The sequence below is a fragment of the Eulemur rufifrons genome, chromosome 19 (genome assembly GCF_041146395.1).
Source record: "Eulemur rufifrons isolate Redbay chromosome 19, OSU_ERuf_1, whole genome shotgun sequence".
NCBI lineage: Eukaryota > Metazoa > Chordata > Mammalia > Primates > Lemuridae > Eulemur > Eulemur rufifrons.
Genome location: NC_091001.1, coordinates 108,892,443 through 109,014,338, shown reverse-complemented (window position 1 = coordinate 109,014,338; position 121,896 = coordinate 108,892,443). Strand labels below are relative to the sequence as shown.

The window sequence follows — 121,896 nt, the reverse complement described above, 5'->3', positions numbered from 1 at the left end:
CTGGTGGCTTCGGAGGGCTCAGCCCCCTTGGGGCCTGCGTGGCTGGGAGGGGGGCGCTTGAGGAGAAGGCGGCTCCGCGAGGCGGTGCGACCACCGCACAGTGCGGCGGGGTTGGGAGGCTGCGGCAGATGTCCAGTGCCTGTCACAGAGTGGACAGCGCGAGGGATGAGCAGGAAATTCTAACCAGACACTGAGGGGCGCAAGGAGAAAGGGAAATTTGGAGACATTTCTCGGGAGAAAGCCGCGGGACTCGGGGCGTGACCGGCGGCGCGAACCCGGGGGCGAGAAGAGCGCGCGTCACGGGCCCCCGCCCGGCAGAAGCGCACCTGCGGCAGGCAGGGCCCGGGCAGGGCGCGGGGCTCTATACCCGCAGCCGCCGAGGGCCGGGGGCCCGCGAGGCAAAGGAGGCTCCAAGGCTCGGAGGGCCGGAGGGCGACAGGTGCGCGCCGCAGCGCGGGGCCTCTGCCCCAGGCCGGCGCCTAAGGTTGCGAGCCGGGCTCGCGCTCCGCACAGCCACGCTAGTCCCCCGCCCGCGCGGCTCGGCCCCATCAGCCCTGCCCCGGCGCCCCGCTCGTCGGCCAATCAGGCGGCGCGGCCGGCCTCTCTGCTCCGAGGCCCCGCCCCGGGCCCGAGCACCGCCAGCCAATGGGCAGCCGAGCCCGGCTCCCAGTGCGCGCAGCCCGCGCGGAGCCGGCTCAGAGCGAGAAAAGCGAACCTAACCCGTCGGGGCCGCCGCTCCGGACCCGCCGCCCGCCGCCTCCCCCCGGATCGGGTGTACTGTCCCAACCCGAAAGTCCAGTTCTGCGGCCCGGCAGCGGCGAGAGCGCGATGACACAGGAGTACGACAAGTGAGTGAGCGCGGGCGCGGAGTCCGGCGCCGCGGGCCCGGCCGAGGGGCCGCCGCTGCCCGCCGGGCCGGCCGCACCTGCGGCGAGCGAGCGCGGCGCCGGCTCGGGGCCCGGCGGGGCGGGCGGGCGCCGGGCGGGCGGGGGCGGCCGGCGTCACCCCTGCGCCGCTGTGGCCTCTGCCCCGCAGCGCTCCCGCCTCTTTGTTCGGTCGGAGCCTCCGGGGAGACCCTTGGCTCGGGAAACTCGACACCGGACAGCCCACCTCCCTCCTCTTCCTCCTCCTACGGTCGGGCGCGCCCCTCAGGGTGCGGGCGAGATTTGCACGGCGGACCCCGCACGGGACCTCTCCGCCTCCCCGGGTCGCTGGGCCCACTTGGTCTAATGGATCTCTTTGACGCGCACTCCTTGGCGGGACAGGTAGACTTCAGGTAATCTGTTGTCGCGCAACCTCGTCACCCGGAGACCTGCCAGAACTTCCAGAACAGAGAGATTTAGGGAGGGAAAGGTTGAAGTGCCCCGGTGTCCTGGCATTTTCTTTTCCCTGGCTGGCTGTGTGAGTGGGAAACTGCCGTAGGAGTTATTCTGCCACCTGCATCGTTGATGGTAGTTACAGATTACTGTGTTTTTAATGCTTAGAAATATAAAGAGGATAAACTTTGAAATCAGGGCGATAAACTAGACAGTACTGTACAAAGTAACATGCCTGTCGGAGTTTGTGATTTTTAAAAGTATGTTTACAAATGTAAGATGGTAGTGTAAGATGTGGTGATGTAAGACATTAGGGGAACTTAGGTGAGGGATATTTCTGTATTTTGTTTGCAGTTTTTCTAAATATAAAATTGTTCCAAAAAAAAAAAAACCTTACTAAAAAAAAAAAAAGAAAGAAAGAAAAATCACACCAGGCCAATCAGTGTATTTCAGGTCAGTAAATCCAGGGCAGATAAGTACCCCTCCCAGTTTCATAATTATTTGTTAAGGATCGTCTTAAGTGTGCTCTTTCTCTGGATAAGAAGATTAGGTATTAGGTATAGAGTGTCTTAAATACCCTTGGTTGTAGAATATGCAGTTAAATTATTGCATGAACTGTATTTCAGAAGTCTGAGAGGTCATTGATGAAAGGTTTAAGGCTCACCTGAAAGTAACAAGCAGCCTTTAGGGACTACAGCCTACTTCCTGACTGTCATGAGGAAGTAGACGAAGAAGGGCAGCTGGTTTTGTGTTTATTTCTTGGCCTATAGTTTAGATAAGGGAAAATTTCCAAAGCTAACACTTTGGCCTAAGGCACACTTTGGAAATATGGAACACCTTCGAGGTGATCCCAGACATAAAGCCATTTGAAAAATATTTATTTTCTGTTGCTTGTACAAATTTGGGTTGGGGTGAGAGAAGAAGGGAAGCTGAAAAACTAGCATTACGGGAATTGAATGAGCCAAGTGCTGTCATAGTCTTCTGGAAGTAGCTATTACATATTAATAATAGCTTAGCAGTACGCCAGTGAGTCACCCCAAGGTACCACTGGTTCAGTAGCTGTTATACTCTGGTCCTGGTGGCTCAGGGAATGCCACTTTGTACATTTATTTTCTTAAAATTTGAGATTTGTATAAACAATCTCCATTTTTAAACTATCTGCTTTGAACAACATTTTGTGTTTGTTTTGTGTTAAGATAGTATACCACCTCAAGACTTCTTTTCTTACCAGTTGTAAGCTAGGCTTTTACACCTAGGTGTGAGTAAAAACTTTGGCTTTGAAATAATTTTGACTGAGGATAAATTAAATTGTTGGATTTTCCCCCCCGTTTTTTGAAGATGTTCTCCTTTTTCTAAATCTGTATCTGTTTTTAAAGGGCCTGGGTGATGGCCAAACCCTAACCTTTGTTGATTACTTAAAAAGATAATCAGTCTTTCTATGTTCACTTTTAAAATAGGTAGGTCACCTTTAGGCCATTTACATATTTCATTAGTGTGTTGCAATGAGAACCGATCCTTACATTTGCTTGTTATTAATTCAAAGTAGTTCCAACCATTTAAAATTTATTTTTTCTTCTTTTAAAGAAACTTCTTTGGTTTGCTAGAGTCAGTGTTCCACTTTTTCACTTCATTGACTTATTAAATAGTACCAACTGAACAGTTACTGAAACTATTTACATTTCAGGTTTTTGGAATCAGTAATGTTTGCTTTAATTTTTTAAATTAAATCTTCTATAAGGCTTCACTAAGATTGCTGTAGATTTTTCTGTATTTTTCCCACCAAACTACAGTGTTAAAATGAAACAGTTCTTGCCCAATGTAAAAAGCTAGAAAAGATTTTTAAAAACAGGATTTCCCACCTAGTTTTTTAAAAAATCTTTTTGCTCAATGGCTTCATTTATTGTTGTAGATTCTTAAGTGTTTATCTCTGAGATAAACAGTTAACTCCCATGCCAGAAAATTATGCTTCTTTATTGATTTACAGTCCCCTTTGGCCACATTCCATGCTCAATCTCCTGGTAATCAGTAGAATATTCTATCTTTCTCATATACCCCCAAGGATTGAACGAAATATCCCATTCTCTTTCTGCACCTCCTCCCTCCTCGCTGTTTTTAGGTAGGAAATTTTTTAAGGTATGGCAGCCACAGGAGAAAGAGGGAAATAACATGTAGCAGCATGATGAATCTTACTATATACTCTCCTGAAGAGGGTACAGTCCTCATCGTGTGTTTGAAGAGAATAACTGTTCTGTTTTGCCTTACTGTGTTGTTGTGTTGGTTTATGTAAAGAGTTGAATAGCCTGGCATTTTCTTGGGGGTGGTTTTGTTTTGTTTTGCTTTTGCCAAATACTATATCCTGGGTTCCATGTATAAGTTAACTGTAGGTTCCCTGGCTGCCTAAATACCTTTTATCTTACTGGGGGACCCATTGGTCTGCATTTAAGTGGTTTGTCTTCTGGTTTTGTCTTAATCTAACTTCCTAGGGTCATTGATGAAACAATAGTCTATTTTATAGGAATGTCAAGAAATTGGTTGTTAGGTTCTTTAAAAATTGGCTATGATGTATGCCTTGCAGTAGAAAAGTATGATTTTTTTTTTTTTTTAAATTTCTCGGAAGCAAACGGCCAGTGTTGGTTCTTCAGAACGAAGCACTTTATCCACAGCGGCGCTCCTATACTAGCGAGGATGAGGCCTGGAAATCTTTCCTGGAAAACCCTCTCACTGCAGCGACCAAAGCGATGATGAGCATCAATGGAGATGAAGACAGTGCGGCTGCGCTGGGCCTGCTCTACGACTACTACAAGGTCGGTTTGCCTGCTCTGTGACACCCTTACCCGTCTCAGAGGCACCTGATTCAGCAGCATATAAAACAGTCATTTGCTGGTAGAATGTAATACAAGTTGCTTCTGTAGTGGCTATAAATAGTTTAATGAATACTTTGACTTACAGTGGTTCAAAGCTGAAAATCCAGGATCATAAAATCAAAGGGCTGTTTTTGAAACGTGTGAAGCAGCCAGTTGCTCTGGCTCTATCTGAAAGGTGAAGCTGCCATAAATGAAGAGGGTAGATGTGCCTTACTGGGTTTGAACATTTTACTGAAGGTGGTGCTCAGTGCCGTGAACAGTGGATGGGGCTGAGTTTCCTGTGCTCTAACCGTTGTTCCTATGTTGTCAGGTTGATTTCCGGTCCCTTAAATGATATTACAGAGCCTGTGATTTGATTGTAGGATTCATTAAAAGAAAAAAACATATTCTCTAGTCTGGGACTTTCTAGTTCTCAAATCAGGATATATTCTGTTGCCTGTTTCTAGAGGTTTGGATTCGTCTTAGTGAAATATAATCTATGATCTGTGTGCATCTCTGCATGGTTTTCATTATCTGGAGATGGCACCACTGATCTGTCTCAACATTGTCATTGTTGCCCTAATAATACGAGCTGCCACTCACTGGTGGCCTGGATTATGCTCGGCACGTTACCAGCGCGCGTGTGACTTCTCATTCTCAGGTCGTGCAGCTAGGATGTGTGTAGCTGGGCTTCCAGCACAGCAGGCGGTCTGCTTTGCCTCCGGATTCACATTGGCATCCTTCCTGCTGCCACTAGCAGATATTTGGGGATGGCCATTAAGACTGTGGGGATACTGTTTAAAACAGACTGAGCCGAAACACAGCTTTCCCAGGTGGCCTTTGTCACACTGCTGTTTGTAACTATTCTACATAACCATTTGTTGTCATCACTACCTTCATAAAGACAGGAACTTTTCAAGATTCTCAGAAGCGCCTTAATGACAGTGTCTACTTATGGATATAATATATATTTTTTACAGCTTATTTTTGCTGTATTTTTGTTTTGAAAACTTTCAAACCCACAGAAAATTTAAAATAACAAAACACTCAACTCCTGAATACCTTTACCTGATTCACCAATTGCTTGTGTTTCATTACATTTTGGCACTGTGTTTTTTCCCTGAATGTAAGAAATACAGAGAAAAAAAAATCAAAGAGGAATTTGATTATCAAAATTGGGGTGGTAACTAAGCAAAATATTTAATTATTTCCTGGTATGATGCCATATGTCCAACTCGTGTTTGAGGGATTCAAAGGTTTTTTTTCCTTTGAATATGAATAGAAACTTGTGTAATACCTAATGATTCTAGAAGAAACCCTTGCCTGGGCAGCACAGCCATGAAGAGTTCCTTTGAAGTAGAATTTATTGTATATTTGTTCTTATGGCTTGTTTTATTGACTTAATCAGTGTAAAAACTACAAGTTCCTAAGATGTTAATTATGAAGTTACTTTTTTTTTTTTTTTTTGAGACAGAGTCTCACTTTGTTGACCCAGGTATAGTGCAGTGGCATCATTGTAGCTCACAGCCACCTCAAACTCCTGGGCTCAAGTGATCCTCCTGCCTCAGCCTCCCTGCAAGCACATGCCATCACACTGGCTCATTTTCCTATTTTTTCTGGAGACAGGATCTTGATTTTGCTCAGGCTGGTCTCCAACTCCTGAGCTCAAGTGATCCTCTTGCTTCTGCCTCCCAGAGTGCTGGGATTACAGATGTGAGCCACCTCACCCGGACGAAGTTACATAGTTTTAACTGAAACTTTTGAGAATGGGAGAAAACTGGCAAGTTTAGTGCCAGAAAGACCAATGTAATAAAACTAGTTACAGTGGTTTTGTGTGTGTGTGTGTGTGTGTGTGTGTTTTAAATAAAGTGCCCTAAAAGTGTTTTACAATGCAAGAGGAGATAAATCCTCATGTCTGTCCATGAAGGGTGACAATTTTAGTAGTACTTATTTGTCAGGCTTCTTGTGATAAATGTAAATATATTTTCTTTTTTAAATGAACTGAATTATTTGTTTCAGTTCTTTGGTTGTAAGCATTAGTCATTATTACATAATAACTTTGGTAAAGCTTTAAAAGTACATTGCTAATACATGAAACAATTTATTTTGTCTTTAGTGGTGGAACAGGAGTGTAGGAATAGAAGTCTCACATTGAAAACCATTTTTAAGTATCTTAGCCATTTTGGAGTGCATGTGGGGGTTAAGTCTCAGTTTGGCTGATGTCTACAGGACATTTGCTAATGTTCGTCTACTTTTCACTTCCCTTGCAAAGAAAAGAAGAATCAAAAAAGAAATAGAACAAACTTAGTTAGATTTGACCTTTGGATAATGGACGTATGAATCCCAAAGGATCTGAAGACATTTATCACATGAAGCCAGCATTTGGATCTTGGAAGAAATAAACTGTTAACATGGCTGTTGCTTTTGTTTTTGCATCTGATCTGAAAGGAGAGTAGTAGGAAAGAGAAGCGAGCAAGTTGGAAGAGCTCAGTTGTGTTTTCAGCGGCTCCTTCTCTGTTATACTTTGTAGGTAAATGGGTAAAACCAGGGCAGAGGTATTTCTTTTAAGAGATGAAACCCAGACTCCAATGACAAAGTTAATTTGTGATGCTCTGAGTTTATTTGACAACTCAGTCGCTTTTTACATATCAACCAGATTGCTGAGCAGATTGTAAGCTCCTTGAGGGCAGACATTGTCTTATTCTTTGTGTGTCCCTGGAGCCCAGTGTTTGGTAGGAAACCAGTAGATAAATGAATGATCAAGTTTACTGAAAAATAAAAGGCTATATCTTTGGGTGAAGTATACTTCGTTAGATAAGAACTAAATTCTTTTCATGTGTGTTAATACGTAAGGTTCCCAGAGAGAGAAGGTCTTCAACAGCAAAGCCAGATGTTGAGCACCCAGAGCCAGATCACAGCAAAAGGTAATGTTTAATTTATAACGACATAAACTAGTACACTTGAAAAATGACATATTTCTGTAAAAATAAAATGGGAGTTTCTTTAAATGAACAAACACTAGAGGAAGAGATAGGAAAGTTGGACTCTTAATATCTAAATTCACATTTTATCAGTGATTTCCCTGTGTTACTCTGATTTGATTCTGTCACTCTGAGACATTACCTGTTTCTTTGGGCATAGTATTAATAGTTGCCTTTTCTAAAAAGACTGAAAGCACTAACTTCCTCCTCCTCCAAAGGGATGTTTTTAGTAATAACTTAAATGTTGCTCATTTTTCCTCGAGGTCCTCTTAAGGAAGTTGTGGCAGTGTTGGGGGGTCCATTAAAAATATTAAATACCAATGACTCTTGAATAACTGCCTGAGTAGAACTTAATGAAATAAGTTACATTGTATTCAAACTCCTGTTGAAATTATTTTTGAAATATTTTGGGGTAAAATTTTTGGAAAATTTAATTAAGGCTTGACTTTATAGCCATGAAAAAGTTTTTTTTTAAAAGATAACCTGCTTAAATAGCCCAGAATATTTATTAAACCAAAATTAATTTTATGCAGATATATCTACTGTACAATGTAATAATAGGTTTTCTTTTGGTGAAAGAGAAAGCCAAGTAGCATAGGTATTAGGAAAAGTGGTGGCCACGTAATAACATTTCATAGTTCTTGAACACTGTGTCAGGCATTATTATACACAGTTTAGCGTATCATCTCATTTCAACCTTGTAAGGACAGACACTGCTGTTATCCCCATATTACAGATGAGGATTTGGTTGCTAAGAGATGAAGTGACTTTGCTCAGGGTGACAGAATTTGAGCCACGGCAGTCTGACTCTGCACTTTAACCCGAACTGATCAGATCATGTTTGTAGCTTCAGGCTTCTAGTTAAAATATGGTAATTTTTAAAAAGATTATTGAAAATCAAGCTTATTAGAGGAGAGCTCTGAGTCCTCAGTATTTCCAATGAAATTTTCCTTATTACTTTTGGATTTTACTTGATCTGTAGCTGTAAAGTCTTTTTTTCTTTCTCTAGTCATGGGAGGTTGTACTGTTTTCTGTTTAGTTGGCCTTCTACCAAGTGTAATATTGCATAGGACCCAACCGCCCAATGCCAAAATAAAAATTAATAAAAGAAATAAAAATTGTCAAAGAACTCTGTCAGCATCAAGTTTGAAAATACAGGTTTTCTTTTTTTCTTTAAGAAATAGCATACCAATAGTGACGGAGCAGCCCCTCATTTCTGCTGGAGAAAACAGAGTACAAGTACTGAAGAATGTGCCATTTAACATTGTCCTGCCCCACGGCAACCAGCTGGGCATTGATAAGCGAGGCCACCTCACAGCTCCTGATACCACAGTCACGGTCTCCATAGCAACGATGCCTACCCACTCCATCAAGACCGAAAGCCAGCCACATGGCTTTGCTGTGGGCATCCCTCCAGCAGTCTACCACCCCGAGCCCACCGAGCGTGTGGTAGTTTTCGACCGGAACCTTAGTACTGACCAGTTCAGCTCTGGTGCTCAACCCCCAAATGCCCAACGGCGGACTCCAGACTCGACTTTCTCAGAGACCTTCAAGGAAGGCGTTCAGGAGGTACAGGAAACAAAAACATCTTCCCCAGACGGCTGTGTGTTTGTATAAGTATTGGGTTTCACCTTTTCCTTGTTATGTAAGCTTGAAACTCAGCCTCAAGTGAATGGATTAGGAATAAAAGATTTTTTTTTTTTAAGAGAAAAGGCCCATGGGTATAATTTGTAAACTAAATCTATAAAACCAGAAATTATTATGAAGGGCACATGGCTAATCTTACCAGCAGCTGAGTTAACAACTATGATTTCAGCTAAGTGATTTGCAGGATAAAGAGAAAGAGAACCCTGCACATAATCTTCCATTGACAACAGATGGAGTCACATTTTCAGCATTTGTCCTAGACCAAAGCAAGCTCCCCTGCAACTGGTCTTAATATAAAACGATTTATTGTGTCTTTGGTGCTTCTTGGTTGACAGTATAGTCAGGGAGATGGGTAGACCACAAAAAGTATATGAAATTTACAAATTAATTCCAAATAGTTCTGAAGGTTTTATGATGAGGAGTACCTCACTCAGATAAAAGTTAGGGGCTGAAGGTCTTTGAACCGGGTTTAATGTCTCAGTGGGGGAGAAGAGCATTTATCTCTGCTTAGAAGTAGAATAGTAGCCTTTCCTGAGAAAATGCACCCAATCCATCCAGCCATGGTGTGAACTTGATACTGTATCTTAACTTGGTACAATGATAGGGTGACTCCAAAAAGTCATGAAATTTTGGTTGTAGATTGTGGAGTTTGAACAGAATTGGGATACGTGAGAAAGATGGAAAAGGGGGGTAGTGAGTCCCAAGCACTTGGTGGGTGCACCTACATAGGTTGTCCTGATTTACTTGAGTGGTATATATAAGTGGATAGTTCCTTTTTTTAGTTTTCTTTTTGTTAATTTTAGAAAATTTTTGTAGATTGAAACTTTTTATTTGAAAATGAATATTGAATGGGTAGTGGGTTGCTGTATGCCACATCTATTCGTGCTGTACCAGACCTTGGTCTGTAGTAACGATGGTAACCAGTTACATAGTTGTGGCTCACTACGTTGATATTTCAGGTTTTCTTCCCCTCGGATCTCAGTCTGCGGATGCCTGGCATGAATTCAGAGGACTATGTTTTTGACAGTGTTTCTGGGTAATAGTTGCCTTTTAATTCGCAGCTTTTATGACTTACTCCTCTTTTGTTAATTTGATATTGATAAATCAGAGGTGGCTTTAGCGGGCTTTCACTTTTATCTTGCTATGTTTACTGTGGTAATATCTTGGGTAGAGGACATCTGCTTCAGGGCATTCAATTTTGAACTTTGTTTCAAGTCTCCTTAATTCTTGGTGTTGGTGCTTTTGCTTTCCTTTGGTTTCTTTCTGCGATGGTAGTGGAGTGGAGTTTAACAGGGGTATAGGGGATTAAGTTAGGTCTCTGAGGTCCTTTCTGTTTCCAAAACTGTATAATTAGGTGAGAATTTAGGAGTAAGGTCAAATGAATAAAGGCTTTTATATTTTTATTAGCCTCACTAATGATAAAATAAAGTCGTGTTTTTTCTGACTTGACAACTACTTTTTAGCCTCACAAAATTGTATCTCTGGGAATATTAGTATTTTTCCAATTTAATTGGAACTCCTTCAGATTTTTAAAAAGTCTAGGGTTTCATTTTATAATTTTTGCCTTGTGTGGTTTTTTACGTGTTCTATTTTGCTGTAGAAATTTTATTTTTAAATTCTAGGATTTTATGGGAATTATAGACCTGCCTCAAGGTCCATGAGTCACAAACTGAAATGCCTTTAGGGTTTAGGATAGGGGTCAGCACACAGTTTTCTGCAAAGGGTCAGATGGTAACTCCTTTAGGCTTGGTGGGCCATACAGCCTCTGTATGTTTTTGCAACTACCCAGCTTTGCTTTTGTAGTGCAAAAGCAGCCATAAATAATACATAAAGAAATGGTGTGGCTGTATGCTAATAAAAGATCTATTTACAAAAAATAGATGTAATTTGCTGACCCCTGGCCTAGGAAGGTTATTAAATAACTTTAGTGGCACATATGGGTGGTAGCATTAGATAATGGGTAATAGAATTGTGGAGTGCCCATCTAAAGACATTTAAGTTACAAATAAAAACAACAAAAAAATGTTGTGCAGGCCAAATTGAATTTAATTAGAGGACTGCCAACCACCTGTTTGCAAGCTCTGCTAGATAAATAACAGATTGGCAGCTTGTGAAGGTTTCCTTCCAAAGTCCTTTTCATTTATTGGTATCTTTAATATCCTTAGCCCCAAAACATCTAATTGTTAGTATCCATCACATTGTAGAAATTCTAGTTGGCAATTTGTAGTCACACATGAGAGATTTCAGGATTTATAGTTGGTAAGACTTTTGTTTCAGATTTCATTTATCATGAAAAAGTAGCAAATGCTAGTTATAATATGGTGTGGTCAGTTGGATGTTTCCTGGCAGTCTGCTATCTCAGTACATCCACACTGAAGCATTTCCAGATTGTGTTAAAGTATGTAGATAGGAACCTTCCAATAAAGTGGATCAGAGATGTATGACTTTTTTTGTCCTTTAGGAACAACTTTGAATATACCCTAGAAGCTTCAAAATCACTTCGACAGAAGCCTGGAGATAGCACTATGACATACCTGAACAAAGGCCAGTTCTATCCTGTCACCTTGAAGGAGGTGAGCAGCAATGAAGGAATCCATCACCCCATCAGCAAAGTCCGAGTAAGTTGTGCTCTGAATTCTGTTCTCTAGGAAGGCTAGTTCGAGCCTAATATTTCCAGGCCTGAAGTAGATCTGAATGAAGGCCTGAAATTACAGTTTTAAGCCTTATTTGTGAACGATAATACTAAATAAATTTTCCAAAAGATACTCACCCTGTAATATCTTTACATTGCAATACATTCTCTCTCACAGAGTGTGATCATGGTGGTTTTTGCTGAAGACAAAAGCAGAGAAGATCAGTTAAGGCATTGGAAGTACTGGCACTCCCGCCAGCACACGGCCAAACAAAGGTGCATTGACATCGGTAAGCCGCCAGGAGCCTGCTTCTGTTCCCAGAGGTGCAAGCATCCAGTTTTCTAAATCCAGTTATTTTTGGCAGTGATCAACTTCCTGCCAAAAGCATTTGAATTTTTATGCCAGCCACTAATCTGTTCCAAACACTGTCCTTGGCCTCCTGGAACCAGTGCTCTCACCCCGACTTCCTTCACAGGACATGTGCCCAGGCAGTGGCTTCTCATAGGAGGCTGGGGCAAGAAGCCGTATGGCCAGCTAACGTGACAGTGTCCCCACTTTTCAATGGGCCATTTTTTTGGAGGGTAATGTCTTGTGTAAGAGATTCTGATTATTATTTGGTGATGATGATACGATGGAGACAAAAACAAATAAGTAAAAGAAAATGCTGCTGATGTGCAGTTGCCTAACAGTCTTCCCTAGTCATCTGCTGAACGGTATTTCTAGTTTCTTACATCTGCGAATAAACCCAGGGATGCACCACTTGGGGTATAACAGCAAACCCAAGCAAATCTGTAGTCACTGAAGTAGCTTTATGTCTATTCTTGTTGTTTATATGGTTTTCATATAAAACCATTGTCTGTATCACAGATGGCTGTTAATGTCAATGTTACTTTTTTTCTTTACCTTTTGTAATGCTCATGTTCTCTTTTCAGAAGAATTAAAACTGAGTTCTAATCTTGGTTCTGCAGGCTACTTTTGTGACCTTGGGACCATTATTTAAACTTTTTAGACCTAAATTTCTTAATTTTGATATAATGGAATTGAATTAAATATATCTAAGCTTGCCTTTATTACAAAAATTCTGTGATTCTTTTACTTTTTGAACTTCTTTTAATGCAACAAAATATCAATTTAAATTGTCCAGAGGTGGTGAAAACAAAACTGGAATCTTACTTTGAGCTGCTGTAATCTCATGTTGAAACTAAAAATCCTGAATTTCTTTTTCTTTTTCATCACTTCCTATAGCTGACTATAAAGAAAGCTTCAACACCATCAGCAACATTGAGGAGATCGCTTATAACGCCATTTCCTTCACCTGGGACATTAACGATGAAGCAAAGGTAGGTGATGGAGCCGGTTCTGTGTCTCCAGCTGTTGGAGACGTGGGAGGAGCCTAATTATTGGACAGCTGATTTCTTAATGATGGTTTAATGTGTTTTCATTCTTGGATGTTATGAAACTACCCTTTCCCCCTTCGTAGCCTCCTCCAGAACAGATCATTTTTGTTGGTGTACTTCAACACGTGGAATCCACCTGCACACTTCAGGATGGAGCTGGGCTGTGCGGCTCCTCAGTGCTTAACCTTGAGTCTCACTCCTCATTCGCTTCATTTCCTCGTTTGCAAAGTGGAGTTAATACCTGCCTCCTCCCTCAGTTCTAGGATGATGCAAGGATGAGTGAAAACGTTCCTATCAAACTGTTGGAGCTTCTTCGAAAAAGGCTCTCAAATACAAGTTACCATTAGCAATACTCTCTTTCTTATGGTTACCTTGTGACTGCAACTCAGTGCCAAATTCTCCTATCTTGGGCTTTTACAATTGAGGAATTGCCTCCAATTCAGATGGTCATTTGGGTAATTCTAATTGGAGATTTTAGTGCCCTCTAAGTCCTTTCTGCCTCCCACAGCATACTTCCCTTTTAGTATAATTGCTCTGTTCACCAAATTATTAAAATTCTGCTATTTATTCCTTTCTTTGGATGGCTTTAAAAATTGGGAGCTCAAGGAACACAATAGAAACAAGTTATTTTTTGGACAGTTGTTAAAATAAGGTTGATCTTTAGTTTTTGTCACAATATTAGGGGTACTGTTCTCTCAAGGACCCGATACACAGTGATGTTCCACATTCTATCCTTTTTCAGACTCTACTTTTTATTTTTTCTTTTATGTATTCAACAAGAATTTTAGTAACTTACGGAATAAGACACCGTATTAGGTAGGTGCTGAGCGTTAGAGTTTCATCTTAGACTGCCCGAGATTGCTTTTAAAAATCATATGACTGAGTTCTTGAGAGTCATGTTAAGCTTGTATTGTATTTGTTTTGTTTTCTTGTTGTGGTCATCGTGTCCAAGGCAAAAGTGTGTCTTTAAGACTGCAGGATGTAGTCGGTTGGGCCCACCGGCCTGTGAGGAGTCTTGAGTGATTGTAACTGCAGGCGGGTTTTCCTGCTGGTCACCGCGGCACACGGCATCAGCAGGCTGCTTTGTCCCGAGTTTGGTTAAGCAGTGAATTCACTGCTGGGGAGCTACCTGTGGAATGATAAACTTTCCATCTTATATAATTACTATGACAGTTATTTTAAAATTAAATATCCCAGTAGGACTCGGTGCACTGGTACTAAGAACAGCCTATAGGAAGAGTTGGTCCTGTGCTCCTCAGATGCTTCTGTTCTTAAAGCAAATGGGAGCAAGACTTCCTGGCTGCCCCCGGGGACTAGCTGAGAAATGAGGCGGTGGCGATGAAGGGCGCACAGGCCTGATTTCGCGTTTTTGACTTGTTTGTGACCTTGATCAGCCCCTCAGTTCACTGGCTCAGCTTTTCCCCCTCGCTCCCCCTAGAAAATGTAAAAAGCTCTAGTGGCCAACTGGTTCCTTTGTTGGGGTGTTGTCAGCATTAATAGGCACTTGTCAGAGGCTCGGAGATGTTGGCTGAAAGGCCCTGCGTGTGGGCAGGGTGCGTGGTGTGTGTGATGTGTCACGGCAGGGCGGCAGTGGGAAAGCCCGGATGACGGCAGGGATAATGGCAGGCTTCATTCCGGAGGCCTGCAGCATGCTTGTCGTGGAGAGAAATGTTGTTGGAGGAGCGTCTTAAGTAGGCTTAATAGCGTCGCTAATTGATGTAGGTAAATTCAGTTTCATTTCCTCTTCCAGACCCCCAGCACTGATGTGATTCTGAGCCTTCGCCTGCTCCCAGAAGGGTGCTGGGCCCTTTCTTAATGAGGCTGCCGCCTTTTGAAGCTGATATCAGGCATCAGCTTCAAGTGTGTGTTGCAATTAAGTATCTAGATTTTTTGCTTTCCCTGGCCAAGTTGATGTTTTCTGTTTTTGTACTTAGAGTAATTAATGCCTCAGGGCAGCTAGAGTGAACAAGTGTACATGCAGAATCCTGTATAATTGGTTTCTTTTTAAAATACTTTTTTCTGAAAATATCTACTGTCCTTGCCCACTTTTCTGTTCTCATTTAGGATACATTTGTTGATTTTTTTTAATTTTTAAATTTATAATTGGCACATGATGTTAGAAATATTTATGGGACATTTGTTGATTCTTAATCCCAGTTCCTTTTCCTCCATAGTCATAGGGGTCTACTGGAGCCATGTGGCATTTCTCCCTGCTCCCCTTTTTAATGTTTACCCTTTTGGCCAGGCCAGGATGAGTGAAGCCAGAACTCTGGCCCGGTGTCAACATCTGACTTTTACCAGTAGCTTCTGCTTTTCTCTTTGGAGGTGACACTATATTGAGGACATATTAGGTTGAACCCTAAAGGTCTTGGATTGTATTCCACTCTGGGAAAAACACTTCCCAGGCTAGGACTCATCTCATACGCCCCCGTGCACACCCTGGTCATCAGCATAAACATATGCCTGCCATCGCCACGGGAACTTTAAGAAGTTGTAGAACCTGGCCGGTCGCGGTGGCTCACACCTGTAATCCCAGCACTTTGGAAGTCCAAGGTGGGAGGATCGCTTGAGGTCAGGAATTTGAGACCAGCCTGGACAACATAGCAAGACCTTGTCTCTACAAAAAATAAAAAAATTAGCCAGGTGTGGTGGTGTGTCCCTATGGTCCCAGCTAGTCAGGAGGCTGAGATGGGAGGATCACTTGAGCACAGGAGTTTGGGGTTGTAATGAGCGATGATTGTGCCATGGCACTCTAGCCTGGGACCCAGAGCAAGACCCTATCTCAAAAAAAAAAAAGTTATGGAACTTGTGAAAAATCATTTGTTTCCAAAGCGATGAAGGAGAAGGAATTTGCTATGAAAAGCAGAAATATCTTAGAAACTGTCCCCCAGGGGGCACCGATCTATCTACTACGTAGACCTATTTTGTTCCTTTTATTTTCCTCTCATAAAATTGGAGAGGTTGGGTAGTTAGGTGTCTTTTAAAGAGTCAGAAGCATCTGGACAGGTTAAAGTTCATCAGCCATTCATGTTTCATTGTGAAATAACTGAATCAGATTTCCTCCCTCCTGATGCACAGCTGAGGTCAGCTGCTTGAGGTAATTTTGGCAGGGAGAAGAGCAATTGCCTTTGAAGCAGTGAAAGATGGAGCTCTGCTAAGGTGCAGAAGTTTAGAATTTGTAGGGCAGGACATGAGGGCACTGGTCACCTGGAGAAGAGAGGACCAGGAGACAGGGGCCGGGGTGCACACAGCAGGGTGGCAGCAAGGTAGACGCACACTCAGCCCTGTCAGCGTTTTCTCTAGGGCCAGCTGTGCATTTCTGCAGAAATTCAGACCTTTATCCAACCAACACCTGAGTGCCAGTGTGTTCAAGGCACTGTGCTGGATCCAGGCTACTAACACTAGTACTGGAGTTCAGGTAGATTGTGAGTTACATGGGCTTTTGTGGGCCTGAGATCCTAAATATGACATCATGATTTCCACGGAAAAATGTGTTTATACCACTTTGCAAATGAACTTTGGGGACACAAACAATTTATAAAGTGGGGCTCTCTGTTCTGCAAGTTTCAGTATTTTCTAAACCAAGTGAGTCATCCTGAATAGGCTGCACCTCTTGGCCCAGAGTTTAATTTCTTGCTTGGGTTGTAAACCTTAAGAGTTTACGACAACACTGAGATTCAGTTAGTGATATGAAGTAAGGACCTCTCAAAGCCTGAAGATCTAAAATAAATAGAAGAAAAAGAAGTTAGAGAGAGAGAGAGAGAGAATTAACTGCTCTGAGTGCCTGCTACGTAGTAGGCACTGTGCTCAGGGGCCTCACCTGTGCTCACTCAGTGAGGCCCCGCCGCTGCTCAGTGTCCGGAGAGCAGCGCTGCGTCCTCCAGATGGTTTTGTGTTTGCTGCTCGTCGTCAGAACGAGGCCTTTTCTGAAGAGGCCAGAGTCTAGACCGCGAAGTGGGTAGGAAGTGGTCTTGACAGGGGAGATTATTTAAAAGCATAAGAATTCTTATTCACAGAGCAACGTTATGGACTCACTAATACAGATTCTTCCAGTAGAAGAGCCCTTTTTCTAGTAAGAAATAATTTACTTTGCCTGTTGGATGAGTAATGTCGAAATACAGAGGAGTGGGAATAATAAACCGAAAAAGCAGCCGTGTTGGAGTCCAGTGAGAATCAGGCAGTCGACTCGGAGGGAGCAGGTAATCTGGGACACGAGAGGAAGGAACGTCTGTTGGTGGGATGGGAACATCTTTGGTAGAGCTAATTGGACCGTATATACTACAGCTAGCATGGCAAGTAGGAAAACTGCTGTGGTCGAAGCAAAGCTCACGAGTTCTTTGGCTATCTCTGTGTAGGTGTGACCGTCGTGAATAGGAAGCAGACTTCTAAAGGATGCCGTGAATCCCAGGAGACAAAATACCTAGCTGATGGGTTTTTTCTAGTGGTAACATCTAAATCCTTGTATCTAAGGTAGCTTTTGTTGCAGCTGCCATTCACACATTTCATTTTCAAAATATTAATGGCAAAGAGCTTCCTGTCAAACGAGTGCCAGCACCCTCTGGAGGAGTAGCGGCAGAGAGGTCCTTAGACATGGGTCTGATTTTGTTTTACTGTACTGTGTGTTCCGTGGCTTAAAACGCCCTGGAGATGTGGGCATTTCTCCTGCAGTGCCGCTGTGGGAGCTGGTGGCTTTTTGTAAGTCTTTATCGCACCTTCAGAGGGAAGCTCTTCGGCCCAGTTTGTGATGGTGTCGCTTACGGGCAGATGGAACTGCATCCCTTTCTTGGTGGCGTGAGCTTATCTCTGGCCGTGACAGAGCCAGTTTCCGCACACTTGTCTCTTCCCGGTTCCGTGGTGGCAGGGGTGGTCAGAGAGAGCACAGAATCAGACCCTCCTGCTCCCTGGGAAACCCTGTCAAATAAGACAACTGTGCATTGACTTTTTATTATCATCTGTCAGCTATACGAAGGCATTCCAAGGCACTCGCAAGGGTTGTCCCTAAGAGCCAAATGGTTCATGTCATGGAAGGCTCGTATTACGAAGGAAAGAGGATTAAAATGGAATTTGGAGCCCAGATGGAGTAACTAGGAGCTTTACCGTGAGGGAGCCGAGTGGATGGAGCTTTGGTATCTGTCCCCTTTGTCTCCTTGTCTCAGCAAAAGCCCGTGGAGTTCCTGGCGAGGATTATCAAGGCTCGCAGAGTTCACTCTGTAAAAGAGGGGTGGAACCTTTCTGGCAACTTGAACTTAAGACTTTTTGTGTGTGCTTGTGGGATGCAGGTTTATGGGTTTAATAACAGTTTGTTGTTTTGTCTAAGCATAATATTTGGAATTCGTTGTGAGAGTAATTTTTAATTTGTTTGGACTGAACATATTGCTTGCATTTATAGGGATTCCATTCTGGTGAAGCATCAGTCAAGTGTGCCATTAAAATAAGGTGTTGCCGTGTTTGGTTCCATTAAGCAGGGACAGGTTTGGTTTGTTTCACAACTTTAAATTTCCAGTGTGAATAGGAGGGAGGAGAGAAGTGAGTCAAGTATCTTACTTGCAATCGCAATTAAATGAAGGCAGGAGATTTAAAACTATAAGTGTGTACTCCCTGGCCTCAATAGAGAAAGACATCAGGAAGCACTGTTACTTTTAAAACAAAGGATGAGAGACTCTTCGAGTCTAGGCGGTTCCCAACACTGGCTCGGGTGAACCAGATTATCTGTGTGCTTCTGTCCTTAGACCCCAGAGAAAACTCAAGGTGGTTGTGGAGGCTTCCAAATGGAGAGTCATTCGACTCCAGGGGTTTTCTTTTATGAGGTTTGAAAATACGTATTTATTAAAATAAATAAAATTTTTTTTGTACCATAGAGATAGTCATATTCCTTTATAAGGAATGAATAGTCTTTAAGTTGTAATTCAATCAGTGTTGGAAATAACAAGAAAATTTTCTCGATTGGAAATTTGTGGAGAATGCCTTTCATTAGGTGATATGGAACAAGTTCTTGCTTTGAAGAAGCTGTTCTGGGTATGATCGTGAGGAAGATTTCTCCCTGAAACGTCCTCTTTTTTTTTTTTTTTTTAAGCTAAGTCTGTTGGACTTTTGCTCAAAAGCATTTCAAGGAGTATACTCTGAAGCGTCTGTGCGGATGTAAAATAAAATACATTGAGTCATGGTGGAACTTTAGAACACACAGGTAACAATAGCGCGCATTTATCACGGCACATGCCCGAGGGTAAGGGCCAGGCGTGAGCTGTCTCTGATTGGACAGGGACGCGCTTGGCAGCTGAAGAAAGCTTTAGTTTGGTAGTGAAACTCGCGTCTTGTGAAACGGGTTTCAAGCACCCATGACTACGTAGACTCTGTCTGTGCCGTCATTTGAATTCGTTTTTCTTTTCTTTTCTTTTCTTTTTCTTTCTTTTTTTTTTTTTTTTGGTCAAATTTTCCCCCTTCCTCCACTTTGCCACTGTCAAGAAACATTGAGCTCCTCTAGAGAACTTTCTTCTTTGACAGCTTGTCACCCTAATCCTCCCTCTCCTCGGTCCTTCCTGGAAATTCCATCTACGGTGGCTTTCTAAGTGTGTCATTTCTACCAGTTTTGCTGCCTAGAAACAAGCGGAGAGCTTTGACTCTGGCCTGACGGCGGTAGGGCTGTTGGGTAAATCGGCATAGCGATTTCAAGGCAGCCCGGGGCCTTGGGGTTCAGGTCTCTCCCAGGCGGCTCTTCCGCCTGCAGGGCTCCCAGGCCTTGAGTAAACACAGTGAACGCTCTGCATTAATTTAGGGACTTTTTCTTTAGCTTTTCCTTTTAAGGGGAAAATACCTTGTAATTAGAACTTTTGGTTGGAAGTCAGCTGCCTGCCAGGTCTCCCATTTCTGACCCACAGGCCTACTTGTCCTGTTCTGGACCTAGTGATGGTGGAATGTGGTCCGTGTTTGCCTTGTGTCGCACCTGCACCCAGTTCTGCATATTTCAGAGTAAACATTCTACTTATTTGGGACAACAGGTGCCAAATCACTTCATCTGCCAAGTGTCCTTGGGTTCAGCAGGTCCTGCTTACAGGATCTGACGGAGGGAAGAGAGCATGCAGGTACTTCCAGATCATTCTTTTCTCTGCCTCGCTTTTATCTCCATGACTTTTCCCCTGGCTCCCTGCGCTCGGCAGAAACCAAGACCACGTGTGGGCGGTGTGGGAAGGCGGCGGTGTGGCAACAGCCAGGCTGCTGACTCGTCCTTGTTGTTCTTCAGGGAAACGCCCCACGTCAATGTGGGAAGATTTCAAGTTAGCGCTTCTCTCTTCCCACATCCCTGTTCTCCCCACCCCCTCCTCCCAGGTCTGTTGCCTTGGTGGGCACTTGGTAGTCTGAGAAATAGCACCAGTGCTGGTTGTCACTTGAAGTCTTCCTGTTTGTGGCTAGCCTCCTGCAGTGGGATATTTCTGTCACCTCCCATCATTAGAGTGGCAAGGAAGTGGGACGTCCAGGATTCTCTGACGAGTCGGTAGTGGAGCTGGGCTCTGCTTCTGAGTTTATGACTCAGTCTCTGATACCTTCTTGGGCTTCATGGATCGACGAAACCCACACACATGGAGTCAGAAGCGGGAACCGGGGGCTCAGACAGAGCTAAGCTAACAGTGTTGGTGTGTGTGTTTGTTTTGGTTTGGGGGAAGGAATGCTGATCATGATTAAGTGTCTGCTGTATAATGTTCAATAAAGATTTCTGGCTAATTAGGCTTTAGCCAAGAGTTGGATCTTGAGTTCTCAGTTTAAACTGTTTCCCACACCACTGGCTTCAGATAGAATGTATAACTTCATATACATGTATTAGAAAAATGGTGATTTTGTTCGCTTTTATTAGTGCTGTTGGACTTGGGGTCAGAATAACTACATTTTGAACCTCACATTTTAGTGTTGGTTGTCAGGAGGTTTCTACAAAACTTTCTTAGAGCAATCTTTTTGACTGATTTGGAGGAGAATTAAGTTGAAAATTTTTTCTAGTTTACATTCAATTTAGTAGATCAGTTACATTCTAGGAACATTATAGATATTAATCTGTATTTGGCTACGCTGAATTTAAATACTAGAAAGAGTTAAAGTGACAAAGGTTCCGAGAGGCAGCTGGGACCATGTCCAAGATGGCTGCAGCTGTCTCTGACGGAGCCACGCCGGCAGCTAAGTCTCGTGACTTATGTGAAGTCAACTAGGAAGTTTGGCACAGACTGGCTATTTGGTTTGAAATGTAGGGACCTTTAATTTCATGCCTCATGCTCCCAAAACAACCTGCTCAGAACCATGTGTAGGGTCACCTTTTCCCTAAGTGTTTGTACTTCACCAAACAGTGTTTCCATTAGGTGCTTCTCCTGCTTCACTTCGTGTCTGTCATTGTAGCGGTGTGGCCTCCAGAAAAGGGCTTTGAGGTTGGGGTCAGGAGATGTGGGTCCTGGCTTTGGCTTTGTCACCTCTGTTACTGTGAGTCTTTTACTGACTGTGTCTTTAGAGTAGAGCCTCAACCACAGCTTGGCAGTGTCTCTCTTGAGTTAAACGCTTTGATAGCCAGAGACTATGCACTGTATGATACTCCTGGGAAAGGTGAATGTTTCTAGGCTAAACAATAAGGATACATGCATTTTTGGAACTTAAAACTTTTTCAGTTACCAGCTTTCTGAAGCATCTTCCATAGTTAAATCACTTTTCTTTTTTCTTTTCTTCCTTCTAACAGTTCTTTTCTTGTAATATTTACCAGCAGTTAGAATGCATTTGATTGCTTGAGCCCAGGAGTTTGAGGTTACTTTGAACTATCATGACGCCACTGCAGTCTAGCCTGGGCGACGGAGGAAGACTCTGTCTCAAGAAAAAAAAAAGAACTCATTTGAAACTTTTAATTGGGCGTTATAACACAAATGGGAATATATAATATTGACGCAGAGCACACTCCCAGCTCTCTAGGCTGATACTTTCGCAAAAGCCTGCTGTGTATACTCTGATTTGCAAAAGCAAAACACCATTCTGCTTTGAAGTTTTTTTCTTCCTCTCATTGTAGGCCTAGTTTATTTCACTCATTTCTAACATCCTTCCAGGAAATTCTACACAAGATAATTTATCTACTGCTACTATGTAGAAGAACTGGCTTACAGAGTCATGTTGCAGAGTTATCTTCCCTAACTGCATATTCATTCATTCAGCCAGTTTTTCATTGCACTGCTCCGTATAAGCACTGGGAGGAATAAAAAAGTGATTAAAGCATCAAGCCTGTCCCCAGAGGAGATCACACTCTGTACACTGATACATGTCATAAGTGCGGTTAAAAACATGCTCTGGTGATTTCCAAGGAAAAAGTACTTTCAGCTAAGGGAATCACAGAAGACTTTGACTGTGGAATATTTTTGTCAAGGATGATTGATTGGACCTCTTTTCTTTATCCTGACATTTCCCCCCACAGCATAGCTATTGTAAATTTAAGTGCAAAAGAGACAATTGAAACAGCATAGTCCGAAGAGGTGCTTTGACGCACCAAGGCCTTGACGTTGGGTAGTGCGGGAAGAAACATTCGCAGGCCTGTCTCTTGTGCAGCACTAAGGCACACAGGGTCTGAGAGGGTCATGGATGTTACCACATCTGTAAATGCAGCAGAAAGCTGTAAATGAAGGGATAACCTATATTTAATTATTGAATAAGAAGTTTAGGTACCTGCAGTTTTTGTAAAGAAAGATGGTCACTGTAGACAGCATTTGAAAGTGTAAAAGTGGACACGTGCAACAGGAAACTGTCATGGCCTGTGACGAGGATTTCCCAGAACCTTCCCTTACATATCTCAGGGAGCCTCTAATACCATAATCTTTTCAAAAGTAATTCAGGGGATACAAATAGTTTTTTTATTCTGCAAATATTTATTTAATGTTCAGTATGTGTGAAAAACTGCTTGGCATTTTAGATTCTACCCAGATGACCTAGAAGTTCAGGTCAGCCTAGAGGAAAGATGTGAGCACAAATAACTTGTGAACTTGGGCAGTGAGTTACCTAACAACCTCCAAGCCTTGATATCCTTGTCTATAAAATCGGGCCAGAATAGTACCCATTTCATGGGTTATTTTGGGGGTCAAAGAGCACATTGTAGAATGGACTACATGTAGCTCAAAGATCCTAGCAGCATGCAGTTTTATTTGGCTGGAGTTTAAGGATTTGGGGGTCATTCATTCAGGAATTGTGTATGTCTTATTGGCCAAGCACTGCCAAGATGCCCTGGGAACGCACAGATGAGTAGTACCCAACCCAGTTCTCACAGAACTCAGAATTTAGTGGGAGGATTGCCACTCAGTAAACACAAAGGAATGGAACCTCACTTGGCAGAGGACGATCAGTGAAGGTTCCTTGGGTGGCACCTCAATGGAGTACTAAGGGATAGCAAGAACCAGCCCAGCATTCAGGGCCCAGGATGAGCCTGCCAACTTGACGATGTACGAATGCAGAACTGAAAGCCTGAGGCAGGCAGCGGTGCCGGGGTGCGGGAGGCAGGTCTGGTAGGGACCCCATCATGAAGGCCCTTGTGGGCCCTAGTAAGGAGCTTAGACTTCACCCTCTTAATGAGCTTGTCTGATACAGAGTACCTAAATCAATCAATTTCATCACTTAGCTTCTGACTCAACTACTTATACTTTTTATAACTTTTGACTGATAAATTCCAAGTGCTTTGTTAATGCTTTCTTTTCTGTGAATTAGGAGGATGAAAAATATTTCTGTGATTTCCCTCCACAAATTAAGTCCACTTGCTGAAGTTCACGTATCTAACTACTCTCCTTAGACGAGGCAGTCAGCAAGTTTTATCAGAATTGTGCCTTGGTTTGTGGTGTTAATGATAAAGCCCAAAAGAGCAGGTGATTTGGAGGTTTATAAAATCCGATCTTAGTTGTTTTCACTGCACCTGCGGGAAGGAACCTCTGACCGTGATCTCTGTTGTGAGCATCTGTTTCCTTTTGTCTTTCTTCTTTTTTTCCTCGAGGACTAACAGAGAAGTGGCAACTGTGGACAGGGTTGCTTCCTGGGAGAATCATTATAAATTAGTTCAAGATCTGAGTTCTTGTTGTTTGTAAGCATTTAGAATAAAAATCCATACAGGTTAATCCTTTGATAATGGAAATTAGTTTATTTTGTCATTTTCCTCTCATTTTCAAACTGAGGTTTGAAAACCAAAAAACAAAAAAAAAAGCTAAATCTTTTGAAGCATTCTAAGTACGTGAATTCTCAGCCAAGAATGAGGAACTGTCCTTAGAAAAATGGGCTGGACTTTAAAAAGGAATCTTGCAGAGCATCTTCGGCCTGTTCAGCAGTTTGTTTTTGTGGTTAGTTTTTTTCTCTTCTAATAATTTGGGTGGGAACGTTGGTTGCTCATCTTTTGAGACTACTGTTCCACTTAGTTGAATACAATCAAACTTGTTCTCAAAATATGTGGCAAGGCAGTGTGAAAACAGAAACACCATCTTCTGAGTTCTTACAGTTCCGTTTCAGAGAGCTCACGTCATTCTGGAGAAGGAAGGTTGTACGTCGTTCCGCCTACTCTCAGACTTCTGAAACAGGGCTTTGTAAGAGTGTGCATGTGTGCATGTGCGTGTGTGTCTGTGTGTGTGTGTGTGTGGGAGAGAGAGAGAGAGAGAGAGAGAGAGGAGGAGTTGCATGGGTGAGCATCCATCTTTTTAATTCTTTCCTCTCTAGGAGATGTTGGAGCTTTTTCTGCAATTACGTCAATGGAGAGTATTTGTCTGCATGGTGAAAATGGTCTGAACGCTGTTTTATCCAAATTTGGGCGACTTGGCCTGTTGTCTTGCTCATTCAGGATTGCCCATTAGGTAGAAACAATCTTAAGTGTTAAAACTGTGAGGGACAAAATATGCCCGCCTTGCTGCTTCCACAGGCCCCCGAGGAGAGCTCTGGCTTGTGTTTCTGCACCTGCCGTCTGGCCTGTTTGTGCCCTGCTGGCTAAAGAGGCCGCCCTCCTCGGGTAAGGATTCCCAGAAGCCGGGCTCCTCCTTCAGAGCTCGCCCCGGTCCCTGAGATGAGTGTAGTTTGTCTGGTGGGGACATGTGGCTCCATGGTGAGTGATGCATTCATGAGAAGTACGCACTGGAGAGCTTGCCAGGAAGTCGCTTACATGGAAAGTGGAAATATTAAATTATAAACAGGAGCTCTACCTCCTCCCTTTTTACCACATTGTGATGATGTAAGGGTAAATGGCGTCCAAGCAACTGAGAGAATGGTTTAGATCAGTGGTCACAAACTACAGCTCTCAGGCCGGGCCAGCTAGCTGCCTGTTTCTGTAAATAAAGTTCTATTGAGACACCAGTATACCCATTTGTTCACTCATTGTCTGTGGCGTCTTTTACACTATTCCTGCCTGCACAGTTAAGTGGTTGTATCTGGCCTACACATGCTCAAATATTTACTCTTGCGTGTTTTACAGAGAAATAGTCAACTCCTGGTTTAGATAAGTATATGAAAGGGTATTTTATGTATCTACATTGTACTTCTTAGCCATATTTATTCACTTCTCCTTATGCGTTGTCCTTTTTTTATTAGAAATGTGTGTTAAGCATGTGCTCTGTATCAAGCACCAGAGACAAAGAGATGATTAAGATATTGTCTCCTCAGGGAAGTTATAGTTTAGTGAGGAAGACATCACAAATCATGCCTTGTACTGTAGTCAGGGTTACAACTTTAACCCTGAGCTGAACACATGAGTTGATCCATAAATGTAAACTCCATGAAAATCAAACATGAGTAATAAAAGTAAGAAGTAGAATTTAATAGGTTTGTAATAGGCTTTTTTTCTGGTTAACATCTTATGAACTTAGAGTACTTGAAGATTTGCATGACCTTGTTGAATAGTAAGGTTGAACAAAATGCTTTAATCTATATCTGTTCATTAAATGAATATTCTTATTTGATAGGGCTGTGCCTCTGTAAAAAATTTTTTTAATTTAAAAAATCCTGATTGTATATAAATACAGGTTGAATATCTGAACTCTTTAGAGAAAGGAAACGATGTATTGGGACTTGTTTTAATAATCTCAGAGTTTTGGATCCAAAGGAGACCTTTTATGGATCAAAGTGTGTAAGTATATAGAAGGTTAATCACTTCACAGCAGTGGTTTGATCTTGGCTGATCACTTGAATCACCCGGAAAACAGTCGTGATGTCTAGAACCCACCTAGGCCAGTGAAACCGGAATCTCGAGAGGTGTGGCCAAGGCCTTGGTACGGTGCTCAGTTCTCCCAGGTGACTCTAATTCATCCAGGCTGTGAAGCACAGTTTACAGACGCGTGTCTCACATTCACGTAGAACCACCTGGAGAGCTCGCTGCCCCACAGCCTGCCTGAATGTGCTGATTCAGTGAGTTGGGGGTAGGCACGGGATCTTTGAAAGCCAGTGCTGTGTGAGAATCATAATTTTACGTAAGTAGTTGCTATGGCTACTGTAAATGGCAACCTAACATGGCACTTTTAAAATAATATGATTTATAAAACGTTGATTGGTAAATGTATTGCACACAACTATCACCAGTAAAAAACAGAGTAAGAATATAGGCTTCATCCTCTTTCAATATAAATATATAATCATAGGCATCTGGAGGTCAAAGTGATCTAAAGATCATCTAACTCACCCACCCTTGGACAGGTAAGGACTGTCGCCCAGGGTTGAGGTGCTAGTTAGGACAGAGCTGGGACCAAACTCAGATGCTTTGATTTGCAGACCTGAGCTGCTTCTAGTGACACATGACCTCGTGCTAGAACAGAACACAGGGGCACGTTGCTCCCCTTGCAGCCTCTGGTTGAGGCAAACGTGGCGCCTCTGTCCCGTCAGCACCAGCTCGTCCCCTGGGTTGTCCCGCGTGTTCTGGCCTTGGGTCCTGCCGTAAGAGGCCTTGTGAGCGCTGTCCCTGTTTTCCTTTCTTGGGATCTTCAACCCACTGTCCTTGTTCCTCATGTCCCTGGCCTTCCGTGCTCATATTCCACATCTTTGTCACTATTTACTAGTATATTTGTGTATTTATCTAGGCAAGTGGTGTTTTTAAATGCTGAGTTAGGACTGCTAATTTAGTAAATTTATAACTAATAACTAAATTTATAACTAATAAATAACTAATTCAACAAACTTAAAAAACTGCCAAGTTTGGAAAGAATTGATTTTTAAATAACAGCAAAATGCATAAAAGGAAGAGATGGCACGTAATCATGAACACTAGTGAGAGTAGAGCCTTTCTGAAGGCTCCGTATTTATGCTGATCCTGGCATTTGGCTCCTGCTTATTTTTGCTTTGAATAGAAACTTGATACTGGGACAGAAGGGGAGGGTTAGCTTTTGGGTTGGATTACCATGAAATCCTCTTGTTAAGGGAATATCACTTCGGGTCGGGCTTCCTGGAATTGTTGAAGGTAAAGTCTAACTTTCCCAGGTAGCTGTTTTTGAGTTAGGAATTGAGGCACGTGGCTCAGAATGACAGAAAAGTTTAGATTTTTGCTATTTGGTTGTAAAATGAAAAATATGGTGGTTTGGTTACTTTGTGTGCTCAGTTGTTTGCATGGACAACTTTCTTCTTTTCTTTTCAAACCTAAGTGTGTTCCATAGACTGTCTCCTTACCTCTGATTTGTGTATTTATGGATTATATATGAAGTATGTTCTTAAAGTAGGTAAGAAAAAATACAAAGTCACAGTACAAATTTTCTGTAATGCTATTGAAATTCACGTGTCACGTTTTGCGTATATATCTGGATCTACATCTATTAATAGTTTTTTGTTTGTTTTGAGGAATGTGAGCCAAAGTTTTATTTGTTCACTTCTTGCATTTGAAGTACTCTTCACTGACATCCTTGGCTTGAAATTCTTTGCTGTACTGCTTTAAAAAAATTACGTACAATTTCTTAACATTTAGCAAGTCACTAAGTTCTTAGCACTAGTCATAGTGAAACTTTAATAATTAGCTATGTCTTAAGAAAATGATTCCCATAATTAAAATTTGTTAGAGCCATTTTCAGGGATCTTAACAACTTTAATGTCCTTAAGGCTCGTAACATGGCTTTACTATTGCCAGCTTTTTTTTTTTTTTTTTTTTTTTTTTTTTGAGACAGAGTCTCACTCTCTTGCCCGGGCTAGAGTGAGTGCCGTGGCGTCAGCCTAGCTCACAGCAACCTCAAACTCCTGAGCTCAAGCGATCCTCCTGTCTCAGCCTCCCGAGTAGCTGGGACTACAGGCATGCGCCACCATGCCCGGCTAATTTTTTGTATATATATATTTTAGTTGTCCATATAATTTCTTTCTATTTTTAGTAGAGACGGGGTCTCACTCTTGCTCAGGCTGGTCTCGAACTCCTGACCTCGAGCGATCCACCCGCCTCGGCCTCCCAGAGTGCTAGGATTACAGGCGTGAGCCACCGCGCCCGGCCTACTATTGCCAGCTTTTTAAAACTTTCTGCAGAAGCACATTCAGGTAATCACATTCATTGGCTGGCTTTAGGTCTGGGCATTTTAAAAATTACAGCAATTCGCTTATTTACTGGAAATAAGTTAAATGGAAAGAAGAATCATGGCAGGCAGGATCAGGCGCCGTACTGAGTGTTGAAAGGGACAAAGCACAGGTACAGACCCAGCCTACTAACTCTTAGTACCTACAGTCTCGCCAGGGAAGGAAGCCCACGCATATCCAGGTAGTAAGTGAGACCCAGGATTATCCAGGGAATCGAGCAGGTGGCAAAGAGGCAGCAGTGTGGAAAACGGGGAGAGTCCTCCGAGTTCACTTGCTTTCAGCCTTGGGACAAATGTAAACATCTTTCTGGGCTTCGTCTGTAAAAGGAAGATACCAGGGTGGTGGTGCTGATGCACTGAGGTCCCGGCCAGCGGTCTGTGTGCTACGTGAAGGGAACCACGTGTCGGGTGGGCCCTGAGCCGGGCCTTTGCGCATGGAGGTAGCCAGAGTGGTGGGGGCCGGGGGGCCTGACTGGACATGAAGGGAAGCCAGGAGCAGGAAGCATGCAAGGTCGGAGAGGCAGGAATGAGTGTGCAAAGTGCATCCCAGAGACAATGAGGAGACTGTCTGAGATGACTTTTTTTTTTTTTTTTTTTTTTTTTTTTTTTTTTGAGACAGAGTCTCACTCTGTTGCCCAGGCTAGAGTGAGTGCCGTGGCGTTAGCCTAGCTCACAGCAACCTCAAACTCCTGAGCTCAAGCGATCCTCCTGTCTCAGCCTCCCGAGTAGCTGGGACTGCAGGCATGTGCCACCATGCCCGGCTAATTTTTTCTATATATATTTTTAGCTGTCCATATAATTTCTTTCTATTTTTAGTAGAGATGGGGTCTCGCTCTTGCTCAGGCTGGTCTCGAACTCCTGAGCTCAAACGATCCGCCCACCTCGGCCTCCCAGAGTGCTAGGATTACAGGCGTGAGCCACCGCGCCCGGCCTGAGATGACTTTTAAATCTGTTAACTTGGGCAAAGCCTCAGTCTTTTAAGGATGTTTTGGTCTTTCCTGCTTAGGAACAGTATCTAGATTAGAGAAAGGCTGGGAACCCTACTTCAGCGTTTTGCATACCTTCCCGAGAGCGTTCCGTGTCCCTGGGATTCTGATTTCTCCTTCTCTTCCCGCTCCCTTCCTTCTTGTTCATCTTAATGTTCTTATCACCCTCCCGCAATAACTTAAACTTATCCCCATCTGCATCTTAGTTGGGCCGGTGACACCCAGGGCTACTTGTGGTAGACCTGTTCTTGGGTGTTGGGCCCCAGCAAGTTGTGGACCCACGGTCTAGAAGGAATCTGTCTCACTTAACGGTCTTGGAGATGTGCCAGCATTAGTTTTAACAACCGTAATTCCAGTCATGTCCACTCTGTGGTGCTCTTGCACCAGAAGTAAATTCTAAAACTAGCAGAAAGGGAGCTCAAAAACATTAAAAAATCCAGAACGACAAAAATAATTCATTTTAACTTTTGAGAAAATTTACTGGAAGATAAGCATAATGGATTTGGAACCCAGGACAGGGAGAGGAGAAGAGAGTACGGCATCTCCTGATTTCCTCTCTGAAAGAGGAGACTCCTGCCCGGAGAGATTCCCACCTGCTCACTGTGTCGCTGATTCGCAGTGGGCAAACCTGCTGCCCTAGCAACAGTCTGTGAGAATTCTCGCGGGCGACTGGTGGCTTGAGCACCGACACAGAGAAGAGACTTTTGAAACCCCGGCTTGACAGCCCGAAAGCCTGGTTTGGACAGTTTTCTCCAGCATCGTTTTGTGATTGGCTAGTGGAACCCGTCTCTGTTGCTTAAAGAATTGGGTTTCTCTTTCATGGAAATAGACTCGCCAGCACAACACCTTCCTGGGTTAGTCTCCTAGGAAGTTTTGACCACATCTATGCAGAACTTCCTCCAATGAGGAGTGTGTTTGTTAGTATTCTATGATCATTAAATTCTCAGCCTGTCAGCAAACCTTACCACTTTCATCTTAGTTTTAACCTGTGCATGTAAAGATAAGAATCCAATTGTATTTAAATAATGAAAAGACCTTTGAGCTGATGGTGACCACTCAGAATGGAGATATGGAAATTATTGTAAATTATAAATTATTTCCTAAGGACTGGGACCAGTATGATTCTATAACCAAAAGGACAAACTGCAAAAAAATTAAGACTTTTTAGCCTGGTTGGACAGGGATTGAGAGAAAGCTTCATTGGAATCATATAATCATAAAAAGTGTGGATCAGAGGAACACTGATTTCATAAGTTCTAAAATATTAGGATATAGGGTACTATAGGTTATCCTAAGAGGTGGTATCAACATAAACATAGGTGAATTCCCAGAGTGTTTGTACTAAGTTGTGAGTAAAGCTGCAGCTGCAGAGAAAGCTATGCTGCTGGTAACTTGGAAAATGACATCAGGGAAGATGGCCACCACCTCGTAAACTTGTCTCACCTGTTGTTAAGTAGAGATTCTGGAAGGGAAAGTGAATAGAGGTTCAGAGTTGCTGTCTGTTCTTCTGCTTCAAAGAGTGCTATTCCTGTAACCTAAAGTAGTTTCAAAGTAAACTCTTTATTTCCTCTTTTTAAAAGTTTCTCGTGTAAAAGATGTTTGGGTAATTTAGCAATGTTAGTACCTTCACAAGCTGTGCTAGGGTGACTTTTGGTGCCTGTTGCTTATGGAGCCTTCTGTTCCCTTTGCAGGTTTTCATCTCTGTGAACTGCTTGAGCACAGATTTCTCTTCTCAGAAGGGTGTGAAGGGGTTGCCTCTTAATATTCAAATTGACACCTACAGTTACAACAACCGCAGCAACAAGCCAGTGCACAGGGCCTACTGCCAGATAAAGGTCTTCTGTGACAAGGTAAGGTCGGGCAGGGATGCTTGGAATGAAGTGTTTGAGACTCTCTCACAGAAGACGACCAGGGTCTTTTTGCTATTTAAGTAACATCAATATGAAAGTACTGCTGCTAATATAAAATAGCTTATTTTAAATGAGCAACTATTGTTTTAGCCTTGCAAAGACACATTAAATAGGCATGAAAAAAATCACATTTTAACTAAAAGATTAAAAGCGTTGGTAAATATGTTTTGCTGGGCATGTCTCATGCAGTAAGGGAGGTGCACACAGGTTGCAGGATCAGTAACCCGCTCAGCTGGGCTAAATGCAGGAGTCTAGACAGGCCGTTGTATCTCGAGAGCAGTAGCTAGAGGCGTCTCTGAGAACAGGGAAGCAGTTGTGGATGAATGAATGGTCCATTGAACTAAGACTGAACATGATTTTGACTTTTCCTACTCAAAAATATTGGACTTTTTTTTTTTTTTTTTTTAGCCAGTTCTTCTCTTTTCATCCTGTTAAAAAAAAAACAATAACCCCCCCCCCTCCCTTTTATTAAGATTTTTAGAGGGTACTAGATCATTGGAAAGGTATTCGCTGTCAGGGGCCCAGGCTGTCATCCTGACTTTTGTGCTGGGTACACAGAGTGCAGCATCTGAGCACAGCACGTGAGCCTCAGGCCTCCCCAGGTCAAAGAGCTCTCTCAAGCACGCAACTCGGTGGATTTAGTGAGCACCTGCCCCGTGCCTGATGACGTGGCCAGGTGTACTCCTTTCCTGTTGTTAACAAATGAGCCCAGACTTAGTGGCTTAAAGCAACACAAATTTGTCATCTTACAATCTATGGGTCAGAAGTGTGACATGGGTCTCGCTGGGCTAAAATCAGGGTGTGGGCTGGGTCTCATTCCTTCCGGAGGCTCTCGTGGGACATCGCTTCATTGCCTTCTCCACCTTCCAGGGGCCACCACAGTGCTTAGCGTGTGTCTTCTTCCATCTTCAGAGCCACGATGGCTGGTCGAGGCTCATGTCGCATCACCCGGTGCTCCTTGTCTGTCATCTCTGACTCTCCTGCCTCCTCTGCGTTTAAGGAGCCCTGTGATTGCCTTGGGCTTGTGTGGATGATCTGGGACGGTCTCCCTGTCTCCGAGCCAGCTGTGCGGCAGCCTTACTTCCTGCTGCCTTGGAATGACCTGTCTCCAGGCTCCCGTAAGGAGTTGGGCGTCGCTGGAGCCTCGGTGGTGACGAGCCACGGCTGGCAGGGCAGGGGTTGCCGGCCCTGAGTCAGAGCTTCATGCTACGTTCCTCTTTCCAGGCAAAAGAAAACCTGAAGAGAAACTATTGAATGTCTATGTTCTTTTTCTAAAAATCTAGAGAGAAATTAAGGTTTTATTAGTTCAATTAAAAATATTTTTTCACATCTACTGTTTCTAAAAAATTGCCATGTCTTGTAATAATTTTCCTTGACATTCTTTAGAATTCGTAAGTTCACTTCTTGAATGCAGGGAAGTGTCTGTGTTTCATCAGACCGCTGCTGACATCAGGCGGCCGGCGCCGGCCATCCTTGCCTCCTTGCCGCAGGCGTGCCAGGGCCGCCCGCAGGGCCCGGCTCTGGGACCCGGCTTCTGAGATGGCGCTGTCAGAAGACTCTTTCCAGAGGGCAGGTCCTGCATCAAGGACTTTCTTCCACGTTCAGTTCCATGATCTCTTAGGGACCTCTCCCGTTATCAGTGGTGAAAGACCATATTTTTTATTTCTAATCTGTCATGAACTTCTGTAAAATACAATGAAAATTCAAATGAATTGCTAGAAATGCAAAGTGGCACCTAAAGTCATATAGACTACAAACCCCAATTATTTATTTTTAAATATTTATTTATTTATTTATTTTTGCAACAGGGTCTCTCTCTGTTGTCCGGGGTAGAGTGCAATGGTGTGATCATAGCTCACTGCAACTTCACACCCCTGGGCCCAAACGATCCTCCTTGCCTCAGCCTCCTGAGTAGCTGGGACTACAGGCATATGCCACCACGCCTGGCTAATTTTTCTATTTTTAGTAGAGACCAGGTCTCCTTCTTGCTCAGGCTGGTCTCGAACTCCTGACCTCAAGCAGTCCTCCAGCCTTGGCCTCCCAGAGTCCTAGGATAACAGGGGTGAGCCACCACACCTGGCCTGTTTTTTTTTTTTTGTTTTGTTTTTTTTGATCCAGTAGATACAAAATTATTCTATCTAATCGCTTTCCAGATGCTTACTTACTTTTAGATGGATCCTTCCCCAGACCTTAACAGTTGGGGGCCGACACTGGCCGACAGATCACACTTTGAATGTTGCTGTATCAGAGGATGTCAGCATGACTTAGCGTGAACTGGAGTTTTCCATATCAGATGTTAAAAATTGTATAACCAGTTTTGAAGGGAAGGAATAGTATTGATTCATGCTCTTAAACAAATTTGGTTTTAGTATTAAGACTTTTCAAGGGAGCCTCCAAAATTGGTAGCTCGTTGAGAAAATAAAACATAGGAAGGGTTTCATGAATTGTCCAAAGTTACTCAAGCAATCAGTGGTTGTACAAAATTTAGATACCACTTCTTTTTGCTATGTGAGTACTTTAAAACCACATACTAGTGTATGCTGTGAAGCAGAATGCCTTCTTCCAAGTTGCAAACTGGAATGTGGGACATCACGCGATTTCATATCCTGGTGTCACCGCTTGCCTGCCCATCTGTTCATTTAGATCATACACAATAGGAACATAGTATCTGAGGTTTTGGATAGCCTGTCAAATGTGCGGGCCAGCGTCAGTCATCGTTTTCTCATTACTTGTGTATAAGCACTACAAAGTTGGTAAAAGAACATCACACAAAGCCGTGGTTAGAAAAAGAGGCGTCTGCCTCTAGTGGTGCTTTGTGTGGCCCGAGTCAGTAGATACTCAATAGCCTCAGCCTTCATGGGTTGTGGCTTTCTTCATGAGACCGTTAAAATATTTATTATTTTTTCCCTACCTCCCTTGGTATGTAATTCTAGAGATCTACATGGAGATGAAAGTTGTTGGTCTGATCTCTCATGTTCTGCCCTTATGGTATATAGAAGTGGTAATAAGTGTGTAATAGCAGGGCACGTAAGGTGAAATTATACACCAGGTTTTCATCCCTGGTTTTTGATCTCAGTTATTATGGGTAGATATAAAATCCTACATGAGAAGAAATTATCATATACCTGCTGTGTGTAACTAATTTTCAAAGTCCTTGAACCTCTGAACCACATGAAACCCCACATGACCTGACACCCACTCCTGATTCTTGTACATTTGGTTATGACTTTTCTGTCATCGCTTTCTGATTGTCATTGCTGTGTCTGTCCTAGGTTTGTCCCCTGCTGCCTCGTCTCTGGAATATCCCACCTGCTTCCTTGATTCTGTACTTTCTGAGATTTGACTCACCTGTTGTTTGGTGCCTATCAATTCACTACCCTCTGCTGGCTCTTAAAACTCTCACATTCTATTTTATTTTATCTGGTCTATGTTTGCAGTAAGAAACCAAAAGTAAAACATCTTTTGGTATCTTTCAGAGGTATTCACGTGATTTTTCTCTCCTGAAAAGAAAGTTGTATCAGCACTTTATTATGAGTTGCTTAATTAGTTTGATAAATGGAATTTTCTTTTATTGTAGAAACAGCAGCAATTTAGTACTTTTTCAGAGAAAACAGGAGCAGAAATTGGGTCTCTAACCAATGGAAATTTGGCAGCTCCTCTTTCTGTGAGCTTGTGTGTATATCCCTAGTCCATCCTAATAGAGAAGAATTTCATTGACACTTATTTCCCACAGGAGATTTTTTTTCTTCATCAGAGTAATGTTTATCATAGCTGTAACTGGAAACAGATGTTATGCATTAACGTTTTGGGATGACACCTGATGTAATTGCCCAAGATCAGTCTCCAGTTGGTGACTGAGTCAGAACAGCTTGCATTTAAATGGTTCTCCATAATGTCATGGACTTCCCTTAATATTTTTTTGCAGTGTGTGCTACTGGTGATGAATTCTTACAGCTTTTATATGTCTGAAAATTCTTTATGTCACCATCTATTTTGAAAGATCTTTCTGCTGGGTATAAAATTCTAGGTTGACTTTTTTTCCTTTAGCACCAGGAAGGTGCCATTCCACTGTCTTCCAGCTGACAGTTTCTCTAAGAAGTCTGCTGTCATCCTTTCTTTGTTCTTCTGCATATCATGTGTCCTTTTTTATGATTGCTTTAAAGATTTTCTCTTTTTCACTGGTTTTGAGCACTTTGATTATCATGTCTCTTCATGTTTCCTATGTTTGGAGTTTGGTGAGCTTCTTGAATTTGTTGAGAATCTGTGGGTTTATAGTTTTCATCAAATTTGGAAAATTTTCAGCCATTATTTCTTATATGTTTTTTTCTTCCCCCTTCTTTGGGGACCCCAGTTACACATATGTAAGGTGTTTGAAGTAGTTCCGGAGCTCACTGATGCTGTTCTTATTTTTTTGAATTGCTTTTACTCTCTGCTTCATTTTGGATAGTTCCATTGTTAAGTCCTAAAGTTCACCAGTCTTTCCCTTTGCCAAGTCTAACCTGCTGTTAACTTCATCCAGTATCTTGTTCATCTCAGATATTGTAGTTTTCATCTCTGAAGTTCAAGTTGGATGCTTTATATCTTTCATATCTCTACTTAGCATGTTTAGTTTTTTTCACTAGCTTTTCAAACATATGGAATGTAGTTATAATAATCATTTTAATGACCTTGTCTAACATCTGTGTCAGTTTTGGGTCATTTTCAGTGGTTTGTCTTCCTTGTTACAGACAGCTGTATTTTCCTGCTTCTCTGCTTGCTGGATACTGGACATTTTTATATTCCTGTGAATCTTCTTGAACTTTGTTCTGAGATCTAGTTAAGTTACTTAGAAACTGTTTTTTTTTTTTTCCTGGGTTTTTTTTTTTTTTTTCTGTTTTTTTTTCTCTCTCTCTCTCTTTTTTTTTTTATGAAGGGGGGAGTGAAGAGGGGGACTTAGTTTCCTTTTTTTTTTTTTTTTTTGAGACAGAGTCCACTCTTTCACCCCAGGTAGAGGGTAGTGGCATCATGATAGTTCACTGCAACCTTCAACTCCTGGGCTCAAGCAATCCTCCTGCCTCAGCCTCCTGAGTAGCTGGGACTACAGATACATACCACCATATCCAGCTAATTTTTCTATTTTTAGTGGAGATGAAGTCTCACTCTTGCTCAGGCTGATCTCAAACTTATGAGCTCAAGCGATCCTCCTGCCTTGGCCTCCCAGAGTGCTAGGACAACTTAGAAACTGTTTGTTTAATCCTTTCAGATCTTATTTCTATGATTTGATAGCTGGGTCTGGAGCTATGCTCAATGTAAGGCTAATTATTCTGCACTCCTGAGCAAGATTTTCTTGAGTGTTCTACCCAATAGCCTGTGAATTATAAGCTTTTCCAGTCTGGGAACAGGTACTGCTTTTGGCGCCATGTGAGTTTCAGGCACTATTTCTCTAATCTTTTCATATATTCATCCCCCCCATCCCAACCCCCTACTCCCATCCCATCCCCTGCACCCCCCTCCCCCAGTATGAGGTAATTTCCTCCCACCCGCACACCTATCAGTACTCTGCAGAATACTCGGGCAGTGGGGGGGAACCCTCTGAAGATCTTGGAGCCCTTTCCTCTTTGGTACTTTGTCCTGCTGCCTTGATCACTCTGGACTTTCAGCTCTGTCTCCTCCACCCAGGGGATCTGGACTGAGAGACCACCCAGACTCCCCCTCCAGTGTCCTAGCCTGGGAACTCTGGAGGCTGTAAGGTGGCATAGCTGATGGGCTCACCTCATTTGCTCCTGTCGCAGGGGTCGCTGTTCTTTGTTGCGTGCCGGCCAGGGCCTTCAAAGTTCTTGTTTCATGCATTTTGTCTGGTTTTTGTTGTTGTTTCAGAGTGGAAGATAAATCTATGCTACTCTATGTCAGGTTGAAGCAAGAGAGTTTCTTATTCTTTATAGATGCAACAAATAAATAAGAAGGGAATGTCCTGTTTTGGAAAACAACCTTAGTTTCTCATCAAAATGAAGTTATTGTCAGACTGTTAGAAGGGACTGGGAGAGATACAGACCAACTCCATATAATAATGGCTAGGAGATTGTGGATATTTACCTGTTTTTCTATCTCAGGAAGGTAATGTTTGTGTCAATATTACTTAGCAATTTTTATAAGTAGATTGTATGTTTACCGATGCTATATTAGTATGTCAGCCTTCTAGAAAAGGCAGAAGGTGGTTTTGTATTCTGTTTTTTCAAGTGTGTCCTTAGTATATAATAATGCCAAGATCAGTGGCTGATTGTTACCGCCTCTCTTTGCTGTCAGTGAATTTTATTTAACAGAAAAATAAGTGCTCAGTTCATGCTTAACTGGATAACTTTGTAAAGAAATCTGTGCCATCCAGAAATTAATGCCAATAAGTCAAGCAAAATGATTAAATGTTATGTTTTTTAGTTTACTTCATTTGCTTGATTTTTAGGTCATGTTTATTATTAATATGGTTCTTTCTTAAATTGTGGGTTCAGTTGAACGACACTGTCATTCTTTGCACGTTTGGTTTACATAGTACAGAGGTGTCCTGTGTATAGGACTCCAAGTACACTTTTTCTCTTTTAAGTGATTATGCAGATTTCTAGTGACACCTTCCCTGATGTGAATTCTAGTTGGTCGTATCTGTCACTTGGTGCAGAACCATGGCCTGCAGTAGCGTTGCCCGTAGAGGAGAGTCCACGCAGAAGCCGGGTCGCCTTGTGTTTTGTCTTTCATTTTCTTTTCCTACTAGACAAAGGGAAAGGCCCTCGGGTCTGCAGGCAGTGTGGTAACATTAGCAGGTTTTCTCAGCTTTTTAGTTAACCTGGCCATCTCCATTAATGAAAGGAATTTTGCTCTATTTTGTTTTCAAATAAATGTTTTTCCCTCTGATTTCATATAGTTAATTTTTAAGAATAGGCTTTTTAGAGGAAACTGCTATGATAAGCCCCATAAATATATTAATAGTAAGTGATGGAGTTACATTTGCAGAGAAGAGAGATTTTCTTGCGTTGGTCAGGGTAAGAGTTAAGTATTTTAAAGAGGATCAGATAAACAGAAGCATATCTTGCCTTCTCTTGACCTACAGGGAGCTGAGCGGAAAATCAGGGATGAAGAACGAAAGCAGAGCAAGAGAAAAGGCAAGTGCACTGACCCCAGCTCCCAGGGGGACGCCTGTAAGTAGAACAGTTCCCGCCAAGCCTCAGACCTTGCTGTTCGCACAGGGCTGCAGTGTGCAGGCAGGAGATACGGCCGTGGGGCGTGGTGGCATTTGCCTCCTTCCTCAGACATGGCAGATGAATGGCTGAACCGGGTGGCTTTCCTGGGGAGCTACTGGAAGGGTCCTTGAGGTTTCCAGAGCTCAGCTTTTTTGGCTGTGGGTTCTAGTTCAGGCTGCTGGTTCCAGTCCTGAAAAATAGTACATGTTCCAGGTGAAACGTTAAAACCTGTTAAAATTGAGACTTGTCTAGACTTTTAAAAATGATAATGGCCTTTAGAATCCAGGCTATCTCGATTCCAAAATAAGGGTCGTTTTCTTACATACAGTGCAATGTCTTAACATTTGCAGACTCTATAGGGCTTCTGTTTGGATGTTTTACCAGGAAAACTTTTTTCTTTAATGTGACCATTATTCATATTCACAAAATCCTGTATCTAGAAGAAACAAAGTCCTGCTCTGTGCCTGTAGGGTTTCACCTGGGGCACGTGGGCTTCTGGCGTGTTCTTTGTGCAGTCTGCCTGGCTCAGCAGACGTCTGCCCGCAGCACCCGGTCAGGGTTCTCCTTGCACTGGAGTGCCAACTCCCGGTGTTGCTTCAGAGGGCAGCTAAGGAGGAAACCTCGTTACCAAGTACTTCAGGGCCACACTGCGGGGGAAGATGGAGTCTGTAATTCAATAAATTAAAAATTAGACAGGCCTGCATATGCTTAACCTCAGTGTCGAGTTTTTGATACGTTCTGAAGTCACAAGGTACATTACTGTTAAAATGTAAATTATTTAATGAGGACAGCTGAGGTGAAATTACTTCACAGTTTTATTTATACAATTATAAATTTTAGCCTTTCCAATGAAAACTAAATATGGTTTGTCTCTGTCACAAATCTTCTGTGTGTCTGTGTTTAAAGATACCTTTTCTTTTTTGATTTTTGAAACAACCTTCAGTTGATTTTAGCGGAAATACACACAACAAACTCCCTCACATACACTGTGATTTTTAATCCAGGCGTGGTGGCTCGAGTCTGTGATCTCAGCCACTTGGGAGGCTCAGGTGAGAAGATCACTTGAGGCAGGAGTTGAAGACCAGCCCGGGCAACACAGGCACTGTCTCCGGAAAAAAATTAAACTGTGATTTTTCTCCTAGTCCAGACAACACGACCTGTGTCTTGCAAAGTGCTGCAGTTTAAATTTCTTACATGTCAAGGCACGTGCTCTGTGGCTGCACCCAGTGCTGTGGACAATCTGCTGACCTTGGCGCGCTCTCTCCTTCCAGTTTCGGATGTTAAGGTGCCGCTGCTTCCCTCTCACAAGCGCATGGACATCACGGTGTTCAAGCCCTTCATCGACCTCGACACTCAGCCTGTCCTCTTCATTCCTGACGTGCACTTTGCCGGCCTGCAGCGGGGCACTCATGTGGGTAACCAGCGTCCTGGCGGAGGGTGCAGGGAAGCAAGGCACAGCATGGTAACGAAGCCAGCGTAGTGAGGTTTGAGCAGTTAGTCGGCTCTTTGGAATATTCAGCTGGGGTAACATGATGCCCGTGCAGTAAAGTACATTAAGTCAGCATCGTCCATTTGCAGATGCAGTGCCAGACCCGTCAGCATAGTTCTGCTTGTATTCATTCATTTTTATCCTAGCTCATTTAAAAGATTCTAGAATAGGAACATAATTTGGAGTTTGCATCTACACTCTTGTGAGTTTAGGTAGGGGAATGCCCGGGTTAGGGAGCCTTGATGTGGCACAGAACATGGGAGGCTCTTCCCCTGGCTCCACTCAGTGGTCACTGGTGTGTGTATATAGCCGTGTGCATACAGCCGTGGGTATACAGCCGTGCGTATACAGCCATGTGCATACGGCCGTGGGTATACAGCCATGTCTTGGCAACTAAAGCTAAATTTTAAAAATAGTCACAGCTCATTTGCGGCAAAAGCTTACCAGAGATAGGAACTCGGTAGAGTGGAGCATGCTTTTTATGCTGAGTTCAAATAAACATGAAAAAGACAGTCTTCCGTGCACTTTGCAGACAGGTTTGTAAGGACTAATGATTGTTCAGAGTTCCTGGAGAGCCACTGCCAGTATGTTAGTTTCTAACGGGAAGCCCCGGGGCGAGCAGGGCTGGCACAGGGGTTCTGTAAAGGGCCAGGCCGTGAGTATTTCAGGCTTTGTAGACTGCGCAGTCTCTGTGGTGCTGCTCAGCTCTGCTGTTCTGGTGCCAGAGCAGCTACAAACAGTATGCGCGTGAGTGAGCCTGGCTTCCTTTCAGTGAAGACTGTTTATGCAAACAGGCTTTGGGCCCCATTTGGCCCAGCCCCAGCGTTGGAGGAGTTCAGAAGATCTGTAAGAATCTGGTCATTGAAAAAATAAGGCTAAAGGATTTTGTATCAGATTGGTCAAATTCAAAATTATTTTTATTTTAGGAATAAGTCACTTATGGTCAAACATTTTGAGCATACATTTGAAAAGCATCTATTTCTTTGGTCTTAGGTCCTTCCCATTGCCTCAGAGGAATTGGAGGGTGAAGGGTAAGATTTATGTTTTGTTTTGTTTTAGTAAATTTGATTTTGAAACAATCTCAAACTTGTAGAAAACCCGCAGGTACAAAACAAAGAACTTGTCCCCCACCCCGAGCCATTGAGTTGCAGGCCGGGTGAGCCACCACTCCTGCCTACTGGGTGTTTCCTGCAGACAGGGACGTCCCTCTGCGTCACAGTCCAGTCAGGGTATTGGCATCGATGCAGTAGTGCCGTGTGGGCCTCGGACCTCTTTCAAGTTCAGCCAGTTGCTCCAATAATGTCCTTTGTAGCAAAAAAGGATCCAGCTCAGAATCCCATGTTGTGGTTGGCTGTCACGTCTCTTTCATCGTCTGCAATCTCAGCCTCTCCTTGACTTTTCCGACCGTTACTTCTGAAGATTACAGACCAGGTGTTGTGTAGACTGCCCCTCAGTTTGGGTCTGTCATTTGCTCGTGATTAGATTGAGGTGCTGCATCTGGTGGGTGTCATAACAGCAATGCTGTGTTCTCAGTGCAGCCTGTCAGACGGGGCCCGGTTTCCGTCTGTCCCCTTACGAATGGTGTTCACTTTGGTCCCTTGATTGAGATGGTGTCTGCCAGCTTCTCCCCTAGGAAGTTGCTCTTCCTCCTTGTACAATAAATGTTGTCAGGGGAGGGGGCATCGTAGCTTTGTAAATATCTCATTCCCCTTCAGGCTTTCAGTGGATTCATTAATTTATTCATATCAGTATGCACTCATAGTTTCGTGTTTTATTCAGCAAGTTCTAATCCATCGCTGTCATGTACTTTGACACTCTGATGGTCCCAGAATGGGTCAGTGGAGCCCTTCAGCCTGGCTCCTGGCCCCCTCTGACTCGCTCCTCACGCTTGGGGCACTTCCTTATGCTCCGCACTTGCATTTTCCCTTTTCCAGCCCTGGGATCGGCCCCTTCCCCAGGGAACGCTGCTCGCTGTGGTGGAGAATGGCATTTAGATCCGGGAGCGTGGGCAGCCTGCTCGCCCTGTGGGCTCTGCCTTCGCTGCGGGGTGGCACCCACTGACACGCTCTGCCAGGCTCCCCATGCCAGCTTGCTCAGACCCCACCTTGCGTGTCCTTCCTGGTGGCACCAGGACTGAGTTTTTCAAGAAGGGAAGATTTCCTTTGGTTTTTAAATGTCCCTTTTCTCTGGACACCAATCTATCTTCAGGAAAACGCACCGTGACAGAAAGAGCCGAAGTTTGGGGAGTGTTCGTCCCTCATTCCCCTCTTCCTCATCTTGATCCATTCCCAAGACTTGAACTGTCATTTCGGGGACACTCACCCCACGCCTGTTTCCGACTGTGCCTTCTCTCTGAAGGCCGGGCCCTGCCGCCTTGTTAGTTCTTAGTGTTTCAGACGTGAGTCCTACAGGCACTTCCGCCGGCGCCTGTCACGTACCAGGAACTGGGGTGGACAGAGCACCGTGAGCCCCCGTCCCTGACGGGATCGTTCTGCTCAGAACCCAGTGCGCCCTCCTTCGCCTTCAGTGACTGACTCTCCTGTCGCTCCCCCGACCCGCCCCAGCGGACCCTCCACGGCAGGTGCCGCGACCGCCAGTGCTCAGAGCCGAGCTCTGCCCGGGTGCTCCTCTGCCCGTGCTCTTTTGTTTCCACCGACGCTTCTGTATTTTGAACCTTTAGAATCTTATGCTCTGCTTGTCACCAGAGTCCCCCAACTGGTTATTCTGCTCATAGGTCCTAGAGTCCCTCCAGTCTTGGCCACATGCTCTGGGCACAGCATTCTGTCTCACCAAACCGTCACAGAGTCCCTCTTAGCTGCAACATACAATCTGTTCTTCCTGAGAGCTGAACCTTCGAGATATCAGCAGTATAGCCAACCTCCCTTTCCAGATCTGTCTTCCTGTGGGACATTCTGTCTCAGCCAGCCTGCCCTTGCGTTTCCTGCTCACGCCTCTCACTGTTTGAAATGTCCTCTCCTTTAGTACCACGCATACGAGGTTTTTTTTCCCTGAAAAGAGGCACTCTGTCCTTAAGCAGGCAGCGTCCTAGTGTGGGAGTGTGGCAGACGTCAGGTGGGAGGTAACCTGCGTGTGGCCCCAGCTCTGCCTTTAAGTGTCCAGGAGCCCTGGTCCGGTCAGTGTCTTTCTTCGGGCCTCAGAGTTTTCGTCCACAAATCCGGAAGCTGGACCACATAAAGAATGAAAGTCATTTCAAACCTAAAATCCAGTGACATGCCCTAAAACGTCCCCCTCGGTGTGTTTTGGACTGCCCGCAGCTCCGCCTTGAAAAGGGGACCATATGGCACGGAAGATGACTTTGCTGTCCCACCTCCTGCTAAGCTGACCCGGATAGAAGAACCAAAGAGAGGTGTGTTGGTTTCCATTTGGCAGTGGGTTCTGAGTCTGTCAAAAGTGTAAACTGTTCAAACGCATCTTGTCCAGTTTCACTTTTTTGAGATTTCTTCCATCGAACCAACATCTAGCTTGAACTGGGAAGCTGAAACATGTATTCCTTAGGACAAATTTTATATTGGTTTACGCTTGTCATCCTTGATGTGAATGTTTTTTATTTTAACCAGTACCCAAGATCTATTTTCCTATTTTGCTCGTGTGAATTAACTACATCCTATTGTTCTTTTTTCGCTTCCTCCTTCCTGGCTGGGGATTGATTAGTGCTGCTCTATGTTCGAAAGGAGTCAGAAGAAGTCTTTGATGCTCTCATGCTCAAGACCCCGTCTTTGAAGGGCTTGATGGAAGCTGTAAGTAGAATCCACTCTGTAATCCCCTTTTAAAAATGAAAGCAAACTTACACCGGAGTCCATTGAACCAAATTTTAGCAGCTCCAGACTCCTTCGGGTCTTTGCTGGAATCGTTGACATTCACTCGGGGGTCTTACCCCGCTGCAGTCTCCCAGTCGTGTCTGTTCCACTGAATTGAATGGATTTGTGGTGGCCTCTGAAATAGTTTAATTTTATATACTCTATTAAAGGGAAAGTGCCATTTAGCAAACCATTTAGAACTTAAGAAAAGTTATATTTTATCAAATGAAATCTTGAAAACTTTATACATAAAAACAGTGGCTTCTCAGTCTGCCTTTGAAACTCCTGACTGTAGGGAATTACCAAACTTGTGTCAAACCTTACCCAAAACATCTTTGAGAAAATTTAGGGCTGTAACCAGTGATGGCCATAAATCCTTCCTACAGGGTGTCAGCACCGGGCTGGAGTGACTTATCCCATATTCCCTTTTAGGATGTCAGTGAGAGAGGAGACACGGAAGGACGCTGTGTGGCTCCCCATCGTGGCTTTGCCCTAGGGTAGAATTCAAGTAATCGGCACCATAGCCTGATGTTTACCAACCTCAGTCCCCTGGAGACCATAGAGATCTTTGAGCCACCAGGCAGATGCAGTGACTCACACCTGTAATCCTAGGAGGCTAAGGTGGGAGGATCGCTTGAGCTCAGGAGTTCTAGACCAACCTGAGCAAGATCCCATCTCTACTAAAAATAGAAAAATTAGCCGGGCATGGTGGGCGTGCCTCTAGTCCCAGCTACTTGGGAGGCTGAAGCAGGAGGATGGCTTGAGCCCAGGAGTTAGAGGTTTCTGTGAGCTACGATGATGCCTCTGCATCCTAGCCCAGGCAATAGAGCAAGACTGTCTCGGAAAAAAAAAAAAAAAAAAATCTTTGAGCTCGAAGTGTGTGCATAACTGGGCTGGAAATATATCTCCCTGGCCCCTGACAACCATGGTGCATTGGATCCATTTCACAAAACTTGATTCCAGGCTTGCTGTGTGCCGGGCACTTTTGTGGGCTCTGGACTCACAAGAGTAAGGGACACGGTGCCAGGTGGAGTCCACCTCCTAGTTGGGAAGACAGAGACAATAAAGTAAGCACGAAAGTTAAGATGTCATTTTGCAAGTAGAACAAGTGCAATGAAGAACGAAGCGGGATGAGGGATGTGGGTTTGGGAGCTGCTGTGTGTCTCTCGGGGGCACCTGGAGCCCACAGACGTCACTCAGCATGTCCCTGCTCACACCACAGACACCGCCACCCCCCACCCTCACTTCTCCAGCTTCTCTTTATCTTATCTCTTGGCGACCCTTTATCATTTCTCACAAGTTATGAAACTCTTGATTATGGGGAGAGAGGAGAGTGGAAAAGATGGAGAATCACTGGATTATATGCAAAGTTATCATCCAGTGATACCGAAAAGGAAAAGCGCTTGCTTGGTTAGAGCACAGAGCTGCGAGTTGGTCTGAAATGCACATTTTTAAAAGATCAGCAGGGATCTGAGGGTTAGTCTGCCGAGGCCCAGTTCTCAGCGCTGCCTTGAACTTCGCTCCACAGATTGAGGTGAGGCAGTGACCCTAATTCGAGAGTGGTCTAGACAACAATTCCAAATAAAGTATTTGATCTAGACTGTTTGTCCTTGAAGTCATGCGCCCATTCTCTTTAAAAATAGCCTCTGTGCCCTGAAAGGAAGACACCCAGAGTTTGCACAGGGGTGATGTCACTGCATCGGGGTCCACTCACAGCCCCTTACCCGGAGGGGCGGCCAGGACTGAGGAGAGGCCGAGGGCCCTCGAGGGACACGTGTGGGTCTTTCCTGTGTCTTTGTGTGTGTGTTTTTGAAAAACAAAGTGACACACTCTGTATATAATTATTTATGTATATAAATAATAATTCTACATGTATTAAATATATGTAAAATGATTGTTTTTGTTTGCTTTTTAAAGCCATGAAAACAGCATTATAATTATTTTTCTTTGCTCTTTCAGATCTCAGACAAATATGATGTTCCCCATGACAAGATTGGGAAAATATTCAAGAAGTGTAAAAAGGGGTGAGCAGAGACTGTTTCCCGCGTGACTTTGAAACACTGACACCCCCAGTGCCAGTGTGGCCCCCCCAACGCCAGCCACACACATACGTGGTGCCCAGTCCAGAAGCAGCCATAGAAATGGGAATGCTAGAATATGGTTATTCTTACTAAATTATTTAGATAAAATTGATCTGCTTTCAGATCTTTTGGATTATTGTCCCAAGTAAAGTTTTTATTTGCTGTCCCGTGCCTGGCAGCAGCGAGGCTCCATCCTCGGGGATGAAGCGCACGGGGGACAACGGTAATCGCTCCCCCGGCACAGTGAGCCCCGGCGCGAGCCAGGCCCTGGCCCAGGCACATCCCGAGCTGCTTCCCTGAGTTTTCACCTCGTCTGTCCGGGAGGGGCGCACTGTCTGGGAGGGGCGCACTGTGCGGGAGGGGCGCACTGGGCGTCGTTTGCAGACAGCCGCTGAGGCTCAGAGCTGGAGAGGCTGGTCCGAGGCCGTGTAGCTTCTTACGGTGGAGCCAGGATTCAGGCTCAGCTTTGACTGCCCCTAAAGCCTTTGTGCTTTCTGCCCTGCCATCCTGCCCTGGGGCATAGTTTCAAGTTACATAATGTTGCTGCTGTGTCCAAAAATTGTGCTTGTCTATGCTGTTTGGCACGAATAAGCAGGGGATAGCATAAAAAAAATTTGGCTTAATTCTGAAACAAATTCTACTTGGAATTTTCTAGATAGGTCTAGTGGAAAGAGTTGAACTTTCCATGATCGTAGATCATTTAAACTTTGGGGAATACTTACCAGACAAGATAATTTGTCAGGGAAATGTGGCTTCAGATCATGCAATTAATTTTATTCAGTTGCTTTCCAAAGCTGGACCAATGAAACGTTCCTTGTGTAGATTTATTTTGTTATGTTATAATAAGTACCATTTATAAGGGACCACCACATGCCAGATGCAATAACACATAGCTAGTATTTTTTGTTTACCACGTGCTGTGATGTAAGTGCTTAACTCAGTTCTCTCTTTATTTAATTTTCTCAACAATCTTACAAGGTAGGCACTATTATTGTCCCCATTTTATAGATGAGGAAATAGAGGCTCAGGGAGGTTTAAATAATTCGCCTCATATGTCCCAGCCGGTAAGTGGCAGAGCTAACGTTGGGTCTAGGTCTGACTCCAGAGGGGCAGGAACGAAGTTGTTTGTCTTGCCTGTCTGTCTTCCAGGATCCTGGTGAACATGGATGACAACATCGTGAAGCATTACTCCAATGAAGACACCTTCCAGCTGCAGATCGAAGAAGTGGGGGGGTCGTACAAGCTCACCCTGACTGAGATCTAGAGCCGGAGGGCCCGCAGCCCCCCACGCGTTCAATGAAGGTGTGGCGAGATCTTACAGCCCGGCGAGCCCCGGGCTCCCCAGTCAGCAACCTCGCGAACACAGGCGAGTGTCAAGGGAAGGGATTCCTTTCGAGTTGGTGCTGGAGCTGCATTTGGCTTAGAGCATTTAATTTATTGCATTGGCATTTTTCAGATGACAGAGAAATCCACATACCACTATGTTTGAATTTTCTGATATATTTAGGATTAAAAGTGAAAAATTTGTTCCAGGATTTAACAGAGCCTCTGGGAACCTTTAGGATATCTGCTACATTATTTATCAAAATATTGGGCTATCTACCTTGTCCCTGCGATACTGGTGAGCCCGCTCGCTAGGGGAAGTCAGGAGAGCAGCAGGCTTGGCTCTACGGACGGGCGCCCTTGCCTGGACTCCGTGAGGCTCTGCTGCCTCACGTTCATGGGCACCTGAGGTGCAAAGGGGTGAGTCCTTTCTCCCTCAGCCTCTCACCTCCAATAAATGTTTACTAAAATAGGGCATGTTACCAAAATCTTCCTTTGCAACTTTCTTGGACATATCAACTGCCTTTCTTATGAAGAATTTAAATGGGTTACATATGAAATCAGTTAAGATAAAGCTGCATTGTATATAAGTGCAATATATTTTTGAAGGTCTATGTCTGTAAATGTGTACATACATGTCTTATATAAATATATAATATATAAATATGGTGTCTGTGTACATACAGTGAAGATATGCAGTAAGATCTGCCTTAAAGACTTTCTCTAGACAAATGGTTAAGTTATTTTTGGTAATGTATACCAACCACATAGAATTCCTTGCTTAGTGGAAACCCTCTAAAAACCTGTTTTCTCTTGTGTTTTCTCAAACACAAGCAATCATTCCATAGCGTAACAAAACCTCCTCAAATGATAGATTCTGTTTGCTATTGAGAATGTTATCATTTTTATTTCTGCACTGTGTAACAAATGAAGTAAAACACTGCTGCAATTCATGTCTGCTGTATATGCTGGTATCAGCAGCTGTACTTACATAGGGTGAACACACAGTAATTGCAACACAGATGTTGTAATGATTGTGTACCAAGTGACACAACTCAAAATGGAGTTCTTCCTAATCTTCCTGTTATAAGAAATGATTATTTCATCATGTTCAGAGCCTTCAAGCTTTATCTTTGTTGTTAACAATTCTAGAAAGCATTCACAAATTTATGAGAATATATTACCATGGCAGGGGAACATTTTGTATACATGTTTAAATATATTAAAATACTAAAAAATGTAATTTTATAACCGAAACAAAAATCACGGGTATCTTTAGGTTCAGGGAGCTAGAATAGGTCATTTATATAAGTAGGATTGATAGTGACATTCTTAGGTTAAAATATTCTAATGAAGTATGTGAACTAAGTTACTGGTTTTCTAAAATAAGGTATGGGATGTGGGTTGTATAACTTTTATATTTTGTTTTATGAAGTTGATTTTGTCTTGTTTCTAATTATATCATTGAAGATGTATTTTAAGCTAGAGGGATTAAATTTTATATGTCTATTTCATAATATGTCATTTCCTATTATTCAATTTGACTATATATTTTCATTAGTAAAACAAAATTTGAGATCTTCAAATATTGGAACAGAAAAGGATCTCCTTATAGCACTTTTGCCTTATTTTATTTCTTTTCTTTTTTAAGAGACAGAGTCTTGCTCTGTGGCCCAGGCTAGGGATTTTACGTGTTACAAGCTCAGAAATGAGTCTGGGCTGGACTTACATCAGCAGCTCATTACATATGAATTATGCAATTACCTCAATGAAGCTTTTTTTTTTTTTTTAATTAAAAGATGACTTGAATCTCTACCTGGGAATGGTCTCCCTCTCCCATTTCCCACAGCTCCGGTCCGCCTGCACCCAGAGTTGACATGACCCTGTCTCTCTTAAAGACAGACTCCCCTCGGTCCCTGTGGACGTGATTCTGCCCTCACCTGCCTCTGGGCGTTGGCTCCCTGCACCCCTGGTGAGCTGCCCTTGTCACCGCTGGCTGTGACCTCGCTTCCCGATCGGCACCTACTCACCACTCTCGCGTCCAGGTGGCCTCCCTGCTGTCCCCAACCCCTGTGTGCCTACAGCCACTGGCTCCAGAGGGCAGCAGGGCTGTGTCATTCTCTCCTGTGTACCAGGAAATTCTTAGCAGGAGTTGGAATCAAGTAGCTGCTGGTTGAAACAAACCCAGCAAAACCCTGGGAACAGCGGGGGCCTGGCGGAGCGCCCGAGGCACGCGCATATGATGTCTGTGTTCCGTAGTCCCGGCCTGGGGGCATCTCGGCTGACGTAAAGTGAAAGGTCACTGCGGTCTGCCTCACAAGTGACCTCTTTCCCAGTTAGCAGACACCCTCTGGACACACTGCACGGCCCCCTGGCCGCAGCCTGATGTGGGCAAGCCCAGCTGAGAGAGGAGACCTGTCTCCTCGCTGTCTCTGTCTCTCCCCGCGGGAGCCTCTGCCTGCAGGTGTGGGGGCCGGACGGTGAGCCGGAGCCCTGTGGGGAGGCCCCACACCCACCAGGGCCCTGTGCAGCCATCCCCTCCACTCCAGCCCCCTGCACCCTGGCAGTGGCTCACAACGCCCTCCTGCAGGACAGCCAGGGCCAGGACCTGGAGAAGCCCCGTCCAGGCAGGACGGGGAGACCCGCAGTGGGGCCTCCTTCCCACGGTCCTCCCCACGCCGGCCCGCCCGGGAGGCCAGGAGGCTGGCCAGGCTGTCCGCACGTACGCGCAGCCTTCCCGGTGGCCGGCGGCCAGGCAGAGGCTGGCCTGTGGATGTCTGGCCCAGCTGGCCACAGGCCACCTTGCTCCCGCTGGCCCTGGCGCACAGCCCCACTGTTGGCGCGACGCTGCGACCTTTCCCCCACTTCCAGCTCTGGCCTCCAGATGGTTCTAGGCCCCTGAAGTTTATCTTTCTTTTTTTTTTTTTTTCTTTCTTTCTTTTTTTTTTTTTTTTTGTTTGTTTGTTTGTTTTTCTTTTGGCCCCTGAAGTTTACACAAGTCACCATGGCTGGCCCAAGGGCTTCCCACTGGTTCCCTCCCTGCTCTTGGCTGCCAGGGCCGCCCTAGAGGGCAGGGACAGGCCTTCACCCCAGCAGGGCCAGCCGCAGGGTCAGGGCAGGCTGAGCCTGGCACGAGGCCCACCCTCCATGTGGGGGGCCAGCAGCACCCCCGAAGCCCACAGCCCAACCTCTCCCCAGTGTTCCCAGGCAGAAAAGACACTCTGCCCTGAACGTCACTGTCACGAGGGCGGGGGCTCAGCAACCTGACACAGACGTGTCTGTGGGTCTGTCCTCAACCAAGTCCCCTGCCTGAGACTCTGGCCTCTGGCCTCCTGCTTGGTGCCCACACCTGCCACCCCAGCCAGCCTCTCTGCTCCCTCCAGTGTGTCACAACCCCCCAGGGTGCCTCCTCCCTCATCCCCTGCCTGTCCTCGACGCAAGGAATGACAAGAGGCCCCGTGCACCAGTCCCTGAGGAAGACAGGGATGACCTCCCCACCACAAAGACCCACAGTGGGGGCAGCCGGGCCGAGGTCTGCACGCAGAGCTCCTGGCCTTCACAGCTGCACCACGCAGGGGCCAGATGGAGAAACTGAGGCACAGACAGGCAAGAGACTCCATGGAAGCAGGTGCCAGATACATTGGCCTGGTGACCCCTAGCCCCAGGCCCTGCCTGGACAAGGACTTGGGACCCAGGAGCACAGAGCAGGGGTGGGAGTGCAGGGGGTGGCAGCTCCCACTGCTCTCAGGCCTGCCCCATGGCCGTCCTTGGTCTTCAGGTCTGGGGCAGGACTTAGCGAGCAGACCTGGGAAGTGGCATCCACCGAGCCAGAGCCACCCCACAGAGCCTCTTGTCTGCCTCCAGGGCCCTGGGGTCTGTGTCCTCCCAGGCCACGGCTCCTTGGCCTCCCAGCCAGCGCGGGTCTGCCCGCACCTGCCCAGCTCCGGGAATGAGCTGTCTTAGTCTGTTGAGGCTGCTTTGACAAAACACCATAGATCAGACGGCTTGTAAACAACAGAAACTGTGTCTCACAGTTCTGGAGGCTGGAGGTCTGAGGCCAAGAGCCAGCAGGGTCGGGTTCTGGTGAGGGCTCTTCCGGCTACAGGTGGCTGACTTCCGGTGGTGTCCCCCCATCGTGGCAAGAAAGGAGCTTTCTGCCCTCTTCTCATAAGGCCACTCATCCCAGCACGGGCTCTGCTCCCTCGGCCTAATCACCTCCCGAAGGCCCCACCTCCTAAGGCCACCCCCTTGGGGGTTAGGATTTCAACATAAGAATTGTGAGGGGACATAAACCTTCAGACTACAGGGGCTCCCACCAGGCAAATCTGGGACAATTTGAGCATCAAAATAAATAAATGACTGTCACATATAACTTATTGAATAAAATAGAATATCACAACTCCATACTGATAGTTTTTTTATTTATTTCAAAATATTATGGGGTATCCTGATATACATTAATACATGAAGAAATTGAAATTTTAATGAAGAATGGATATTTACATAATTTCAAAGTACCTCCCTTCAAAATACTTATTAATTACAAAATAAAAAGACTAACTTTACATGGAGACACCTGTCAGCACCTTAGTCAAGAAACCAAAATGAACATTGTTACAAACAGGGAAAACCATCACTGGACGCCGCTGGGGCACTGGGCACACGGCATCGCCTTGGAGATTTCCCGTGACGACGCACAACCCGAACCTCATCGCCCGGAGCGCTGGGCAGACCCACGCGAAGACCCACGGAAGGCATTTTCCCTCCTACGGACACCTCAGAGAATTCTCTGGCCCGACAGCTTCCTAAAATTCAGTCTGATGTCGTCTGTTCCCAGGGCATCTCCTTTGCCTCACCTTGCCAGTGTACTCACTTCCCCTTGCCAGTGTAGACAGAGCCCAAGCAGCTGGGAGTGTGTCCACGTGGAGAGTGTATGGACACTGTGTCCGGGGAGGGGTGGGGGGAGGATAGAGTCAGAACTGCCCCCAAATCAGTGAAGGGAGGAAGAGGGGGAGAAGGCTTGGATCCCAAGGGCAGAGGGGCATCGAGGGGTGGGAAGACAGGGAGAGAGAGTGGGTTCAGCGTAGTCAGGGAACCCAACAGAAGGCTCCCCTGTAACTGGGGTGCTTGAGCAAAGGCAGCCCCAGCACCCCTGCCGCAGGGCAGAGTCTCATATGGCAGCCAAAGTCTCATGCACATAAGGAGCAGCAGTGACAGGCGTGTGCATGTGCATGTGCTGGAGTGCACATGTGAGCATGCATGATGCGTGCATGTTCACGTGTGTGCATGTGCGTGCGTGCATGTGTACGTGTTCACATGTATGTGCATATTCACACGTATTGTCCGTGCACGTGTGACGTGTGCATATTCACACACGTGTGCATGTGCACGTATGTGCATTGGGGGGGTTAGCCTGGCTGGTTTGCCTGTGGCCTGGCTGCTAACTTTGGGAAGGGGGGGACCATGCAGGAGGGTGGGCCTGAAGCTTCTCGGGAATTCCTGCAAGAAGTTACAGCAGTAAGCCTGTGTCATGGGACACTTTTAGCTACTCTGTTTCTTCTCCAGGGAAATTTGCCATCAGGTGGGGCATGCCAGCCCGGAGTCAGAGGGATGCCTTCCAAGGAGAAGGAGGAAAACGATGGCGCATTTAGGCAAAAAACAGCTCTAAAAATCCATAGGAAAGCTGGGAAAACAGACAGGAGCACAGCCAAGGTCCCACCCCAGGAACCAGGGCCAGGAACTGCCTAGGACACACCCTCCACCCTACCCCACTGCCACCCAGGGGCAAATCCCGCTCACTGGCACCTCCTGGGACATCAGCGCAGAGGCAGTGTCCCGGCAGCGCATGGGCTCAGCCTGCGCCATACACCCAAGCCCTGACTGCCAGGAAAGGGGAAGGAGGCTCCGGTGCGAGACTGCACAATGGTTTCCTGGAGCCAGGAAGGGTGGGGTGAAGGCAGCCGTAAATGACACAAGTCCCTACCCTGCCCGGGTAGGGACTTTGAAGGTGGTAGAGTCAGGCAATTAAAGCATCTGGACCATCAGGAAAAGCCCAAGGGAGGCCCGAGTGGCTGTGGTCTGGAGACTTCACGGAAGAGGTGACATGATGTGGGACAGGAGAGGCTGAGCAGGAGCTCCACGGGAGGAGAGCGCGGGGCAAGGCCTTCCAAGGCTGGGCGAGGCGGGGCAGGAGCCCGGCCTGCCTCAGAGGAGCGGCGCTGTGATGTGAGGGGTCTGGGTGGGGACTCGGGCTGGGGAGCTGGGGGGAGAACGGTGACAGAGCTGTTTGCCTCTTTCCCTTCCAGGGTCTCCTCCCACATGTGAGGGTGGGGTCACCTGGCCAGGCCCTGGGCACTGGACCCTCCCCTGCCTCACCAACTGACATGGGGCACCTCCCCGGCACTTCCTGGTGCACCCCCACCATCACCAGCAAACAGCAGCCGGCTGGGCCCCAAACCAGGCCTGGGACTCTGCATTCCTCACTCTGCTACTAGATGCGTTTGGAACTGGTCCAGAGGGAAGGGTGGTGCGACAGAGGGGTTTTGAGCAGGGGAGTTCTAGACCAGCTTTGGGCTGCAGAGAGGTGATTCTGGCTGCAGCTGGGTGGTGGATAAGAGGCTGTGAGGCAGGAGTCCCGACACAGACGAAATGAGGGCAGGGGACGCGTGGGGCTCCGTGAGGGCAGGCAGAGAGGAAGGGCTGCCCAGCATGGCTGACTGGATGTGGAGGGTGACCGGGAGGCGGCTTTGCAGATTAAGCCTTCTTGTCCCGGGAGGCGTGGAGGCTGGAGCTCCACCTTGGATGCTGCTCTGCCAGGTTGACTTTGATCTTTTGATTAGCCCCGTTCCTGGATTGCTCTAAGATTTCTGCTTTCACTTACTTACTATAAATCCTGCCCTTAGGCCAAAACAACCTTGATGCTATGGTAAACACACTGACTATAAATCCTGCCCTGAGGCAAATTCCCTGGGTGTCCAGCCCCGGGTCTGGGGGTAGCAGTGCGGAGGCATCCACTGCCTCGGCTTCTGCTCCTGAGTCCCTGCTCAAAGTTTCTTTCTGAGAAACTGGATTTGTCCGCCTCTTCCCTCAGCCTCTCGGCTCCCTCGGCCTTTGGGGGTAGGTTTACACAGACCTGCCGTGGCAGGACAGAAGGCAGTGTGGTTTTCAGGCCACCCCCAGCCTGCCGCCCTCTGGCCTATCCTGGCACCACCTGTGTCCTCAGGCCTGCGCAAGACGTGTAGTCTCCTCCCCAGAGCAGGGGCCTGGCTGCAGGCTCCCAGCCAAGGGGCCTTCTGGGAAGGGGCCTCTGTTTCCTGGAAGGCCCAAGCAATAAACACGCAGCGTCCCTTTGCACCTGCCCCTGCGCTGGGGCCTTGGCTCAGGGAGATAAGGGCACATGCACAGCGGTCCCATGAGCAGCTGGTGGGAGCTGACAAGAGGGACAGGGAAGGGGTCGGAGGGCACGAAGACGGAGGAGCTATTGTGCTCTCCCCACAGGGCTGCATCTGAGACGTGGATTCCCGGCCAAGGCCTGAGCACAGCAGTACCTGGGAATCCATAAGCGTGCTGGGCATGGTCTGCAGACTGCACGAGTCGTGTGTGTGTGGCGTGCATGTGTGTGCACGCTTGTGTGTGCACACAAGTGCCACGTCACTTACTCATCTGCTCAACATACGTTCACGGAAGTGTTCCAGGCCCAGGGCAAAGGACTGGGATGTAGCAGGGAGCAAGTCTACACTCCTGCACGCACAGACTCCTCAGTCTGGTGGGGAGACACGCAGCAAGTTGCTTCAGCAGATGCCGGAGTTACGGGAGCACACGGGTGGGCCCTGGCCCAGCCTCCTGGGAGTTGAAGAGGATGAGGCTGCCATGGGGAAGGGGCAGGTTCAGTTATCTGTTACTGAGTGACAAACCACCTCAAATCTCAGTGGCTTGAAATGGCAGTGCTTTATTATTTCTCAGGATTCTGAGGGTTGACTGGGTGGTTCTTCTGCTTCGTGCGATGTGGGCCAAGGTCACTCCTGCGGCTGCTCGTGTGGCCTTTCCCTGCTGTGGGGTAGCCTGGCTTCCCGAGAGCATGCAGCTGGGTCCCAAGTCCTCTGAAGGCCTGAAGCTGGCACAGCGTCATTCTGCCACATAGTGTTGGTCAAACAGGTCTCAAGGCCTGCCTGGATTCGGTGTGGGAGGGGCTACAGATCAGGACTAGCGGGAGGCTCACCAAGGGCCGTGGGAGCAGCATCTACTGCAGGAGGTAAGAAAAGCAAATCCCAGCTTTGATGGGGAATCAGGGTCTCTAAAAAATACGCCTTGCAGGGTGGCCTGCTGTCTCCGAATGTGTCCTATAGCAAAGATGGGTGTCGAGTACCCACTCCTGGCAAGGCACAGGGCTTCGCCACACTGTCTAACTGGACGCTCACAGTAGCCCTGTGAGGCGGGTCTTGCCGGCCCAGTTCACAGACGGCGCGGCGGGGCAAGGGTGAGCTGCTCGCTCAAGGCCTCACAGCTGCTTGGTGGCACCGTCCAGCCGCGCGGCAATCTATTTGCCTGGGGGGCTGAGAAAGGGGTTCCTGTTCTAGGTTCCCCATAGCTGGTACGATTCTGCAACACTGGGTCTCTGAAGGGGGCTACAGCCATCTTGAGGGTCTCCCTGGGTTAGAAGAAGAGGAAACTCTCACTGAAGGGGGGACTTGCCTCCCAGTCCACATCGTTTTTCTTCCTACCTTCCTTTTGGCAGTTTGCCTGGGAGTGTCTGTGCTCAGATCATGTCCCTGCCCTCGCGTGCACGCACAGCAGGGTGGGTGCTGTGCTGTGACTCCGGGGAGGCCAACCGTGGCCCTGAGGTCCCTGGCTGTGTGGGTCCCACTGCGGGGAGGTCGCAGGAGCCTGGCTCAGCCACCCACATCACCGGGGCATGGAGCGGACATGGGTGCGCCGTGCTCTTTGGAAGCCACCTGCCCCACCTGGACCTCGGTGTCCCTACCCTCAAATGAGGAGGCTAAACTTACAGGTCATCTCTACGCCAGGTTGGGTCCAGAGACTCCTGTGTTCATCCACATTTACCCAGGTTTTGGTTCCCAGAGTGCTGTCAAGGCTTCTTTCCATGACCCTTGGTAGTGCCGCTCCTCTGTGAAAGTCACAACTGATGCAGGGGTGTCCCTGGGCTGCTGCCCTGTGCTGGACACTGGGGACAGGAAGGAGGACAGGGCATGATCTGTGAGGGAAAAGGCATGTAAACATGTGCTACAACATAAAAGAGCAAGTGTGGAGGGGTGCAAATTTGTACAACTGTCTAGAAAAGTCATTTGGCAATGCGTACCAGGAAGTTCACAATGTTTATGTCTTTGGAACCAACCATTCCACTCCTGGGAACCTAACTTAAGAGACTAATCGGAACGGGGCAGAACGAGGTGTTTATCTCGGGATTAATTAGAACTTGAAAATAACCAATACTAAATAACAGAGACCTGGTTAATTGGACTATGTCACAGACAATGAAATATTTCAAAGCTGTTACAAATTGATGCTACAAAGAGTTTTTGGAAAATACTTTTTGAAATGATATTAACTGAAAAATGCAAAACAGATTGGAGGAGACAGGATTTGAGCTCCATTTAGGGAAAAATAAGAAGTGAATTCAATGAGAGGGAATTTATCAGATTACCAATAGTGATCACGTTTGGGTAACAGATGATTTTACGGGTGATTTTAAAAATTGTTATTTTTCAACTTTCCCAACCATTTTTTAAAGCCTAGTGCAAAAGGAATCTCCTCCATGAAGCCTTCCGTAATTCCCCCAGCAGGGATCTCTCGCCCTCTGATGCCTGGGAGATTTGTCATCTCTAGCAGCACCCACCGTCTGTGCTGTGCTTGTCTGTCTTCGCCCTTACTCCAGGGTTACCGCACTGAACCTAAAGGGTGTCCTTTTCAAAAGACTGAAACCAGAGCCGTGGTTACCAGGGGCCAGAGTGGGGGGAGGAAATGATGCTGGGGAACGCTTTGGGGTGATAGAAATGTTTGCTGTCTTGATCGTGGTGGCGATTATATAACTGTGTGCATTTGTCAAAACTCATAAAACTGTACACCTAAGAAATGATGAATTTCACCGTATGTAAATGACACCTCACTAAATCTAACTTTCAAAAGAGGGTGGTTTTTCTGAGCAGTGGAATGCCTGGTGTGTACGGCACAGTCTCTTCACTCTGGCTGGTCAGAGCCCACCATCCCCACGCCTGTGCGGCCGCTCAGCTCCCAGCTCCCCCGCGGCGCCCGGCCCACCACCCCCTCCCCACCCCCGCCGGCTTCCGGCTTCCAGGTGGCGTTCTGTTCCTGTGCAGTCTAGGACTTGCTCAGAACTCAAAGGGACTCCTGACTCCTGTGCAAATGCCTGGGGCTCCTGCTTGCTCAACTCAGTCCTCTCCGGACCCACAACTTGCAGCCACCTCGGTGGCCCTGAACTCCGTCTCTGTTTGCCCCGGAAGATCGCTGCTCTCTGGCTCCACTTCCCTCTGCTGTGTTCAGAAAGTGCCTCGGCTGCCTTCAGGCAGAAAGCCAGAGTGACACGGGAGCTCCTCACGTGTGTCCTTCTCTAGGGGTCTCAGCCCTGTGGGGTCATCCATGCTTGAACACAGTTGCTTCATATAATTTGTCTGGGGGAAAGGTAAGTCTGACAACTGTTACCCTCTTACGGCCGGGCCAGAGGTCCCAGCAGGGCTCTTGTTTCCCTGCTCAACAGTGCACCCACATGGGGTCCATACTCAAGCAACACGAGCGACCCCCCGAATGTCCGTCCCATGCTCAGAATGCCTGTTGTGGACTTTGTACATGCTTGTCCCTGAATCCCAACACACGCGTGCACGAACACACACATGCATGCACACACACACTCACCCTCATCTTCAGCTTCCACTTAGACTCCCAGGAGGCTGGGCCAGGGCTCACCTGTGTGCTCCTGTAACTCCGGCATCCGCTGAAGCAAATTGCTGCGTGTCTCCCCACCAGACTGAGGAGTCTGTGCGTGCAGGAGTGTAGACTTGCTCCCTGCTACATCCTAGTCCTTCGCCCTGGGCCTGGAACACTTCCGTGAACGTATGTTGAGCAGATGAGTAAGTGATGTAGCACTTGCGTGCACACACACAAGCGTGCACACACATGCACGCCACACACATGCACGCCACACACACGACTCGTGCAGTCTGCAGACCATGCCCAGCACGCTTATGGATTCCCAGGTACTTGGCAGAGCTTCATGGCCCCGCCATGCTCAAGCCAGATGCAGCCCCGTCTGCCTGCAGCTCCCCTACCTCTTGCCTGGTCACCCCACCGCCACCCCTGATGGGTACTGGGTCGGGGGCAGCAAAAGATTGGGATCTCCCAGGACCAGCTTGGACCTGGCCCTCAGTGTGGAGCTGTTGAAATAAAATAATGGCCTTGGCATGGTGGCTCAAGCCTGTAATCCCAGCACTTTGGGAGGCCAAGGCGGGCCTCGCACCACTGCAAGCCTGGATCACTGCACGCCAGCCTGGGTGACAGAACGAGACCCGTCTCTCTAAAAATGAAAGAAAGGAAGGAAGGAAAGAAGGAAAGAAAGAAAGAAAGAGAGAGAGAGAAGGAAGGAAGGATGGATGGAAGGAAGGAAGGAAAAATAATGAAGATTGTGTCCACTTTCCAGATGGGGTGGGGGTCATTTCACCTTTCATTCCCTCTAAATGAGGGGTGGGAGTGACACAAGAATGAGGCAATCTTGGGAACAAATGCTTCCCAACCCCATTCCCTGGGCTGATACTTGCTGGAATCAGAGAGGCTGGTTGAAGCCCACATGGGCTGTTTTATCTGCACTTCTGCCACTTCTTTACCAGCATACTGACCATGTCCTCTCATCCCAGAAGGGGAAACTGAGGCTAGGGCAGACAGGAGCCTGCCTCCACACACCACAGTCGCACACATAACACTGTCTGCTGAAACAATCGGGCTGGACGTGTCCCTCTGTAGGGGAACTGGCGCCCAGGCCCATACCCCAGGGATTTTTTTCCCCCAGGTCAGGAGCTTCTTGACTCCCAGATAGCAGGCAAAGCCCTCAGGGAACCCCTGTGGGACAGGGGCTCCTGGCACCCCCTTCCCACCTGCTTCTACCTAGAGGAATGTACCAGGCCTGAGACACCCTCGTCCCCTCCCTTCCTTCCCTGCCAAGCCCAAGCCAGGAAGCCGGAGGGTTGGGAACTTGAATGGTCTCCAACCCTGCTCTGCAACAGCTGAGCAGGAAAGTGTGCGTGTGTCCAAAAGTGGCTCCAAGGCCTGGTGTAGAACAGTCTGCTCTTGAAGAGGATCCAGGACCACCCCAGCTGAGGCCGGCCCACCAGCCTGGGGTGCAAGCTCAGTGGTGGTATTTGATACAGCAGTTCCTGGGGTGCCTCCACCTGCCCCTGGACTCCGGTCCCTGCCAAGGTCTCAGGGGTCCCACAGGCTGGGCTGACAGATTCAGCTCCACAAAGTACGAGGCACCCCAGCTGTCCCGTTCTCCAAGCATAAAACAAAATGCACCTCCCCCATACACACAAACTGTTTCTGGCATGAAAGGAAGGTTGGGCCCAGGAAGCCAAAAAAATAACCTGTTCTGGGCAGGCGTAATTTGGTAGCCTATAGGGCCATGTTTTATGGAACATCATATCTAATTCTCAAAACAATTCGCCTAGGGAGGTATTATTATTCCCATTTTTTTTAGAGACAGGGTCTCCATCTGCTGCCCAGGCTAGAGTGCAGTGTTGTGATCATAGCTCACTGCAACCTCAAATTTCTGGGCTCAAGTGATGCTCCTGCCTTAGCTTCCTGAGTAGCTGGGACTACAGGCACATGCCACCACACCCAGCTAATTTCTTTTTTTTAATATTTTATACAGACGGAGTCTTGCTATGTTGCCTAGGCTGGTCTCGAACTCCTGGCCTTAAGTGATCCTCCTGCCTCGGCCTCCCAGAATGCTGGGATTATAGGCGTGAGCCACCACGGCTAGTCTTGCTCCCATTTTAGAGTTGAAGAAACTGAGGATTCACAGTGTCAAGTGGGCTGCTGGAGGGTCCGTGGGGCTGAGGAGCCAGGGCTGTAAGTCTGAGCCTAGATGAAAGGCGCCCAGGAACAAAAGTGCAAATTGCAGTGGAATATGTACACCTTTGAATACATTCATGGGTAAAAACATTCCAAACCAAAGAAAATGAGTGTGTGTGTTTGTTTACATACAGAGAAAGTCCAGCGCTGTTTACCTGTTAGGAGGTGGAAGAATGCAACGGACTGAATGGTTGCACCCCACAGACATCACATGTTGTTCTGGTATTAGGAGCGGGGCCTTTGGGAGGTGATTAGTTGGTGCGTGGGGAGCCCTCATGATAGGATCGTGCCGTCATAAGGCAAGGCCAGAGAGCTAGCTCCTGTCTCTGCCGTGAGGACACAGTGCGAAGGCGGCTGTCTATAACCCGGAAGGAGCCCTCGCCCAAACCTGACCTGCTGTGCTCGATCTCAGACTTCCAGTCTCCACAGCTGCGAGAAGTCTGTGGTTGCTAAGCCACTAGTTACAGTGTTGTGTTGCTGCAGCCTGGACTAAGACAGGCGGAATGGAAGAGGGGAGGACTTCGTTCCTTCACAGAATTAAAGAGATAGAGGTGGAGGGAGAAGAGGAAGAGGAAGGAGGAGGAGGAAAGGTGGGAAGAGGAGGGGAAGGGGGAGAAGGACAGGGAGAAGAGGAGAAAAATCCTTTTCCTTTCATGTAATTTCTGTATTTCTCTGTTTTCTATAATGAGGATGAACTGCTTTTGCAATAAAAATATTACACTTTATCATATAAAACTATTAAAATAAACAAATCTTCAATTGTGCCAGCTGCAAAACATTATTGGAGGATCTAAATAGGAGATTCGCCCCTGCCCACAGTACGTGGAGGTGCCGGCCACACACTCGCTGGGTGGGCCGGGCTGGGCGGGGCCCTCAACACCCCCCTGTCAAATGGGGGTGAGGAGACCTCCAGTACGAGCTCTATGTGACAATTAAATGAGATGGCAGCAAACTGTGTATGGAGCAGTGCCCGGCACACTGTGTGATAAATAGTGGCTGACATGATTAACTTTGTGTTTGTTATAGGAATATTCTTAATATTGTTCCTGCAAATAAGAATGATAAAATGGGAGTCTTTGCATAAATTCAAAGCATTTTGTTCAAATGCGTCTTTAGTCTTCACATGCAAGTTGATCCCTTACACATATTTTAAGCCAAAAATTTCCAAGTGGTATTTATCTGCCTTCTCCCATCTCATTCTTGCATTTTAATGAGCAGTTAGCAGGTGTTTCTCCTGAGGGGGCCCTCACGCAGGTGTCAGAGGTACAGAGGCCTTTAGTTCGTGCATCCCACCTGGTGCCCTGCCCCGTCTGTGCGGACACCAAGCTGATTCCACCGTGGCAGAGGTCAGCGGGCAGAGACATCCCCTGGCCACACGGCTCTGCCACCTGACCGCCCACTTGGACACCCTGTGCACCCCAAGGGTCGACCTGGCATTGAGGACCCAGTGAGCCATGTTTAAGGGGCAGCCTTGGGGAGCTGGGAGCAGCCTGACACCTGCCCAGAGCCACCTGCCCACTCGCCCCAAACCTCCCTGCCAGCCCTGCCTTGTGGCCACTCCTCTGGGATTCACCCCTGGCTGTCTTGTGAGTGTCTGGCAGGTGCATTAGGGGCCCGCCTTTGGGGTACATCCCTCCAGCTCCCTGCCGCCATGTGCTGACCTCAAAGGCCTGTGGTTCAGAGCTGGACCAGGTGAAGACAAATGTTGGCAGCCCAGGTGTGTGTGCTCCAAAGCTCTTCCCATCACCCACGTGTCTGTGGACAGCATCCTTGGAACTGAACGTTGGGGACAGTGTGCCTGCCCCCAGGGCAGTGCTGTGAGGTCTCTCAGCAGACCTGGGTCCTGGTTAGGCCTCGGCCACCACTGCCTTGGTGACTGGCCAAACCACTCAGCCTCTCGAACCCTGTCTCCACCTGTGAGCCGGTGACAGGGGATAATGGAGAGGAAGAGCCTTGTAAGTATGTGCGTCAGGGATCGGCATGTGCCAAGCTCCCAGCTCGCAGCCTCCGATCTGGGCGTCAGGCCCTGAGATCACACAAACCAGGAGTCAGAGGTTCCACCTGGGAGCAGTTCGGCTGCCTCCTGGCGCCCCACAGTCACCGCCCCGGTCAGAAACCCCTGCCCTGGGAACGTGCTTCCTCCCGCAGGGCAAGAGCTGTCCCCAGCCCCAGTAGCCAAGCCACCCTGCAGCCAGCCCTGGGGGGCCTCCAAGTGCCAGCAGGGCCAGAGGCCTCAGGACGCCCCTGGTAAAGGAGCCCCCAGAGCAAATAAGGTGACCAACGTGCAGCACACAGGCCAGAAGCGGGAGTGTTGCGCAGGCCCTCCGGAGGCTGGGGTGACGAGGCGGCGTTTCCTCTGCCTGCTGGAGCCCGTCTGGCCAGCCACAGCAGTGAGAGCCATGAGGTGCATTTCCTGAGTAAGGGGAACCTGGAGGCTCTCCCCTGGTCTGTTGGTAGCCTTCGGGGCCACCACCTCGGTAGAGGCATGAGCTTTAGAAGGACTCCCTGGCGGGCACACGCTTGCTGAGCTGCCTTACACGCTGGAAGGGAGGTGGCGAGCCAGGCTGAGTCCCAGCTCGAGGACTTCTGGGGCATGGCTTGGGGCAGATCACATGGGCAACTCTGGCAAGAAGTAAGGAGGGGCTTCCCGGGCACGAGGGCTGTCGCTCTACGCTAGGACAGGCTGCCAGGCGGCATCACGCAGCCCGGTGGCACTGCATGTCTTGCCAAGAACTACCCAAGGCTCCAGAGACACAGTGCCACCAGGAGTCCCCAGAACACGGACAGCCCACCCAGGCAGGAATCCTCTGCACAGCCCCTGTGGGATTTCTGCCCGGTCTGGCTCAAGCACGTCTCACACTGGGGAATCCTCCCCTCGTGGGGCAATCCAGGCATCCGTTACAGTCCTAACACCTGGTCCCGTCCACCGTGAGTGCGGAGGGAGAAGCACGCGGTTAGGTGAGGCGCTGGCTGCAAAAGTTGCTCCAGTTAACTGGGTGGGGTGAGGGAGCTGGGCGGAGGAGGAGGAGGATGGGGGCACAGCACACAGGGAGAGCAGTTCGCTGGAGGACAGAGGGTCCCGGCTTTTCAGGACAGGAATGTCCACGTTAAGTCATCAGTCATACTCTTCCTTTGCCCCGACATTCTGTCCAGCTGTCCACACACTCAGCACTCAGCCGTGAGGGGACCGGGCACATCCAAGGGTGCGAGGTGCATGGAGACAAGGTCCAGCAAGGAGCAGGTTCTCAGAGCCAGAGGGGATGGTGAGAGGTTTAGCCCTCAGAGGGTCCCTGTTCTTAGAGAACAGGTGGTCTCAGCAGGCCGGCGGGGGACGTGGGAACAGCCTAGACAGTCCCACGGTTAGAGAAAGCTGCAGACTGGGCAAATCGGGATAGTCCCTGAGAGTTGGGGCGTCTGCGCTGACCAGTGCCACCCATCCGCTTTCTTGGAAACGCAAGCTCCTCAATATGGCTTAACAGAGCCTCTGCCACCATGGCCCTGCCCCCCCCACCCCGATGCCCTAGATCAGCTCCTCACACGGTTCCCCAAACCTCCAAGCTTGCCCCTCAGCCCCCCTCGGCACACACGTACCCTCCTATATTCTCTCTCCCTCTCTCTCTCCCCCCACCTGGAAAACTTACTCTGACTCAGCTCTGACAAGTTTTTATTTTGGAATAATTTGATTTACTGAACAGTTGCAAAGACAGTAGAGAATCCCACGCACCTCCAGCCAGCTGCCCCAGCGTTACCTTTGACATGGCCACGTACATTTGTCAGAACTAAGACGTTCACATTGTTACGACACTAGACCAAACCGCGGACTTTATTCAGATTTCAAGGGTTTTTCCCTAAACGCAGTGTTGCTATTTCCGGATCCAGTGGGGATACCACGGTGCCTCCAGTCACCAGGCCTCATCTACCCGAGGTGGGTTCTCCATTCTTTGTCCTTCGCGACCATGACCCTTCTGGAGAACGCAGATGGGGCGTTTTGTAGAGCACCCTTGATTTGGATTTGTCCGATACTCTCTCAAGATTAGACTGGAGTTCTGCTTGTTTGGAAAGAATGACTTCTCATCACCTCATAACGGAAAGTTTGCGATGTCAACACACTTTATCACTGACGACGTTAACCGTTGCCATTGGATTAAAATGGTGTCTGCAAGTGTTCTCCACTGCAAAGTCATAATTTTCCCTTTCCACGCTTGGTTAGACATGTGTTACTAGGTGCAGCCCACACTCGGGGACAAGAATTAAGCTCCACTCCCCCGAGAGGAGTTGCCTGTCTATGTTATCCCAATATCCTCCGTGCAGAACTGCCCTTCTCTCCCACCCACTTGTTTACAGCGCGTTACCGTCTCTTTAAGGCCTTCATCGCTCTCCTGCCTCTAAGGCCCACCCCCCCTTGCACAGCCCTGGCCAGTGCTAGGGAAGTGCTCTTTGCACCTGTTGAACCGCATCACAGTCATCACTTTCCTTGTGAGCTTCCCTATCATAGGACAGCTTCAAAAAAAAAAAAAAAAGTCACCATTTATTGAGTAGTTATTACATACGTGGCAGGCACCTCTGCCAAGCATTTATATGAGCATGATCTCATTTAATTCCCACGACATTCCTGTAATTAGAATATTTTTACCATCCCCACACTACAGATGAGGAAACAGGCTCAGAGAGGTTAAACAAGTGGCCCAAGGTCACACAGGAGTCACCGATCTCTCCCGAGCACCCAGCCCATCGGCTGCCCGAACTTCAGGCTTCATGGGAACGTGCCTGCCGGAGAGCAGCCACCGGCGAACAGGCACAAAACAGCCAAACAGCAACCCTCGGGCTGCTGGCAGTAACTGCCCGGAGTTACGTCTATGGTCAGTGAGTCCCACCGAGTGTCTCCCACCTTCCTGCCCAAAGTCTTCGCTCTGCTGCCACTGGGCCCAGCACCACCGAGCAAAGTTCCTTTGTAGAGTGGCAAGTTGGGGACGAGGGCAGGTGGGGTTAGTGAAGGAATGACTCCTTCCAAACGTGAGTGTGAGCAACTGCACGCAGGGCTCTGTGTCTCTCTCAGCTTCCCTCCCTGCTCGGAGCGGCCCAGAGTGACCCAAGGGGACCCTGCACAGATCTGTGAGTGACACTGAGCCAGGAAGCTGTCTAAGAGGGGGCTCCAGACCAGTCCAGGCCCAAGGCCTTTTTCTGAGCTCACGCTGGGCAAACGGTTTGCTGGTGTCTTGGTGAGGAGCAAGCCCGGTCCGCGCCGGCCAGCTCAGTGGTTAGATCGCCTCGTTCCTTGGAGTTGGAGCTCCCAGTTCCGGGCAGATGCGAAGTGGTAATTGTAATAAATTGGCGGAGTGGCAGAAGAGATGCCACGTGAAGACACCTAGGAGGGGCACTGACTGCAGCCCGCGGGGAGGCAGAGGGAGAGCTGTTGTCACTGAGGAACAGCCCAGAGGAGGAGCCGGTGGTGAGGAGTCCCCCGGTGCCAGGGAAGATCCTGGCAGAGGGCCAGCCTGCCTGGGGGACGCTGGTGCCTCCTCCTGGTTTTGTTGTGTTCAGCTCTGCGCTGGGGGCTGGCCTGTCTCGGACCGGGCACCTCCTTTGAGTAGTTAAAATCTGTTTTTGTGCTGAACCAGGAAGCTGGCCAGCTTGGGGCCTTCCCTCCCAAGGCTGTGTGGCACACGAAATCTCCTGTAAATGCCCACTGGCCTGAGCAGAGACCCGGCTAAGCACCAGGGCTCAGCCTGGCACTCCCCAGGGAGTGGGGATGGGAGCAGACGTCGACAGATTCCTGCACAGGCCCCTGCAGGGACCCACACAAAGTCACCCTGTGAGATGTTTCTCTACTGGCCACTCTGCCAATGCCTTGAGCTCCTGCTCTGGCTGGTACTGCTGCCCCATCTGAGCTGGTGCCAGCACGGCACTGGGTTGCTGGGGAAGCCGGGCTGGCAGCACCCCAGTTGCAGGCAGCTGGCCGGGCAGACAGGCTGGGCAGCCACGGGACACTTGGAAGGGTGCCCTCCTAGGCCACTAGGTAGTTTGTGCTGTTGCCCAGTGCCACACTGGCCTCCCAGCTCTCTTCGAGAGCTGTGCCTGGGGCATCTGTCCAAGAGGCGGCAGGGTGGCACTGCAGTGTGGAGCAAAGGCACAACGCAGGGGGCCTAGTCGTTTCTCTGCTCACACTCGCTGAGCGATCGAGACAAGCTGTTTCTGTTCTCCGTCTCCACTTCTCTTTCTACAAAATGAGGGGTTGGACTAGAGCAATAGCTCTCACGGTGTGATCCCAGGACCAGTGGCATCGACACTCCCTGGGAATTTGTTAGACGGGCAGACTCACAGACCCCATCCCCGACCTATTCCATCAGAAGCTCTGGGGTGGGCCCAGCCACCTGTGTTTTCACACCCCTTCCAGGCTCACGCGTGAGAACTGCTGGCCTGGAGAGGTCGTCAGTTTGTCCCTGGGCTTATTTCAATCCACTGGTCATCCACTGTGTAGGAGGCTCCGTGCTAAGAGCTGGAGAATGCAAAGGTGGATGAGATGTGTCTTCAGTAGCAAAGGGTCACCTCCATTTCCTGAATAGCTACCTCCTACTTGTCCCTTAACACCCTGCTCAAATGACGTGTCCTTTGGACACTGTCCCAGACCAGCCCTCTCACCAGTTCTGCAGGCAGGAGCAAGCGGGTCCCCTCTGCTTCCCACCGCACCTGTGCCAGCATGGCCCTTGGTACACAGCACACTGCGTTGTCTGTGGGCCAGTCTCTCCTGCCAAGGGGTGGGGCGCTGAGGGGCAGAGGGTGGGTCTTATTCCTCCGTGGTCCCCACAGCCCTGAGCACATGGGGCTGTCCTGCCCTGCACCATAAACTGTACTAGTCCGGGCTCTTGCAAGGCCCCTGCCAAGTGCCCATCCCCTCAGAGAAGCCTCCAGGGGCCTGCTACACCCACAGCTCCATTCTGGAGCTTTCTTTTAACAAAAGTTGCAGGTTGGAGCCACGTGGCCCCTCCACCCCAGGCCTGAGATCTGAACCACAGGCACAGCCTGGTTCTCCCTCGTGCAAGGGCTGAAGACGTGGCACACAGAGAGGGGGTGCCCCAGCCTGGAGACACAGGAAGAAGGCAGAATGCAGCAGCCACAGCCACCACGCAGAAGGTACACTGGGGTGGGATGGGGACTGGCCGGCCACAGCAGGGACAAGCAGCACTTGCTTCCTCATCCCTCCCTGGGAGGGACGGAGAAGGGAGCATCCCCTCTTGTGCCTGGTGGAGACAGCCCACACCACCCCCCAGGCCCACGTACAAGGACGCTGCACCTGCTCTCAGCGGCTGTCCAGGAGGCGGCGGTTGGGAGGAAGCAGCATGGACTTGAGCTGGACGGATCCTGGGCCCACCACTAAGTGGCCAGAGGTGAGGGGCGTGTGGCTTCACCTCTCTGTCCCTCAGCTTCTTCACTTACACACCGGACTGAAATTGGAGGATTAAAGGACGAAGAGCTAGCATCCGCACAGGACTCGGCCTACTTCTGGGCATGTAACACATGTCTGTTGACCTGACCCTCCCTTGTATCTCAAACACATCAGCAAGGCACCGTGATGATTTCCTTCCTGGGCAAAGTGGCTCGATGTGATGTTGCTAGGATTCAGCTTCCCCATCTGTAAAATAGACAGGTTGACCTGGACGATATGAGCTTCAACTGCCCCAACAGGCCCCTCTGCTTCCCCTCAGTCACTGCCCCCAGGGCAGGGAGGCACGTCCAGGCAGTCACCCACCAGGTCTGTGGATTGGTGGGTCTGTGGTTCATTAATCCATCCACTCAGTCCATCATTTATTAGGCCGTTTAGTTAACCAGACAGAGCCCGACAAGCAGCTAGTCAGTTCACAGCATGTTCTGGTCCTTGTGCAGCTTCCAGCCCAGTAAGCTCAACCCAGAGAGAAAGAGAACAGCAGGACGCAGGGGCCAGATCCAGGCCTCTGCGGGCAGCCAAGCCCCCTCCCGCGTCCGCTCTCCCTGGCTCTGCCTCCCAGCCTGGCAGGCAGGTAGGGGCAGGAAGGGAAGCCTTCGGGAGCCACTTTGTCCTTTGTCGGCTCCACAGCTGGGCGCTGGCCAAAGGGTGAAATACTCAGGAGCTAGGGGGAAGGGGCGCAGAGGAGGGAGTCTGCCCACTGTGGCTCCTTGCCCCTCAGCGGCTGCCAGGCCCAAGGCAGGCCTGGAAACCAGCTCCCCCAAGTTCAACGTGGAAAGGAGACCAGCCCTGGTAGAACCATGGATCATCACAGTTGGGAGGGACCTCCGAACATATTTAGTCCATGAGTCCCAGATTTGCAGATTTGGGGATTTTCTTTTTTTTTTTTTTTTTTTTGAGACAGAGTCTCACTTTGTTGCCCAGGCTAGAGTGAGTGCCGTGGCGTCAGTCTAGCTCACAGCAACCTCAAACTCCTGGGCTTAAGCGATCCTACTGCCTCAGCCTCCCGAGTAGCTGGGACTACAGGCATGCGCCACCATGCCTGGCTAATTTTTTTTGTATATATATATATTTTAGTTGTCCATATAATTTCTTTCTATTTTTAGTAGAGACGGGGGTCTCACTCTTGCTCAGGCTGGTCTCGAACTCCTGACCTCGAGCGATCCACCCGCCTCGGCCTCCCAGAGTGCTAGGATTACAGGCATGAGCCACCGCGCCCGGCCAGATTTGGGGATTTTCATCTGACCACAGATTTCAGAACAAATTGAAGGGGCTGCCATCGGTTGGCCAATATTTTAACAAGTTAGGGCATATGTGCCATCCATGATCACCATCTCATCCAAAAGGACATTTTAGGAAGAAAAAATTAAAAAGATATAATCTCAGAATAAATGATAATTCTTAAATTATACTTAACTGTCTTAGTCTGTTTTATGTTGTTATAACAGAATATCTGAGAAACTGGGTGATTTATTTATTTATTTAAGAGATAGGATCCTGCTCTGTTGCCCAGGCTGGAGTGCAGTGGCTGGATCATAGCTCACTGCAGCCTAGAACTCTTGGGCTCAAGTGATCCTCCCACCTCAGCCTCCCAAGTAGCTGAGACGGTGGGCACATGTCACCACACCTGGATAACTGCTTCTTATTTTTTGTAGAGATATTGCCCAGGGTGGTCTCAAACTCCTGAGGTCAAGTGATCCTCCTGCCTTGGTCTCCCAAAGTGCTAGGATTACAGATGTGAGCCGCCATGCTTGGCCTAAGGCTGGGCAATTTATAATCATCAGAAATTTACTGCCTCACAGTTCTGAAAGCTGGGAAGTCTGAGATAGAGGGGCTGGCATCTGGGCAGGGCCTTCCTGCGGCATCACCCCATGGTGGGAAAGAAAAGAGCCGGTGAGAAGGAGAATAAGATGGCGGTAACTCATCCTTTTATAAAGAACCCACTCCCATAATAACAGCATTAATCCATTCACAGGGTGGAGATCTCATGGACTAATCACCTTTTAAAGGTCCCACCTCCCAACACCGCTGCATTAGAGATTAAGTTTCCAACACATGAACTTTGGGGGACACATTCAAACTGAAACACTGTATGAAAGAAAAATCCATTCTTTGACCTTATTTTTTCTGATTCATAACAAAACTGTGAAAACTAACTTGATCATAGTTCAGGTCTGATTAGAAACAGAGCTGGCCGGGTGTGGTTGCTCATACCTGTAATCCTAGCACTCTGGGAGGCCGAGGCAGGAGGATCACTTGAGCTCAGGAGTTCGAGACCAGTCTGAGCAAGAGTGAGACCTCATCTCTACTAAAAATAGAAAGAAATTATCTGGACAACTAAAGATATATACAGAAAAAAAATTAGCCGGGCATGGTGGCGCATGCCTGTAGTCCCAGCTACTCGGGAGGCTGAGGCAGGAGGATCGCTTGAGCCCAGGAGTTTGAGGTTGCTGTGAGCTAGGCTGACGCCACGGCACTCTAGACCAGGCAACAGAGCAAGACTCTGTCTCAAAAAACAAACAAACAAACAAACACACACAGAGCTAATCCAACTCCATTTTGCAGGTCTGAAAACAGACTCAAAGAGGAGAAAGGGACTTGCCCAAGGTGACCCAACACGTCAATACCAGGACCTATGACAAGAACCCCATTTTTTGTCCAGGGTCATTCTAAAATTCTAACTGGGTTCTCAATGCCATGGGCCATCAATCCTGCCACTTCTCCCTGGCTTAGTCTTTCGCACATTTCTCTGGGTCAGTTTCGAACCTTTCTCTTCTCACCCGGTCCCAGTCTCACCAAGGTCCCTGCCTTCAACAGATGGCTTGTCCTCACAGGTCACCAAGGTGGTAGATCACATGTGAGCACCCTGACCTTCTCTCTTCTCTATCCCAAAACCTTCCTGCATCTCTAAGCATCTTCTCTTCCTATCCCATCCTCGCCCTCTGATGAAGCAGGTCCTTCCTCTGCACGGGGCTGGCTCCCTGCCGGGAGCACTCCCTCCCCACCCTCCTCACCCTCCCCACCGCTCCAGCCTCATTCTGCTATCAGCTCCCCCTTGCATTGTTTCATTTTCTCCACTCCTTCCCTTCAGCATGGAAACATGCTCAAGTTTTTATACTACCATTTAAAATTCCTTCTAAAGTTCACAGGAAATCAAGATGGCTTTCAAATATATGAGACATTCTCAAGTCCATCAAAGAAATACAAAATAATATTATAAACTCTCATTTTTTTCACTTAGCTTGGTAAATGTCAGACAACCTAAGAAGGCCCAGGTATCAGTAAAAAAATGGGGAACTGGGCTGGGCGTGGTGGCTCGCATCTGTCATCCTAGCAATTTGGGAGGCCGAGGCCAGAGGATAGCTTGAGGCCAGGAGTTCGAGACCAGCTTGAGCAACATAGCAAGATCCAGTCTCTACAAAAAATTAAAAAATTAGCCGGGCGAGATGGTTCATGCCTGTAGTCCCAGCTACTGGGGAGGGTGAGGCAGAAGGATGGCTTGAGTCCAGGAGTTTGAAGTTACAGTGAGCTGTGATGACGCCACTGCACTCTAACCCCGGTGACAGAGTAAGATCCTGTCTTAAAAAAAAAACAAAAAAACAAGAAAGGAAAGAAATCGGGAACTGGCTTTGCAGTCCATCGTTGTTGGTGGGGTAAACAAGCAGGACAGCACGTTTGGAGGGCAAAATGATAGTATCTTTCCAACTTAAAAATGCACATACCCACATATCAAAATTTTCATAGCAGCTTTCTTCAAAACAGCCTCAGATTTGAAACAATACAAATGTTCACCAACAGAAGAATGGACCAATAGATTGGGGTATATTCTACAACAATGAGAATAAACAAATTCCCACTACATGCAGCAAAACACTGAGTGAAAGAATCCAGACCCCAAATTAAACATATAGTATGTTCTTTGTAAAAGTTTCAATACATGCAAAACCCACCACGGTGTTAAGAAGTCATCATAAGGATTATCCTGTGCAGGCGGGTCAGAGAAGAGGGAAGTACTGGCTGGAAGGGGCTCAAGGGGTTCTCTAGGATTCTGCAAGTATTCTGCTTCTTGGTCTGGATGCTGGTGACACAGTGCAGTTGCTTTGTGAAAATTCACTGAATTGTACACATTTTTGCACTTTTTTTTATATCCATGCTATACTGTGCTACACTTCAATAAATGTACAAAAAAAAAAAAAAAAGAAGAAGAAGAAGAAGAAGAAAGAAAAGAAATGCACAGATCAGTCACCCAGCAATTCCAATTTTAGGATCAGATGCTGTAGTTTTCCTTCCATGTGGGCAATGGATGGACATGATGTTCCTGGCAGACTGGAAACATGCTAAATGTCCTGGTTATGTAACCAGAGTGTTAAATAAATTATAACACATCCATATGATGGAATATTATTTAATAAGGTTGATCTTTATGTACTAACAGCAATAAATTCCAAGATGTATTTAATATTATAAAGTCAACAAGCAAGGCACAGAGTATAGAGCACTATCCTTTGAGTAAGAATATGCGTGCATACCCATAGACTCTCTGGAAGTAAGCACGAGAAAGTGGTGGCCTTCTGGCCTGTAGTTCAAGCTTTCTGCATAGGAATTATCTGTGGCCACATCTAGTTGGCCTGCCAGACCCTGCTCTCCTCGAGGGTCTGTGGGGCTTGGTGCCAACGAAGTTCTCAGTGATGTCTCTCAGGGAATGACTCCAAACTGTCTTTAGTTTACACATTCCTTATCCTTCTCACTGTGGGCAAAATCAGGGGTCTGGCAGTGACCACAGCCCATCTACCCGGAAGACTGGCTAGACCAGGGCAGAGCAGGGGCTCATGTCTGCAGCCTGAGCCAGCCTGCTATCCACGTTCCCACATACGGCTGCCGTCCAGGGAGTAGAAACAGAGCCTGGGACGAGAAGCCAGAGACCAGCTCCTGGGAGAGCTGCCCCTACCTCTTGTCCTGTAAGAATGAGTCAAGGTCAAGGTCACAATGGCAGAGCAGGGATTTGGATCCAGGTCTGACTCCGAAGCCCATGCACCCTGCCTTCTGCTGAGTCAGTTAATCATGCTCACTTCATCTTCACTCTTACTTTCAGCAAATACCTCTTCAGCCTACTCAACCCCCGTGCCTAACCAGAGTAGGCCTATGAAGAACAGTTGGTGGCAAGAGGCCTGGGCCGACCTCAGTTTCCTTCTCAGAATGAGGGGGACACTCTGCCTTCTCTTGTGAGTTTGCTCAGGCTGGGCATGTCTCCGTGGGCCCAGGGCTTCTCTCACTCAGAGCACAGCCCCCGCGGATCAGGGATGCTGTCTACGCTCACAGGCTGTGGGCTTTTAGGGACGAGGATCCTCACTGCGGTCTCCTGCACCTTGCACTGCGCCAGCCCATGTCAGGGCTCTGCAAAGGTGGGCTCCATGGACGAAGAGGGGGATGTTCCACTGCTGCACTGCAGGCTGTGGCGATGCAAACACCTGCTCTCCAAGAACTTAGCGCTGCAGAAGTGGAAAAACCACACCAAGAGATACGAGCAAAGTGCAGAACAAAAAAAAGGTGCAGTGGCACAGGACCAGTTCTCTCATTTAGGCCTGCGGACTTCCTGGAGGGGGTGGCATTTCCACAGGGTCTGGGGAAAATGGGCGGGTTTTACCCCGCTCCTTTCAGGCAATTACCCATCCTGGCCTCCCCTGACCCTGTAACAGGGTGGCAGACTTCAGCCCAGAGACGCCTGAGGAGGGGCGTCCGCAGAAGACCCCAGTGGAGCTTGGGCTCTGGGTGTCAGTAGAATGGAGCAGACGCAGGAATGCCACCTAGAACCAGCCAGCTCTCAAATCTCTTCCCAGTCAGAGATGCACTCCTAAGAGCCGAAGGTAGATTACCAGAAACTGGAAACAACCAAACCGGGTTGAGACCTCCAGATCGGTCCTTGCTACCCGGCGGACTCACTCCGGGGGGCCTGCGCTCCGGGCAGATGCAGGCGGCCCCTTTAAGTGCGGTCCCCCACCCAGCCCGGAGAGCCTGGCCCCGGCCCCGGCCCCGGCCCCGGCCCCGGCCCGACCCCGACCCCGGGACTTCCCGGGACGCCGCGGCACCGCCCCCTTCGCCCTAGCGCCCCCTTGTGCCGCGCTCCTGCCGCGCTGCCGCCGGGACCTTTCCCCTACTTTCCAGGGCCTCAAGCCCCGCCCTCTCGCTCCGACCAAAACACGTGCCGCATCCCGCTCCGCCGGATCACGCTGCGACCAGGCTGCGATCACGCGGCCCCCTACGGCGCCCATTGGCCGGCCGCGCACGGGCAGGTCACGGATTGGCTGGCGGCGGCAGGCCCCGCCCCGGAGGGGCGCGGTCTATTTTGGTTTTGCCTGCGCGCCCCGCCCCCTTGCGGCCGCTCTGTCCGCGGCAGCCCCGCCCCTCCCGCGCCGCGAGGGCTGCGCCGGGGCAGAGCTGTGCGGGCGGGCGGAGGCGCGCGCCGGCCGCAGGAGCTCAGGGTTCCCGCCGCCCGCCGCGCACGTGCGGCCGCTGCCGTGCGCCGAGCTCACGCCCCGCAGCCGCTTTGTTGCCTCCTGTCTGCCGGCACCATGCACGGGCCCGGCTTCTCGGGCCCGGGCGACGCGCGCGCGGTGAGTGGCAGGGCTGGCACGGGCGGGGCAGCCTGAGTGAGGGGCGAGGCGAGGGGCGCGCCGCGGTGCGGGGCCAGCGTGAACGGGTGGTGTGCGGACCTTGCCGCGGCTGCCACGGCTGCAGGGCTTGGGGCTCGGGGCGGGCTCCGAGGCCGGGCGGGGCGGTGGCCGCGCGGGGTCGGCCCGGGGCGGGGAGGGGGCGTGTGCCCCGCGCCGGCGGATGCGCAGCTTTGTCTAGCGCTCTGGCAGTGGTCCCGCCCCGCGGGCCGCGGGCTATTTCCAGCCATGACGTCACCCCGGTCCAGTGCGGAGGGCGGCTGTAGGGCGGGGGCGCGGCTGGCGGGGACGCGGCACGCGGGCGGCGGGGGCGGGGCGAGCCCGAGGGGGCGGGAAGGCGGGCTGCGGGGCAGACGGAGGACTGGGTCGGGAAGGCGGGCTGCGGGGGCGGGACCGGGGCTGTTGGCGGGAACGCGGCACGCGGGCGGCAGCTGCCTTGCGCACCTGGACCTGGGGGTTGCGGGGAGGCGGCCGCGTGGACTTGGGCCGAGCACGGTGGTCATGGTGTGCGGGCAGCTGCGGGCCTGAGCGGGGCCTGGCGGGCGTGGCTGGGCCTTCGTTGTGCGGGCAGCTGGCTCTCGGGCCCCTGAGGCAACGCTGGGCGGCCCACGTTGTGACTTCACAGTGAGTTTCGTGCACTGAACTGCCGGACGGAGTGGCATTTGTAAAGGCCTTTTCTTTACTCATTTGGTCTGGGGGGAACACGGGCAGACAGGAAGTTTTGGTGCTTAGGCAAATTGAGTGGAAATGTGTGTCTTTACAGACATTCTTTTGGAAGAAATCTGCTGATTGTATTCGCTTTCCTCCTCCCACTTAAAAAGAGATGGTGCCATACACCGGGAAGTGATCCCTCCGCTGGGTTGTGGCAGATCTCTTACAGACACTCTCTCATCCTCTGCCATCCTTGGGGCAGTCACAAGTGACAATGTTTCAGGGTCTGTTGAGGAAACAGGCTAAATCGCCATGGGATCTCCCTGCAGCAGCCCATGGAGTTCAGCCGCTGGAAATGCTACCGTGGGAGTCGCCTGCTTAAAGGGGGAGGGTGAGTGCTCCACAGAGTGTCTAAAAAGGCCTCTGTAGGGACACTGCTCTGGTGGCTTTGCCAACTCAGCCATCATCAGGGGATCTTACTCACTGGCAGACCTGTTAGATGGCGTCAGTATCAGTTCATCCTTCCTGTGTGACAGCTTCCAGGGGTCACTGTGGCTTATACCTCTTGGGTTAAAGTCCTACTAATCATTTACCCAAGAAAAACATGAACTTAGTGACCTTTTTTAAGACTGAGGGTTTTGGTGGAAACTGCTTGCCAGCTAAGTTCAGTCTTCAGGGTGTTGGCTTGAAAGCAGAGTTGTCGTGAGTGTTCCGTTAACATCTTTTACTAGAATGCAGAGCTGTTGTGTGTGGGATATTGCCCATGCATTACATGCATAGTACAGGCTTCTGGTGTGCGTGTTCACGTACCCAGCATGGGTTACCTTTCCTGTTTTTCTCCTGCACTGAGAAGCCATTGTATTGCCTTTAGGTCGACATCATGGACATATGTGAGTCAATCCTGGAGAGGAAGCGGCACGACAGCGAAAGGTCTACGTGCAGCATCTTGGAGCAGACAGACATCGAAGCTGTTGAGGCTCTTGTTTGTATGAGCTCCTGGGGTCAAAGATCCCAGAAAGGTGACCTATTAAAGATAAGACCCCTCACACCTGTTTCTGACTCTGGGGACGTCACCACCACTGTGCATGTGGATGCATCTGCACCTGAGCTACCAAAGGACTTCCATTCTTTATCGACTCTGGTAAGAGGAGGTGGGAACAGAGGAGGAGCATTTTTGTGAAATAACTAGAGTAGCTTAAATAAATGTGTTCCTCACAAAGTTCTTCATGGGAAGAGTCACTGGGATGCTAGCAAATAAGTTGCAGCCCTCCGTTTGTGTGGGTCGGGAGGAGTAAAAACTCCCTCTTCATCTCTTAAAAATGTGCTCTTTTCATAGCTTGCTAGCTCTGTAGTTAGTGTCCATAGGATGAACCCTACAGATTGATGGAGAAAGTGAAATTTACTTGTTTTCCTAGGGAATCCTGGGTCGGGGCTGAGATTCTCCCGGTGACCCAGGCTCAGTCTAGGATCAGGATGTTTGGGTGGCAGCTGGAGAAAGCACGTGCTTTGACATCAGGTGGCCTTAGTTGGGTGGCACCTCTGCTTTCCTGTAGCAGCCAGCTTCTTTTCTGAGTTGGATGCTGTAAATCACTATTTTTTGTCTCTCTCTCTCTTTTTTTTTTTTTTTTAAACTTGCTACAGCTGTCAAAGGACTTAGAGAAATTGTTTCTCAGCTTGGAGAATTTGAGAGCTAGAGGTTGCTAACAGTGAAAATTGTGACGTGATGTCCTGGGCTGGATGCTTGCACTGGAAGAGGAGTGTAGAAAGCAGATCTGGAGAGGGTTGAGAAGGGACTGTGGGTGGCAGACAGGGTGTTAGAAGTGTGGGCCTGGCTGCTGGGAGCCCCACTGAATTCCACAGCATTGGGATCTTCTGCAGGTTTGGGAGGGCTCAATGCCATAGGGAGAAGCTGAGAAAGTGAAGTGCCTCCTGCGGCCGTGAAACCTGCTGAGGTGTTAAGAGCAGGCTTAGACCAGTTTCCTCTAGATGTTTCTGTGTAAAGGTGTTGGGGACAACGTGATCAATAAAGTCTGTTTTAAAATTTAACCAAAATGACGTTTTCCCATGGTACTTTTGTTTTTAAGTGCATAACACCTCCTCAGAGCCCTGATCTCGTGGAACCATCAACGGGATTACCTGTTCCTTCCCAAGCAACTGATTCCAAAGCACGCAAAGAGATGGCCATCTCCCCGTCCTCTGCTGCTGCAGCCAGAGTGCTGAGCAGGAGGGTGGAGATGCGCTTGCCAGGTTTGAAGCTAGAGCCACTAGAGCCAGCCCCTGGCCCCCCCTGCAGGGCCGTGGTGACCAGTGTGATCCGCCACACTGGGGAGGGTCCTGTTCCTGTCCACTTTCCTGCCATCCAGACTCCAGAACGACGACTTTCTGACAACAGAGAAGGAGAAGCACAGTTTCTGGGACATTTTGAAGCTTTGCAGGACTCAGGCCTCACAGACAGATTACTCAACACTAACTTGGTGTCCTGTCAGCCTTGCTTGCGCAAGTCTGGGGGCCTGCTCCCCACTGACAAAGGCCAACAGGCAGGGTGGCCCATGGCAGTTCAAACCTGCTCACCAAAGAATTATGAAAATGACTTACCAAGGAAAACCACCCCTCTGATCTCTGTCCCTGTCCCCAGTCCCCCTGTCCTTTGCCAAATGATCCCTGTGACTGGACAAAGTGGGACTTTACCAGCTTTTTTGAAGCCCCCTCCCCAGTTGTCTGCGGGGACCGTCAAACCCATCCTGCCCCAGGCTGCTCCGGTGCCTCCACCTGTGCTGGTGGGATCGCCTGTGCCTCAGGGAGCCGTCATGCTGGTCCTGCCCTCGGGAGCGGTCCCCCAGCCTGCCACCTGCTCTGCCAGCGTCATGACTATTGGGAACACCAAGTTGTTGCCCCTTGCCCCTGCTCCAGTCTTCATTGCTTCCAGCCAAAATTGTGCCCCTCAGGTAGACTTTTCCCGAAGGAGGAACTATGTTTGCAACTTCCCGGGCTGTCGGAAGACCTACTTCAAAAGTTCCCACCTCAAAGCTCATCTTCGTACTCACACAGGTAAGTAAGCACTGGGGCAAGGTAGGGCAGTGGGCAGGTGAGACCCTGTGGTCAGGCAGCACACTTTGAGCCTTTGTGTGGGAGGGAAGTGTGAGGACCACTCGAGAAGGTGGAAGTGTGCTTTTTCTTTGGCTCTGAAAAGCCCTCATGATCTTCTAGGGGTTGGGTTTTCACTAGCACAGCCAACAGGGTGGCCAGCTGCTCACCCTGGGGATAAAATGTGTGGATCCATGATCAGGGTCCTTTGATAGCTTTTAGGGTGACTCACATTTACTGTTCCCATTTCAGTAGACATCTCATGCTTTGCATTCACATTCAGTAAATGCGTCTTACCAGTGTGACTTACCTAACGTTTACTGTGGGGGAAAGGCTTGTCTATACTATATAAAAGTTCAAATTCTAGAATATTTTAAATGAGTATTTTTTCTTTTGAGAATATATAGTTTTTAATTCACAGCAAGTCACACAAGAAACTAGTGACCTAATGACCTAGTGGCCTGTTACCTAATCAGCTTTGTCCAATAGAATTTTCTGTGACAATGGAAATGTTCATCATCTATTAGGGTAGGCACTGGCCACATGCACTTGAAATGTGGCCAGTGTGGCTGAAGAACTAAATTTTACATTAATTGAAGTTTACGTTTGTTATAAATAGCTCCATGGGACGGGCCGGTGGCCTCCATGTTGTCTAGCAGCAATCTGAGTGTTGCCTAGAAGAGAATCACTTCAGTAGATGAGGGCAGCATTTCTCAGATGTTCCGTGGAGCTTTTGTTCAGTGAGTTAGTGTTGTGTTGTTTTTTTTGGGGTCCCCTATGGTTAAGTTGTACGCTTGTTAAACTCGCTTTCCAGAAATTCACACATGCATTACATATAAGCACATTAACAGGGTGGTTGCCACTTAATACTTAGCATAGGAAAGCTCTGGTCGTGGTAGCCACGTGCACAGAATGAAGTGCAGTCTGGATTCAGGCCTTTTAAGAAGAACTCTGCTATTCCTTCACACTACAGAGTGGCTGTTTGCTTTGGGAATAACGTTCCAAACCTGTTTGCCTTTCTGCTTATGCAAAAACAGCCTCTCTCAGGTTCCGCATTTCTACCCTTCACCCTTAGCCCTCTGCCTATCTCTACTTGCTGGAACCTTCCAAGGGCCTTCCCAAAATCAGTTCTTAAAATGTTTCCTGGTCGTCTTTCCTTCTTTGACCCTAGTTGTTTATCGTGTGTCTCGCCAAGTTCTGCCTTTGCCTTTGACTCACTTACATACTCGTCTTCTCACCTGAATCTGCTCTTGGTGCCTGACACTAGTAATGATGGCCGGTGGGGGGTGGGCATGGCGGCTGTGACCTGCTTGGCGTTCTCATGGGCTGTTGATTTGGTAAGTGCTACTCTGCTCTGAGACTACTGAGGTGAACTTCAAATCACAGCACAGCGCAGCTTCCAGAGTTGAGAGGTGACTGAGTGAGGTTCTACTGTTTATTCAGTTTGCCTTCTTGGGTAGAAGTACTGATAAAATGGCATAAGATGTGGTGATCCAAACACGTTCCTTCCGTGTTGCCCTAAGTACTTCAAGTTAAATAACCATAATAAGCCTGGTGTGGTTGCATGAATCTGTAGCTACTCAGGAAGCTGAAGTGGGAGGATCACTTGAGCCCCGGAGTTAGAGGCTGCAGTGAGCCATGATCTCATCGCTGCACCCCAGCCCGAGCAACAGAGGGGAGATCTTGTATCTAAAAGTTAAAAAATAAAACATTTAAATAACCATAAAGGTTCTGAAGAATACCCTTGTTCCATTTTGTAAACTCAGTTGGTATTTTCATGGGAAATAGAAACTTTGGGTAAGATCACTTTTTGTATATTTCTACCAAGCTAAAAAATATTTAAATTGGAATAAGGTGGAGTGAATGGATGCTACATTTTTGTTAGGTTGAAAACAAGCGGGGAACTTTGTATCAATACATCCTATGCCAAAGGGCTGTTAGTCTCTGTCCAACACCCGGACATCCTGATATGCTGCCAGCCGAGATGGCAGAACCTGGGAACAGGTAGGGCACCTCATGCTTATACCATGGGGTATTTGAAATCATGAAGTTTCAGGCCCTGCTGCTTAAAATGGTTTGTGAAAGACCATTGTGGTGCTGAATCTTCTTGTTAATTCAACTCTGAAAAATCGCATATATTTAGTTGGTGTCTCTTAAACTGTTTGCCACCTACTATATGAAGTGATGTGCCAAGGGCTTAGCTGTACAATGGTGGATGAGCTGGACAAGTCACAAATCCATGGAAAGACAGGCCACGTAACAGCACATAGTAGCATTTTACAAATCAGTGGTCGCACGTGGTATGTGATAGTCATAGCTTGGGAAATGGAAGGGCTTCCGGTTGCAGGAAGAGATGCTCTGCTGCTGGCTAGGAAAGCCCCAGAGGGCTGTATCGAGGAGGGGGGCCGCATGGCACCCGGTGGAGGCTCCCTTGTGTACCTCTGTAACTCAGGAAGACACATGATGGTGTACTGTATATCATCTTTTGAAACATTAGTTTGCGCTCTTTGGGCCCTGACATACTACCTTTTAGGTGTGGCAGAAAAACTCATCTTGGAGGATTTCTTGACTTCTGAATCACACAATACCAGAAAAGTAGGTTATTGTTTTCTTCTTTTGAGATTTTGGTGAGCAAAATATTAAAACGACATGAACTAACCTATCCAATAAGGTTCATACTGACTCTGGGAGGCCGAGGTGGGCGGATCGTTTGAGCTCAGGAGTTCGAGACCAGCCTGAGCAAGAGCGAGACCCCATCTCTACTAAAAAATAGAAAGAAATTATATGGACAGCTAAAAATATATATAGAAAAAATTAGCCGGGCATGGTGGCACATGCCTGTAGTCCCAGCTACTCGGGAGGCTGAGGCAGGAGGATCGCTTGAGCCCAGGAGTCTGAGGTTGCTGTGAGCCAAGCTGACGCCACGGCACTCACTCTAGCCTGGGCAACAAAGTGAGACTCTGTCTCAAAAAAAAAAAAAAAAAAGGTTCATACTGAATGTTTACTTTAACATGTGTTTTCTCACCTCTTAGGGGAGAAGCCTTTCAGCTGCAGCTGGGATGGCTGCGATAAAAAATTCGCTCGTTCAGATGAACTGTCTCGCCACCGCAGAACTCACACAGGGGAGAAGAAGTTTGTGTGCCCGGCGTGTGACCGCCGTTTCATGCGCAGTGACCACCTGACAAAGCATGCCCGGCGCCACATGACTACCAAGAAGATCCCGGGCTGGCAGGCAGAGGTCGGCAAACTGAACAGGATTGCCTCCGCAGAGAGCCCCGGGAGCCCCCTTGTGAGCCTGCCAGCTTCTGCCTAAAGGTTGGCTGGGGGTGGCCCAGGGGGCTTTTAAAAAGCCTCTTTTCAGGAATGGAGCTGATGGTTCCTCTCCAAAAAAAATGGTCTTAGGGGCTAGGGGAAGGTTGGGGAGCTGGTTCTGATGAAAGTGTGTTAACTTTTCTTTTCTGGTTGGGACCCTGTTCAATATCTTTTATAGTTTGAGAATTTTTTTTTTAAGGAAATGGAAGAAAATTTGGTAATTTAAATCACCAGCATTCAGGCAGACATTTCGGCAATAAAGTTTACAAAATCTGGATTTTTACAACCTTTCTATTCATGTTTTGTAGAAATGAGACAGGGTACTAATTTTTATACTATTTTTTATAAGAATATTTATATTGATTGTTGGTGCTCCCCATCACCAGTTTCTAGATAGATGATTTTACAACCTTATTTTCAGTGATTAATAACAAAGTTTTTATATGACCCTGCCTTTAGTAAACTTGACACATTATTTAGCCAAAAAAAGAAAAAGAAAAAATCACGTTTGTTTATCAGGCCTTTTAGATCTAAGAATTTTTTTGAAATCAGAACAGGCTGAATAAGGGCCTCTTAAAGAAAAGGGAAAAATAAATTTTGCAATCAACTTCTTTATAACATTTTCAAGGGAAACTCCAGGCAACCATTCCTGTCACCCAAGGAGCTACAGTTTTGGTTGACTTGAAGTAGTGACTTGTGTCCATAGTGGGACTTGTGAAGGACGTACCCCAGAGGGTAGCTTAAGCCACTGGATAGATCCCAGGAGTGGGAGCCGATGCAGGATCAAGTGTCTGTGTGTGATGCTGCCTTTTGGGTTATTGCTCTGCTGAAAGCAAGGCATTCAGTTTCCTGTATTTGTACCTGAAACGCCAAAAAAGACGAGGTAAACACTCAAACCCATCCCCTTTGGCGACTGTCTTCTTTTGATGTGGCCTTATCCATACTATATTGTGGGTAGAACAACTTCTTCGAGAAAAAGCACATGTTTGTATTGGTTGGTGAACTTTCCACCGAAGTACGGCTTATCTGGAGTGAGGTGCATGTGCAGGTAGATGGCTCCAAGGATTTGATTCTTTATTAAATGTTAAAAACTGTAGGAAATGCAAGTTACACTAAGTGGCAGTAATACTACTCAGCTGCCCTTTCGTTCATTTTCTTTAAAGGAAATTGTTTTGATCAAACGAAATTACTTGGAATGGGGTTTTTTACAGTCTATCTAGAAAATAGACTGGGGACATCACTTACAAGCTGTGTGAGCACATGTCATACGTGTACAAGAGACTGTGGCCTCCTGCATCCAAGAAGCCACTGACACTGGTTTTTGTTAAATATTGGAAGTTCAGGCAACAGAATAAATGTAAGATTACGCAGAATGTTGCACTACTTTGGTAGCCTGAGAATATTTTTTTATTGTGCAGTATGTGTTTAGAGTTTGACTTGGCCTGTTAGTTATTGGCATTTACCTTTAAAATGATGGTCAAGTGAAATACTGGATAATTGAATAAAATTAGGTTTTGTGTTCAGGTCTTTTTAGTGTGATACGGCTCCCACCTGGTCATTCATTGTATGTTACTTATACCCATTAAGTTGCCCTTTACTATCAACTGTTATTTGACATATATGTATGTATTTTTAGGAGGTTTTCATATGTTTGGACAGTTCCATACGTGCGTGTTCCTGTTGTCCTGAGACGTAGCACAGTTGCAGGAGAACTGCAATTGGACGTAGCTCATCCGCCCCCATCCTTTCTCCTACTCATGTTAAATCAGCATAAACGTTTTTGACTGCATGCCATAAATGGCATCAAATTTGGATATTTTTCTTAATTATGACATGCAAAGTAATGTTAGTCCTACTAGTGTTTGGTGGATAATACAAGGCCTTTGAGTATTTGGTTGTTTTTCACATAGAACGTCATTCTCTGAGCAGTGTTGTTTCTGCAGAATAGATATGTTGAAGATGGTTTCAAATTATACTTCCATTTCCTGATTAGATTTGGAAATACCTCTGTAAACGATTCCCCACCGCCACCCCATTTGTCTATTGAAAGACCGTGTTGGGAAACAGTTCCTGTCTGAAAAAGACTCTCCTAGGTGCAGAGCCCTCGCGCACCGCTTCAGCGCGGAGCCCTCCGCGGGCGGCTCTGGGTGCCGGACGTGGAGCGGGAGCAGGAGGGTCCCCAGTGCACTTTATCGCCTGAGCAGTTTTGCTTGATCGTTTTTGACTTTGAGCCTTTTAAGTAGTTTCAATTATAAAACTTAAAATGTTTCGTAATTATGTTTTATGTAACAGACTTTGACTTACTATTTAAATGAGTATATGTAATATAACTTCTTTCTTTGAATCATATAAAACTGTCTTGATTTGCAAACTAGACTGTGTTCCTGTGTCATTTAACTGCTGCTTGTGATATAAGTACACCCAGAGGGCCCGGCGTGGTGGCTCACGCCTGTAGTCCTAGCACTCTGGGAGGCTCAGGCAGGAGGATTGCTTGAGACCAGCATGAGCAAGAGCGAGACCCCATCTTTACAAAAAATGGAAAGATTAGCCGGGCATGGTAGTGCATGCCTGTAGTCCCAGCTACTCGGGACTGAGGCAGGAGGACTGTTGGAGCCTAGGAGTTTGAGGTTGCAGTGAGCTGTGATAATGCCACCATACTCTAGTCCGGGTGACAGAGCAAGACCCTGTGTCAGAAAAAAAAAAATTGTATATCCTGCATCTGACCACTTCTCACCACATCTGCTGTTGTCACCTGGTCCAGGCCACCATTGTACCTCCTGGATTATTGCTAGCCTCCCTGCTTCTGTCTGGGCCCCTTCAGTCTGCCCGCAGCCACAAGAAGCACTTTAGAAACATCAGGTCATATGGCTCTCCCTAAAACCCTCCAGGGGCTTCCATCTCTCTCCAAGTGAAAGCCACAGTCCCCACAGCAGCCTCCACGGCCGTAGCTGACCTGCTGCTGCAGAGAACCACCTGTACACCGCTTTCCACTCCACCCAGTAGCTCTTCTCTTGGATGGTGACAGTGGCAGTGTGTCTTGGGTCAGTTTCCCTGGACAGAGACCTTCGAGACAGACTTTCCTGCAGGACAGTTACTGGATGAAACCCCCAGGAACACCGCCTGTAAGGGAGCGAGGGAAGAGGATTGGGCCCAGGGAGAAAGTGAACTGCAAAGCCAGTGCCACAGAGGTGGACCCCACGGGAGCTCTGGCGCTGGGAGGGCCCTGCGAAGGGGTCCCAGGCTGGGACAAGGAGCGAAGCCTCCCTCGTTGGATGAGGGCTGCCCCAGGGGAGGAGTTAGCCTCAGGCAAGGTAGCTGCCTTCAGGCAGAAGCCCACTCCTGACGGGCTTGCCACTGTCCCCGCAGCTGAGGGGCCCCCAGCACCCGCTACGCGTTGCTGGCACTAAAGGGGCCTCCCGGACCCGTGCTGTATCCACTGGCAGCAACACACCCCAAACCTACAGGCCCTGCATCTCAACCTACTCTCTTTCCTCCTTTAGCACCTTCTCAAATGTGTCCTAAATCTCTAAGAGTTGCCGGTGAGGTCCTGAAGGACTGTTGGACTTGGAACAGAAAAAGACCTAATTGAATCCAGGCTCGGCTACTTCCTAGCGTTGCAAACTCAGGCTTATAATGCTGACCACACAGGGGAGTAAAAGGAAGATGTGAGCCAGAGGTTAGTGGAACCCAGCAAATACATTCAGTAAATGCTCCAACATGTGGTCACCATAAGGGCAAGAGCTGTCATCTTCCCACTGCGATATCCCTTGGCCAGCCCCAGTGCCCGGCCTCAGTGCGCGCCGAGCATGTGTTTGAATGGCTGCCGCTCCTTGTGCTGGACTCTGTAAGCCCAGTGCTGGGCTGTCCATGGCAGGGGTGAGCTCAGCGTTGGCTTCTCGTCCCTGAGCTCGTCTGCAAACAGCCTGTGGGGTACAGCGGGCCTCCTGCTGGGGCTCCCTAGGCCTGCCGGGAAGGTGCAATCCCACGTCCTCGTGGGGAGGGTTGTAGTTGTGTGGCTGACACCAAGGCCCCTGCCTTCCAGAGACGCCTATCTGGGAGGTGGTGGTGGGGAAGACCTGGAGGTGCGATCTTGTCACCCACGCTGCTCCTGGCTGTGTGTGCCTGCGTATACGCAGCCCTGTTAGGGTTTAGTAAGTAACAGGGGTCTTGACACTCAGCATTTCACCCGAAAGTCTCTGGTTCCTCCTGTGCGTGGTGGCCACAAGCCTGTTACCCTCTGCTGTTCTCCCTCTGTTGTCACCAAGGTTCTTAACTCCTTTCTGGCCAAGACATTACTGTTCCTTTACTTTCAACCTGCCTCTTTGTTTGGGGATTTTTTTTTTTTTTTTTGAGACAGAGTCTCACTCTGTTGCCCGGGCTAGAGTGAGTGCCGTGGCGTCAGCCTAGCTCACAGCAACCTCAAACTCCTGGGCTTAAGCGATCCTACTGCCTCAGCCTCCCGAGTAGCTGGGACTACAGGCATGCGCCACCATGCCCGGCTAATTTTTTGTATATATATATTTTAGTTGTCCATATAATGCTTTCTATTTTTAGTAGAGACGGGGTCTCGCTCTTGCTCAGGCTGGTCTCGAACTCCTGACCTCCAGCGATCCACCCGCCTCGGCCTCCCAGAGTGCTAGGATTACAGGCGTGAGCCACCGTGCCCGGCCAGTTTGGGAATTTTTAAAATAAGGAACTTGAGACATTTTCCTAACAGCTGGGCCCCATCCTGGGAGTGAGCCTGCCCCCCCCAGGGATGTGAGACACCCAGTCCCCTAAGTCGTGGGGGTTCACTCTCAGCGTCCTCTCGCCGTTCCTCCAAGACGCCTCACCTGCAGACAGGCTTCCGCTCCCCGGCGTGGTTCTTGCTGAGCTCAAAGGACAGATTGGCAAAGATGATGACGAGGAAACGACAGCGCAGCGGGGTGCTTGGGAGGAGGAGCTGCACGTGCACCGTGGAGAGCGGCGGAAGCCGAGAGCCAGCGTCCCCTGCTGCCGGGCTCTGGGGAACTGGCCCAGGGCCCCCTCTGCATTCCTCCAAGACCAGAGATTCTGACCCCTACTAAGAACATGCCAAGCTTTACTGACCTTAGTTTATTGCAAATCTCATTTACCTGCTAAAATAACATCAGCTCCTCCATGACAGAGATACCACATACCCAGCCAGCCAGACACCCATCCACCCAACAAGCATTTAATGAAACCCAAGATGAATTATCCCAGTTCTTGCCCCCAAAGAGCCCACAACCGTGTGGGTGAGACATGGGAAAACACGTGATGCACAGAGCACCAAGCAGACCTAGAGGTGGAGAGAGGGCCGGGGAGCACCAGGCAGAGTGGCTGAGCTGCCTGTGCCACTGGAAAAGTCTGGGGACAGCTGTGCCTTGAAGGTCAAGGGAAGAGTTTTCAAAGCCTAGGACCAGAACAGCAGGATGCAGAACAAAGATGTCAACGTGCACACCAGGCGGTGGGGGCCCAGTGAGGTGGAGGGCTGGGAGGTCACTCTGAGTCCCTTGCAAAGGGCCAGCAAGCCAAAACAAGGGTCCCCCAGGGCAGGAGTGAGGAAGCAGCCCCATCCCCACCACACTCACCTGAATTCTGGTGTGGACTTGGGAGGGCTGTGGACATGTGCTGTTTAAGCCTCCGGCCTTTGCCCCTCTTCCCTCTTTCCCGAATTCCCAACACCCGGCCACCTCTCCGCGCCAGACAGCCCAGACACCTTTCACCGCACCTGTCACAGGTGATCACACCTGTCTGTGTACTATCCATCTCCCCCACAGAGTTCCCCGAGGACAGGATGGGAGCCCTTCCTTGGGGCTTGTCTGTGTCCCTAAGACCGGGGCCTTAGGAGGCTCAGGGGGTGCACCCGTCTGTGTGACATGGATGGGAACTGTGCTGTGGTCAGACTGCTCCGAGAGAGCTGGAGGGGTGCGGTTGGGCAGGTGAGTTGGGACAGGAGAGTCCAGGAGAGGACGAGGCAAGGATGGTAAGACGCAGATCCTGAGAGGCGGGGGCTGTGACATCTGGATGTGAGAGAGGAGAAGGCAGAGATGAGGGGCAGCCCCGGCCCGCCCAGCACGCACGTGCCACGGGGCAGAGGCCGCGGGCAGGGCAGTGTGCAAGAGGGCCCCGTCTTCTTCCCACCCGGGGCCCCCTCAGTAGAGAGCTTTGCTTTGGAGCGAGAGGCCTGGTGCAGGGTCTGTGCGTCTGGCTGCCACTTGCTGAGAAAGGGGTTTTGCCCTTCCAGGCTTCCGTTCCATTATTTATAGAACGAGGACTGAACAGAGACAACAGTCCGTGCCTATCTCAGTGTCAGGGACTTTCATATTCTGTGTAGAAGAAAGTCTTCGTTGTTTTCCACTAAAAGGAACCCGGGCTCCTGGAAGGGCAGCCATCGTAGGGCACAGACACATCAGAATGGCCTTAGAATATTCCTGTGTTGCCAGATGCCAGAGTGCCAGGGGCAGTGCCACGGCAGCAAAGACGTCAACTCCTGGGGCTCCCGCTGGCCAATGGTGACAGGCTGAACAGTGAAACAATGCCAGTCCCTCCCTCTGCAGTTTCTCCCCTTCCCCACAAATTATTCTAAACCTCCGGGGGCCCAGGGACCTTTCGACCTCCCCAGGGACTGCACCGTGACCCCTGAGCTACTGCTGTGTGTCTCGTTGCCACATGGCTGTGACGCTGCTGGGGGCCCAGATCATGCAAGGACAGCCTGGTCCCCTCAGCACTGCTTCGCCTGAGTCCCTGGAGACTAAGCCTTCAGGGCCAGCCCTCTCAGCCTCCAGTATTGCCACGTCCCAAGGGCCCGGCCATGCGGGGTGCTGGCCAGACGTTGTCCACCTCTTGTGGACTTCAAGTGCCACCTTCTCTCCCAGGGATGCATGCTCTAAAGAGAAGGCAGCTTCTCCTTCCCAACTCCTGAAACTAAAGGGTTTCGTCATGCCAGAAAACAGAGCCCCGCCCACCTCTTAAGGTCTGCCTTGTCCCCAGGGAGTCCAGACTGTCACCACACCTCCTAGAGACTAAAACGTGATTTATCCTCTTGATGGCAACTGTGACTTCTCTCCTGCCTAATTATTGCCAGAGTAGAAAAAGAAGAAAAAAAGCCCTTAGGTTTGATCTTCCGTGGGGTGCCTGGCTGCAACTCCTTGACAGTCCTACACTGCAGCGCCACCTGTACCTGCCACTGGGAACAGACACCGCACTGACCCACGAGCCCGGCCTGCAGCCAAGGGTCGGCCTGCGGCCTGCGGGCGCCCAGGCAACGTGTGAACCGGTGCAGCGTGCATGGGAAGAAGTGGCTCTCCGGCTTTGGATGGCAAAGGAGAGTGTCTTAGAAGGGTCGTCTCACAGTGAGAAGCAGGGGGCCTGGGCCAGGAGTGGAAGTGGGAGAGGCCAGGAGGGACGAGAGGAGAGGCTGGGAACACACGTGCCAGGAGGAGGGCAGTGGGGCGGCTCCGCTTCTTCCCCGAGAAAACACACAGCGTTTCTTGGAGCTGGGGTGGGACGTGTTTTCTCATTCCCAGGGCTTTGTAGCATCTCAAAGGAACTCTCAAGTCTACAAACCCAGGAGACACATTTGTGGTCACTAAGACTTTTCCAGACAATAACATGCAACATCATTTTCGACTCTGAGATGCTTCTCTTTCTGCCCCTGTTTGAGCCACGTTCCTACCCCTCATAGCGGGCCCCACACTCAGCTCTAGGGCAGGAGGCTCGGCCTCAGAGGCCACATCGGGGACCACGAAGAAACCTGATGGCACACAGTAGGTGCTCAGCACACTGCTGGGCAGGGGTCCTCCCTGGGCCCACGGCTGCAGCGACACCCATCCCTGCTGCCTCCAGCCCAGCCCCTCCATCTTGCAGGACAGGGACAGGAGGGCTTCCTTTGGCTGGCTGCTGTTCAGATGACACTTTTCCTGCATTCGGGAAATTAAAAAAAAAAAAAAAAGGACCTGAGCAAAACTGCCGTGACGTCTTGGCTTTGATGAAGTGCTTTCACTTTGCCATTGCCAGAGACTGTAACCACTTCAGGATTGTTTTTTCCTAACACTTTGATCTCATGAAGGGTTTTATGGGTTTTCCACCGGAAAATGCAGAGGTATCCTCTTTTTCTTGGAAACTAGCTGAACGTGTTCTATTTTAACAAAATAATGAGGTAAAATTGTAAACATTTACATCATTAAATTCAAAGCCTGATCTATCTGGTAAGAAATAAAATTTTAGCTCTTATTTTAAAAGAAGTATTTATATTATTAAAATACAAATGTCTTTCATCTTCATATCAAAAGAAATGGTTTGGGCTTAGATGAGAAAGGTCCCCAGCTTCCGGGAGGTTCCGAGCCGCCCTCAGGAGGGTGGCGCCGCTGACTTGCAGTGACAGTCTCCAGCTGCAGACAGCTGGCCAAGGCACGCCTGTCAGTTAAAGTTCACGGGAACCCCCGTCTGCCGGTGACGCGCAGGCCTGTGGGTCTGGGGACAGTGCCAAGTAGCTGTCTGCCGGTTCCCAAGATGCGGACTTCTGAGGACACGTGGGCTGGAGCTCTCAGGAAACCAAGGATGCCGCCCTTTTGTCGCGTAAGTGTGAGGTGAGCAGAGCCCTGTTCTGGCTTCAGCAAAAGCTGCCATTGTTTCCCAGTCCCCCTTTGGACGGTGGCCCTGGCCCGCGGCTGGGGAGGAGCCTGCCTCCCGGCCTCCCCACGGCTGCTGTCCGCCAGCTGTTCACCGCGCCTCCCCTGAGCGCCCTGCACCTGGCCGGGCCCTACCGCGTCCTCCTTCCAGCAGGGGCTCCGCCTCGCATCCACAGAGCGCCTCGGCAAGTCGGTTTTCTCCTCTGTCAACCGGGAACCTTCTAAGCTCCCTGGCCTGACCGCTGTGATTTCTACCTTCCACCCAGGCAGGAAGAGCATTACAAAGTCCCAGAGGCACCAGTCAGGCTGACTGCGGGAGGGAGAAGTAGCCAGCAGGTGGCTTCAAGACCCTTCCGGGTGGGGCCCGGGCGCTCACGCCCAGCAGGGAAGGCCGCGCTGAGCCTCAGGGCCGTGGGGGAAGGACAGCGACAGCCTGGAATTGTGTGATCCCAGATTGTCAGAGCTGGGGAGAGCCTCAAGGACCCTCCAGGGCTCATTTCCCAGAGAGGGAAACTGAGGCTCAGAGAGGGAAAGTGAGGAGCTCTACGTCCCACTGCTAGTTAATGCAAGGCCAGGACTTGCGGCAGGACTTGCGGCAGGACTTGCGGGGTCTGCGTCACCCAGCCCACCCAGGCAGCTGAGGCTCGCAGCAGCTCCAGTGCCGGGAGGAAGAGCCCGAGGTCTAAAGCTTAGGCTCAAATCCTCGCTCCTCGCGTTGCCGCAAGGGCTCCGGCAGCGTGGCCTGGCCTGGGAGCTGGTCAGAAATGCAGAATCTCGGGCCCCGCCGGGACCTGGAGAATTAGGACCAGCATTTCAACAATGTGCCCAGGCTGAACCGGGGTCCTCTGGGGAGACGGGGGTGAGAAGGCGGGCACAGCTCGGGTGCACCTTCCACAGCGGGAACCTTCTGGAAGTGCTGTGGGACACATGCTGGAGGGCTTCGCTTGTCACCCGTGCCTTGTGAGGCTTCCCCACCGTGGAGACAGGAGAGCCCGACACACAGCTCCCGAGGCTGAGGAGCGGGCGGTCTGGGCCATACCCTGCGGGTCAGCGCCGCTGCGTCCGGCCTGGGTCTGCAGGGCCGCCCGCCTCTCACCCGCGGCGGCCACGGCTGCGCTGTCCGAGTCGGATGTGAAAAGGTCGGTTCTGAAAGATGCCGGAGCAGCTACGTGTGGAGGGTGGGCGGGGAGCGCGGCCTCAGCGGCAGTACTCGCGCTCGATGCTGGCCATCAGCTCCTCCTCCGAGTAGTCGTAGGAGATGGCCGACTGCCTCTCCGGCCTCTTGTGACTGCTGCCCGGGGCTCTGCGGGCCAGAAAAGGGACAGGCTGTCAGGAGGCGGGTGGGGCCTTCCAACTCTCCCCTCTCCTGGCCACCACACAGTCCCTAACAGGTCCATCCTGAATCCCAAACCAAAAACCTTTGCCCTGGGGACACCTTCTGACTCTGTCACCCAGCACACGGCTGTGATCAGGCCTCTGCCTCTTCCCTGGCTCCATCTCCCGCTACGCCGACCTCCGAGCCCTTGCCCTGGGTGGGAAGCCAGCCCCTGCGGTGTTTGAGAGGGACCGTGGGCCCCGGGCGGCAAGACCCAGCTCTGCCACTCACCAGCTCGGCAACCTTGGGCAAGGCGTTGGCACCTCTCAGCCTCTGTTTTTTCCCTAAAAATGGAGCTTTATCCATTTCACTCCGAGGAAGATAATGCGTGGGCAGCACGTGCCAAAGAACCCGGCACTCTCCATCCCCTGATAAATGGGAACTGGCATCCGACGGCCGTCTGCCCACTCACACCCGAGCCTGTACCCGCTGGGGCCTCACAGGAGCTGCTGCCCTAGGACGGGACCTCGTGCTCGGGGTCCTGGCCAGTCTCTCCAGCATCCGGCATGAGTGAGATGGGGCCTGGAACACAGTTCCTGTTCCTGCCGCCTGAGCTCCAGGGAGCGAGTCCGCCAGCCTGGACCTGTCAGCCCACCCCCTTCTCCCAGACTCTCTGGACTTCGTCCGGGTGGTGCTCACTGTGCCCCTGGACTTCCTGAGGTGTTGGCATGTGTGGGGCCTGGCCTTGCTCCCACCCACAGCACCCAGAGCAGGGTGTGACGCCTCCGCCAGGCTGCGTGCTACAGCTGGAGGCTGCTGCCTTTGAAGGGTGTGCAGGTCTGCAGCTGCCAGGCTCTGGGGAAGGAGGCCACTGCCAGCGTGGGGCGTCGCCCTCCCAGCCGACAGCCAGAGACTCTGCTGTGCAAGGGAAGAGCCCCGAGCTGCTCTGCCCCCTGTCAGCCAGACAGCTGGGGCAAGCTGCTCCCCGCTTCCTGACCTCAGTTTCCCCACCTGTGAGCTGCGCTAAAAGGGCTCCAAGGCCCACGTGGCTGCTGTAGTCGTGCTCCTGGAGAGCAGGCTCCAGGACGCCCCCTGGCTCTCCCAGAAAGCAGGGCAAGAGCCAGGCCTGGACACATCCACTGGACTTTGTCACCCGGGGGTGCAGTCCCCAGGGACTTCACAGGAAGGATGCGCATGTTCTTGAAGGTGCTCACTAAATATTCCTTTTTGCCCCAGAGACACAGTGGAAAAAGCAAACCGCCGGGGGGCAGGCAGATCTCGCTCTGGCTCTGACCTGCAGCAGCTGTGTGGCCTTGGACAAGTCATTCACCTGACCTCAATCCTGTTGGTAAAAGGCAACAGCTACCCCACGCGGCTGACCTGCAGCTTACAAGAGGTGCTGCCTGCGGTGTGTCTAGCAGAGAGCTGGGCGCCCAGGAAGCACCGAACAGAAGTCACTGCCAGCGCTGTCAGCAACACCACGAGGTCCCAGCAACTGCCTGGTAGAGAGGACAGGGCTGGCCCCCGCCCTTCCTGCTCCTCCCCGCCCTCCTAGGCTCATCTCCGTGAGTACTGTTGGGAAGGGAAAAAATTGGGCAGGAGACGCCCCGAACACGCTCGAGGGCAACAGAGTCTCCTGGCCAAGCCTGGCTGAGCAGGAAGCCAGTCCTGCAATCCAGACAACACTTCTAAGCCAGAGACCCCCGCAGGAATAAAAGCCCCTCGGGGCTCACCCAGGCCAGCCCCGCTTGCCTGAGATGTGAAAGCTGAACCCAGAATGAGAGGTGGCTGCCCAAGGTCACGCTGTGACTCTCCTCCCTGTGTTCTTCCTCACTCAGCACCCCGACACACCCTGGAGTTGGGACCCCGGGGAGGAAGGGGCCCAGTGCTGAGCTTGCTTCCCCACTGCCATGCCAGGGAGGGGCTGGCGGAGCCCTGGGCACCGCACCCCAGCCCAGATTCTGAGTGCCTAGTGCCGTACTCGGGGAGCGCCCATCAATGCATGCTAAATGAATGAGTGAATGAATGAATGAATGAAGTCCTCCAAGTGTGAGGGGCATCCTGGAGTACGCATGTGTAAAATCAGATGGAAAAGAAATAGTTAATTCATTCAAGGTAGAATTTAATCCTAAATTCCTTGGGTTGATGAAAACTGTAGAGAAAATCACTGCCAACAACCACCTTGGCCTTGGCTGAAGGTGCAAGGGGCAGAGCCGTGTCACTGTCCTCACAGCTGCCACAGTGGTGGGACTCTACGTTCCACTGGAGAGCAATCGCCAGCCATCTCAGCGCGACATTCGAGGCCCTCCCCACACTGCAGATCCTCCCTCTCCCAGTTCCCTTCCACAGACCCCCTGCTGAACCGCCAGCCTGCGTGCAGATTCCTGGAAAGCTCCCACCGTTCCCGGGACCTGAACGCCCCTTCCTCCTCCTCCTCCTCCTCAGTAAACTCCTCTATGTCCTTCAAACCATCTTAAATGCTGGCTTAGACGGCGCGGTGGCTCACGCCTGTAATCCCAGCACTCTGGAGTCCGAGGTGGGAGGATCACTTGAGCTCAGGAGTTTGAGACCAGCCTGAGCAAGAGCGAGACCCCGTCTCTACAAAAAATAGAAAAATTAGCCAGGCACAGCGGCGTGTGCCTGTAGTCCCAGCTACTCGGGAGGCTGAGGCAGGAGGGTTGCTTGAGCCCAGGCATGGCACTCTAGCCTGGGCAACAGAACGAGACTCTGTCTCAGAAAAAACAAAACAAAACAAAAACACTGGCTCCTCCCACTCCTCCAGTGAGGAACTCCCTTGGAGCCCACCACCCCGCACTTCCTGAGTCCCAGGCAGCTCTCAGCACAGGCTGCTAAGAAAAACAAATCTGGAGCCAGAACTTCCAAACTCTTTCAGCTCCATGATCTTAACTGAGCCCCACAATCAGCCGCATCCGCACCATCTCGTGTCAGCTAGAAGTGAGCAAGCCACAGGGTGATGGTCGGGGTCACAGTCATCCTGGGGCCACAGCTCTCCATGTTGCTGGCGGTGGGCTGGGACCAGGCCTGGGGAATCTTACAGGAGGAAAAGAGATGGCATCCTGGCTCCTACTTCCAGCGGGTTTTAAATGCGTTTTCCTGAGGACGCTGTAATGGAGCTACAGGTGGGCAGCTGTTACCCTCGAGGCTGTGAACGCCTTAAGACCAAGAGCTGTGTCTTGTTCACAGCTGTAGCCACTGCACGTAGCATCACACTTGATACTGAATATTTCTGAATGGGTTAATGAGGGCGGGAATGGGGAACAGGGAGGGTCAGGGATGCCCTGGTCTGATCCAGCTCATGACCTTTTTAAGAGGAAGGTCGAAGCTGGGAGACGAGCCCTCAGCAATCCCCCGTGGCTGGACCCTCCCTTGAGGGCCAGAGCTTTGCGTGTACAGAGGGAGCTGCCTCTGGAAAGGGCAGGGGGGTGGGATGGGGGCGCTTTACAGGTAGCTGCAGTCAACAGAAAGAACCAGTAGCTTCTGGAATATGAGACGTACTTACTCGGAGACATTGCTGCTCCCTGGGTGGTCTCCTGCGCTCTGTTCTGAGGATTCCTTGGGAAGGATGAAAGGAAGAGACATCAAAAGCTTGTCAACAGTGCGGCCTGCCTGACCTCTGGATTTGTGCGGCCAGATGTCGGTCACCACTTTCAACCCAGGACCCATAGACCTCAGAGCTGGCAAGGCTGTCTCGGGCCAAGTTCCATTTCACAGGCAGGAAAACAGGCTGCGAGAGGAACGTGACTTACAAAGCTCTCGCAAAGAGCAAGTGGTAGAGCCAGGGCCAGACTTCCTGCATCCAGGACTGCCACCTAGCACGAGGGCACCCTGTCTCTCATCTCCAGGGACGGGTGACCACTGCCACCTAGCATGAGGGCATCCTGACATCCATCTCTAGGAATCAGTGACCACTGTCCCCTGGCACGAGAGCACCCTGACCCCATCGCCAGGGATGGGGATCACTGCACCAGGCTTAAGGGCATCCTGAATCCCATCTCCACCAAACACGTGACCCCCAGCCCACTCTAAGCACTGCCCAGAAGCTGTTCCCTGCCGCTCTGCAGCGCTTGCTCCTTTCCCAGCACGGTCTGTTGTGGACTCTGTTCCCTCTCTCCACTCACCTGCCCCGTGGCAGTTCCACCCTGTGTCACTACCATAAAGTCTAATGACAGGCCTTGATATCTGCTGGAGCAAGTCTTCCCACCTTTTTTCCTTTTCCAGGAGAGTCCTGGCAATTCTTAGTTGTTTGCACTTCCACCTACAGATGTGCCTCAATTTATAATGGGTCATGTCCCCATAAACCCATGGTAAAGCTGAAAAAATCGTAAGTCGAACCATGGAAAGTTAGGGATGGTCTGTATATGTATTAGAATCAGCTTGCCATATTTGGGACTGGGAGTGAACCTTGGGGATTTTGCTAGGGTTGTATTAAACTATAGACTGTTTTAGGGGGAACTTATATCTTTACAGTAAAAGTCGCTGAATTTATAATATAAATAGAGAATACCTATTCATTCAAGGCTTTTTTTTTTTTTTTTTTTTTTTGAGACAGAGTCTCGCTCTGTTCCCCGGGCTAGAGTGCCATGGCATCAGCCTAGCTCACAGCAACCTCAAACTCCTGGGCTCAAGCAATCCTTCTGTCTCAGCCTCCCGAGTAGCTGGGACTACAGGCATGCACCACCATGCCCGGCTAATTTTTTTTCTATACATATTTTTAGCTGTCCAGATAATTTCTTTCTATTTTTAGTAGAGACGGGGGTCTCGCTTTTGCTCAGGCTGGTCTCGAACTCCTGACCTCGAGCGATCCTCCTGACTCAGCCTCCCAGAGTGCTAGGATTACAGGCATGAGCCACCGCGCCCGGCCCATTCAAGGCTTTTTTAATGTCTTTTTTTTGAGACAGGGTCTCACTATGTTGCCCAGGCTGGTCTCAAACTCCTAGCCTCAAGCAATCCTCCCACCTTACCTCCCAAAGTGCTGGGATTACAGGTCTGAGCCACCTTGCCCAGCCTTTAATGTATTTTAAGAAGTTTTATTTTCCCTGTAGAGATACCGTGGAGGTCTCTTTTTAGACCAATTCCTAGATACCTACTTAGGTTTTTTCCCTTTCAGATTGTTTTTTTTTACTGACAAATAATAATCGTACATATTCATGGGGCACATAGTGACGGTTTGATACATGTATCATATAGTGGTCAGATCAGGGTAATTACCATGTCCATCATCTCAAACACTGATCATTTCTTTGTGTTGGGAACATTCAATATCCCCCTTCTAGCTATTAGGAATGATATATTATTGTTAGCTACAGCCATCCTACAGTGGTATAGAGCACCAGAACTCATTCCTGCTATCTAGCTTGATATTTTTAATGTGATTATCAATGTTATTTTTTTAAAATAAAATTTTATTTTCTGCCTGCTTGTTGCTTCAGAAATATTACTGAAATATATAAATGTATCTTGTGCTCAGCAGTCCTACTAAATTCTCTTAGTAATCCTAATAATGTATTTGTAGATTCCTTTGGATTTTCTTAGTTCCCGTTCACATGATCTGGGACTAACAACCATTGGTTTTTCCCTTTCCTTGTACATTTTTTCCGTAACTTGTCTGTGCTGGCTGGAACTTCCAGGATTACAGTGAAAAGAAGTGATGATGATTTTGGCTTATTCCTTTATTAAAAGGAAAAGTTTTGGCTGGGCAAGGTGGCTCACACCTGTAATTCTAACACTCTGGGACGCCGAGGCTACAGGATCACTTGAGCTCAGGGGTTCGAGGCCAGCCTGAGCAAGAGTGAGACCCTGTCTCTACTAAAAATAGAAAAATCAGCTGGGGGGGGGGTGGTGGGTAAGTTCTAGTGCTCTATACCACTGTAGGGTGGCTGTGGCTGGCACCTGTAGTCCCAGCTACTCAGGAGGCTGAGGCAGGAGGATCACTTGAGCCCAGGAGTTGGAGGCTGCCGTGAGCTATGATGACACCACTGCACTCTAGCTGGGGCGACAGAGCAAGACTCAGTCTCAAAAAAAAAAAAAAAAAAGAAAGAAAGAAGAAAGGAAAAGTTTTCAACATATCACAATTATTACTATGACATTTCCTGCAGTTTTTCTCTGGCTATCCTTCCTCAGACCCTGTGTCTCTGTGCTGGGTTCTGGGTTATTTCCTGGGCTCTATCTGCTCCTGCTCGTCTTCTCTTTATCTTTGTCTAATCTGTGAAACCCATACCGTTGGAATCTGTCATTTTCTTTATGTCAGTTTCCATTTCTAGAAGTTCTATCTGGTTCTCTCTCAAGTCTTCCAGGTCACTTTCTATAGTTCCTTGTCCTTTGTAGGTATTTATTTAAACATCATAAACACAGATGACTATAACCTGTGTCTGGTAACCCTAGTAACTGACATCTTCATTACTCTATCTTTGTTGCCTGTTGTTTCTTTTCTTTTTTGAGATAGAGTCTCACTCTGTTGCCCGGGCTAGAATGAGTGCCGTGGCGTCAGCCTAGCTCACAGCAACCTCAAACTCCTGGGCTTAAGCAATCCTTCTGCCTCAGCCTCCCGAGTAGCTGGGACTACAGGCATGTGACACCATGCCCGGCTAATTTTTTGTATATATATATTTTAGTTGTCCATATAATTTCTTTCTATTTTTAGTAGAGACGGGGGGGGGGGGTGTCTCACTCTTGCTCAGGCTGGTCTCGAACTCCTGACCTCGAGCGATCCACCCGCCTCGGCCTCCCAGAGTGCTAGGATTACAGGCGTGAGCCACCGCGCCCAGCCTATGTTGTTTCTTCTAAGTCTTCATTTGGTTTATTGGTAATTGATTATTTTTTATTGTTTGCTGCTTGTTATCCTTGAAAAGCTCTTTATGGATATTCTTTGAGGCCTAAGAGGAAGACGCCTTCCTCCAGAGAGTATGCATTTGCTTTTGCCAGGCTCCTAGGGGCATCCCTGGCCTGGAACCACTTTAAATTAAATCTCTGCATTGAGGGGTTTTGGACCACCCAGGTGACGAGGATTTAGGCTGCAGTCCTAAGAGGTGGCTGCCCTGGGCTTGTAACTGCTCAGGGCTGTTTAACCCCCCTGCCCTGTTCAGTGCCGCGACTCTTCTCCTTGCAGCCCCCGGGGTCCTAGAGTTCTGAGGGAGAGATGTCCCCTCACACTTTCTACCTTCACTGGGCCCTAACTTCTGTTCCCTTTTCTGCTGCACAGCACTGGGCCCGAAGCTCAGGCTCAACTGAGGCAAAAGCAGCTTCAATGTCCCTCTCTGGATTCTGCTTTTTTCTTAGGTTTTCGGGCTGGTGATTCTTCCCTATCTCGTCAGCTATTCGATGCTTCAGTGATGCTGTAACATTAATCTTATCCAGCATTTTAAGTTGTTCTCCGCAGGAGGGTTTGTCCGAATCACCTCCTTCCCTGTGTTCCCCAACATAAGGCACTTGGGGACACTGTGGGTCACCCCTTTGAACCACAAAGCTGAGCAAAGGCACGGTCCCACAAGATGTCAACCTTGTAGACAGGATTCCACCCACGGATACGGGCAGAAGCCTCTGGAAATCCTTACAGTGCACTCCTTGGCAGGACATTGACAATACTTCGCGTTCACTCATTGGTCCGTGTGATGCCTACTGTGAGAACGGCACTGAACCCCAGTGCCACATACGGAGCGAGGCTGCCGAGAACCCAGTCTGCAAGGACCTTGCGGTCCCTGCCGTGCAGTATGCATGATAGATCCTACAGCTGAGTTACGCAGGAAGGGCCCGGAGGGCAAACGGCCAGGAAAGCGACTCTGCCTGGAGAGGACACCAAGGGAGGCTCTGAGGAGTGACCTTTTAGCTGGGTTTTGAAAGATAATTTACCAGGTGGAAAAGGAGGGACGGGCGCTCGGATACGGAGCCATGTGCCAACGCACGGAGTCATCAGATGGCATTACACAGTGTTTCTTTATCAGCGCCTACGTGCCCTCCGTGAGCTGCGTCCACACCCGGCAGACACGATCCCTCCCAGAGCAGCTCGCAGCCGGGCAGAAACACCAGTGTGACGGAACTAGAGGGAAAACAGGTGCCAGACTGCGTGGCTGGAGCACAGGTGCTGCAGCACACAGGAGGCGCCATTCACAGATAAACCGAACACACGTGCCTGCTTCTGCCTTTCACCCGAGTCCTTGGCGATGACAGAACAGGTCACAAACAAACAAATCTATCACAGTCCTGGAAGACAAGGTGAGCCTCTGGTGAACCAGAGACGCTGAGGAGTTGACGGGTGACGGAAGACAGACGTGGGCTGAGGTAGGCAAGCACAGCCCGAGACACACAGCTCAGAGCTGCGCGGGCAGGGGCGCAGCTCCGGGGGCTCCCAGGCCAGAGGAGACAGACGCCAAGAGCAGCAGAGGGCCCTGGGGCAAGGGCAGGGGCCTCTGACCCCCGCCCCAGCTGTGCCGAACGGGGAGGAGCAGGGGAGCACACCGGCATTGCTGGCGCCAGGATAGGAAACTGTTCCCAGATGACAGGGGACCGCCACACTTGACCAGACACACATCCGCACTCCCCCATGACACTGGAGGTGGCTCCACAGAGAGACGTGCATCCAAAGTCGCATTAAACAGCTGAAGAAATCAGCACCACAGGACTCCAAACTCATCAGTAGGAAGAACTAAACCTGAGAAGAGAGGGTTTAATTAGAGCAGATTGAAAGCAACTTGAGGAGAATAACTAGTAAGCTCAGCAAAGCAAGAATAAGCTGTTATAAAAAATAACTAGCTAGAAATTTCAGAAATGAAATATATGATGGTAGAAATGAAAATATCAATAGGCTGGGTACAGTGGTTCATGCCTGTAATCCCAGCACTTTGGGAGGCTGAGACAGGAGGATCACTTGAGGAGTTCGAGACCAGCCTGGGCAATATAGTGAGACCCCACCTCTGCAAAAAATTTAAAAATTAGCCAGATGTGGTGGCAATCGCCTGTAGTCCCAGCTACCTGGTGGGCTGAGGTGGAAGGATTGCATGAGCCAGGAGTTCAAAGTTGCAGTGAGCTACGACGATGCCACTGCACTATAGCCCAGGCAACAGAATGAGACCCTATCTCAAAAGAAAAAAGAAAAAGAATAAAATCTCTATAGACAAAGCTGAAGAGTAAATTACCTGGACGATCGGACTGAGGAATTGTCTCTAAAAGCAACACAAAAAAAGACAAAGAAGTGGAAGAGAGAGTCACAAAATATGGATCAGAAACTTTGCCATTCACCTAATAGAATGTGTGAAAAATGAGAACAGAAGCAATGTGGGCCAGGAAGAGAGACGGAGCTGACTGTGGCTGTCCGTGAAGAACTGGAAGCAGGGAGGGAAAGGCTGCCCACACGGCTGCTCTACTCCGCAGCAACCTCTCCCCACTCCCCAAGCTGCCTGCCAGCGAGATCGGCCGCGTCCACGCAGAGCCTGCAAGGCCCTTCTGTTCAAGACGACTTGCGGGTAAACAGGCAGACACAACCACGGAGAAGCTCACTCCGGCGGCACATGCCGGTCACTCAGCCTGGTTCATAAACATAAATGGTCATAAAAGGACCCAGGACATTTAAGGCGGAAAGCGCATGAAAGAGAACAATTGAGATGAGCAATAATACAAATGACCTTGGATAAGACAGTGCAGTGAAAAGAAGAGAGAAGAGAGACGTACAACACCCCATTAATATCCACGTAGGTTTCTCAGAGAACACTGTCTCCATAGAACAGCAACAGGCAAATCTGTACAAAAGAAAAAGAATTTTTAAACAGGAAAAAAAAAAAAAAGAAGAAAAATCATTTCAACATATGAATTTTGGGGAAAAAGAACAAAGAAAAAAGAAGAAAAATCAAAGGACAGGAGTTCTTGTGAATTAAAAATAGGACTGCTGAAATAGAAAATTCAATAGAAGGGCTGACTGGGAGAGGCTAGAGACTAAACTAGCGGCCTGACACCCAGAAGATAAAGTCAAGGGCATATTTTAGAACATGGGAAAGAGAAAGGCAAGAAAAGAATAGAGAAAATCCAAAAGAATGAAAAATTAATTTAGAAGGTCCACCATTTATCAAATAGAAGCTCTAGAAGCTGAAAAGAGACAGCAAAGGGGAAGTAATATAAAGAAATCATAGGCCGGGCATGGTGGCTCACACCTGTTATCCTAGCACTTTGGGAGGCCAAGGCAGGAGGATCACTTGAGGCCAGGAGTTTGAGACCAGCCTGAGCAACATAGCAAGATCCCATCTATAAAAAATAAAAATGTTAGCCAGGCATGGTGGCACATGCCTATAAGTCCTAGCTACTTGGGAAGCTGAATCAGGAGGATCACTTGAGCCCAGGAGTTCGAGGCTGCAGTGAACTACAATAGCGCCACTGTACTCCAGCCTGGGTGACAGAGTGAGAAACTGTCTCTAAAAAGAAGAAAGAAAGAAAATAATAGAAGTAAACTTTCTTGAGTTAAAGATATTTAAGTCTTCAAAATGAAAGGACCTAATAAAAGTAAACTAAATGAATGAAAAACCACTGCAATCTAAACATTCTGGTGAAATTTCAGAATATCAAGGTGCTAGGTTTTGAACATGTACCCCCAAAATTCGTATGTTGAAACATCACCAGTGCAATAGTATTAAGAGGGGGGCCTTTAGCAGGGGGTTAGGTGCTGAGGGCTGTGACCTCATGAATGGGATTAGCGCTCTTATAAGGGAGGCCCAAGGGAGCCCGTCTGCCCCGTCTGCCGTGTGAGGACGCAGCAAAAAGGCGCCATCCTTGAAACAAACTAGTCTCACTGACACTCACCTGCTGCCACCTTGATCTTGGACCTCCCAGCCTCCAGATCGTGAGCAATAAATTTCTGTTGTTTGTAAGCTGCCCAGTCATAGGTGTTTTATTACAGCAGCCTGACTAAGACGCAAGAATAAAGGGAAAATCCTATAAGTGCTCAGGAGGGAGGCGCAGGTGGAGACAGGCCACCTACGAGGCGGCATCACACTGTTGGTCTGCAATCCTGGACACCACCGTTACAACGGCTTCAAAGATGTAAGGGAAAGTAATTTTAAAGTCAGATTTTAATTCTAAATAAACTTAATCAAGTTTTAGAGCAAACAGAAGATATTTTCTGACACACAAAGACTAAGAATTTATCTCCTATTATCCTTTCTAGGGGAAAAAATAAAAATCATAAAAGAAAAGGGCTCAATGAGCCTAATGGATTTAGACATGCAAAGGAGTAGAAACTTCTGGAAAGCATCCTGTCCCTATTTGAAGTTTCCAGGACACAAACTGAGTGATCAAGATAGCTGACTTGATTATCTGAAGAGCTCACGTGTGACAGAGGGAGCACATTCCTTCTGCCCGGGCAGAGGCTCAGCGTGTACACACTGCCGGGAGGTGGACTTCGGCTCAACCCAGAGAACTGCCAGTCGGAGCTGCCTGCCAGGGAGAGGCTGCCAGTCCAGCGGTTTGTTCCCGCCAGGCAAGACGCACCCCCTGGAGTCATGCATGGCCACTTCTCATTACCACGGATGTTCAGCCGGGGAGGCAAGGGAGTGACAGGGAGACACGGCCACACTCAACTCGCCCACTGGCCTTGCAGGCCTTGTTGTACTCGGGATGCCTGGGCGCCTCCCCAGGAGCCCCCCTCTCCCAGCGTGGCCAGGTGCCCTCTGACGGGTTTGGCTTTACGCTGACTTCTAGGGTTTTGTGAACCTGCCGGAGACTCCCCTGAAGGCAGGAGGGACCCCACCGCACCCAGCACAGGGCCTGTCTGTCGCCCTTCAGAGAGGGTAGCCAGACCCGCGCCACAGGGGCTTCGGATGCCCGGCGTAGGCACCTTCCTTTGCTCTGCTTGCTGCTAACTGGACGGCGCCGCAGCCGCAGGGCGGCCTTGACGACGGACACCATCTTGTGCGTGAACCGTACCCGCAAGCGCGGGGTGCAGAAGGAAGGTCGCGCTCTTTCTTTTCAGTTTCCCTGATGGCTCAGCTTTGTCGTATCTGTTCAGCTTCCACCTGTGTTTCTCTCTGTGCCTGCGGTTTGAATGTGGCCCTTTCTCTGGCCAGTTTGTGTAAGACTTTGACTTTCCGTATGGGAAACGCATCAGTCTCCCGGAACGCACAGCTTGCTGGCAGCGAGGACGAGCTGGTACAAAAAGCAAAGACACAGCAGCCCCTGGTGGCAGCTTCAGGCCTAATGCAGACACAAGCTCCTGCCACCAGCCACCGGCTGCCGGCCACCTGCAGGTCAGACAGACGCCTGCCTGGACGTGGGGAGCGCCTGGGCTGGGCTCAGGACGAGTGTGCGGCTGGATGTGTCTGTGCGTGCATTTGTGTGTGTGTACACGTGCGTGCACACGGACGGGGTGTGTGTCATCCCCCGAGATTTCTAGGGAGGCTCTGGAAAAACCAAACCCCAGCTGAACAAGAAGCAGAAAACATGAGAAGGGACCGAGTAAGATCTCTCAGTCTCCTTGACTCTTACAACCAAGCTTCTGTGAAAAGTACAGTTTCAACGGTTACTTTTGAGAAAATCCACTGCATATTTTATTTACCAAAAGAGATTATATCCTGCTTCTTCCATTGGAAGAGTTCTCTCCTTAACTTTCAAATTTTTTTTAATTTTTGTTTTTTTGAGAGAGTCCCATTCTCTCACCAGGGCTAGAGTGCAGTGGCATCATCATAGCTCACAGCAACCTCAAACTCCTGGGCCCAAGATCCTCCTGCCTCAGCCTCCCAAGTAGCTGGACTACAGGTGCACACCACCACACCCAGCTAATTTTTCCATTTTTAGTAGAAATGGGGTCTCACTCTTGCTCAGGCTGGTCTCCAACTCCTGACCTTAAGTGATCCTCCCACCTTGGTCTCCCAGAGTGCCAGGATTACAGGTATGAGGCACCTTTCCCGGCCAACTCTTAATTTTTAGCATCTTTATACACACACACATATGTATACATAGCAGTCATGTAGATAACTGACAGAACTACAGATGTCTGGTTGGTTTTTCTGTGTTTTACAATGGAAACCCGAACGCACACTGTAGGGAGAATGGCGTCATGGATCTCCTGCTACCCAATCTCCCGGTATTTGCCGGTCAGCTGCGCCGTTCACCGCCAGGGGGCACTGCTCTCCCGGCACAGCGGCCAGGGGCCGGGTCCTCTTGGGAAGTTCCACCTACGAGCTTCTGGGGCAGCACAAACTGGGAGGTGCAGGTGGTCTCCTGGTGAGAGTTGTTTTGCGTTGCTAAAATGACAAGGACTTGTTCCAACAGAGGCTCTGGAGAAACACCCCCTGGCTGTGAGACTGCCAGTCTGGGGCCGTCTCCCCTGGCCAAGGCCCAGGGAGGTGTTCCCAAAGCCACAGAGAAAAAAGGCAAGGGTGACCTAAAGAGCCACAGGAGGTGGGATTAGAAGAGCAACCATTACATTTATGTGGAGTTTTAGCACCTTGTGAAGCACGTTCACATGCATTTTCATATAATTCCTCTAAACCTCCAGGAGCAAACACTCCCTGAGCACTTGTCCACACTGGCATGGGATGGGCTGCAGTCAGTTTGATCCAAACCCCAATCTCCCACTGGCCAAGCTGGTGTGGGTGAGGTGACAGTCAAGTCCTTGTACTCAGTTTGAACCCTAGTACTGCCGGGAGAACTTGGACAATCGCCTTGCTGGGCCCCTAAGGCCTCCGATGCAGATGAGAAGGTGGGACTGAGCCATCTCTAAGGTCCCTTCTGCTCCACTCATCTTGGATTCTAACAACGTAGAGAAACTAAAAGGGCCCTGGGCATCTGCCATCAGGAGGCAGAGTTCAGCGGGAACCTGAATGGATGGCCTTGGTCTGGGGTGGCTTTCCTTGCTGGGTAATGGGCTCACAGCATTTAGGGACAGAAGGGCCTCTGTTCTGCTCTAACCACTGCTCTGACCCTCCTCCCCAGAGTCTAGTCCCAGCCCTATGGGAACTCAAAGCTAGGAACTCAAACCTAGGCTAAGAGTTCTTGGTCAGCATCTCTCCAGGGAGTGCGTGCTCTGGCACCGTCCTGTCCACGTTGTTTCCGTGTGCTGTTTCCTCTTTATAGAATGCACCATTCTTTCAACTGCTGGACAACTCTACTGATCCTTTAGAACCAACTCAGACTTCAGATCCACCGGGAAGACTTCTGCCTCAGGTGGGATCACTCAACTCCTCGGAGCACGTATACTTATTGGTGCATACCTCTGCCATAGTGCTTAGGCGCAGAATTACAAATGCTCACTTACACAGCCCTTCCCAGCACAGGTATGAGCAGGGGCTCAGCACCGTGTCTTACTCTTCCTTGTTTCCTAGATTGATCAAAACACTTACTGCCATTTAAATTTGTGTCCTGGGCCTGGCGCGGTGGCGGGTGATCCTAGTGCCCTGGGAAGCCAAGGCAGGAGGATGGCTCGATCGCAGGAGTTCAAAACCAGACTGAGCAAGAGTGAAACCCTGTCTCTACTTTTTAAATAAATAAATAAATTTATGTTCTTTGCTACAGACCTGAATGCAGACAAATAGTGACCATTTTTTTTTTTCTGCAAGTCCATTACATCAATATTATCTATCACTTTTAAATCCCTCTGGTGGGGCTGATTTCCAGCTAGCTGCTCATTTTGATTGCTCTGTTTTCACCTGCACATTCCACAGGAGCTGTATCCAGGATTCCAGTAAAGTCCCAGCTGGTGGTAACAGACAAGAAAGAATTATCCTGATCCTCCTTGGCTAGAGCAAAATCGAATCTTTGCAGAAACAGCAGACAACAGAGTCATTCAGCCTGAAGAGACGACATGATTGCCCTAGACTTTCTTGCAAAGAACAGGGCTATATTCCCAACACCAGAAAAAGTCTCAGATAATGTGCTTCCCTAGATCTTGGGTGGCCAGGTTTATTAGGCACAGGGAGAAAAAAGTCTGAATTACCACCTGGTAGTAAATATACTAAATTTATGTCTACGGGATTAAACCAAAATTTCTTGAAAAGTGGTGGGAGGAGGCTTCCCACCCTCAAATTTCCCTAGGGCATCTAATTCTCAAAAACTTCTCTTATCCAGCCCACTCTGGGACTGAGATTTCATGGCTAATTCGGTATCCTAGCAGAGCCCTCCTTATCTCCGCCTGCTACTATTGCTCTGTAAAAAGGGCCTTCCTGCAACAGCTGACCATACCGCAGCTCCTTGCTTCAGTTCCCCGTGAACTCCAGCCCTCCAGGTTCTCCTCCCGCCATTCTCTGACCAAGGGCCTTGGCTCCTCTAAGTGGCTAACTTCAGTGGCCAGCCCTCGGGCTGATCATCCCCTCCTTCCTCAAACACTTTCCTCCCTTGGCTTCCAGACGCCACCTTCTCTTGGTCTTCTCCCCCTTTGCTGGTCGTTCCTTCCCTTTAGGACGTCCTTTGGGATGTCCCTCATCTCCTCAACCTTTAAACACCACAGTGCTCGATCCCTGGCCTCTTCCCACATTGTCACATACGTGAAGCCCCAGAACAGTGTCGGGCACACAGTGCTTCCTAAGTGCTGTCACCGTTATCACTGGTGATCTAATCCCCTGGTATTCTAATGGCTCTCAAGTTAACTCCAAATCTGACCTCTCCCCTGAGTGCCAAACTCTTACACAGATCTATTCACTTGACATCTTTGTTTGGATTTCTGATAGGCATCTCAAATTTAACATATTCAAAACCAAATTCCTGGTTAATGACACCCAGACCTGCCTCTTCCATGTTTCCTGTGTCCTTACCTGCAGTTACCTCCCTCGAGCTGCTCCCGCCAGAACTCAGGGTCACCTTTGACTGCTTTCTCACACATCCCTCAGCCACCCATGAGCAAATCCACAATCCAAACAGTCCTCCCACCCTCCCCCCTGGTCCAAACCACCCACCCTTCTCACTTGGATGACTCAAAAGCCCCCACCCCAGAGTGCCTCCCAGCTTTTGTCCTGAGCCTGTCACCCCGCCCTCTCGTTCTTCAGCATGGCAGTCAGAGTGAGGCTTAAATGTCAATCAGACCCCTCTCACCTCCACAGCAGCCCCCTTGCTCTCGCTTCAGCCCCTGGCCCAGCTCCCTGCTCTTTGCACACACCCCACAGCCTCCCACCCCAGGCCTCTGACTTCCGGCTACTCTTTCTCTCAGAAGCATGGTGGCCCCTGGCCTACTGCACAGCTTTGCCCAAATGCCCCCTTAGTAATACCTCCCTGCCCACCTGTTCAATATGACAGCCCCACGCCCCCAAGCCTGCCCTCCCATCCCCCTGCTGCTTCATTTTTCTTTGTGTTACATTTTGTCTGCTGTTGGACTTACACGACCAGTCTGTAAGGACAGGTTTTGTCTGTTTGGTTCACGGATGTAACCGGCACCTAGATAGCACCTGGTACCTATAAGTGCTCAGAAAATACACGTGGATGGAATGAACCAATGGTAGACAATACATTTTCTTAATTAATAGGCCACAGATTGGCAGAGATACTGCTGCGTTTAAAAAAAAAATACAATTTGATTAAATAACTTAGTAAAATACAAATCCTAAGCTTTTCTCACATAATTTTCCCACCTTAAATATTTTGCCATTACAAGTATCCCACCAAAATACTGTTGATTTTAAAGTTTCATTGACTTTGGGAAAGGAATTCTGCCTCAGGCACCTAACTCTACTAGAGACAAAGTTGAAAATTAATCCACAACAGTAAAAGGAGATGGGAAAGGTTTACAGAATTAAGATATATGCATCTGATGGAGTATTTTACATTCATTAACTAATTAAGAATAGGAATGTGAAAAGCTGCTTATGAGATAGTTTAAGTAGAAAAATTCAAAATAGAATGTTATAATTTCAACAATATCAACATTTGAGATAGAAAGATATAAATTTGAAAAACAACAAGAGAAAACAGCTGATAAGTTAGAGAAAAGTATATTGGGAACCATTTTAATTGTCAATGATACAATATTGCCTTTGCCTTTAAATTTTTGTTAAGATTCTCAGCATTGGCAAAAACAAAACCAAAAAACTCAACCTGGAAATTGCCTAAATATCTAATAATAAGGGATTAATTAAATAACAGTACTCCATTAGGCAGGCATATTATAAGGACATACATCATGATGGAAGAAACTCTTATGTTTCAAAAAAGGATGCTAGGTTATAAATATTATATATATGCTATGATCTTAATGACATAAAAGATATGTACAGAGAGACAAAGTTGGAATACATCAAAATATTATCAGTAATGTCTGTGGAGAGTAAACTATGAGCTATTTTTATTTCCTTTTTTAATATATTTCTGTTCTCCAATTTTTCTACAATAAGCATTTATTCCTTTACAGTTGTAAAGGTAAGATAGGGCTCATCTTTTGATTTTAAAACATCTTGTTAATAAGATCACTTTCATTTTTTTTATTGTAGAGAACAATCAGGAACAAATTTTTTCTCATGTGCTTGTACATTCCCTATTCTAATTTTAAAAATAAACATTTAAAAGTAAGCACAACCTTTGCTGTACTAAACCAATCTTCAAGATTTGCAGTATGTCTTGCGGTAAGCAGGGCGCAGTTAAAGGTTCCTAGACCCACGGGAGCACAAGAGGAAACTGGGGACAAGTTATTATCCCTCCTGACGGCAAACCCAATTAAAATTCTAGCATAACACAGCACAGGGCAGAGAGTTTACTGTCAGGAAGACTTGGATCTGCTCCTTACACGGCACGGAGCCAAGTTAACTAACTTCTCTGGGCCTCGGTCCCCTCCCTTGTGAATGGAGTTGCGGGCAGGGGATACCAATTCTAGTCTAGTAACTTTCAGTAACATAATATATATAAAAAGCAAGCTCTTCGAATATCCCTAAGGAGTAGTGGCTATTTGGGGAATACCTTTTCCACATCTGGAAGAATTTCTGAGTGATTATAAGTGCACTGCAAGGCCCTCTGTTTCATAAGAATCAAAGCTGGTACAGGAGGAGGAATGGACCTCCCTCTCCTCTTTCCTTCCTCCCTCCTCTGTCTTCCTCTCCCCTCCTCCTCCCACTCCTTCCCCTCCTCCCCCACTCCCTCCCCTTCTCCCCTCTCTCCCTCCTCCTTCTTCTCCTTCCCTCTCTCCCTCCCTTCCCTCACCCTCCTCTCTCTCCCTGCAACCAGCAACATTCACAGTCCCATGAAAATGCTCAAGTAAAACAGACCCAGAGGTTTAGCGATACAGCACAGGAAGTAAATAATTGTAGACCTGCACAACTTTTAGTAAACACGGTATAAACCCCAAGCACATAAACACATGAATAAGCAGGCTGGTGGGGGGACATTCAACTGGTATGACAGGGCAAGAAGGGTGGTAGCAGACAAAATAAAAGTTCTTGATAAATTTGCTTGGGGTAAAAGTGATATAATCACTAAACACTAGGGATTAATGAATTTTTAAAAATTATACAGGAAAGGTCAATGGGGAGGGAAGTTGTTGTAAGCAGAGTGGTTGCAAGTGTTGGATCTGCCTTTTGACTCAAACATTTGGAGGAAAATGGAAAAGACGTGGACCATGTTGGGCTGGAGCCTGGCAGACCTGTGTACAAATTCTGACTCCCCCGAGAATTGGCCGTGCGACCCGGTAAGTTATGAATCTCTCTGGGCCGAAACGGCCTCATCTGTAAAACAGAGAAAGCAATATTCACCTGAAAAGGCTAATAAATATGAAATACCCTGAATACAGTCCTTAACACAAAATAGGTGCCAAAAAAATTCATTTCTCCCTGTCCCTTTGTTAGTATACATATTATCTGCAACAAAGCTAAATTACTTTCACAAGCGTGTCTCCAGTGAACAAGTATTCAAACTTAAAACTGCACAAAGGGGAAAATTGTTTTTAGCCGATTTGCATTATGGAACTGGGTTGGAAAATAGAAATATCAATGATGTTCTCTTTATTTGGTGAACTGTCTCAACTGATGTATTTTGGTGCATGTCAACACAGACACAGACACACAGACTGTCACATGTTTACCAGTGGCCTTGGTCTGCTAATCCCATTTTTCCCATGCGATCCTAAATTTCCTGGTTATGGGGATTGGTAATGTAATCCCAACGGAGAGGACAACCTTATCCTTTATGTTTGAATTTTACATCAAATCTGTCCATAATTCTTCCTAAGCTTATGATCCAGAGTGAAAATCCTGTTACCCAGTGTTTCATTACAAAGTTTTATGGTTCACATACAAGAAAGAGTTTAACTGAAGGCTGCTTCAGCCAAACCATAAGAGAAAATTTATCTTGATTTGGGGCATGTATACCACAATAGCTGAAAAACTCCACGGTTAGAGAGTTTTAAAAATTCTTCATTTAAATACTTCTTAAAGATTAATTTTAAGGTAGGCATGGTGGTATGTGCCCGTAGTTCCAGCTACTTGGGAGGCTGAGGTGAGAGGATCACTTGAGCCCAGGAGTTCAAGACCAGCTTGGGCAACATAGTGAGACCTCCATCTCAAAAAAGAATTAATTAAAAAAATTACCAGTTTTAGCAGAATATGGCAGCACTTCATTCTTACCCAGCAAACTTAACTATATCAGGGGAACAACCAAGAATTTAAAAATAAGAGAAAAGGAACACTTGAGCCACTACAATAATTGCCACAAAGCTCGTTCACAAAACAATGATTCTCCAGGCCAAGGAAGAACCTCCCCCAGGCCTTGACCTAGAGGTTCTGGCCTGTGAAGCACAGTGCTGCCCCCACAGTGCTCCCCTGATTCCCACAAGGCGGCTCAGAAAAGCATTATTAGGGCAGGGGAGGACTGGGGAATCGAGAAAAGGTGGGCTGGTAGCAGGTAGGCTGACAATGGTAAAAAGTGACAGTTGCAAGACTGAGGAAGAACCAAGGACAGAAAAGCAATGGCACGCAAACATCACAGCTGTCAGGGGCCATCTGGGAAGGGGCGGGGGTGAGACTGTCTGGGTTCTCATCTCTGCTCTGTCATAAGTGTGGGGCTTTGGACAAGCTGCACAGCCTCTCTGTGCCAGTTTCCTTGTTCTCATCTGTAAAAAGGGACAGTAATAATGGCAAAGACGAAAAGAGTTAATACAAATCTGAGACCCAAGTGCTCATTAAGATGCCAGCTACATTTATTTCTTGAACATACTCAAGTGTGATACATAATATTCAGAATGATGATTCAGGGATATACATAATCAATCTCTAATACATTCAAATCAACAGTGGTTAAAATTTTTAAATGTAGAAAATTAATAGAATAATTTTCACTCAAGTTTGATGTTCTCTTATGAAGAATCCATCTCTCCCCCCAAATGCTAGATAGTTATGAACCTAAGGAAGAGTGTCTTCCTTCCTTCCAAGAGAATCTATTAATAAAAATAGTGTTGTTATGCCCCCAATCAAAAAGCCTTTTCTCTGTTCTTGGGAACATTCTTTCCAACATTTTGAAGAATGGCCAGCTTCTATGTATGGGTTTCAATACTGACTCATCAATCTCCTAACTCTTTCCTAGCTCAGTGGTATCTTGTTAACTCAGAGTCTCGTAAAATGTGCAACTGCAGGGAGAATCAATGAAAGGATGTAATCGGTAAAGGTAAAAGCATAAATCAAGGGCACGGGCAGTAGCTTTCGAGCCAGTAAATTATGAGGCCTCCACCTTTTGACTTTGTCTCCCCAGGCCTGAAAATAATGAATTGGGCCCAAGAGCTCCCCTACAGCTCTAGTAATCTATGAGTCTGGGATTCATTCCTTTATTCCAAGAAACATTCCTGGTGCAGAGGATAAATACAACCACACTCCAAAGGGAAACCGCAGCTGGCTGACCTCACCTCCGCAATACCCTGACTCCAGCTCCTCTGCAAGCCCCTCACTGCTGCAGCTCCGCTTCAGGACCTGACCACCTGGATGCTGCAGTAGCCCCAGGTGACCATGTCGCCCCTCGTCTTACTCTGCCCAGTTCATCCTCCCCACAGCTGTTGGTGTGATCTTCCTAAAACACAAAGGGTCACGACCCGTACCCTTCAAAGATACCCACAGCTTTCACGGTAAAGTGCAACCTCCTGACGTGGACTACCCCTACCGTGACGCACCCGTGGCGTGGCACACACTCTTAAGACCTCTTCAACTCATGCCGCCCACACCAGCCGCCTGGCCACCATGGCCTTTGCCTATGAGGTTCTCTCTGCACAGAATGTTCTTCCCCTCTTGTTCGCCTGGTGAATGTCCATGGACTCTTCTGGATTCAGGTCAACTGTGGCCCGCCTGGGATGCCCACTTGCCTCCCCTGGGATTAGCTGCACCTCCCGTGGGCCCTTTGTATGCTTCTCTTGCCACACTGCGCTCTACTCCGTCCGCAGGTCTTTCTCCCCGTCAGGCCGCAGGTGGCTTCAGGCCAAGGCTGTGTGCCACATCTACCTGCATCTCTAGCCCCAGAGTTGCTCGAGCAGTAGTTGGGAAATGACTGAAAGAATGAGTAAGTCACCGTGACATTTGACGAGTCAGAGGGAAAAACATCCACTCTTGCTGTTTGCCTCTCACCTTCACCTCTGAGTTGCCAAAGCATTTGAAAATGAACACTAGAAGTAATTGCCTCCTTGCTGGGACAGAATTTCCCCCAAATCTCTCAACTGTTTGTCCATTTTTAGTGTTATATAACTGCATGCTGATGTAGTCTTAAAGGAATCTTGTTATATAATTCAGTCCTACTTACTGCAGCTCACTTTTCCTTTTTAAAAACCACGGAAGAGTAGCAGGGAATGGGGGGCAGGAGGAGAGAGCTCTGCGGGGTTGGGCTGTCCCACTCCCCACCCTCTCTGGGGCCTTTTCAGGATTCCAGCGCCAGTGACCGCTGGGAAGGCACTTCCCTCCTCCCGCAGTTGTTTCGGACTGGGGACTCCGGACTCAGGGGGGAGGACGCTGCCCCTGGCAACCTCCTCAAGCCCAGGAGCTGATGCTAAGGATCTTGCTCATTCAGCTCTGCTGGCGCAAAGGCTGTTTGTTGCCAAGCCAGAGTGCTTGTTTTTATTGTTTTTTAGAACAGTAGGTCTGTTATTACAAGTGTTCTGGAAGACAGAGAAAGGAAGCTCAAAAGAGATTCCACAGCATCTTATAAATAGCCGGTAATATGAGAATTGTCTGAAAAGCAAGGCAAAGGTCCGGATGAGTCGGACGCAGCAGGGGGTTCTGAACCACTGTTTGGCCATCAGTCCCACCCACTTAGCACCCTGCTCCACAGTGTCCCCGGAAAGGGCCAAGGCCAGGGACGTGAGTAAAAGCCTGCACCGGTGGCCAGCTCATACCCGGGCTGCAGGATGCTGCCCTCCGAGGGCCGGCATGCGGGTGCAAAAGGGAAAGAAAGGCGAGCTCTGGCCGAGAAGAAACGGTTTCTGCCCAGGGACGTCTGTCCCCCTGCCCTTGAAGGCTACTCCCAGCACCCCAGAAACTGGAGACAGACCCGCACCCAGAGAGGAGGCAGAGTGGGAGAAATCGAGTGGGTGTTAGGGAAAGTGAGGCCGTGTGATTCAGCAAGAGTCCTCGGAGGGCCTCAGAAGCCGGGGGGCACACGCGGGTCAGCGAGCGCTGTGCGGGCCAGGGCAGGCCGCGCGGGATACGGGGGCGGCAGGGCCCGGCAGGGAGGAGGACACGAGCGGCGCGGCGGGACAGGACAGCGGGGCGCTGCGGGCAGGAGCACGCGCGGCCCGAGGGACCAGGGCGCGGGGCGCGGCCCGCGGGTGGGGGTCCTGCGCCGCCCTGCGGGGCGCCCGGCCGAGTCCACACTCACCGCGCTCCCGGTGCCCGCGGCGGGGCGAGATCGGGGTCGGGCTGGGCGGCGCGGGGTCGGCTCCCCTAGGTCCCAGGCCGCGGACTCGGCCAGCAGCTGGTCCAGCAGGCGCAGGGTCTCTTCCCTGCCGTCGGGGGGCGCCGCAGGGCCAGGGTCGTGACCCGCCGCCTCCTCGGTAGCCACCGCGGCTGCCCCCGGGGCCTCGGCCGGCGCCGCATCAGTCGCCGACACACGAGGCTCGGTCCCGCCTTCCGGGGCTGCGGCGCAGGGACCCGCCGGGCGGCTCTCGGGGCCGCGCCGCCGCCTCAGAGCCCGGCCGCTCCGGCTGCTGCCGCTGCCCATGGCGCGCCCGCCGCCCGCCCGACCGCCGCCCGCCGCCGCGCAGGCCCGGGCGGGGGCGCGGCCTGGAGACGGAGGAGCTGCCGGGGCGGGGAGCTGGGGGGCGCGGCCGGGCGCGGGCGGGGGGCTGCAACCCCGGCGGGGTGATGCCGGGGCTGATGCTGGGGTTGCGGGGCCGAGCCCCCGGGAAGCGGGCCTGGCCGGGGGGCCGGGGCACTGGGGTGGGGGCATGACCGTAGGGCTGGGGTGCTAATCGGGCCACGGGGAGAGGCGAGAGCGATGCCTGCGGGCGAGGAGGGCACTGGGACGCGCGCGGCCCCCTCCTCAGTCTCCTTCCCGGTCTCCCTCTCCCCGCCTCCCGCCGCCCCGCTCTGGCTCTGACCCGCCGGTGGACCCTCCCGTCCACCCTGTCCCCGCAGCCTGGAGTAACTGAAAGCACTCGGGCTGCGACACGCTCCGGGCGACCCCGGCCGGATTTTGTTCATTTGTGGAAACGCTCCCCCGGGGCACACACTCGCCAACAGGCCTGTGCGAGGCAGTGGGGACAGCGTGGAGGTGACGTCCCAGGCTGGCCCTAGACTGGCCAGTTACTTCACCTCTCCCAGCCTCAGAGCCCTCAAATGTTAAGTTGAGGAGGGACCAGGGTGGTAGAAATACCTTTGAGGGGCCAAGATGAATGCGCAGAGCCTCGCACCCCCTTGCCTTTAAATGTCCCCGCCCCCGCAAACACAGACACGCACAGGCAGGACTGGAGGGGAGGGGGCCATCCTCCCGGACCGATGGTCGCCTCCCCTTCCCTCCTTTGCACTATCAGAGATTCGCTGTGTGAATGCTGAGTCTCATCAAAACCCCAAAATAGGAATCACTTTTGGGGAAAGAAATTTTTAAATGAGGAAAAGAGGGAAAGCAGCCCCCCCCCCCGGCCCCCGCCCCAAGGAAAAAAGCAAAAGGAAATACTAGTAGGTATTGTTCATAAGTCTAGCTTTTGGTCATTGGATACGGTTTAAAAAAAACCCGCACAAAACAACAACTACGCTTTTATTTTTAAGTGAACTAACCTCAAACCAGAAGTAGGAAACACTCCAAAGGTGTCTGATTCAGGGGTCCTACTGCTGGTTGTTCCGCTGTTTAACTTAGACCGGATTTCCTTTTTCCCTTCCCCACTTCCTTTAAAATCCAACCTTTCTAAAGCAGGGCAATTCAAATGTCTTGGGTTTAACTCACATATCTTGACTCCACATTAATCAGATCCTGACTGGATTGCAGAATAATTGTGAAAATGGAATTTTGGTTAAACTTTCCCAAACATAAACTTGAAATTTTGCTACTTTATCACTTTAGGAGTAGAAATTAAAAACTTTATGCCCAAGAAAATGGAATAAACATGGGACTCAGATCCATGTCCATTTATTTTTATTATCAAGAGAACAAGAATGCATTTATAACCGCCCCCACCCCGCTTTTTTCCCCTGCAGCCCACTTACCAAGTGACCCCACCCCTTTTTGATGTACTGTCTTAACCATCCAAATGTAGGACATGGGGCCAAACACATTACTAGATGTCATTTGGGTGTTCTAAATCCACAGATGTATCTAGTTTGGAAGCTATTGATAGAAGTATTCTCTTTAAGAAAACAAATCTCATCTTGAAACTCTTTAAGCCTGAAAAAAAATTCAGAGGGAAAAGAAATTTTTCTTGAACTAAGTTCAACTCAGTTTAATCATTTAAAGGAAAACATGTTTTACTTCTGACTAAGTGGAGTCTAGTCATGTGACTCACAGTTTAAATATATCCACAGCTCCCTGTGTTCACCTCCCAGGGTAGCCGATTTTTTCTGGCCACTCTTGATTCCAACCCTGTTTCCCCAGACTTGTCTAGTTAGCTCTGCTTCAGTGTAGAAATACTGCCAAAGCCTGTGTTCTTTCCACTTTGAGAGTACATTTAAAATTGACTACATTTGAGACCTGGCTTCCATCAGATATGCTATGAACCCAGATTGATTTTATTAGAAGCTTCCCATAATATTAAAGCAAACAACCTAAGCTTTTCTAGTATGACTAATGCCCCTAAGATCGTCTCTGGAAATAAACTAGAATCTTTGTCCCAAGGAGTTAGCAAAGTCCCAGGAATACTGGAGAACTGAAAATGAGGTCTACTCCTTATTAAGAAAACATCCCTGTGCAGTGACGGTCGTGGTGGGTGCTGGTGACGGTGCAGGGACGATGGCGCCCAGCTTGGGAACTGTCTGCTTGACTCTGGGAAAATAAGAACTTCTTTCCTGTAAACAAATTAAACTGTGGAAGACAACTGCAGTTAATGATACTTTCAGGAGGAGACAGGTCCCTGACGATGCTTTCCTTGGCAACAGAACTAGCCGGCACCTGGAGATGAAGCTGGCCCATGTTCACCGCAGCCTGTGGTCCAGTCCTGTAACAGTGGGCTGTCAAACCCACCCACGTTGTTTCAAAGCCCCACTCAAGTGTCCCTTCTTCAGGCCCCTCAGGTCTATTCTCCCTGCTCAGATCCTTGATAGTTTTCCACCATTGATAACACACCACAAGCCATTAAATAAGAGATGTGTTATGTAGGTACTGGTTATTATGAATATACAGAAAGATAGTATTTTTATTCAGGTGACAAATGACTACAGTCCCTAACCCTTGGGCCATGGCCCAGTATTTCCCGTGGCCTGTTAGGAACTGGGCTGTGGCATCACTGTCTGAGCTACCCCCTCCACCCCAACCCCTTACCCCTCATCCCCTGTCCGTGGAAAAATTGTCTTCCATGAAACTTAGGAACCAGGGCAGCACAGCAGGAGGTGAGCTGTGGGCCGGAGAGCGAAGCTTCATCTGTATTTACAGCCACTCCCCATGACTCACATCACCACCCGAGCTCCACCTCCCCGCCCCCTGCCCAATCCCCCATCCATGGAAAAACCCTCTTCCATGAAACCGGTCCCTGGTGCCAAAAAGGTTGGGGACTGCTGACAAATGAGGCAGCATTTGAAACATAAGCAAGCCATGTTTCTATTTTTAATGCTTAATCAGTAACTTGAGAGAGCCACAGTGCTATTAGCGCTGATATGTTTGGACTACAACATCCCGTACAATTGCTATTATCTTTTTCCAAAGTGTCCAAGCTTTTGCATTTGGTTTCATGATTTCACCATCGAGAGGGGAAAAGAAAACGTAAGGGAAAGTCACCATTATTCATTAAGGAAATTAATAAGTTACAGAACTCTTTTGCAATATTTACTCAGAAATAAGATATCTTAGGTCCTCGGAGTTGGCATGTCTAGATCATGGCTGGTTTGGCCCATTCTATAACATTGTAAAACACTCTGACCATGTGCAATCAAACAAGAATGTCCTGTACCATCTCCCCCTCCCATTTAAGCAAACGGTGGGAACTGGAATTTGTGATGCAGACTTCCCATACTTGACCAGTGCTTGTTGCTTAGAGAGACATCTAAGGGCTTCTGGTTCAAAACAGCAGATCGGGCGCAGAGTTGGCTTCTCTTGTTATTTGAGAACTCATTGAAATTAAGATGAAAGAAAAAGGGATAGAGGAGGAGTTGTAAGGGGAGGGAAGATCACAAATGAGAGACTTCACACATTTCTGGAAGAGGGAAAGCTGACAGCAGAGAGTTGGCAGATGAAACAGGCAGAGACACTGCAGCCTACAGTATGATGTCGGGGCTGGAGAGGAAACCGGGCCAGGCTGCTGCTGGATGAGGTCGCAGGTATGAAAGGAGATGGGAGCGAGGAGTGGGCAGAGCCCCGGGGACTGACTGAAGGTCTTTATGTGGGACAAGGGCATTTCCCCCCGCCCCCATCCCACTCGTGTCTAAGAAAAAAGGCCCAGGAGCTGACATGGTTTTACTCTGCTGCTGTGTACAGAAGACTCTTTTGGCCGGGCTCGGTGGCTCACACCTATAATCCTAGCACTCTGGGAGGCCGAGGCAGGAGGCTTGCTTGAGGTCAGGAGTTTGAGACCAGCCTGAGCAAGACCCCATCTCTACTAAAAAATAGAAAGAAGTTACCGGAACAACTAAAAATATATATATAAGAAAAAATTAGCCGGGCATGGTGGCGCATGCCTGTAGTCCCAGAGACTTGGGAGGCTGAGGCAGAAGGATCGCTTGAGCCCAGGAGTTTGAGGTTACTATGAGCTAGGCTGACACCACGGCACTCTAGCCAGGGCAAAAGAGAGAGACTCTGTCTCCAAAAAAGAAAAAAAAAAAAAGACTCTTTTCCTACTGGGCTCTACCCGGAGTAGGAATTTGACCACCTGTGTGGGGTGGGGTGGCCAGGGCTGCTCCTGGGCAGGATTGGATCAGTGAGAGGGCAGGAAGCTGGCCACCCAATCACTGGGCTACTAGAGGGTTAGGCGCCCACCCTTGGCCCTCCAGGTAGGATAAGGCGTCGCGTGGAAGGGCCGTTCCTTCTCTGGGAGCTGTGGACACAGCGATACAAAATGTGTCTGGACAGGGCAGGCACGGTGACTGTCCATGCAGTACCCACGGCTGCTGGCCTCAGTGAATGCGAGCTCCCTTCTCCTTGCAGATCTGCTGCGCAAAGATGAGCGTAAGCTGACTCACTTTGCCATGAACCCCCAGGTGTGAGCAGAGATTTGGAGGCTACTCACGACACATTCAGACTCTAGGCTTTGTTTGGGTCATTTATCACCCTGAGGAAATTGTGCAGGGAGAGGGAAGAGGGGAGAGGTGGGGAGGAAGAATTGAGCCTGTGCAAATTTGGTTATTAACACACAATGTTTCTTGTAGAGATTAGCCTTTGCAATACCACTGGCTAAAAGCAATGTGCAACAAACACAAAAAGTCCCAGTTTAAGCTCAAACACCCCCACCATGGATACCAACTCCTCTCACGTGGAAACTGCTTTGTTTGGACGGTCACTTTTACACATAACCAGCCCGTGGGCCACGAGAGCTGGGAAGATGCTTAAATTCCTATTTCTCATCAGAGATTTGAGGATTAATTAGTTAATTAATCAGCTGAAAGGAATAGAGGTCTCCAGTTAAAGCTCAGGTTAAATATTAAAAGAGTTTCTTGGCTCTTTAATTTGGAGCTCTTTAACTTGCCAAGTGGAGTTGAAGTCCCAGGCTGCTCCCAGGGATTACTGATTAATGCCTGCGCGCTCTTTGCACAAGTCCTGGCTGGAAGGCTCTCCTGTCCTCGGGAGTGCAAGCAACCCGCGCCCAGGAAGAGTCGCTAACACTTTCTGAAAGGCTGCCAGGCACTGCCTGTCCCTTTACAGAGCTTGGCTCATTAGATGAGCTCACGACAACTTTATAAGATATTGTCTTCCTCCATTTTATGGATGGCAAAACTGAGGCTCTGGAGAGTTGGGCGTTTGCCTAAGGTCTTGAAGCTGGTAAGTAGCAGAGCTGGGGCTCGAACCCGAGTCTGTCTGATCCCCATGGCCTTTCATTATGGTAGCTATAACCAAATAAATGGGAAACCTAGCAGAATATGAAGCTGAATTCTGAGTATAAGAAACTACCACTGGTACCCAGGGCCAGGCTAGGGTGACTAACAGTTTCTGTTTGCCCAGGACTGAGGGTATCCCCATGTCATGGGACTTTCAACCAGATGACTTGAGTTAGTCACCCTACATGTAGGGTTGTACAGGTTGTTCACTGAACAAGGATCCCTGACCAAGGAGAAAATAGAGGCTGCAAGCTAGCCATGCTCCACTCACCAAGCTGCCCCCCACCCTCTTCCCCCGTGTAGCAGGGCTGCATTCCCCTAGAGGGAGGTATGGTATGGGCTGGCTAAGGCCTCACTAGTTCCTCTGACCCTGTTAACCTAGAAGTTTGAGTAGTTCGGTGATTAGGGTAACGATTAGGGTCCTGTCTCAGCCTCCTAAGCAGCAGGACTTCAAGTACCTGGGACTATAGGCATGCGCCTCCATGCCCAACTAATTTTTTATTTTAATTTTCTATTTAGAGACAGGGTCTTGATATGTTGCCCAGGCTGGTCTTGAACTCCTGGCTTCAAGCAATCCTCCTAACCTCAGCCTCCGGAGTTGCTGGGATTACAGGCGTGAGCCACCTGCCTGGCTGTTTTTGTAAATAAAGGTTTATTGGAACACAGCCGCACACCCATTTGTTGTCTCCGGTCGACTTTGCATCGCTATGGCAGAGAAATACTGCCATACTTACTATCTGGCTCTTTACAGGAAAAGTTTGCCAATCCCTGGTTCAGTTGATAGTCCTCTGGGTTTCACCCATTAATCCCAGGTGATAAATACTTTATTCATGAAAGAAAAGGAAGTTAATATTAACCACCTAAGATTTTTAGTAACTTATTTCTGCCTTTTTACCTAACTCAGCATTGTCACCTGGGGCCCCAGACAAGATTGTTGAGCTATAAAACCCAAAGTAAAAAAGGTTCTTATAAATAAATCAGCCTTCATAATGTTTAAATTCCTCCTTTTGTAAGAACCAGAAACTAGATCTGAAAGTCATCCTTCTTTCTGCTTCTCCTACATTTCTTTTTTTCTTACAGATAAAATGTTAAAGGCATTTGCCTCCCCTTGTTCTTTCTCTTCCTCAAACACAAATAAAAGGATAAAATCTTTTAGATTTCCAGTTCTGCAAGCATCGACACTACAGGGTGTCCCAAAAGTCGTTATACATAGGGAAAATGGGAAATTGTAGCTAAATGTACCTTTATTTACAAAATATTCATTATAAAATTTTTCCTTTGTATGGAGACTTTTGGGATACCCTGTAGAAATCTATTAAAAGTTATTTTTAATCTACTCAAGAATACTTAGCCAAATATGTTTTGATTGCTTAAACTGAAAGTAAACTTACACCAAAATGAAATTATCAGAGAAGAAACAATCTGTTAGAGCAAGTATACACCCATATATTCAATTTAATTCAGCTCCTCAAACATTTGTAAAGACCTCCCATGTGATAAACGTGGGGAGCGTAGATGTGAATAATCCATAATCCCCACCCTCGAGGTGCTCAGGGCCAGTGGGAGAGACAGGTATGATAAACAGTTAAAATAACGAGAGGAATGTCAGGTGCAAAATACAGAGGAAGGAGGTTTTTGTTTCTTTGTTTTTTGAGACAGAGTCACAACGTTCTAATAAAAGTGCTCTCCTTTCCCTTGTTCCCATGTGATGATTCAGAGCAGTCGAAGCCTCAGAATATGAAATGCAGCCTTCCTCTCCTCTGCTTCCCTCTTGTTCCCCGCGGTGCCAGCCAGGGTCTCACTCTCTGCTAGAGTAGGTTTCCTTCAAAGGGGCAGCCCAGGCAACCTTATCCTAGACTCCATGAGGCTCCCCCAAATCTCTGGTCTCGCTGCCTGCTCATCTATTGTGTGACTTTGGAAAGTCTCTTTATCTCTTTGGATCTGATTTTTTTTTCCTTCTATAAAATAAGGGGGTAGGATCAAATGTGAAAACTTAGATCAACTGGGAAATTTTCTAAAATTATAAG

At 48.6% G+C, this 121,896-nt stretch overlaps 3 protein-coding genes and 1 non-coding gene across 4 annotated transcripts; 2 read left to right on the top strand and 2 right to left on the bottom strand.

Annotated features, from left to right (window-relative positions):
• Positions 1-697: 697 nt before the first annotated feature.
• On the top strand, positions 698-48,643 carry GRHL1 (grainyhead like transcription factor 1). The gene is made up of 16 exons (XM_069494547.1): positions 698-848; positions 3,934-4,120; positions 7,013-7,083; positions 8,319-8,709; positions 9,747-9,823; positions 11,249-11,405; positions 11,598-11,709; positions 12,666-12,760; positions 30,992-31,150; positions 38,286-38,337; positions 39,687-39,826; positions 40,898-40,935; positions 43,180-43,271; positions 43,577-43,662; positions 45,682-45,746; positions 46,953-48,643. Exons 1-16 carry the CDS (start codon positions 829-831, stop codon positions 47,065-47,067), a joined length of 1,857 nt encoding a protein of 618 aa, XP_069350648.1. The 5' UTR covers positions 698-828; the 3' UTR covers positions 47,068-48,643.
• On the bottom strand, positions 27,811-27,945 carry LOC138400447 (small nucleolar RNA SNORA33). The gene has a single exon (XR_011236330.1). It is a non-coding gene; the product is annotated as a small nucleolar RNA SNORA33 (small nucleolar RNA).
• Positions 48,644-74,186: 25,543 nt separating the features above from the next.
• KLF11 (KLF transcription factor 11) lies at positions 74,187-81,378 on the top strand. The gene is made up of 4 exons (XM_069494786.1): positions 74,187-74,273; positions 75,853-76,122; positions 77,066-78,029; positions 81,098-81,378. The coding sequence occupies exons 1-4, from the start codon at positions 74,232-74,234 to the stop codon at positions 81,376-81,378; spliced, it is 1,557 nt and encodes a 518-aa protein (XP_069350887.1). The 5' UTR covers positions 74,187-74,231.
• A 9,236-nt stretch (positions 81,379-90,614) lies between these two features.
• On the bottom strand, positions 90,615-114,419 carry CYS1 (cystin 1). Its single transcript, XM_069494481.1, has 3 exons — positions 114,078-114,419; positions 94,846-94,898; positions 90,615-91,313 (listed from the first exon to the last, which is right to left on the bottom strand). The coding sequence occupies exons 1-3, from the start codon at positions 114,417-114,419 to the stop codon at positions 91,208-91,210; spliced, it is 501 nt and encodes a 166-aa protein (XP_069350582.1). The 3' UTR covers positions 90,615-91,207.
• Positions 114,420-121,896: the final 7,477 nt, after the last annotated feature.

What these genes read in the sequence shown, in the direction of transcription:
- GRHL1 (XM_069494547.1), top strand. Translation starts at nt 829, where the DNA reads ATGACACAGGAGTACGACAA. An exon ending in TGCTCTACGACTACTACAAG is followed by an intron (nt 4,121 to 7,012) that starts GTCGGTTTGCCT and finishes TTAATACGTAAG; the next exon opens with GTTCCCAGAGAGAGAAGGTC. An exon ending in ACCCCATCAGCAAAGTCCGA is followed by an intron (nt 11,406 to 11,597) that starts GTAAGTTGTGCT and finishes TCTCTCTCACAG; the next exon opens with AGTGTGATCATGGTGGTTTT.
- KLF11 (XM_069494786.1), top strand. Translation starts at nt 74,232, where the DNA reads ATGCACGGGCCCGGCTTCTCGGGCCCGGGCGACGCGCGCGCG. An exon ending in GCCCGGGCGACGCGCGCGCG is followed by an intron (nt 74,274 to 75,852) that starts GTGAGTGGCAGG and finishes TATTGCCTTTAG; the next exon opens with GTCGACATCATGGACATATG. An exon ending in TCCATTCTTTATCGACTCTG is followed by an intron (nt 76,123 to 77,065) that starts GTAAGAGGAGGT and finishes TTTGTTTTTAAG; the next exon opens with TGCATAACACCTCCTCAGAG.
- CYS1 (XM_069494481.1), bottom strand. Translation starts at nt 114,419, where the DNA reads ATGGGCAGCGGCAGCAGCCGGAGCGGCCGGGCTCTGAGGCGGCGGCGC. An exon ending in CCGCGGGCACCGGGAGCGCG is followed by an intron (nt 94,899 to 114,077) that starts GTGAGTGTGGAC and finishes ATCCTTCCCAAG; the next exon opens with GAATCCTCAGAACAGAGCGC. An exon ending in GGGAGCAGCAATGTCTCCGA is followed by an intron (nt 91,314 to 94,845) that starts GTAAGTACGTCT and finishes TCTGGCCCGCAG; the next exon opens with AGCCCCGGGCAGCAGTCACA.